The sequence below is a fragment of the Sapajus apella genome, unplaced genomic scaffold (assembly GCF_009761245.1).
Source record: "Sapajus apella isolate SASKATOON/1434 unplaced genomic scaffold, GSC_monkey_1.0 scaffold26, whole genome shotgun sequence".
NCBI classification, from domain to species: domain Eukaryota; kingdom Metazoa; phylum Chordata; class Mammalia; order Primates; family Cebidae; genus Sapajus; species Sapajus apella.
This window is the reverse complement of record NW_022436966.1, coordinates 24,743,872-24,888,050: the sequence shown is the minus strand read 5'-3', so window position 1 is coordinate 24,888,050 and position 144,179 is coordinate 24,743,872. Positions and strand designations below refer to the sequence as shown.

General features: G+C 37.6%; 1 protein-coding gene and 1 non-coding gene across 4 annotated transcripts; one reads left to right on the top strand and one right to left on the bottom strand.

The window, feature by feature from the left end:
- Positions 1–61,962: 61,962 nt before the first annotated feature.
- On the top strand, positions 61,963–131,049 carry FOXN2 (forkhead box N2). Of its 3 annotated transcripts, none has more exons than XM_032292177.1 (7): positions 61,975–62,104; positions 86,911–87,093; positions 98,088–98,638; positions 111,404–111,504; positions 114,194–114,258; positions 125,103–125,171; positions 126,721–131,049. In XM_032292177.1, exons 3-7 carry the CDS (start codon positions 98,102–98,104, stop codon positions 127,242–127,244), a joined length of 1,296 nt encoding a protein of 431 aa, XP_032148068.1. In that variant the 5' UTR covers positions 61,975–62,104; positions 86,911–87,093; positions 98,088–98,101; the 3' UTR covers positions 127,245–131,049. The 3 variants fall into 3 exon arrangements, with proteins under 3 accessions (XP_032148067.1, XP_032148068.1, XP_032148069.1); XM_032292178.1 differs by lacking the exon at positions 61,975–62,104 and adding an exon at positions 85,356–85,942; XM_032292176.1 differs by lacking the exon at positions 86,911–87,093 and having other exon boundaries at positions 61,963–62,104.
- LOC116560705 lies at positions 92,636–92,775 on the bottom strand. Its single transcript, XR_004273093.1, has one exon. It is a non-coding gene; the product is annotated as a U4 spliceosomal RNA (small nuclear RNA).
- Positions 131,050–144,179: the final 13,130 nt, after the last annotated feature.

Sequence of the window (144,179 nt, the reverse complement as noted above, 5' to 3'; positions counted from 1 at the left end):
AGCTATGGACTTTTAGGAAGGAGTTGGACCCGAAAGTATGGAGAGGCAACCCCACATACTAACAGAAAGCAAGCACCAGGGCTGCTGGTGGAGAGAGGAGAGTCAAGGTCACAGTATATATTTAATGCTGCTGAGCAGCTGGGCATCAGGGATTGTGACCCCAAAAGCTGCTCAACAGTGGTCTATGGGGCTCTGCTAGAAACCAGCAGAGAAAAGGGAGTGCAGTCGGTCAACAAATCCCAGAAGCTGGCTAACTTTCAGGCTAATGACCTACAGCAGGGGTTTGCATCTATTTGCAGATGCACTTAGATTTTAAAGGAAGTCTGTACCACCTGACACCCATTAGGATGGCCACTATTTTTTTTTTTTAAAAAAGAAAAAACAAAATAATTATTAGTGAGGATGTGGAGAAACTGTAACTGTGCACTATTGTGGGAATGTAAGATAGTGTAGCCACTATAGAAAACAGTATGGCAGTTCCTCAAAAATTTAAAAATAGAACTACCATATAATCAAGCTATTCAGCTTTTTTTTTTTTTTTTTTTTTGAGATGGAGTTTCACTCTTGTTGCTCAGGCTGGAGGGCAATGGCACAATCTTGGCTCACTGCAACCTCCATCTCCTGGGTTCAAGCAATTCTCCTGCCTCAGCCTCCCGAGTAGCTGGGGTTACAGACATGCCCAGCTAATTTTGTATTTTTAGACATAGAGATGGGGTTTCTCCATGTTGGTCAGGCTGGTCTTGACCTCTAAACCTCAGGTGATCCACCTGCCTCGGCCTCCCAAAGTGTTAGAATTACAGGTGTGAGCCACAGTGCCCAGCCACTATTCTGCTTCTTGATACAAACCTAAAATTGAAAAGCAAGGTCCTCAGCCTGGGCAACATGGCAAAACCCTGTCTCTACAGAAAATACAAAAATTAGCCAGGTGTGGTGGCATGCACCTGTAGTCCCAGCTACTCAGGAGGCTGAGGTGGGAGAATTGCTTGAGCCCAGGAGGTCAAGGCTGCAGCGAGCTGAGATCGTGCCACTGCACTTTGGCCTAGGTGATAGAGTGAGACATTGTCAAAAAAAAAAAAAAAAAAAAAAAGGGCAGGGACTTGAACAGATATTTGCACACTCAAGTTGATAGCCAATATTATTTACAATAGCCAAAAAGTGAAAACAACTTACATGTACTGACAGATAAATGGATAAGGAAAATAAGGTATGTACATACAATGAAGTATTATTCAGCCTTAAAAAGCAATGAAATTCTGATACATGCTACCACGTGGATGAGCCTTGAAGACGTTATGCCTGTCACAAAAAGACACATATTGTATTATTCCACTAATATAAGGTACTTATAGTCAAAATCATAGAAACAAAAAGTTGAATAATAGTTTCCAGGGGCAGGGGAAAGGGGGAAACAAAGAGTTATCGTTTAACAGGTACAGAGTTTCAGTTTTGCAAGATGAAAAGAGCTCTGGTGGTGGATGGTTGAACAACAATGTAAATGTACTTAATGCCACTGAGCTATACAGTTAAAAATGATTAAAACTGTAAAATTTTTATGTGCTTTTTAACACAATTTTTTTTAAGAAAAAAGGAAGTCTGAAGTATTCCTAAAATGAGTGTTAATTGAATTTGCAAAATACTTGCTTTTTTTTTTTTTTTATGGAAAGGAAAGCCATAGCCTATCTTTCATCATTCTTCCCTTAGTTCCTTCCTTTTTCCTTTCCTCTTTCATCCTTCCCTTCTTCCTGCCTTCAAACATCTATTTGATGTTTGCCAAACATTGTGTAAGACCTTGGGGAGGTTCTGATAAAACATACCATGGCCGAGTGCTATGGTTTACACCTGTAATCCCAGCACTTTGGGAGGCCAAGGCAGGAGGATTGCTTGAAGCCAGGGGTTCAAGACAAGCCTGGGCAACAAAGTAAGAGCCCATCTCTACAAAACTAACAATTAAAACTTTTGCCAGGCAGAGTGGCATGTGCCTGTAGTCCCAACTACTTATGTGGCTGAGGCAGGAGGATTGCTTGAGCCCAGGAGTTTGAGGCTGCAGTGAGCTATGACCACATTACCACTGTACTCCACTCCAGCCCAGGCAACAGAGAAAGACCCTAGCTCTCTTTAAAAAATAAAATACAATAAATAAAAAGATACTACGCCCTGCTGGTAATCCAGTAGGGAATCTCCCCAGGTAAACAGACATTGTCATCTGACCAAGTTCTGCTCTGTGATAGAGATGTGCTCAGTTTCTCACAGGAACTTAGAAAGGAGACACTAATGCAGCCCTGATGACAAAGGAAAGCTTGTAGGATTTTGGGATTCCTAACCAAAGTCTTGAAGGATGAAGAGAAGTTAGCTATCTAAAGAAGAAAAATTCTGAACTAACATAACAACATCAGTAATAACATTTTATAATAATAAAGCTACGATTCATATGTTATTTATACAAATAATGTTTGTTAAATACTAGGTGCCAGGCACAGTTCTAGGTGCTGAAAATATGAAGGTGGGCAAGATAAAATTTCTCCCTCATGAAGCTTAGGAGCAGACAGTCATTAAATACATAGATAATATATGGAATTATCAAACTGTGGCAAGTGCTATGGAGAATAACAGAGCACGGGAAAAGGAAAGGGAGGTTTGAGCTGAGGGAAGGAGAGGACATTACTAATTTTTATAGGGTAGCTGGGGAAGGCCTCATGAATACAGTGGCATTTGAGCAGAGGACCAAAGGTGGGGAGGGAAGGACCCTGGGGAAAGAAGTAGAGATCAGAAGAATAGCATAGGAAAGGTTCTTGAGGTGGGAGCATGCCAGGTGTGTTTGGAGGACAGTGTGACTAGAGTAGGAGGAGGGAGGGGAAGAGTATTTGGAGAGGAAGTGGGTAAGAGGAGGGCAGTGTTCCCATCATGTAGGGCATCTGGGGCCACAGGAGGACATGGGCATGTGCTGCCTATGAGATGGAAGACACTAGAGGGTTCTGAGCAGAGGAATGGCTAAAAACCTGGGGTTTAAAGGGATAATTTTGTTTATTCTATTAAGAAGATTGGAAGAGGCAAGTCTGGATATAGCATCACTAATTAGGAGACTATTGCAATAATCCAGAGAAATTGATAGTGGCTTGAACCAGGATGGCAACAGTGGATGTCATATTCCAGATACATGTCAAAGGTAGAATTAACAAGATTTGCTGATAGACTGGATATCAAGTGTGAACAAAAGCAAAATAATCATGAATGACTCCCAAGTTGTTGGCCTAAACAACTAGAAGCACAGACCTGCCACTTACTAAGATGAAAATCCTATAGGATGAGCAGATCTGGGGAGGGAGTAGGCAAGGAATCATTTTGGACATATCAAGTTTGAGATGTCTATCAGATATTCATGTGGAGATATCAACTATTGTTATATGTAGAATGTTCCAGAGTTTATAGGAGAGGTGTAGTTAAAGACATAAATTAGAATCTCCCTGCTTAGATTGCTTCAAAGCCATGACCCTGGGTGAGATTGCCAAGAGGGGAAGTATAGATAAAGAAGGCATCTAATGGCTGGGCCATGGGGTACATGGGACACTCCAGTAGTCAGGGAGATGAGGTGGAACCAGCAAAAAAGACAGAAAGAACAGCCACAGAGCTAAAAAGGAGAAACAAGTGAGTCTCCAAAACAAAGTGAAAAAGACACGTTTTGAAGAAAAGGGAGTGAGCAACTGTGTCAAGTGCTAAAGACAGGTGAAGTACAATGAGGGCTGAGATTGGACCGCTGGATTTGGCAGCATGGAGGTCAGTAGTAACCTCAAGAGCTACTTCAGTAGGGTGGTAGGGGCAAGTGCTTGGTTGGAGTGCATTTGAGACAAAAATAGCTTTTAACTGTTTTGAATTCTCTATACCTTGGTTTCTTTATCTATAAAGTTTGGAGTAACTCAGTACTATTCTCATAGAGGTTTTTGTTATAAAAATTAAAGGAAAAAAGCACAACTGAAGTGCTTAAGGTCTAGTATATATTAAGTCCTTAATAAATATTAGCCATTGTTATTAAAGTATTATTTTCATTTCAATCATCCAAAGGAAAAATTGACATTTACTTTTCCTTACCTTAATCAACTTTTTTATAAAGCTCAGATAAGAATTGTCACATTTATTGACCATTTTTCTCTTTTTTACATTTCTTTTCTCTAAGTACAGAAATAAAATGAGTGCATATAGACAAATATAGGAGGGGAAGAGAGGAAGTGGAAACAGATATAGATAAGACTCCTTTAAGGAGTTTTGCTGCAAAGGAGCAGAAGAATCAAGTGCTGCTGGAGGGTATTTTTGTTTTTGCTTTTTAAAATGAAAAAAATAACAATGTATGGTAGAGAAAACGATCCAGTCAAGAGGGAAAAGTTAATGAAAAAAGATGGGAATGTCTTTGAGAGGGGAAAAAGGAATGGAATCTGGTGTTCAAGTGTAGAGAGTGGCCTTAGGAATGTAGCCAGTTCATCTGTTACTGAGGGACAGGCAGCACCTGCAGGTGTAAATGCAAGTGGGTGGCTAGATGTAGCAGGAATGTGCAGAATTTCTTATCTGAGGCTTTTTCCTGCTTTCTTAATAAGACATGAAGCAAGATCCTCGGCTGAGAGTAAGGAGGGGGAGAGGTGTTGGAGGTTTGAGAAAAGATGTGGAAAGTGAAGTAGTCATCTAAGAGATGAGGAAAATGAATATATTAAGAAAGGGTAGGAGGACTATCTTGCAGCACTGAGGACCTAATTGAGATTGGTGTTGTCTTAGTCCATTTTCTGTTGCTGTAACAGAATACCTGAGACTGGGTAGTTTATAAAAAAAAGAAATTAAGTTTTACAGTTCTAGAAGCTGAAAGTCCAAGATCAAGGGGCTGCATCACATCTTGTGAGGGCCTTCTTACTGATGGGGACTGTCCACAGAGTCTTGAGGTGGAACAGGGCATCACATGGCAACGGGAAAAGAACATGCAAAGTGGCTTTTTAACAGACCCAATCTGTTAATAACCCATTAACCCATTAATCTATTAATCCATGAATCACCTCTTAAAGGCCCCTCCTCTTAGTATTATTACATTGGGAATAAAATTTCAACATGAATTTAGAGGGGAGAAAATTGAATCCTTAGCAGTGGTGATGAATTTAACATGGCACAGTCAGCATGTTTTATGTGGATGCTAGTTCAGAGGAAGTGGAAAGTTGGCATTATCAGGAGGGGTTTCATCAGGTGAGTACAGTGAAAGGAGAGCAGGGTAAGAGATTAGGTGGGTATGCAAAGGGTGATTGTAGGAATCAAACATACAAACTCAGGTGGAAAATCAAGGAAATGAAGCAATGAGGTGAGGTATAATGCAATGGCAGAATCCTGACGAGGTACTAGAGAGATGGCATGAGAAAGTTAGGAGGTGGTGTCAGAGAGTGGGTTATTTGAAACTGAGATGGAAAAGAAGTTGTAGCTATTGGTAATGACAAGGTATCACTATGCAGTTGTGGCTAAGGTAGGTTGAAAGACAAGACCATTGGAGGAGAGGAGAGGCAGAAGTCAAAGACTTGACAGACCAGTGCATGGAAAGGATCATCTGCATGTCATAGAAATTATTCAGAATTAAGTAAAACAGGATTACCTTTGGAGACAATGACAGTGAGACAGAGCTAAACTCTTCAAGGAATGAAATGGAGTGGCCCAAAATCTGCAGATGGCTGCAAAAAGAAGGGCTGGAAGTTGTTTAGTTTAATGTAAAGAAATTCAAACTTTGTGGAGAGGCGTGGTGAAAGTTTAGGAAGAGCAAGGGACAATGGTCTTATAGCAGCAATAGGAACACACAGGTTATGCATCCCACCTCCAGGCCCAGTGGAACATGGGATATGACAGAAAAGCAGCCGCCTCTTGAGAGAACTGCAAGGAAAGCAGTGCCCTAGAGGACAGCTAATTTTCAGTTAGGCCAAGAAGGAGAAGAGAATATAGGAAATTTTGCTAATGGTGAACTGTGCATTCCAGGGGGCACAGTGAAAGTTCTTATGTTATGGAGGGCAAGAAAATAGGATCAGGTAAAATATATATATACAGAGCATTATGGGCATACAGTCCTATCTTGTGGCAATATAGGGCACACATATAAAGATAAAGGGCAGGACGGGACTTGCAGCAATGGTCTCCCATCTAGACTGTGGCAATAAGGCCATAATTCTGGTGGAAGAGGAAGGAATAAGGGTTTTTCCAGGAGCACAAAGGCTCTAGATTCTGTCTTCTCTCCTGTAGGGAGGAGGTTAGGGGAGGTGTGTTGCCACAGAAGCATGGGCTATTACAGGAACCCAGGTAAGGGATGATGATGGCTTGGGTTGTAATAGTGGAGCTACTAAGGAGTAGCTGAATAAGTAATATATTTTTGAGATAGAGCTCAAAGGACCAACTAATGGATTAATTGATGGGGCAGGACTGGAAGCAGGGACTGGGAGAAAGGGAAATCAAGGATGGTTCTAGGTTTTGGTCTGAGGAATGGAAGACTGAAAAACAGGGATGGCAATGAGTGACTAAAGAAACAGTTTTTCAGATAAAGTTTGAGGTGCCCATTTGATGTTTAGATGGAGATGGTGAGTAAGCTGTTGGATTCATGTCTGAAGCTGTAGGTAGAGGAGCTTGGTGACGTTGAGCAAGTTATGTAATTTCTCTAAGCCTATTTCCAACTGGAAAATATAACTACCTATTATTATTGTCTATTATTATTATCTATGTGATGTGAGTTAAATATGGTAATACCGTAAAATGCTTAAGCTAGAGCCTGGCTCCTGTGCAGTGATGCATAAGAGACATTTAATTATCCCCATTGAGAGAAAAACGGGGGTTCACTGAACCTAAAGTGACTTTTTCAGAGCTATTGAGTAGTGAGCCCCACAGTCAAGCTTTGAATACCAGTCTATGCTCTTTCCACTATACTAGTGGCTCAATTAGAAGTAATACTTACTGACAATCCTCTGCAGCCAGGGGACAGTTCTTCCCATAGAATCAAAGAATACAAAGACATATAAACCATTCTTAAAGTACTTTCATATCATCTCATTTGTTTCTCCAAAAAGTTATGATAGGGAAGAGGAAAGTATAGACTATGAAATCCAAACTGACGTGGTTCAGATCTCAGATTATAATTGTACTCTTAGATTATTCAACATAAACCGGGCACGGTGAATCACGCCTGTAATCCCAGCACTTTGGGAGGCTGAGGTGGGCGGATCACGAGGTCAGGAATTCGAGACCAGCTTGGCCAATATGGTGAAACCCTGTCTCTACTAAAAATACAAAAATTAGCCAGGCGTGGTGGCGTGCACCTGTAGTCCCAGCTACTCGGGAGGCTGAGGCAGAAGAGCTTTAACCCGGGAAGCAGAAATTGCAGTGAGCCGAGATAGTGCCACTGCACTCCAGCCTGGCGACGAAGTGAAACTCCATCTCCAAAAAAAAAAAAAAAAGGTTATTCAAGATCACAGCAGATTTGAAGATCTTCATTTTCTAAAAAGTAAAATTATTAAATATTTACTCCTTGGCTTTCAGTAGCAACCAAATTCCACTGTATAACCTGCTTTTTAAAAATGTTCAGTGGGCGCAGCGAAATGGCTCACGCCTGTAATCCCAACACTTTGGGAGGCCAAGGCGGATGGATCACAAGGTCAATAATTGGAGACCAGCCTGGCCAACATGGTGAAACCCTGTCTCTAGTAAGAATACAAAAATTAGTCTGGCATGGTGGCATGTGCCTGTAATCCCAGCTACTCAGGAGGCTGAGGCAGGAGAATCGCTTGAACACAGGAGGTAGAGGTTGCAGTGAGCCAGATCTCACCACTGCACTCTAGCCTGGGCAACAGAGCAAGACTCTGCCTCAGGAAAAAAAATATATATATGTGTGTGTGTGTCTGTGTGTGTGTGTGTGTGTGTGTGTGTGTGTGTGTGTGTGTTCTTAAGTAACTTAAGATCTACATTTCCAGGTAAATAATTACACACACACCCCATCCACAGTAATTACCATTTTCTGAATACTAGTTATAGACTATTAGCCTTCTTATGTCAACTTTAGAAATCCTAGAATCTTGTTAATTTTCTCTATGAAAGAGGAGGAAACTGTCCTCCCAATTGAAACTACCACTGTTTCAATATCCCATTAGAGACAATCTGCCTCATTTTCCAGTGAAAATGGAGCTTAGTTCACAGATGATGATAGAGCTTACTGAGAACAGAAAATGAGCTTTTAGAGGTCCTTGGGAACATTAATTGCAATGGATTAATAATTTACCTTTAACAGTTTTCAACAAATACTTATTGAGAAAAATCTTATCAAAATACTATAAACTTTTGCTTCTGGTTAATCCTGTCTACAGCATGTTGAACAAATGGGTTCAGCTTTCATAACTTCAGAAATAAAAAGCTTATTATTGAACTTCCATCCATGGCTTTAGTACACAAAGATAAAGTGATTCTGCCCTTAAGGTACACCCTGACTATAGGGTATACAGGTAAGACAACAAAGGTATATAGTACAGAGCGTAACAGATGCTTAAGCTGTAGCAGGGCGGAGGCACAGAAATGGAACAAGGCCATGTGGGGATGAGGTTGCTGCCAGGGATCATTTCAGAAAATGGTATACCTGTGCTGCAAAGGACAGGCCTTGAAAAACCAAACCTGTCATAACTTGCATTTTCAAACTGTTTTATTTAATGGAAATGCCTTTTTATAACTTCTATTCATTTATTTAACATTTACTGGGGGCTGGAAGCAGTGGCTCATGCCTGTAATTCCAGCACTTTGGGAGGCTGAGGTGAGTGGATTACCTGAGGTCAGGAGTTTGAGACCAACCTGGCCAACATGGTGAAACCCCATCTTTACCAAAAATACAAAATTTAGCTGGGCGTGGTGGCATGTGCTGTAATCCCAGCTACTTGGGAGGCTGAGGCAGGACAACCACTTGAAGCTGGGAAGATCTCACTCTGTTGCTAACGCTAGAGTGCAGTGGCTCAATCTTGCTCACTGCAACCTCCACTTTCCCGGTTCAAGTTATTCTCCTGCCCCAGCCTCCTGAGTTGCTGGGATTACAGGCATCCACCATTATGCCCAGGTAATTTTTGTATTTTTAGTAGAGATGGGGTTTCACCATGTTGGCCAGGTTGGTCTCGAACTACTGACCTCAAGTGATCCACCCGCATCAGCCTCCCACAGTGGTGGGATTACAGGTGTGAGCCATCATGCCCAGCCACTTCTGCATCTTCACTATTCTGAAAATCAGTGATCTGTACAAATGTAGAGTTTAATCAGAATTCTCCCAGATAGCAGTTTTTACTAAGTATTCATTAAAATCTGGTCTGGCTAAGAAGGATGTGAGACTACAGGTCCTATTATTACTTAATTTCACATTGAGAAAGTTCTGTGCTCACAACCCTAACTCTAGCCAGCTAAGTTACAAATGCCCATCATTGGTCATGACAGGAAAATTATTCGCTGCATAATTTTTACAGAAGGTGGGTGAGAGGCGCTGTCACCAGATGTCAATGATGGCATATTAACAGACTCCTACTTACCAACTTCCACTTTACAAAATCAGACAGATATAACCAAAGCCCTGAGCCAGAGTAAAAGCAGGTTAATTCTGCTCACTGACAGATGGCATTAGTAGTGGCTGCAAGCCTTTCAGTACCTGCTATAACTGCACACTAAATGATTGTGAAATTCATTGAAAATAAAGTCTGCTTTCCAAATCCCAGAAACAAAGAGCATCAGGGCTGAAAGGGGTTTTAGAGGTCATCTGGTGGAGGCTTTGCCAGCAGATTTTAAAGGTTTATCTGGTAACTTTCACCACAATGAAACTTCTGCATCTTGTCAACTTCTCTGATTTATCTTGAACCTTAACCTGTGTTGAGAATCTCACCCCATATTCCTCCCTTACTCCTTCACATTCACAGAATGGCTTAAATATCATCACCCTACCCTGTGTTTGGACATTACAGTTGCAAAGAAACTAGAATATGGCAGAATAATGAGAAAATGTTCTGCAGTGATGATAATACCCTATATATTGATGAGAGTGTGGGTCATACAAGCATATGTGTTGTCAAAACCCTGGAATGGTACATTAAAGATTTGCAAATTCCAGCCGGGTGCAGTGGCTCACACCTGTAATCCCAGCACTCTGGGAAGCTGAGATGGGTGGATTGCCTGAGGTCAGGAGTTCGAGACCAGCCTGGCCAACACAGTGGAATCCTGTCTCTATACAAAAAAACAGCTGGGTGTGCTGGCGGGCACCTGTAAACTCAGCTACTAGGGAGGCTGAGGCAGGAGAATTGTTGAACCCAGGAGGCAGAGGTTGCAGTCAGCCGAGATCACACCATTGCACTCAAGCCTGGACGACAAAACTCCGTCTCAAAAAAAAAAAAAAAAAAAAAAGAGAGGTTTGCAAATTCCACTGTATGCAAATTTTACCCCCCAAAAAACTGTTAAAAATATATTGAACTCTAATAAATAATACACATGCTGAAGTATTTAGAGATTAAACATATTCATGTCTACAAATGTATCAAAAATATCAGATGGATTGATGGGTGGACAAAAGGATAGATAGATACATTACAGGACAGGGGTCCGGATTCAGACCCTAAGAGAGGGCTCTTGGATCTCGTGGAAGAAAGAATTTAGGGAGAATCTGCAGTGCAAAGTAAAAGCAAGTTTATTAAGAAAGTAAAGTGGTGAAAGGACGGCTACTCCATAGAGTAGGATGTTCCTGAAAGTAACAGGATGAACACATCTACCCTAGTGCTCTGCTACTAGGATTTGTGATAGAGGATTAATTTTCTTAATTACTATACTTTGCAAGAATCGATATTATTATCTTTAATGCAAAATTAGGAATGCCTTTATTCTTCAGATTCGGGATATCTGGATACTCCCAAGTCTGATTCTGTTTTAGAAAACATTATTAATTTGTTCCTTTAACCATAAACATCTAGAGGCTAGGAATGCCTAACTTTGTGGGAATGCAACCCAGCAAGTTTAGCCTCATTTTCCTAGCCCTCACTCAAAATGGAGTCGGCTCTGGTTTTGAACACCTCTGACAGATAGAAAGATCATTATGTGAGAAGTCAAATATGGTAAATGTTCAATGCAGAATCTAGGTGGTTACATGGATGTTTACTGTATAATTCTTTTCATATAATTTTTCTGAAAAATTATAATACATTTAAATAATTTCAAATTCAATAACATAAAATGCTAGTAAAAATAACCAATTATAAATATATTGTTTAAGTAGTAACCAATGAAACATTTAAAATTTTTTATAATAAAATGTTTGGTAGGGGAAAGTGGCAGAATGGTTCTTCCTAGACCAACTCAGTCATTTTACAGATGAGGAAACTAATGCTTAGAGAGCACATCTGATCCTATTATTCCACTGTTTAAGATCTCCAAAGGCTCCTTCATTCCCTTTACAATAAAACCCAAGCTCTTTGGCTTGGCACACAAAGTACTTCAAACCTGTCCCTGACTCTCTGATCACATCTTCCATCTTACATGCAGAAGAGCAGAGCCATAATGAGACACATGAGCAACAAAGCAGGCTAATAATTTGTCACCCTTTTAATATGATAGCTTTTTAAAAACTAATTTTTACTTATCAAAGCGATATATGTACATAGCTTAAAATGTCAAGTTGTTCAAAAGGCTTATAGCAAAAACCAGCCGTATGTTCACACAGCTGTATCCCACCCCCACCATGCTATTATCCAGAGACAATCACTCTCAGATATATTAGCTGTTTCTAGTTGCCTCCAGTTCCTGGATTTGTGATTCTCTCTCTACTCATCCAGTTAGATATTATCTATTGATTTATTTTTATTGTTGGTGAAGCGCTATTAGCGCTTCTACTCTTTCTCTGCCCCTTCTCCCATTCTCCTAAAGTAGTTGCATCACATCTTTTGGTAAAATCCATATTCAGTGTCAATTAATACATGACTGTAAATACTGTTTTCTGATTAATCAAGAAAGGTGTTGGGATTACATTTTCTTTCTTGCATATCTTTTAATTTATTTTGAAGTTGATAATTACTTATGTTTTTTATTTGCTTAGATTTCATTGAACCAATTATAAGTGTTCCCACCATAAACCAACAGCTGTGTAAAATGCTTTTCAACAAAAATGTGAAATGATCAACCTCTTAGATAATCTAGTAGTAGTTCCATTTTCTTCCTCCTGGCAGCATCCTTCCTGGAGCCCTCTGTCCCACCTAATTCACACAGATGACTTTCTGGGCTTGCCACCTGGCCTATCCACCTGGCCTAGTCTTATCTATTGGTCTTCAGGAACTTCCTTTGGCCATCATCCTGGAGATGCCCTTCACCTCACTCCTGTCATAATCCCCTGTTCCTTGGATCTTTCTTGGTTTATTTCATCATTTGGTGGAACATAACATCCAGTAGTTTCGTGAGAAAGGATATGTGAAAAGAACATCTTTTTGTGATGTTACATGCATAAAAACATGTATATACTATCCTCACCCATAATCAAAGGTTTGTTTTGGTGGATGAGTATAGAATTCTAGGTTGAAAATAATTTTTACTTAGATTTTCAATGGCATTACTCCATTAGCTTCCAGCTCTCAATGTTGTTGAGAAGTCCAATAATATTCTTTTACTCCAATACTTAGTAATATTTTTTTCTCTCTGAAACCTGTTTTCTTCTTCTGAATTATTATTATTATTCTGGTTTCCACTTACCTTATTGGCGTATTTCATCACATCTCAAGTGATTTCTGTCTATCTTTTCTATTCATTTTGTGAAACAAAAATAAATCTCGGGACCCCTCCAAAATCACTAAGTCAAAGGGAAAAGTCAAACTGGAAACTGCATCAGACAAACCTGCCTCCAATTTATTACTAAACAAGAGCTACAAAGATTTTTTTTAAGCTACATACCTCCTTCACAATTTGCTTACAAGGAAATTCCTTATGGACAAAGGATAAACAGAACTCAAAGTCATCCCTCTGTTTACCTGAGACAAAAGCATATCTTACTGCTTACTCTGCCCTATTGCTTCACTAAGGCAGACTAAGACATAAGTGTCTATTCCACTACCCTATTCTCACATTTAAATTGTGTATTCAGTGAAAGGCTAATCAGAAACTCAAAAGAATGCAAACTTTTGTCTTTTATCTATGACTTGGAAGCCCCTTCTCCCACTTTGAGTTGTTCTGTCTTTCTGGACCAAACCAATGTACATCTTACACAAATTGATTGATGTCTCATGTTTCCCTAAAATGTATAAAACCAAGCTGTTCCCCACCCACCTTGGGCACCTGTCATCGGGACCTCCTAAGGCTGTGTCAGGGGCACTTCCTTAACCTTGGCAAAATAAACTTTTGAAATTGACTGAGATTTGTCTCAGCTACTTTTGAGTTCACAAATTATATTAAAACAAGGCATTTGAAAGATGTTTGGAAGCTATTTATATGTCAGTGGCCCTGTTATCTGGCGGCCTTTACTAGAATATAAACAGATGGCCAGCAAACTTTTTCATTTGGTATCCCTACAATGTAATGTAAGTAGGTCTCTTCTCTGGTGATATTCGGTTTCTCCGGAGAAGGATCACCCTGTCTCTATGGGTGGAGGGGAAGGAAGGAGTGCTACTACACCTGGTAGAGAAGGGCATGGAGCCTCTCACTTTCCTTTTTTCAGACTCTAGCACCTCATTGCCAGCTCTCCTCTATATGGTACCTGATTTCCTAAGACTTTGTAGCTCAGCTTCTCCATGAACTCATCTTCCTATTTTGTAGAGTGGGTGGAACCTAGACATCTAGGGGCTTCTTACACATTCTTAAATAATCCCTATTTTCACTCCTTCACCTGGCCTCTGTCTTCCAGGTACCACAAATTCCTGATGCCACCAGTTCCTGAGTCTTTCTGCTGTTCAGTGAAGTGGACCATCTCCTTCAAATTAGTGTGGCCCTGGGCAGGTACGTTAGTTTGACCTTCCTCCTCTTTGGTTCAGCACTGCCTGTAAATGGACTTCTCCCTGGAGAAGACGGCTAGAAAACATAAAGTTCATTGATTATATCTATGAGCACCTACTGAATACCACTGGGTACTGGGAATAAAAAGATAAATGAGATCCAGTCCCTGACCTCAAAGAGCTCATAGTCAAATTGTCAAGAGAATTACATAAACAAATAACTGCAGTGCAGTGTCATGAGTGTAACAGTCCATATGCTTAGAAGATATAGAGAGGAAAGAGGTTATAATTTCCTCGGCAGGAGCAGTGTTTCAGAGTGGTGACACAAGCTGAGTTTTGAAAAACATAGATATGAGTTTACCAGCCAAACAGGAAGAAGGAAAATATTTCAGGAAGAGGAACAAAAACATGTTCAAAGGTTCATTTCTTAATTTGTTTAAACATATTTATTGAGAGCTTGCACTAGGTAGGCACTGGGGATACAATTCTTTTGTTGTTCTTGTTGTTGTTGAGACAGGGTCTCATTCTGTTGCCCAGGCTGGAGCGCAGTGGTACAATCACAGCTCACTGCAGCCTCTACTTCCTGGGCTTAAGAAATCCTCCCACTTCAGCTTCCTGAGTAGCTGGGACAATAGGTGCACATTACCACATCTGGCTAATTTTTTCTAATTTAAAATTTTTTTTGTAGAGACAAGGTCTCACTATGTTGCCCAGGCTGATCTTGAACTCCTGGGCTCAAGCAATCCTCCTGCCTCAAACTCCCAAAGTGTTTGTATTACAGGCATGAGCCACCGTGCCTGGCCAGGGATATGATTCTGAAGAGAACGAAGTCCCTGTTCTTGAAGCTTGCAGAATGACAAAATTGGACAATCAAATTACCAAAACAAATATCTAATTACAAACTGTGATAACTGTCACAGATGGAAGGTAATAAGAATAGTAGGGTTGGGAGGGGAGAGGGTCCTAGCACGGTGTATTCAGGGAACCATAAGCAATTCTATATGGCCAGATAGGAGTGGAAGGTCCAGCTGTTTTGGACAGGGCAACAAGTCCATTGTTCTCATTTTACCCTTGGGCTGATCCATACTTGTAAATAGTTCTTCAACCCCTGGAAAGATAATTACGAATTCTAGAGTTCCTTCCTTCTTTCAGCAAGTTTAGCTTTTCTGAGAATTTCACTTACTTTTAAAAATTAAGGAGACTCGAGTCAGACTTAATCTGTCAAACAGCTGCCTCTCTCAACATGTTTGAGTCCATCTGGAGTTTCTCGGAATATTTCTGTGCGTGCGTGCGTGCGTGCGTGCGTGTGTGTGTGTGTGTGTGTGTGTTTTAACTTCTTCAAACAATTTAGCATCATCAGCCACCTTCTCCAATTTAGAGTTCACCTTTTCTTGCCGAACGCATTAAGCACACCAACAATTGGCAACATTTGTAAAAGCTGACTTTGGATATACTCTCTCTTCTCCTATTAGAAATGACTACGCTGGCACGGTGGCTCACGTTTGTAATCCCACCACTTTGGGAGGCCAAGGCAGGTGGATTGCCTGAGGTCAGGAGTTTGATACTAGTCTGGCCAACATGGTCAAACCCATGTCTACTAAAAATACAAAAAAATTAGCCAGGCATGGTGGGGTGCACCTGTAATCCCAGCTATTCGGGAGGCTGAGGCAGGGGAATTCCTTGAACCAGGACATGAATGTTGCAATGAGCCAAGATTGCACCACTGCACTCCAGCCTGGGTGACAGAGCAAGATTCCATTAAAAAAAAAAAAAAAAAAAAAAGAAATGACTAGTATGTTTTATTCTCATTTGCAAACCAAGGCTGCCAAGATTTCTGCTTGTGTGATATTATCAAGTTGTGGTATCACTTGTCTGTCCCTCAAAGCACTGGCTTCCAGGTTATACCAGGCTGGACTGCTGATTTGCACATCTACAGTGTCCAGATCTACATTTACAGAGAATACACACCTAGAGCACCCTATTAAATGTTTCACCTAGAAATGATGTCCAGGGTACCCCACTCAGACTAACTATCAAAGGCCCTCAGCAAAATGGCCAAGTAGGTACAGTTTGTCTTTGGTACTTTCTCATAGTCCCCATCTTTGCCTCATACCCATGTTCCTTCTCCCCAGCCACAGTTTTTTGCTCTCAGCTGTACCGAAAAAAAAAAAAAAAACCAAAAGGGGGTTGCTCAAGGAAAGCATTGAAAGAGATGAAGAGAATTTGGTTTTTTTTAAGTGACTCTGACAGTAAATTATTCCTTCTGGGAGCACACAAATGTTTATGTGTCCATACCCAATCTGCTCTTACACATCTTCAAAGATGTCCTCAGGGAAGGAGAAGGGGGTCTGTGGGAACAAGATAAGGGAGGGAAAAAGTTCAGAAAGGAGAAGTTCTAACAACAGCTCTGCCCTTGAGAGCAGAAGAGAAGCTGTCTACATTTCCGGGTACCAAATAAGGATAATGTTGAACACCATGTCCGGTGTTTTGGAAATGTTGTACTTCCCCATGTTGTTATTTTTGTTATTACCTTCTGGTTTTCCATGATAATTAGTTCCAAAGCCATAAAAATGAAAAGGGCCTGTGTATTTATTTTGATGCACAGCAAGAAGCAAGTATATCCCATCCCACATTCACTCTTGAAGAAAAATGAGAACCAAGAACCTGAAAGGCTAACTGTGAAGTCTAAAAAGTCCCCAACAGTCCTTAGAGCAATGCAACCCTCCTTATCCTCAAATGCTCCATGTTTTAACATGATCTTTCCTTTCTTATCCTTAATCCAAACTTCTATGTGGGCAAAATAAGAAGAGAGAGTGCCTGGATCACCACGGCAAAATCGGGGAAGGCTTCACAGAAGAGAAAGACTTATACATGTGTCTTAATGTGGTATCACCTGTAACAAAATACTCATATAATGTATATACATCAGTCACAGTGCCTGGGTCAGCCTCCACGGTATCTCTAGGGCAAGCATCACTTTGCATTTCCCAAAAGGAATAGCTACTTTCTATTTTGTTTCTAGAAAAACAAGGTAGGGCAGAGTCAGTCCTAAGAGAAATATCCAGTGGAAACATGTTTTAGAGTCTGCTAGATTCACTTCAGAGCCCATGATTTTCTTGCATGTATTCCTGAAAGTGATTATATTAACCAGACACAAATGGGAAACATTTTACATTAATGACTACAACTGTATGCCTTTTATCTTGCCAAAGCAAGTGTCTATATAGTTTTCCTTTCATTCTGTTAATTATTCAGCATCAATGAAAAGTACCCTTGCAACAATTTTTACCAAAACCAGGTTTCCTATGTCATAATAGGAAAGGAAGACCCTGAATCAGCCCATCAGAAGCAGAAGATCCCTTTTGTCAACCTTCTCATACCATCTCTAGCCCTGAGGATTCTTGTGACCTAACCATACTGAAACTGCCTTTGCAAAATATGACTAGACAGTGAAAGAGTTCTAACTAACTGATCAGAAGCAAGATCTAACTTGCTTCAAACCTCCAAGCTGTCCTTGTTCATTCCTGGGCATAGGCTAAACTAACTTTGGGAGAAACTTAGTTCACAGTTCATAATTTAAAACAGAGATGATAACAGCCCTGTCCTAAAGCAGACCTCCTTCTTGTCTGGGAACTAGATTGCCTTTGTAGGAGTAACATTAACCACAAGATTAGAAATTATGGTTTAGGAGTCATGCAACTGGGGGCTACAAGATTCTGACCCTCCCTAAACTCCTAAGATCAGTGCTTGAAATGTTTTGCAGACCCCGCACTTGATGGATCAGCTGGCACCACCCAGATCAATAAACTGGGTCTTATGATGCCGGGTGGCCCACCCAGAACTGACTCAGTTCAATACAGCTTTGACTCCCTATGATTTTATCCCTAACCAATCAGCAGCCTGGCTTCCCCTCATCTACCAAGTGGTCCCTAAAAACTCTGCTCCCTGAATACTCGGGAAGACTGATTCGAGTAATAATAAAACTCCAGTCTCCTGCATAGCCGGCTCTGTGTGAATTACTTTTTCTATTGCAAGTCCCCTGTCTTGAGAAATTGGCTCTGCCTAGGCAGTGGGCAATGTGAACCCTTTTGGTGGTTACAAACTGTTTACCTTCCAGGCTTCTAGGATGCCCTGCCATACTCATCCTCAAGGGACTCTTGAGTAGCACCCATTTCCTTCCCTAGCTTCCCTTCTCTTTGCTTCCTGGGTTTGGCGCTGGTTGCTGGAAGAAATTAGGAGGCTATGGCCTGCTTGAAGGTAGAGTGCAATAGCGTAGTGGTTATGAGGGTGGATTCTGTAGTCTTACTGCTTGTATTACAATCCTTATTTCCTCCACTTAATAGTAGTGTTGCCTTGAGCAAATATCTAAGCTCCCAAGGCCTGTAAAATGAGGATCACAAATCTTTAATAGCCAGTCTGACAGTGGTACAAACCTGACTTCTGCTAAAATAACAATTAATACTCCCAAATTGGGTACCTCATTTACACTTGTCAGTAAAGACAACTGACAGCCCTAATCCTGAGCAGGCATTTCACCCGAGTGGGCAGACACCATTTCTAGCCAGCCCAGCACTTATATCATATCTAATCAATAAAGCCAGATATTGCCAGCCAATAAGTGACACTCTAGGACTTGGCTTTCTTAATATGAAAGAGAGCTAGTTTGTGGTTTCAGCTTTAGAAGATGTCATAGCCAACTCCAAGGGTGCCCCCCACTGATCTACACCTGCAGGTATTCATGCTCTTGCGTAGTTCTCTCCTACATTGTATCAGAGTTGGTCTATGTGATGGATAGAATATTGCAGACATGATGAAATGTCAATAACAAGGCTAAGTTACAAAAGACATTGAGGCTTCTGCCTTGCTTTCTCTTGTACTACACTTTCTGGAGGATGCCAGTAGCCATCGCTTGAGGCCTAGAGAAGAGAGACTCATGAAGCAAGGGACTGAAGTCTTCTTCAGTCTTTCTACAGCCAGCAAGGAACTCAGGTCTTTTCAATGAGTGGGGTCAGATACCACTCTTGCCAAGAACCATGAGTATCAGTCGTCTTAGAAGCCAATCCTCCATCACAATCAAGCCTTCAGATGACTGCAGCCTTGGCCAACATATTGACTGCAACTTCATGAGCACCCTAAGCCAGGAATATTCAGCTAAGCCACTCCTGGATTTCCTACCCTCAGAAACTATGAGATAATAAATGTTTGTTGTTTTAAGCTGTTAAACTTTAGGTAACTTTTGGGATACCCAGCAATATAAAACACTTTCTCAGCTTTTATTATTTATTTTTTTGAGACGGTGTCTCGCTCTGTCACCCAGGCTGGAATGCAGTGGTGCAATCTCAGCTCACTGCAACCTCCACCTCCTGGGTTCAAGTGTTTCTTCTGCCTCAGCCTCCCAAGTAGCTGGGATTACAGGCACATGCCACCAGACCCGTTTAATTTTGTATTTTTAGTAGAGATGGGGTTTCGCCATGTTGGCCAGGCTGGTCCCGAACTCCTGACCTCAAGTGAACCAGCCACCTCAGCCTCCCACAGTGCTGGGATTACAGGTGTGAGTCATCACATCCGGCCCACTTTCTCTCTTGAACCCCAGCTCCTAGAGCTAAAATTCCACTGTATTCCTGGTCAAGAGTAAAAGAAATTTCCACTCAGATCTCACACTGTGGCAATAATATCCTATCTCATCAGGTTGGGAGAATTAAACAGATAGTACATATAAAGTGATTAGTGTGAGCCCAGTACATGTTAAGCACTCAACTGATGCTATTTACCACTATTATACAGAAACATAGGCCTGTGGGTAGTTGCTCTGGCTCTTGGTGTCCAGGAGGCTTAATGCACAGCATAATTAATGAAGACTTAAAGCTAAGGGGACAGGGAAGGAAATCTGAATGGATCTTCCCCACTCCTAGTAGCTCATAGAGAGCAAGCCTCTAGCTGCTATAGCCAGGACCCTCTTCCATCGGGGCAGAAGGAACAGGTCAGGGAAAAAACATCCCCTTTTCTTGGTCCCTAAATTGGCAAAAACAGTATATAAAATGGTAGAAAAAAACGTACTAAGTGAGGAAAGGGAAAGAAACAGGAAGTTAAGGTATGAAAGTCATCTTCATCTGCTTCTTAATTTTGCCCTGGGACTACCTTGTTTATTTTCAGCTTCCCCTGGGCCAAACAGAAGCTGTGCACAATCATGCATTCTGCAGCTTAGGACACAGCACAGTCTACTGCCTAGCATTTGCTTGTGGCCCAGGCCACCTCCAGTATGCATGGCCTGTACAGAAAAGTGGTAGGTTCTGTGGGTGCAAGTCAGGAGGTTTATTACTGGGTCGTTTATTCTTAGGGGAATCACACCAGGAAGGAAAGGTAGTTGCTTAGAACACAAAAAACAAAGTGAAGACTCTGTTAATCCATGTGCCAAACTAAAGTGATTAGGCAGAAGATAAACTGAAGAACAATTGAGAGCCGAGAGTGGTCAGAGACAGATTAAAGTAAAATGGGTCACTTGGAGCAATCATGGAATTAATTTGTTGAATGTTGTTCATATGCTGAAGAATTATTGCTAAATACACCAGATGTAAGCCTCACAGTTTTCATCTTTTTGATCAGAATTATATTCCTAGGACCTAGATCAGAGCCTGGCTTATAGTAGGTGCTTGATAAATATTTGTTAAGTGAATGAATGAATGAATTAATGCAAATGTGATTCAATACAGCTCAAGAATTTGGGGTAAATTTAGAAAAACCTATTATTTAAGTATACATACAGATTTATTTTAATTTATACAGTTATGATTCACACTTTCTTTAGGGACAATCTCCCATATAACTCTGTAGTCAACGTGCATTATGCATTCTACTTGAAGACTTGGTCAGGTTTCAAGTTCTTCCTGACTAAAAACTTTGAGCTCCACTCACTAATTAGACAAATTAGAAAGAGTGTTCTAGCTTTGTGGGGTCTGGAAATAGAAGGGAGAAGCAAGCTGGCTGTTACAAATATGTCATATGAGGAAATTATAGTTTGAATTCACAGGTCAATAGCAACATATTAACATAGAATTAATTGTCCTTCAAGTGTTGTAAGCTGCCATATCTTTAAGGGGTAGAAATGTTCAACTAGCTGTCTAACATATGGGCCCCCAAATGATCTACTCTTAGAGAAACTCATTTGATAAGACCAACTGTTTCTCATCCTAAGACTCTCCAGTTTCATTGCCTTTCTGTTGTTTCATTTGTATGAATAAAGAAGAAACCTAAGAAATGTCTTTATTTTCTCTGCTCTTCCTGGTCTGGAATAGAGATGTGAACTCTACTTGTTTGACAAAAATCCTTTACTCTCTACCTTTAGGACTTTGAATCATTTCAGAAATCTCTTACTCAGTAAACAAATCTCTCTCCACAAGGAGATAATGCAGCCTAAAGTTCAGGTCTGAGTTTATGTAGGAAAGACTACAGTTACCCATCAATTGTCCACAATTGACTTGGTTTGAGCTTCCCCAGAGCTCAACTTGGGAACAGTATTGTCATCTGGAGCCATTCTGTGCCAAATAATAACCATCTGCTTTCCATGTGCCCTTTCTATTTGGACAAATAAAAATAATACCCCACATGACAATCCATTAATGCTTAGTTCATCAAAGACACTTAGCTCCACTTCTGAGCAGTCAGACCTCTGACAGTAATTCTTTGGGTATCAAGAACGGATCACCTAGAGCAAACCTGGGAAATATTGAGAATGTGCATTTCTAAAAAGAAAAATCCTCTTGATTCCTGTTTTGGAAACTTTTATCTTCCCATCTGTCTGTAATTGGATTACTCAGATGATGCACAAAGAGTGAGTGAACAATTATTTACATGAACCCTGGCTTAAGACCCTAAATTCTGACCATACTGATACTAGTTTAAAATAGTGTATGATTTGTTATAATCCTATTATTATTCCTATTTATAACATGTATCCTTATCTTCAAAGATAATCTACTACTGAAGTATTAGGGATTTGGGAGTTGTGGATAAAAGAAGTGAATTAAATTCATTTATTCAACAAGTATTATTGTATCTACTATCTTGGCCTGATACCAAGATAGTCACAATGACTGCCCTCAATAAATATAAAATCACCCCTGCAGTGGAATGCAGGGGTGATTTTATATTCATTGAGGGTAATCCTTGTGACTTTCCCACTTTCATCTTCATTCGGAATGTACCTGTAACTTTGTGCTGTCTATTAATTGATTTATAACATTATATGTAGCACTAAACCAATGGGCACTATAATTACTTTTTTAAAGCTGGAGTTTCATAATTCTTATATTGTGTGCATCATGAAATTTGGGCAGTTAGCCTGGAACAAATATATTCACTTTTTCAGTTCTCCTTTCTGTCAAAGATTATCTTGTCAAAACAAATATAACCAGGAAAACACTTATTTTGAGAATCGGTGTTACTGTTGTTACAGTGCTATAAAATTTGCCACTCAACACTACTGATGACCTAAATAACAATGGTTGAGAAGCAGCCAGATTCCCAGGCTTCCCACGTACCATTATTGCTTAGACAAAGAAAAGCAGGTGGTGAGAAAGTTCCAGCATCAAAAAAGAGAATCACAAAGGCAAAGGTTTACAGCTTTGATGCTGCCCTGCCTTTGAGAAATTCCTCCAGAGGACAAAAGGCACTGGGGTGACTACTGTTTAAAATAAAAGTCTCCCTAGAACTACTATGAACGCAGGGAGGAGAAACAGACTTTAATACACACACACAGCTGGGCCTGGTGGTACACGCCTATAGTCCCAGCTATTCAGGAGGCTGGGGTGGGAGGATTGCTTGAGTCCAGGAGTCCAAGGCTGCAGTGAGCAATGATGGTGCTACTGCACTCCAGCCTGGGCAACAGAGCAAGACCCCAACTCTAAAATAAATAAATAATAAAAATACACACTCATATGTACATCATATACATATATACATACATATATGTATACACATATATACATATATATCTATATTATATAAAGAAGTATATGTCTGAGGGAAAGTAATGGGAAGAAGTAAGCAAACCAAAGGGAAATTGTGCGTGAACACCTCTCACCTCAGGACTTTGAAAGGTAATACTTGGCTTTTTGAAGAAAGCACCTCACTGAAGGGGAGTGAACAGAATGAATTCATACCTGGTGAGCCTGTTTTGTTTTGTTAGCGTAGCACTAAGCAGCAGAATGTGCTGGAAAACTTTTCTGTACAAAGTGTACTTTAGAGTCTGCTACGGCTGTGAAGCTGGTCATTTTATGGTTCATAATTTGGAAAAGAAAATGAAAGTACCCTGGTGTTTTTACTTATTCCAATTACTAAAATGGAAGTTTCATGAGATCACAGATGTGCTCACAGCTATAACCCTACATCTATAAATTGATAGTCCTCAATAAATATTTGTCAGTTGAATAAATGGATGAATTGAAGGATCAATCAACAAGATCAATGAGTATTGAGTGTTTTCTATATGTAATAGAGAATACAGGAGTAGAAGGCCTAATTGCTGCCTACAGGAAACTTTGTAACCAGATAGAGACACAAAGTTAACCATCATGAAGTGATAGGAAAACAATGTGAAACAGTAATAATGGCAATAATGAAAGCTGGCTTATGAGCAGTTCAATTTGTAATGCTCTTAAGTATTTGGAAACAGAGATGATGCAGAAGTAGGCCTTAAGCATTGATAGGATTTAAATAACACTGCATGCTTACTAACCCCACTCTGCCAAGTGGCACCGTGGGGGTTCTAGGGCACATCCTGAGATCCTCAGGGGCTGGTTCTAATAATTTTAAATTTTAAAAATCTGTTAAATTAATCTGTCAGCTCTACCTGTAAGAGTGGCATTGCTTTCATTAGAGGAACAAGGAAAGACAAATAATGATTTTATAATATAGCTATGGTGACTGTACATTTAGAGCTTCAACTCCAGCCATACAATAGGACATTAAATTTGAAATTGAGACTCTATAGAAAAATCTGTGGTCAACAAATACTTTCAAACTGTCTGATTGATACAGATCCCATGGCCCTTGTCTCACTCATCACAGGTAATGAGTTATTGTGATATAAAGCGGACACTGTTTCTTTGCTTTAATGATACTTCAGGAAAGTTAACTTTCAGAGAGAGCTTTGCTGAAGACTTAAAGACTGATATGGGAAACAGACTGATCTCCGCGTAGCCCCTTAACATCTTAAAGTCAAAAGATCAATGGACGGAATGAATCAAAGCTGTTTTGTTTTTCTACTCTGAATAGAGTTGAGGATGTAGACCTGAACAGATAGCGAGGGATCCTCTAGCTTCTCAGAAAGATTTTGTGATACCACCATACTAACACTGCCATACCTACACATATACATTCCCAGGAGTTTCCCTTAATATTTTTTCTAAGAATATCTTGAATGCCAAGACTTTTTATTTCCTACTTTGCTGGCCTCTTGCTTGTTTTCTTCCTACACTGTCCTTAAGTCAGGCACAGATAAAATGTGTGTTTGTCTGTTAGTCCAAGAACAGTCCTTGTTGAATTTAATGGAGAAAATGGGGTCACACTAGGACTTTTGGAAGACACTGACAAGTGTCCTGAAATGAAAGAAATCCACAGCAAAAGTCTCTTTCAAAGCTCTGTGTTTGCACTATTCTTAAGGAAAATAAAACAAAAAGAAGACAAACCTTTTGATTGAGAAGCAAAAACAAAACAGGCGTAGAAAAATATACACAAAAAATGTACAGTATAGCTTTATGAGTCAATATTATGGCAAACACCTTTGTAACCACCATCCAAGCCAAGAAACAGTACTCTGTCAACCCAACCCCACCCCAGAAGCTTCTCCAAATGCTCATTCAAATTATAACCTCCTCTTTCCCCAAAAGTGACCACTATTCTGGGTACTAAAGCAATTTACTTTCTTTACAGAATTATCACCCAAATGTAAAAAATACATCCCATGTGCATCCCTATTCCTTTGTCTTGTCTGTTAACATTTTTTTCTTTTAATTCTGTTCCAAGTTATAGGTTCCTCCTCCAATTCTCTTTACACTCTTTCTGTGAAGAACTCAGACCATCTACCCCCCTACACTCTGAATGTTGCTGACTATGCACTCATGAAGCAGTTCAACCAGTTTCTCTGTCCTCTTTATTTCCTGCAGATTGGCAGCTAGATCTGGAGGTATGATCTAACTCAACTTTGGACCCTTTGGGAAGATGGTGTTTTCATAACCTGCTTGTCTCTTTTGGTAACATCAACAGCTGTTGGTGCTCACTGCCTATATCCATTAAATCATTGGGGGTTAAAAAGTGGTGACACTTTAATTCTATAATTTCTTTTAAACTTATTAGGTGGAATACTTTCATATAAAGACAGTTCCCCTCATTAACTATTTAGTAATATAATGGTACTGTTCATAAAACTCAGGACAAATGCTTGATTCTTTTCCATTACGAACTTTCAAGGCAATGAATCAGTTCTCTATCATCTTCCAAAGACCAACTTAAAACAAAGAACTATATTTATATATACATATATGTGTATAAATACATAACTTTGAACACATGTATTTAAATATAATTGATGAGTTTTAATAAATTATTGTCAACTTTGAAGCTCAAATTGTAATCGGTTATGTCTTTGGCCAGTGGAAACCTCTTTAGGCTGGCTCCTGGGTCTTTGGACATGACACTGGTAAGTCTTTGGGTTTTTGTTTTTGGGGGGGAGGGTTGAGACACAGTCTTGCTCTACTGCCCAGGCTGGAGTGCAGTGGCATGATCTTGGCTCACTGCAAACTCTGCCTCCTGGGTTCAAGCAATTCTCCCACCTCAGCCTCCCCAGTAGCTGGAATTACAGGCACCTGCCACCACACGAAGCTAATTTTTGTATGTTTAGTAGAGATGGGGTTTCACCATGTTGGCCAGGCTAGCCTCAAACTCCTGACCAAGTAATCTGCCTGTCTTGGCCTCCCAAAGCCTGATTTTCAAGGGCAGAGGATATCTGATAATTACTGTTCACTTTATCCTGTATTACACATAACACAGGCTCAGAAAAATAAACATTTACTGAGAACAGCTAAAATTGTTTTCATATATTCTTTCCTCCTTCTCTCCTCAGTTGTAATAATTGTGCTGTTTTGACATTGTCAGACAGCCATTATATACTACACTCTCCCTCTTATCACTTGTTTACTCTTAGTCCTACAAGTAATCGCTTGTTAATGCTCATGAGCAGTCCTTATGTCAATGTCTCTAATCATTTTGGTTGTCTAACATTCATTTTCTAGCAGATTCTTCAGGGAAAGAAAGGGAAAGCAATATTCCCTGAGTTTTTGCATGTTGATAACTGTGTTTTATACTTGAAGGTCGGCTTTGATGGATATAAAATCCTTGGCTCACCTTTTCTTTGAGTGTCTCAAATATGGTACCTTATTTTTATCTGGGATGAAGTATTATTTACAAATTTGCTAATCTGTGTTTGCCTCATAAAATCACATGGGTTTGAGAGTTTTTTTGTTTTTGCCTAAATGTCTACAGATATTTTTGTGTGTCTTTTAAAATCCATGAATTTTACCAAATTATATCTTGGTATTGGGTATTCTGAATGACTATTCTCAGGCTATGGTGTGCTCTTTCAACATGTAACTTAAAATTCTTTTCTTGTTATATCAGGAAAGATCTTGAATTATGGTTCTGAGTATCTGTTTAGTTCTCTCAGTTTGATTTCTCGTATGGAGTGGACTTCCTATTATCTATATGTTGGCTCTTCTTTGTCTTCAATTTTTTCACATTCTATTGAATTGTTTCCCTTTTAGCATTTTTTATTTTTAAAATCCTTATTTTTTCACTCTCTTTTCTCTTATTACGCTATCTGTAGCTTATTCTCTTGTGTTTTTTCTAGTTAAGACTTTATTTCTGAAGTGATTTTTATTTCTAATTCTCTGAGTTCTATCATCACATTTCTGAGATTTACAAATCTGATTTATAGATTTTACCATGTTTTTTATTTTCTTAATGCTTTTTAGCTTATTTTGAAATTGAAAGTTAAAATCCTAATGTGTTCTGTGGACAAATGTCTTCAGTATGCTTTTGTTGCCTGAATTTATGTCATTCTGCTTTTATTTTTGCATAGTAACTTGATTTACTGCTCATCCTTATGTGAAAAAGCTTTTTCTGAACTTTTAGGAGACATGACTGAAGGTATCTTTGCTAACTTGGGAAAACTCTTTGTTTTGTCTCATAAAGTAATATTTAAAAGTAACTGTTTGCCTCTTGAGATTTTCTAGTTGTGGGTCTTCTTTCCTTTGTCTCTATTGTTTTTATCCTGATCCATTTTGATTCCAATTTCAGAAATCTGGTTCCTGCTCCATTCTGGAAAGAAGCCCTGTCTGGTCAGTTTTATAAGTTCATTGTGGCCAAAGTGTTCTAGCTCATTCTATCCTTAATGTGGGCCTCTTGTAGTCATCTGCTTTTCCAGTGGGGGAAAAGGCCTCCCAATTTCTGTTACTATTCTCAAATTGGACTGTTGCACTTTGCACTCACTAAATATCTGTTGGCTATTTTTCCTATGCTGCCCTTGGGTTTATCGGGGTCCTACTGTTTTCCTCTGCCTTCTCCCACACAAATGGCAGATCTTGCAGATATTAATTATTTGTTCTAATTTGCTTGTATAGTAGTTCCCCCCCCGCATCCATGGAGGATATGTTCCAAAACTCCCAGTGGGTGGCTGAAGCTGCAAATAATTCCAAACTCTGTATATACTATGTTTTTCCCATACATACATACATACCTATGATAAAGTTTAATTTGTAGATTAGACACAGTAAGAGATTAACAACAATAAAATAGAACCATTATAAAAATATACTGTAATAAAAGTTATGTGAATGTGTCTCTCTCTTTCTCAAAATATCTTATCGTACTGTGCCATGAGAAATCCCAGAAAGCGAAACTGTGGGTAAGGGGGTACTACTAGTTTTGGGGTTTTCTGAGGATGCTTTATCACCTGATTTTATTGTAAACGTTTTTGGTTTTGCTATCTAGCAAATTTATTTGTTGTTATGCTAGGATTTTGAGAGACTAAAAAAACTGTTATTGCTGTTGTAGACCCAGAATTTTCTCAATCCTAATACATTTTTTAGACATATATTTAAAGCACAACAGAATTCTCCTGCACACTGCCCAAAACAACATGACCTCCTGACACAGCAGGTTGCATCATAGATCTTGGAGCTGGAAAAAGCCTCAAGAGATATCTGGTTCAGCTCCCTGGACTTAGGAAGGAAAAGCACCATCCTAAATTCAGAATAGATAACAGGAACACTCAGAAATTAAGTAGGAAATAGAACCTATTATTGTTTAATGGTTTTAAATTTTGGCGTTTTTTTATAGTGTTCATGCAATCGAAAATCTAAACGTATAAATATATTACCACAGAATGTTACTCAAATTCAAATAAACAAACAGTTCCAAAATATAAACATCAGTTTTTTGGTACATTTGGGTATCGATGAGTGTTAAAATTTCTGTATTTACTATAGCCATGAATTGGAAATATTAATTTAAAATATATACTTTTCAAAATAAATCTGAAAATCAGCTAAATGCAACATCCAATTCAACCAGTTTGTGAATAGCTTTGTGAGTGAGCTAGAATATTTTAAGGCAAATTCTTGTGAATTAACTAAGGAATCAGATCTGATGATGGTAAAATACAGAACTAAAAAATGATAGTATTTTTTTTAAAGATGGTTCTCCACAATAATGAAAATAAATAACTGTAATACAAGGTGAAAATAACCTAAAAGTAAACAGAACATGTCATTAATAGAGTCCTTCATTATCTAGCGTAGCCTGTAATGGAGGAAACAGCAAATGTAATTCTCTTATCTTACCATAGGCAGTAAGCACACACTGTAAAATCCATCTCTTCATTTTCTGGTTGAAAAGATCATTGTAGAAAAGGCCTGCCAGGGAGTCGAGGTCATGCTGATTTATGGGCAATTAAACCTGCAGGTTTTCTGCACTCCCTTCAAAACAAAGTATCTGAGCCTATTCAGTCAGGATGATTACATAGGGGGCTATCTACTAAAACCCAGGAGTCTTTCTCTTAGTGCACAACAGATACAATTGACTTGGTTGTATTTAGAAAATTACTGCTATTTTCTGTGCAGTCTCTTGTTGTATCTTCCTAAACACCTCAGCCCAAAGAATTGCCTTGTTAGTCAATTTAATAAAGCAGAATCTTACCAAGTGATATATGATTCAGCTTGGAAGCATAAGAACTTTGGTAAAAATACTAGCATGGACTCACTTGAAGCAAACGAATGTATTGCTGAATATATGTAATCTGTCTGTGGTGGCTCAGCCATAGCTTTCTGAAATGTTGGCTAGTTTGGGATGATGTTTTAGAGTTTAATACTCAAAATTAATTAGCTTTTATCCATTTCGTGTCTAGACACAAACCAAGTTACTTAAGTTAGCTGTTTAAACCATGGATACTCTTTACATATAGATATTTCCACTTGTCCTACAGATGGTGACAGGCAGGCTCAGGTGCTAGGAATGATGGAATCTCAGCAATATAGGTAAGGTAGGAAAGATGAAGAAGGTAGAAACAGGATGGGTAAGGGTAGGAACAGGATGGGTAAGGGTGGAAAAAGTGATCAAATCAGCATTTCTGCCCCTGCCCAACCCCTTCTACCAGAATAAATATGTTTATACCTGAGTTATTCTCCTTAGAAACAGGAAGATGGCTACTGTACATTACACCAAATAGGATCACCTGCCTCAGGCACTAGCCTGCCACTATTCCTAGCTTCCTCTTCCTTCCTCCCAGCCTGTGTGGCTATGGTCTCATTTATTCATCCATTCATTAACTTATTCAATTAATATTTTTTGAGATTTTAATATGTGCCAGTTACTGTTCTAGGCTCTTGAAATATACCATGCCTCTGTAATGCACCGGTTTTTTTCTTTACTTTTTTACTTATGAAATATTAAATAAAAATGACATACTTATTTTTGAAAATAAAAATGAATATAAAGAAGATTTTTTTTAAGACTTAGTCTTACACTGTCGCCTGGGCTGGAGTGCAATGGCATGATCTGAGCTCAATGCAACCTCCCCGTCCCACATTCAAGCAATTCTGCCTCCTCCCAAGTGGCTGGGATTACAGGTGCCCACCACCACGCCCAGCTAATTTTTTGTATTTTTAGTAGAGACAGGGTTTCACCATGTTGGCCAGGATGGTCTCCATCTCCTGACCTTGTGATCTGCCTGCCTCGGCCACCCAAAGTGCTGGGACCACGCCTGGCCTGAAGAAGATATTTTAATCTGTATATAATCCCAGCAAATACTGTTAAACATTTCACTGTGTATCTTTCTGATCTTCTTTTTGTCAGGCCTCCATGTGCAAGCCCAGACCAAGAAAGTCTAAAGTCCTGCCTGCCTCAGCTGATCACTCCCACCCCCACCCTACATTTGCCATTATCCCTGATCACCCAGTGGAGCTTCCCTGGGACATCAACTCACTCTGCCATCTTAACTATTATTATAACAATGTGAATACTCCTCATCCCACCCAGCCATCTTAACTGTTCTTATGATAATGTGAATACTCCTCACCCCACCCTGCCATCTTAACTGCTCTTATGCCTTACCCCACTGTCGTTGTAACTGAACTTAAGGTAATGTATATTCCTTGCCCCTACCCCTACCACTGTAACTGATCTTACTTTGTAACACTCCTGCTCACTCCCCAAAAGATTTGCCCCAACCTATAAAACCAACTCCTATCCCACCGCCCTTCACTAATGCCCTTTTCAGCCTTAGCCCACCTGCACCCAGGTGAATAAACAGCCATGTTGCTCACACAAAGCCTGTTTGGGGGTCTCTTCATTCAATGCACACGTTTTAACACTTTTTAACTTCTTCTAATGTTTTTAAATTGAAATATCCAAGCATACAAAATATTAGAGATCAATAAAACAAACACTCATGTGTCCATTACACAGTTTAAAAATGGCTCTTTGAAGTGGTTATATTAACTTACATTACTACAAGTAATGTTCACATAATGTACTCTTTATGTATAAATAAATATACACATGCCCACATTCACACATGTCATATGTATATGATGTGAATAAGGTATATGTATCAGAGCTCAGAAGACACAAGGCCAAATATTCCCACCAGCATTTCTTTTCTTCTCTGTCCTGGTCCACATTCTCTCACCTTCCTGTCCTTCAAGATCCTGCTCCAGTCCCTCAGGAGGCCTTATTTTGTCACCAGGTTCCATACATCTCTCCTTTCCCTGACTTTCCAAGGCTGTCCCTCACATGTACTCACCATCCACAAGGTATATTTAGTGTTTAAGGACCTATGCTCCAGCTCTACATCATAAAATCAGCTCCTCAAAGGCAGGAACCATCCTGAGGATCTATTGGCCTCTCCCAGAATTCAGTGCCACATTCATGATGAACCCACCATGTTCTTGATGAGGTTAGTGAATTGTTGATGGAATGAAGGCAGTTTCATTTTCCTTCCATAGAGAGATCAGGTCATATTCTTGGAGCAACTTCTTAGTAACAGCTGTCCTCTCCTATATTGGTAATACTTGGATCCACTCAAGATGTCCACCTCCATACCCTTTGTCCCAACAATTTCATTGTTGTTATATACCCTAGAGAAAATCCCTCACAGGCGTTCCTCCCTTTCTCTCACACTCTCCTCTTAGTGAATTCCCAAGGCAGCAACATGCACTTAGGCTAATCTTCTTGAAGCCACTATAAGTGGTAAGACCGTTCTTTGAAAACGACAGCCACATATAGGCCAGCAAATACAGACTCACAGTTCATCTTTGTTCAACTTAGAAGAAATCTATTACTGAGAGTCTTCGGTCTACTGAGTTACCCAAGTACATTCTATTCTTAGTTCTGGGTCCTTGAGAAATCTGGATTCTCCAGTTTCTATTTCTAGCTATCTTCTAGTATTCTTCAATATCCTGAGCAATATACCCTTTCTGGCATGTCTAATCCCAAACCTTGTTGTGTTTCCCTCAATAGAATATCAAACATTCAGATTTATTTTCTTATCAGATTTTACTTTCTTTCATTTTGACAGCAACATGGTGTAGTGAAAAGAAAGCAGACCTTAGAGTGGATAGAACTGGATTTGAATCTCTGCTCTATCACTTTATCATGTTATGTTAAACAAGTCATGGAACCTCCATCATTTGTCAGGTAGGGAAATCTGTCTTATGGTTGCTGAGAGAATTAAACGAGATAACATAGGGTAAGTGTGTTTATCATAGTGTCCTGCATATAGTAGATGCTTGACAATGATTCACATCATTCATTTCATTTTCTTCCCTCCCTCTGAATTATCAACAGGTATTTCTTCTTGAATAGAGTAGGAAGGCACCTAAGTGACTGGAAAGGACTCCATTATAGCCCACTCAAAATAATCTCTACTCCTATTTGCATCACAGAAATTCTACCAGTACCAATTACCAATTAATTATTTTGTACTCCTAATTGACAAGTATTTAAGTCCCTTCACCACCATAGGCAAGCTTATTAGGCACTTTGTCTCAGGACAGAGAAAACCAATGTGAATCTGTTGCCAAACAATTTAGTGGGGCACTAAAAGAGACTCTCATCTAACCAGTTGGGCTGAGAGACCTATTTAGTATTTGGTATCTCCAAAACACAGAAATATTTCTTTTGGATAATTATATATCTATCCTTATACTGACACACATACAGAAACCAATGGTGTCATTACACCAGAGATATCTGCCCCGTTGTGAATGTATTTTTTTATCACAGGCTTTCTAAAATATTTTAAGAACATTTCAAAATAACATATTACATAAAATATTCAATTACATTTTTATAATAAAAATCTCTATTATCAGTAAGATTTCTATCAATAAGATGCAGTATTAATTTCCTTACTCTGTACATCCACATCAAGGTAAATGCTTTGAATGGTAAAGCAGCTAGAAAAAGAGTTCATTCTGAACTACTTGTCCGAAAAGGCTATTGGAAGGCCTCAGACACACTTAATTATCAAAGTAGAGCTATCCTAGATCACCACGGGACTTGGGTAACTTGAGACTAAGAAAAAAGAAATCATTCATTAGGAAGTGTGAGAAATGTCTTAGGGTTGATTTTGTTTAAATGCCAGTGTGAATTGACTATTAGCATTTGCAAGAGCTGTGCAAATAACACCACCTACGGGGCTAAACCAATGCGGAATTGTTACAGAGCAATTAATTCACTTCCAAGCTTTTTGTATTACCAGTACCTTATTTCCCTAGTGTAGACAGACAATTTGATTAAAAAAAAAAAAAAAAAAAAAACAACAACCAAAAACTGTGATATTCTGCCAACAAGATTACGGGGGTGAAAGAACAACCCCTAGTCAAATGCAAATTGTAGTCATATTAGCATGTTAATGAGCTAAGTGATAAACTGTGGGTCAAATTTCCCCTTCTTTGGCTTAACTAGCACTCAAGAAGGGCTTATTTTTAAATGTTTGGGAAACCTAGGAACGGCAGCAATTAAGGATTATTATGTGAACATTATCTGTTCAGCAATATTAAAAATTAATAGACGGGACTTAATTAAAATGAGACATAATTCTTCCTAATGATTTACAAGTTATCTAGAAACATAGCTTAAAGGAGACATATTTAACTATTCTAAATTTAGAGTAAAGTCTTTTCATAATTTCTTATATTGTGGTTTTTAAAATTTAGATCTGTTTTATCTAGTTGAAGGAAATTTAAGGAAGAGCCAAAAAGGAAAATGGAAGACAGTGACATGTTTAGAGATATCAGTTTCTCTTTTTTAACCACTTATCAAAGAAGTCTTTCCTGATTGAACCTACTCCCATCACCTGATTTCACCCTCACAAAGCAGCTTTGTGCTTTCATAGAACTTTTCGTAATCACTAGCTTTTACATGCTCATGTTCATTTTATAAGCAGATTTCACTGTATTTTACAGCACTAACTCAGTTTCTCATCTGCTGGTCAGGCTCTGGAAAGCTGAATGAAAACAGAAAGCAGCCAGAAGATACAGTGGGGACAACTTGCCATAGTGTAGCCCCTCCTCCCTCATTCTGTGTGTCCCCTCTATCCTTGCTGCCAGTTCCAGAAGCTTTGTAACCATGGGCAAGTTACTGAATCTCCCTGGACTTCAACTTTGACATTTGTAAAATAGAGATGATAAAGTTTTAAGTCCAAGGCAGTAGCTTCAACCTTGGCTGCATGATGGAATCATCTGGAGAACTTTAAAAAATACTGATGACTGGGTATATCCCAGAGCTTCTAAATTCATCAGTATGGTTATTGCCAGGGAATGGGAAGCTTTAAAGCTCCCCAGGAGATTGTAATGTGCAACTGAGGTAGAGAACCAATATTCTAAGGAGTGTTATGAGAATTAAATAAAACAGGGGGAAAAAGAGCAGCCAATAAGTAGTAGGAGGTCAAAATTCATTTGTTTCCTTCTTTCTCCAGTTAGTTTTACTATTTGTATTGATAGCTATATTTGATCCTAGCTAGAAGCTGAGGAACAGAGAAAGAATTTGTTCAAAGATTTTTTTTAAAAACTTTCCACTCTGAAATAATTTTAAACTTATAAAAAAAATTTGCAAGAATAGTGTAAAGAATTCCCATATACCTTTCACCCAGATTTACCAATTGTTAACAATCCACCACATTTGCTGTATCACTCCTCCATTCTCTGTAGGTACATATTTTTTTTCTGAACTAGTTGAGAGATAGTTATAGAAAATCTGTCCCTTTACCCCTAAATAGCATATATTTACTAAAAACAAAGAAAAGAGACAATTATTTGGAAAATTTAATATTGACACAATGTTAATATCTAATCTACTGTGCATATGTAATTATTTCTAATTTTCCTAATGATGTTCCACAACATCCTTCCCATCACCCTTCCCCACCCCCATGCCCTTCAGGATTCAATCCAGGATCATGCATAGTAGTTGTCATGCCTCTTTAGTTTCTTTTAATCTGGAATAATTCTTCTTTCATAACACTGACTTTCTTTAAAGTACAGGCTAATTGTTTTATATCTCATGCCATCTTTTTTGGTAAGTGTACAATTAAATGATTTTTAGTAAACTTAGAGGTATGCAATCATCACTAAAATCCAATTCTTTTTTTTTTCTTTTTCAAAAAGATGGGGTTTCATCATGTTGGCCAGGCTGGTCTCAAACTCCTGACCTCAAGTGATTCTCCCACATGTCCTCCCAAAGTGCTGGGATTATAGGCATGAGCCACCATGCCTGGCTAAAATCCAATTCTTGAACATGCTTATCACCCTCAAATGTTCCCTTTTCCCCCAATCCCACCCCCAGCCCTAAGCCACCTCTGATTTGCTTTCTGTCCTGTAATTTTGCCTTTTTCAGAATGTCACATAAATGGAATCATACAATACATGGTCTTTATGTTTGGCTTCTTTTACTTAGACTAGTGTGCTTCAGGTTCACCTACTTGTAGCACATCTCTGCAGGTTGTTCCTTTTTTATTGCTGAATAATATTCTACTGTATGAATATACCACATTGGTGGACAGCTTCTAGGATAGTCCCCAATGATTCCCACTTCCTAGTATTCATGCCCTTGTGTAATTGCCTCCCAATGAGTATGGGCTGGACTTAGTGCCTTGCTCCTAATGGACAGAATGTGGCAGAAGTGATGGAACATCACTTCTGAGACCTGGTTGTACAAAGACTATGATTTCCACCTTGGGAGCTCTCATTCTCACTTTCTAAGAGCCCTTGGACTGAGTAGCCATGTTGTGAACAGCCCTATAGAGAGGTCCACATAGCAAGCAATTAATTTTTCTGGCCAACCACCAGTGAACACTGGAGGCCTGCTAGCACCATGTGAGTTAGCATGGAAACAGATACCCCTTCTCTACAGTACAGTCTTTAGATGAGACTATAGCTCTGGCCAACACCGTGACTTCAACCTCAGGAGAGACTGAGCCAGAGTTACTCAGCTAAGTAAGGCTGATTTTCTGTTGTTTCTAGCCATTACATTTTGGGGTGATTTTTTCACAGCAATAGAAAATTAATATACCACATTTTAAAAATCTATTCTCTGTTAGATGGACATTAGGATTGTTTCTGGGTTTTGACTCTCATGAATAACTTTGCTATGAACATTTACACTTGTTTCAAAGGACTTTTTTTTTTTAAATGGCACCAAGCTCATCTGGTTTGTATTACTCCTACTGTTCCCAATACAATTTTGTTCTTTTTAAACTTGTTTCCTTGTTTAAAGCACTTTCTTATTCTGTCAAATAAAATTATGTGATCTACCACCTATGCCCTTCAGTAATATCTGAAATCAGAACACATGCTGGAGAATAAATTGACTAAATTTTAAAAGCTGTTCAAGTCCAATCTATACAGAGCCCCTACTACTTCTTGATAGGGTATTAATGTTTCAGGATATTAAAATAGAATTTGGGAATAGAGGTGACAAAGCGTACATCTCTTAGGAAAATCATGTTTAATCTACTACACTTACACAGTGGTCCTGCATTCCTTTAACTCTTAACAGGATAGAGTTACCATAACATGTGTCTTAGTCTATTTTGTGCTACTATAACAGACTAATACTGACTAGGTAATTTATAAAGATCGGAAATTTAGGCCAGGCGCGGTGGCTTACACCTGTAATCCCAGCACTTTGGGAGGCTGAGGAGGGCAAATCACAAGGTCAGGAGATTGATACCATCCTGGCCAATGTGGTGAAACCCCGTCTCTACTAAAACACAAAAAATTAGCCAGGCGTGGTGACATGTGCCAGTAGTCCCAGCTACTCAGGAGGCTGAGGCAGGAAAATCACTTGAACCTGGGAGGCAGAGATTGCAGTGAGCTGAGACCGTGCTACTGCACTCCAGCCTGGCAACAGAGCAAGACTCCGTCTCAAAAAAACAAAAACAAAACAAATTTTCTCACAGCTCCCAACACTGGCATCTGGTTTGATAAGGGACTTGCTGCATCCTTCCCAACAGAAGAGCAAGCTAACTAACCATTTCATCAAGCCTCTTTTATAAGTGCCTTAATCCCACTAATGAGGGAAGAGCCCTCTTGGCCTAATTTTGTCTTAAAGACCTTATCTCTTAAGACTAGCACATTGAAAACACCTGAATTTTGGATGAGACATATTCAAATCAAAGCAATATGCATTTAGGATTTTCTTTGTATAAGCAAGACATGAACCATTGTATTAGTTCATTTTCACACTGCTAAAAAGACATACCCAAGATTTGGAAGAAAAAGTGGTTTAATTGGACTTACAGTTCCACATGACTGGGGAGGCTTTAGAATCATGGCGGAAGGTGAAAGGCACTTCTTACATGGTGGTGGGCAAGAGAAAATGAGGAGGATGCAAAAGTGGAAACCCCTGATAAAATCCTCAGATCTCATTAGACTTTTTTACTACCATGATAATAGTATGGGGGAACCACCCCCATGATTCAAATTGTCTCCCACAGGGTCACTCCCACAACGTGTGGGAATTATAGGAGCAAAATTCAAGATGAGATTTGGGTGGGGACACAGAGCAAAACCGTATCAACCTTTAGTAATAGGTAGCGCCTAATGAGTCCTTACTATGTATCAGGCACTATTCTAAACCCTTCAATGCATTATATTTTAATTAATCCTTACAACAGTCTTAATCATCACAACTCCATGAGGTAGGTCCTTGTCACAGGATGGCCTTTTGGTATAATTCCTTGAGATGCAATTCACATTGTGATCTTTGTGAATGGGATCCCTGAAACTGTGTACTGCTAGGCTGCCTATTGGCAGCCTAGTATTATCTATTGCAATCTCCCCTTTACAAATGAAGAAGCACAGAAAGGTTAAGTATCTTGCCCAGGCTTACCAAGCTTCTAAGTAGCAGAAGTAAAATTTGCATTTAGGATATCAGGTGTCTTCCAGGGTGATATGATTTGGCTGTGACCCCACCCAAATCTCATCTTGAATTGTAGTTCCCACAATCCCCATGTGTGGTGTGAGGGATCTGGTGGGAGGTAATTGAATCAAATTCATTACTCTTATGAATGTGAGTGAGTTTTCCTTAAATTTAGTGGCTTTATAAGGGGCCTTTCTCCCTTTGCTCAGCACTTCTCTCTCCTGCTACCATGTGAAGAAGGATGTGTTTGCTTCCCCTTCCACCATGATTGTAAGTTCCCTGAGGCCTCCCCAGCCACGTGGAACTGTGAGTCAATTAAATCTCTTTTCTTTATAAATTACCCAGTCTCGGGTATTTCTTCATAGCAGCATAAGAAAAAACTAATACATGGAGTAAGAGCTCTTACCCACTGCACCCTTGCATAGAATCTTACTGTTTGGCTGTGAAAGAGGTTATGTTAGATGTACTTCTCAGATGATTATTTCTAGGGCATTGTTTCTCAAGGGGTGGTCCCTGGACTGAGAGGATTATCATCCTGTGGAATCTTGACAGAAATTTGAACTATCATGACCCAGCTCCATTCCAGATGTATTAAATCAGAAATTGAGTGTAGGACCCAATAATCTGTGTTTAACAAGCCCTCTAGCTGATTCCAATGCATGCTAAAGTGTGAGAACTATTGTTTTAGGGAATAACTTAGTTTTAATAATGAAAAAATATTTTTAAAACATGTTTTTATATGTCTTAGAGCAAGTTCCCTACTCAAATAAGTTTAAATCTTGATTATATTCTTGATCTGTAATTTAAGAATTCTAAAACTCACAGAATTCAAGGAAAAGGCAAGGGTGGGAACAAGACAATCACCCTCTTGGGCTTCTCTTTGAAAATGATGTAGCTACCCACTCCCTAGGTTTCTGTGTCTCCTCTCTCAAATGTTGAAATTAGGAGAAATTAATTTGTTTAAATATGCAGTGGGGTGCATCTCCTTGGGCCATCAAATTTTTCATTCATGACTGCCTTACCTAAGTCCAGGGAAGGGAGTAGGGTCACATAGTCCAAATGGGCCAATAAGGGCTCTGTTGTGATGGAAGTAGGAGTCAAAATCTTTTGGAACAAAGGATGGATATAATCAATTCATCTCCAATAAACAATTTATGTTTTATATTATATAATATCAAATAGACAAGAATGTATTTTATTTTGTTACATTTTTCTTACTTAACATGTTGCATCTGAGTTTCTAAACTGGTTTGGAAAAGGAGGAAGATATAGGTGTGGCCAGAGAGCAGAAGTCCAATGAAATACAGCAATTGGGGAGGTATTCAATAATACATTTATCTATTAAATGGCAACACAGACACCCAAGAAAGGCCCAGTAAATAAAAGGGATGAATTATTCCATTAGCCAGATTAACTGAATTAAGATTGCTATTTTTTTCTTTTAGGGATCCAAAGATATATTTTTAAAGAATGTGAAATGCAGTATTTGCTCATAAGAAAATAAAGTCGGCCAGGTGCAGAGGTTCACGCCTGCAATCCCAGCGCTTTGGGAAGCTGCAGCGGGCAAATCACCTGAGGTCAGGAATTCGAGACCAGCTTAACCAACATGGAGAAGCCCCGTCTCTACTAAAAACACAAAATTAGCCAGGCATGGTGGCGCATGCCTGTAATCCAGCTACTTGGGAGGCTTAGGCAGGAGAACTGCTTGAACCCAGGAGGCAGAGGTTGCAGTCAGCCAAGATCGCACCATTGCACTCCAGTCTGGGAAACAAGAATGAAACTCCATCTCAAAAAAATAAAAATAAAAATAAAAAATAAAGTCAGTGGTAGTTTACACTTGCTCAAGGTGACATCATCGTTGGTGGAATTATATATTGTATCTAGCTATTTCCTGAACAGTTTATCACTTTTTAATAAATCCTGCCTGGGCCTTTTTGGTCCTGGCTGCCCTGTTTCTACTACACTACATTCTCATCAGCCACAGTTGATTGGATCAGAGGGGGATGCCCGACCAAGGAGAAACAAGCTACTTCAGCTAATCAGATTCTCTGACTCAATACTTAAATACCTGAACTGCATTAATGATGTGGCACTGGACTCCTGGTACTGACAGTCCAGAACTGTATTGATTCTTGTGCTTCCTGAGATTGTTCCATTTCCTTTTCCTTGCAGGCCATGATATGATATTTTTATAATGCGACTCCTTTTAAAGTAATTTATTGTTTAAGGACACATATAGTGATGGTAAAATCTATAACGAATTACAAGAGAGTAATTATCTCAAAGAGCAGTGTAACAGTTGCCTCTGAAGGAGGGGGAGGGAGATATTTTCAGACAGGGGCAAATAAGGGCCTTTTAAGATATAGTTGTGCTGTATTCTTTACCTACTGGTGGTTACTGTAGAGTTACTTTTAATATTCATACATTATTAATAAAGAGTAATATTTCATATACTCTTGTTCTATATGACACAATTTCTCAAAAAAATATTTTTAACTTGAGCTAATTTAGTGGGTTTCTATTCCTTTCAAGCAAACATATTTCAAGACCCATAGTTATTAATTTAATAGTAGTATTCATTCAAATAAAATGTGTGTGTGTGTGTGTGTGTGTGTGTGTGTGTGTGTGTGTGTATTTAAAGTATGCTATTCAAATCACTCTGACCTTTAGAATTAGAATAACCTTAGGAATGTTCTAGTTAGATCAAGGTCTAACAAAAGAAAAGAAAATTGAGAGCCAACTTAGAATCCTGAGTTTTTTCTACCAAGCTATATCACTTCCCTAAATACAAGTGACAGCAATCATATCAGCAAGAAATGCATATTTTAAAGATTCAATTATTTTTAATGCTTATTTTATTCTTAAAAAACTTGACTGCCTCAGTAGCGAAAATAAATTATCTTATGTAATATAACATCTATACATAAGCAACATTTTATATCATGATTGCTGGATATCAAGAATATCCAGAAAAGAAATTGCTGCAATTTAAAATGGAATTTTGCTGACAACTACTAAATTTTCTTTCCTGCTTATTAATTTTAAATCATATAATAAAATGAATTTAATGACATAGCAAGTCTTATAAATACAAGAAAAATTGCTTCCCCTTTGCTAAATCCATCACATGTAATTGAAGATTAATAATACTATGTGTTGTAAAAATTGGCTTATTTTCATTAATGGAAAGCATATCACCATTTCTGATGTTATGTCCTGCTTCCTAGAAAGGAAAAAGAAGCAGAATGCCTAAAGACAGGAACTACTACATAATTTGCAGGGCCCAGTCAAAAATGAAGATTTGGGTGCTTTGTTTAAAAAGCTGGGGGGAGGGGAAGTGCCATTAAGGGTACTAGATGTTTCTCTTTCTGTCAACTTGTCAGCGTTTTTTAGTCGCTACTTAATGTTGTGCTCCTTCGCAAGGGGAATGCTTACAGGGCAAATGGAGACACTCACAGGTGCATGGGGCCCCATTCCTGGATTTGCTGTCTGTTCACTGTCCAACAGTTGCCAGGTTCTCCTGCTTATCAGCTGCAGGACCAACATGCTGCACCCTGCAAAGAACAGGAAAACAGGAAGTCAACCTCCCCTTCACATGGCCTGCCACTCAACCCACAGGAAGGAGACAGGCACCCTCCTTCAAGACTATAACCTCCACACCACAGGATATTCAGTACCCAGATCATGGGTGGGCAACAGACTTTACCCTGCCAAGACACCCATCAAATGCACCATGGTGCTAACAGCCTAGAGCAGGGATGCTACAGTATTCCCTGCCCCAAGAGGCTACAAGGTGCATGTACCCTATTCATACCTTCCCCAAACATACCACGGTCCCTGCTGGAGGCAGAGGGTGCCAGAAGATCACAACCCCACCCCCAATAACCTGGGCAGAAGTGGTCACTTGGCAGGGGCAAAAAGAGGGAGGCTGGGCAGGGTGTTGGCTGCTGGAACATGGTAGAGCCAGCAGCTGAGAACCCCTCCTGGGAGGCAAGGAGATGGCAAGAGGGGGGACATTTGTGAGCCAAGGTTCCAAGCTCCTATCATATGCTCCATTGTCCCATCAAACTTCACTTAAAAACACAAATTCAAAGATAAAGATTATAAAGATTTTTAAGAGGAGACTGCAAACATTAAACCCCAAAAGCAGGGCCCTTCTGAGCACCAGGTCCTATGTAACTGTACTGGTTACACCTATGAAACCAGCCCTATCTATGGAAGTATAGTTACTTCCAGAGCATGACAAAAATGAGATCACAGATACCTATGTATATTTACAGGTATGTGTTTATATATGCTCTCAAATGTCTTTTTTAATGAAAATACTATTACTGGTAGGATTCAAGTTAAGGTATAGTGCAAACCAGTCAAAACGGTGAAGGTAATTCTTCCATAAACATTATACAGCTTTCATTAAAAAAATAGATGGGAAACGTTGTGCACAAAAAACTTCAAAATTTCTTAGGATTTTTTGCTATTACATGAAAGACAGAATTATATCAATTTTTGGAGTCTCTAAGTCAGTCCGTCAGTTACAAGGAATCATCAATTTCTTGTACCATTTCAAATGTCATTTCTTTTTCTCTTCCACATTCCCCTTAGTAGTAATCCTCGCCAATCCTCAATGCCCAAATTCCACCTTTACTTTAAGGCCTTCCCCAGCTATTCCAATGTTATCCTTGGTTTGTCTTTTTCTTTTTTTTAACCACTGTTAATTCTTCATTACTTTCCAATAACATTGTGTTGTGTTTCCAAACCAGATCTTCACTTTCTTTGAGGAGAAAACTCGGATCCTCTAGTATTCTCTGTGTTCTTTTTTTCTTATCTCCCTACTCAGGGTTTACAACTGTCTTGCATTGTGTATATCTAATCACATTCCTTTTTTAAATTAGGGCTCCAAATTGTCCACATTGTTAAGAACTTGCTTAAATGACAGCAAATTCTCCATTGGAAATAAGAAGCCAGCAGGAGATGAGGCTGTGAACTTAAAACCTTAGGCCAAAAATCATATTAGGCAAAAACGTGATACAATGTAAGAGAACATGGTCCAGTCTCTCACACAGAGGACCAGCACCTTCCATTCTATCCTTTCCCCATGGCCCTGAGTACATGATGTGGTGCCAATGCCTGTTTAACCCTGTTGGCAACATATTTTACCTCCAAGCACTTCTGAAACTCCACTTTCATTCTAACTATGAATGCTTTCCTTTGCCTTCTTTTCTCATGGCTTTGCTCACTGTTTATTAAAGAAACTAACCTCAATAAGTGAGTTAATGAAAGATGGAATAAACCTTACCAATTTCTCCCTTCTTAGGTGACATTATACATTTGTAAAAGATGTGATAGGGAGTCAGATCTTCACCCAAGAGGAGCACTCTCATTACGTGAATTTTTGTCACTTTTATGGTCCCTTTCCCAACACTTCCCTTGATTACTTGAACAGGTCCTTATTAATTCTGCTATTCCTACACCTAGAACTTTTCTTATGTAATCCTGCCATGGGAAGCCTCTATTTTTACTCCATGCCAATCTTAAAGTAAGAATTAGAATATGGTAAAATCCCTTCAAAAGAAAACCCACCCTTCAAATATTTATAAGCAATGGAGATTTTACTGAAGATTTTGTAAAAAAGCCAAGGGAGGGCTTTATAAACCACACCTTACAGCACACAACTTTATTAATACCCTCTTCATTTTTCTTCTCTCCCGTGTTCCACCAGTGGGGTGGGGTGGGTAGAGAGTTTTCGATGTTTTCCCATAGAGGAGCCAACTCGCAGATCTTCCCCTATGCACTGCTATTCCCCTTCTCTCATTTCTTCACTGCAATAGTCCCTACCCAGACTTTTGGCCTGAGAATGAGTGCCTCTCAGCCAGTACATCAGACTAGGCAGTCCTAAAAATAATGGATATTTGCAAATAAAGTTCTGTTCTGTGAACAGATTGGGGATTGATAAGGACTAGAAAGGAAGTGGAAATGGTATAAGTATTATCATGCAACACGAGGAAGATGAACTCTTAGGTGAGGAAATGTGCACATCAGCTTAAAGTTATATTTACGAGATATGGGAATTTTTATGTTAGTATAAAGAAGAAATTAAAAATAGAAGTAAAAGGAAAATGGAAAACCCCTAAATTCATGTAATTATTTGCTTTCTTAAATTATTGTCAATTTGGTTTAGTCTTCGTTCGAATAAGACAGCACAACAAACACACGTAAAATCAATTAATTGATTCAGCAAACATTTGCTGGTGTGTATTATATGCCAAACAGTGTTCTAAATGCTTGCAACACAACAGTGAAGCAAATAAATACTGCAGCCCCTGTGAGACTTATGTTTTAGTAGGGGAGACAGAATTAACCAAAATATAATAAATATACTACATAATGTGTTGAAAGATGATGGCTGTACAAGAAGGAAAGGAGATTGAGATTCCTGGGTTGTGGTTGCAGGTATTAATAATTTGCAGAATTAAATAAGAAGGGCAAGGCAAGCCTCAATGAGTAAGTAAAATCTGAGGAAAGACTTAAAAGAGATAAGAGGGTTAGCAAAGCAGGTATCTGGGGGAAGAACATTCCTGGCAGAGAACATGGCTCATCTGGCAGGCTTTATCTGGTATTGTCAAGAAAAAGCAGGGAGGCCAATGGTGTCGGGAGGGGTAGTCAGATCAGTAAAACTTTATAGGCTATTACAAGGACTTTGGTATTATTATTCTGAGTGAAATGGGGAGCCATTGAGGAGTTTTGACTTGAGGGGTGACATGAACTGATAGATTTTAAGAGGATCACTCTGGCTGCTGTGTTAAGAAAATATTGCTTGGGGACAAGACTAGAAGTAGGAAGTTAGGAGGCTATTCAAGAGAGAGGCTATTCAGGTGAGAGATGACTATAGCTTTGACAAGGGCGGTGGCAGTAGAGGTGGGAAGAAAGGGTCAGATTCTAGACATATGGTATTTTGAAGATATGAAAGGAGCCAAGGATGGCTCCAAGGTTTGGGGCTTATACAACCAAAAAGACAGACTGAAGCAATTGACCATCATTACTAAGAATGCCTTACTCTAAATAAAATATAACACCACTGTGGAGCAAAAAGTTGCATTTCTTATAATATAATTTGAAATCTCTTTAATACTCACTGCCTTCCCTGAACATTTAGCCAGGATTCAAACCCAATTTTGTCTACGTTGAGGGCTTTTAAAAAACTGCACATATTGTCTCTCCACTTGACTGCTAAGTAAGGAGGGACCAGGGAAGGGATATCAAATTTAACATTTTTTTAAATCTCTAAGATACATATATATATATATATACACACACACACTTTAAGTTCTGGGATACATGTGCAGAATGTGCAGGTTTGTTACATAGTTATACATGTGCCATGGTGGTTTGCTGCACCCATCAACCCATCATCTAGGTTTTAAGCCCCACATGTATTAGGCATTTATATTAATGCTTTCCCTCCCCTTGCCCCTCACCCCCCCAACAGGCCGTGGTATGTGATGTTCCACTCCCTGTCTCCATGTGTTCTTATTGTTCAACTCCCACATATGAGTGAGAAAATGTGGTATTTGGTTTTCTGTTCCTGTGTTAGTTTTCTGAGAATGATGGTTTCCGGCTTCATCCATGTCCCTGCAAAGGGCATGAACTCATTCTTCTTTACGGCTGCATGGTATTCCATGGTGTATATGTGTCACATTTTCTTCATCCAGTCTATCATTGATGGGCATTTGGGTTGGTTCCATGTCTTTGCTATTCTAAATAGTGCTGTATGTTTCTTTATAGTAGAATGATTTATAATCCTTTGGGTATACCCAGTAATGGGATTGCTGGCTCATATGGCATTTCTGGTTCTAGATCCTTGAGGAATCACCGCACTGTCTTCCATGGTGGTTGAACTAATTTACACTCCCACCAGCAGTGTAAAAGTGGTCCTATTTCTCCATATCCTCTCCAGCATCTGTTGTTTCCTGACTTTTTAATGATCACCATTCTAACTGGCGGGAGATGGTATCTCATTATGGTTTAGATTTGCATTTCTCTAATGACCAGTGGTGATGAGCTTTTTTTCATATGTTTCTTGGCCACATAAATGTCTTCTTTTAAGGAGTGTCTGTTCATATCTTTTGCTGACTTTTTGATGGGGTTGTTTTTTTCTTGTAAATTTGTTTAAGTTACTTGTAGATTCTGGATATTAGATCCTAGTCAGATGGATAGATTGCAAAAATTTTCTCCTATTCTGTTCACTTTGATGATAGTAGTTCTGCTGTGCAGAAGCTCTTTAGTTTAATTAGATTCCATTTGTCAATTTTGTCTTTTGTTGCAATTGTTTTTGGTGTTTTAGTCATGAAGTCTTTGCCCATGCCTATGTTCTGAATGGTATTGCCTAGGTTTTCTTCTAGGGTTTTTATGGTTTTAGATTTTACATTTGAGTCTTTAATCCATCTTGAGTTAATTTTTGTATAAGGTGTAAGGTATGGCTACAGTTTCCATTTTCTGCATATCACTAGCCGGTTTTCCCAGCACCATTTATTAAATAGGAAATCCTTTCCCCATTGCTTGTTTTTGTCAGGTTTGTCAAAGATCACATGGTTGTAGATGTGCTGTGTTATTTCTGAGACATCTGTTCTGTTTCATTGGTTTATATATCTGTTTTGGTACCAGTATCATGCTGTTTTGGTTACTGTAGCCTTGTAGTATAGTTGGAAGTCAGGTAGTGTGATGCCTCCAGCTTTGTTCTTTTTGCTTAGGATTGTCTTGGCTAAATAGGCTTATTTTTGGTTCCATATGAAATTTAAAGTAGTTCTTTCCAATTCTGTGAACAAGGTCAATGGTAGCTTTATGGAAATAGCACTGAATTTGTAGATTACTTTGGGCAGTATGGCCATTTTCATGATATTAATTCTTCCTCTCCATGGGCTTGAAATGTTTTTCCATTTGTTTCCTTGAGCAGTGGTTTGTAGTTCTCCTTGAAGAGGTCCTTCATGTTGCTTGTAAGTTGTATTCCTAGGCATTTTAATCTCTTTGTAGCAATTGTGAATGGAAGTTCACTCATGATTTGGCTCTCTGTCTATTATTGGTGTAAAGGGATGTTTGTGATTTTTACATGCTGCTAAAGCTGCTTATCAGGTTAAGGGGATTTCGGGGCTGAGATGATAAGGTTATCTAAATATACAATCATGTCGTCCGCAAACAGAGACAATTTCATTTCCTCTCTTCCTATTTGAATATGCTTTCTGCTCTGATCTTAGTTATTTCTTGTCTTCCACTAGCTTTTTGATTTGTTTGCTCTTGCTTCTCTAGTTCTTTTAATTGTGATGTTAGGGTGTCGATTTTAGATCTTTCCTGCCTTCTGATGTGGGCATTAAGTGCTATAAATTTCCCTCTAAACACTGCTTTAGCTGTCTCCAAGAGATTTTGATATGTTGTCTCTTGTTTCTTATTGGTCTCAAAGAACTTATTTGTTTCTGCCTTAACTTTGTTATTCACCCAATGGTCATTCAGGAGTAGGTTGTTCAGTTTCCATATAGTTGTGTGGTTTTCAGTGAGTTTGTTAATCCTGAATTCCAATTTGATTGCACTGTGGTCTGAGAAACTGTTATGATTTCGTTCTTTTGCATTTGCTGAGGAGGATTTTACTTTCAATTACGTGATTGATTTTAGAATAAGTGCTATGTGGTGCTAAGAAGAATGTATATTCTTCTTAGAATGAATGTTGATTTGGGATGGAGAGTTCTGCAGATGTCTATTAGGTCCACTTTGTCCAGAGCTAAGTTCAAGTCCTAAATATCCTTGTCAATTTACTGTCTTATTGATCTGTCTAATATTGACAGTGGGTGTTAAAGTCTCCCACTATTATTGTGTGGGAGTCTAAGTCACTTTGTAGGTCTCTAAGAACTTGCTTTATGAATCTGGGTGCTTCTGTATTGGGTGCATATATATTTGAGATAGTTAGCTCTTCTTGTTGCATTGCTCCCTTTACCATTATGTACTGCCCTTCTTTGTCTTTTTTGATATTTGTTGGTTTAAGGTCTATTTTATCAGAGACTAGGATTGCAACTCCTGCTTTTTTTTTTTTTTTTCCATTTGCATGGTAAATATTTCTCCATCCCTTTCTTTTGAACCCGTGTGTGTCTTTGCACGTCAGATGGGTCTCCTGAATACAGTACACCAATGGGTCTTGACTCTTCATCCAACTCGTATCTTTTAATTGGGGCATTTAGCCCATTTACATTTAAGGTTAGTATTGTTATGTGTGAATTTGATCCGGTCATCATGATGCTAGCTGGTTGATGCAGTTTCTTTATACTGTTGTTGGTCTTTATGTTTTGGGTTGTTTTTGCTATGGCTGGTACCACAGCAAAACCGGTTTTTCCTTTCCATGTTTGGTGCTTCCTTCAAGAACTCTTGTAACGCAGGACTGTTGGTCACAAAATCCTTCCGAATTTGCTTTTCTGTAAAGGATTTTATTTTTCCTTTGCTTATGAAGCTTAGTTTGGCTGGAAATAAAATTGTGGGTTGAAAATTCTTTTCTTTAAGACTGTTGAATATTGGCCTTTACTCTCCTCTGGGTTGTAGGTTTCTGCAGAGAGATCTGCTGTTAGTCTGATGGGCTTCCCTTTGTAGGTAACCTGATCTTTCTCTGGCTGCCCTTAACATTTTTTACTGCATTTCAACCTTGGGAGAATCTGATGATTATGAGTCTTGGGGTTGCTCTTCTTGAGGAGTATATTGGTGGTGTTTTCTGTATGTCCTGAATTTGAATGTTGGCCTGTCTTACTAGGCTAGTGAAGTTCTCTTGGATAATATCCTGAAGTGTGTTTTCCAACTTGGTTCTATTCTCTTCATCACTCTCAGGTTCACCAATCAATTGTAGGTTTGGTCTTTTCACATCGTCCCATATTATTTGGAGGCTTTGTTCACTCCTTTTCATACTTTTTTCACTAATCTTGTCTTCATGCTTTATTTCATTAAGCTGATCTTCAAATCTCTGATATCCTTTCTTCCACTTGATTGACTGGGCTATTAATAGTTGTGTATGCTTCACAAAGTTTCTGTGCTGTGTTTTTTTAGCTCCATCAGGTCATTTATGTTCTTCTCTAAACTGGTTATTCTAGTTAGCAGTTCCTGTAACCTTTGATCAAGGTTCTTAGCTTCCTTGCATTGGGTTAAAACACGCTCCTTTAGCTCAGAAGAGTTTGTTATTACCTACCTTCTGATGCCTGCTTCTATCAATTTGCCAAACTCATTCTCTGTCCAGTTTTATGCCCTTGCTGGAGAGGAGTTACAATCACTTTGAGTAGAAGAGGCAATCTGGTTTTTGGAATTTTCAGCATTTTTGTGCTTGTTTTTCCTCATCTTCGTGGATTTATCTACCTTTGATCTTTGGGCTAATGACCTTTGGATGGGGTTTTTGTGTGCGTATCCTTTTTGTTGATGTTGATGTTACTGCTTTCTGTTTGTTAGTTTTCCTTCTAGTAGGCAGGCCCCTCTTCTGCAGGTCTGCTGGAGTTTGCCAGAAGTCCGCTCCAGAACTTGCTTGCCTGGGTCTCACCAGTGGAGGCTGCAGAACAGCAAAGATTTCTGCCTGTTCCTTCCTCTGGAAGCTTCATCCAAGAGGGACACCCACCTGATGCCAGCCAGAGCTCTCCAGTATGAGGTGTCTGTCAATCTCTGCTGGAAGGTGTCTCCCAGTCAGGAGGCAGGGGGTCAGGGACCCACTTGAGAAGGCAGTATGTCCCTTAGCAGAGCTCCAGCACTGTGCTGGGAGATCTGTTGTTCTTCAGAGCCAGCAGGTAGGGATGTTTAAGTCTGCTGAAGCTGTGCCCACAGCTGCTCCTTCTCTCAGGTGCTCTGTCCCAGAGAGATGGGAGTTTTATCTACAAACTCCTAAGTGGGGCTGCTGTCTTTCTTTCTGAGATGTCCTGCCCAGTGAGGAGGAATCTAGAGACACAGTCTGACCACAGCTGTTTTGCTGTGCTGCAGTGAGTTCCACCCAGACCGAATTTCCTGGTAGCTTCCTTAACGCTGTGAGGGGAAAACCACCTACTCAAATCTCAGTAATGATGGTCCCACCAAGCTCAATTGTCCCAGGTTGACTTCAGGCTGCTGTCCTGGCAGCAAGAATTTCAAGCCAGTGATTCTTAGCTTGCTGGGCTTGGTGAGAGTGGGACCCGCTGAGTGAGACCACTTGGCTCCCTGGCTTCAGCCTCCTTTCCACGGGAAGTGAATGGTTCTCTTGCTGGGGTTCCAGGCACCACTGGGGTACAAAAAAAAATCCTGTAGCTAGCTTGGTGTCTGGCCAAAAAGTTGCCCAGTTTTGTGCTTGAAACCCAGGGCCTGGTGGCATAGGCATGTAGGGGAATCTCCTGCTCTGCTGGTAGCCAAAACCATGGGAAAAACATAGTATCTGGGCTTGATAGCACAGTCCCTCATGGCTTCCCTTGGCTAGGGGAGGGAGGACCCCAGCCCCTTGCACTTCATGGGTGAGGCGATGCCCCACCCTTCTTCTGCTCCCTTTTCATGAGCTGCACCCACAGTCTAACTAATTCCAATGAGATGAACGGGGTACCTCAGTTGGAAATGCAGAAATCACCTGCCTTCTGCATTGGTCTCACTGGGAGCTACAGACCAGAGCTGTTCCTATTTGGCCATCTTGCCAGGTCCTCATCCCTAAGATTTATTGAATAGTAGGTTTGGTGTTTTTGTTAGCAGTTAGTATAGCTTTAAATGTAGCTGTGTTTTAATGAAGTTTCATCAGTCTCCTTCCGGCCCTGGATGCTTTCTTTCTTTCCTTTCTTTCATTTTTTTCCTTTCTTTCCTTTCTTCCTTTCTTTCTTTCTTTTGAGACGAAGTCTTACTCTGTTGCCCAGGCTGTGTGCAGTGTCGCAATCCCAGTCACTGTAACCTCTGTCTTCCAGGTTCAAGCAGTTCTCCTTTCTCAACCTCTCATGTAGCTGGGATTATAGGAATGAGCCACCACACCTGGCTAATTTTTTGTATTTTTAGTAGAGATGGGGTTTCACCATGTTGGCCAGGCTGGTCTTGAACTCCTGACCTCAAGTGATCTGCCTGCCTCATGCTGGGATTACAGGAGTGAGCCACCATACCCAGCTGCTTTATTGTTAAGCTAAAAAAAGTGATCTATATCAGTGATTCCCAAGTTTTTAAAAATTTGTAATCTTTCAAAACAGGACATGTCTCATCCCTAACATGGATTCATTGTGGTAGTTCTCAGTGAGACGGTGCTAGAAGACAGCATGGGAGTTTAACAGAGCCTGGGCCTAAAGATTCTATTACTTCTGCTCATTCTGTTAGATCAGTGGTTTTCAAACTGTGTTCTTGGGGTAACACTGAATAGACATGCCTGGGCTTTTCCAGCCCTTCCCTGCCTTCCAGCATCCTCACATCTTCAATCAGAACAGGTCTACTTTGATCTATTTTATGGATTGGGCTTTATGAAAGATTTCATTCAAACCAAATGAAACAAAATAATGACTGTTCCATTTTAAATCATCTGAAAACTACTGTATTTGGTGCTTCTCTTACTTTAATGTATACAGAATTCACGAAAATTCTCTGCTCGACCAAATCTTCTCCCAACATATTTGTACACTTAATTGTAAAGTCCATTTTTAGCAAAGAACTCTGTTAAGTCAGTTTAGCAAGAACCTCCCCCACCTTTAGTATCTGACTGGATTCCTCATCCTCCACTATCCTCCAGAGGATGTCTGATTATCCTGGCCTGTCTATAGCACAAGAAACCTACTTAGGTCAGGTTAGCCAGAATCCTCCTTACTGCTTTATGTTTGCTTTTAGCAATTTTCCATCCACTGACTCTTACCTGCTCCTTGGCTATAAATTCCAACTTGTCCTTGCTGTATTCTGAGTTGAGCCCAGTCTCTAATCCCAACAGCAAAGTCTCGTTGCAGTGGTCCCTATACCTATCACGGAGGTCTTGAATAAAGTTTGCCTTATCATGCTTTAACGAGTGTCACTGAATAACTTTTTCTTTAACAGAATCATCTATGGGATTTTTTTTTTAAATGCAGGTTCTTATTCACTGGGTCTGGAATGGGTCCAGGGATTTTGCATTTCTTTTTCTTTTTCTTTTTTTTTTTGAGACAGGGTCTCCCTCTGTCACCCAGGATGGAGTGCAGTGGCATGATCTCGGCTCACTGTAATCTCTGCCTCCTGTGTTCAAGCTATTCTCTTGCCTCAGCCTCCCAAGTAGCTGGGACTACAGGCATTTACCACCATACCTGGCTAATTTTTCGTATTTTTAGTAGAGATGGGGTTTCACCATGTTGATCAGGCTGGTCTCGAACTCCTGAACAAAAGTGATCTGCCCGCCTTGGACTCACAAAGTGCTGGGATTACAGGCGTGAGCCACTGTGCCTGGCCATGAACCTTAGGGTTTTTTAAAATTAATATTTTTCTACTCACCAAGAAAACTGTTGCTTATCAAAGATTTCTCCACAATGATCTTAAATTTACCAAAATAGTAAATTCCAGATTTTGTTGTCTCCTCCCTGACCAAGTCTCAGTCTATCTGCCTTCTTTCTATTTATGTCTCATTTTCTCTCTCTCTCTCTCCCTCTCTCTCTCTTTCCCTCTCTCTCTCTCTCAGGTAAACAATAACCTTCTGGACATGCATTTAAAAATCTTTGTACATTCAGCAAATATTATGCCTCAGCCAGTTCATCTCAGCAAGAGCTACGCAGGGAGGGTCTGGGAAATTTGCCATAAGTAAGTTATTTAAAGGCAGTTATAGGTGACATGTACTCCTAAATTTAGCATCTTAATGAATTTCTCCAGAGTAAGAAGTCACTGTCTTGCACCCTTTCGCCCTGTGTAAAAAATTTAGCATACACCTGAGACTGATTATTTTCTTTCCTGTGTTAGTCTACAACCCGTTCCTTTCTCAACATACTTCCTCACCCACTGATTCTTCCCAACGTTATCCTTTTTTTGGAAAGACACATAGGGGTTATCTACTTTAAGAGCTTCCATTACCAGAGCTGACTCCCTGAAAATCTTTATACAGTTCTACACCTCCACATGACCTGTCTACTGCAGGGTCAGCAAACTTTTTCATTTCTTTTTCTTTTTGAGACAGAGTCTTGCTATGTTGCCCAGGCTGGAGTGTAGTGATGCAATCTTGGCTCACTGCCACCTCCGCCTCCCGGGTTCAAGTAATTCTCCTGCCTCAGCCTCTCAAGAAGGTGGGATTATAGGCACACAGCACCACACCCAGGTAGTTTTTGTATTTTTAGTAGAGACAAGCTTTCACCATATTAGCCAGGCTGGTCTTGAACTCCTAACCACAGGTGATCCACCCGCCTCGACCTCTCAAAGTGCTGGGATTACAGGCATGAGCCACCATGCCTGACCAGCAAATTTTTTCTGTAAAAGTCTCCATAGTAAATGTTTTCAGCCTTATGGTCCATTGGTTCTCTGTCTCAGTTGCACAACTCTGTCTTTGTAGTGCCAAAGCAGCCATCGATAGTATGTTAATGAATGTGTGTGGCTATGTTCCATAAAAACTTTATTTACAAAAGTGGAAGGCAGGGCCACAGTTTGCTGACCCCTGATCTACAATCATGTAGAAGCTGCATCAGTCTATTACAGCTCCTGGGAATTTGGATTTGGGACCCTGAGGCTGTATTAGGTAGTAACTGTAGGTTGCTAAGCAGGAAAGTTAGACAAAGCGGGTTGGTGGCAGAGCTGGAAAGCCAAGGCCCGTATCTGGGACAGCCATAATGGACTACATGTAAGCATATAAGTGAGCAGAGAGTGAAACAGACACACAAAGAAATGCCAAGACTAGATGATGAGAGAAAAGGGAGAGTTCTTGCCATTTTGGCTGTGCTTCCCACAGTTGTGTCTCACATAATCCCTGCCTATTTTTATATTCATTTCTCCTTTACTTTAGCCAGCTGGCATGAGTTTCTGTTTCTTGTAACCAGATAATCCTTAACTTGAGCAACCTTTTATATTCCAGACAGTCCAAATGACTGGCAGTTCTCTCACTTGAATTATAATGCTCTTTCTCCACTAGGCTTTGCAGATATGGTTCCACCCCTCTTCCACCATGCCCATTCCTACTTCTACTCCATATTCTTCTCTCTTCAATCTTTGTTCAGACATCTCCCAGGGCTGAGTTAGGCCTTGATTCCCATTACTACTTATGTAAAGCTTTACCACTGCACTTATATACTACAATTATATTTTCTGATTTGCTTGTCTGTAGTTTTAACTACTGTTTTCACCTCTGTTCTAAGTACAGGGCCTGGAACATAGTCGGTAGTTACTAAGTTTATTTAATGAATGAGGTAAAGGTACATAAATTATCTGTAAAATAGGGAGAGATTCTAACCAGCCTGAAGGCTCAGGATCCTCTAATATCCTTACCAGCTTCATGAGCCAAAACAGAAATAACACAAACTAGTGAATTTCTTCATATGTAAAGGACTATGGAAAAGTATTCCACATATTCTTACACTTAACCTTGCTAATAGTGATTTTTTTGTCTGCCTGTTTTATCAGTAATTGAATATGTTAACATCTCCTAAAATTCTGGAGTTTTTATTCCTCATAGTTTTGTAATATTTGCTTTACATACTTTGAGGTTATGTTCTTGGAGGAATACAAATTTAGAATATTTTTATCTTCCTGGAAAATTAAATCTTCATTATTATGAAGAGTCTCCCCTTCACTCCATCAAGTACTTTTTGTCTTAGTATCTACTTAATTTAGCTATTCCAGCTTCCTTTTGTTAATATTGCATGGCTTAGTTTTTTTCTAGTCTTTACTTTCAAACTTTCTGTATTTTTATGTTCTAGATATGTTTCTTGTAAACAGCATGTGGTTGGGTTTTTATTTTTGCCCATTCTGACAGTCTGCGGTAGTTGGTTAACTCAATTAGTAGCCCCAGGTTTATCCCACTTCCTAGTATTTAGACCCTTATGTAGTTTACTCTTCTTGACTCTAGGCCTGAAATTTCCTTTATCTGATAGACTGTAACAGAAATGATAGTGTGTTAGTTCTAAGCCTGATCTTCTTGGGAACTATGAGCTTGCTATCTTTCTGGAGAGACTACATGGATGGGCCATGTGGAAAAGAAGTCCAAGAACTACTCGTAGAAAAACCAAATAACCCAATCAATTGTGAGAACCAAGGCCCCACACATATGATATCAGACAAGATGTTCTAACCCCTGGGCATTGGATCCATCCCAGCTGAGGTGCTAGACATGTGGACAAAAAAGCTATCTAGAACATTTCAGCCCCAGTAGACATTACCCAGAGAAGAAAGTGCCTTCTCCATTATGTCCTATTGAAATTTCTGACCCATAGAATCAGGAAAAATAATAAAATGCTTTTGATTTTAAGCTACTAAATTTTTTTTTTTTTTTTTGGAAGACAGGGTGTTGCTCTGTTGCCCAGGCTGGAGCACAGTGGTGCAATCATGGCTCACTGCAACCTCTACCTCCTGGGTTCAAGAGATTATCTTGCCTCAGCCTCCCAAGTAGCTGAGATTACAGGTGCCCACCACCACTTCCACATAATTTTTGCATTTTTAGCAAAGACAAGGTTTCACCATGTTGGTCAGTCTGGTCTCAAACTCCTGACCTCAGGTGATCCACCCACTTCGGCCTCCCAAAGTGCTGGGATTATAGGCGTAAGCCACTGCACCTGGCCATTTGGTACATTTTAAGTAGAGATGGGGGTCCGCCATGTTGGCCAGGCTGGTCTTTGAACTCCTAACCTCAAGTGATCTGCCTTCCTCACCCTCCCAAAGTGCTGGATTTACAGGTGTAAGGTACTGTGCTGGGCCTAAACTACTAAATTTTGAGGTAGTTTGTTACATAACAATAGGTAACAAAAACAATCTTTGTCATTAAATTAGGATCTGTTTTCATTTAGTGTAATCAGTGATATATTTGGGTTTATGTCTACCTTCTTATAATAGCTTTCTATTTGTTTTATTCAATGTTCTTATTTGTCTTCTTTTTTTTTTTTTGAGACGGAGTTTCACTCTTGTTACCCAGGCTGGAGTGCAATGGCGCGATCTCGGCTCACCGCAACCTCCGCCTCCTGGGTTCAGGCAATTCTCCTGCCTCAGCCTCCTGAGTCGCTGGGATTACAGGCACGCGCCACCATGCCCAGCTAATTTTTTGTATTTTTAGTAGAGACGGGGTTTCACCGTGTTGACCAGGATGGTCTCGACCTCTTGACCTCGTGATCCACCCACCTCGGCCTCCCACGGTGCTGGCATTACAGGCTTGAGCCACCGCACCCGGCCCCTTATTTGTCTTCTATCTTGCGTTTAGATTATTTTTTATTACTCCATTTTCTCACACTCTCAAAGTAGACTGGAAATTGCATAGTGTGATGGTTTATTTTATGAATCAACTTGGCAGTGCTACTGGTGTCCAAATGTTTGGTCAAACACTATTCTAAATGTTTCTGTGAAAGTGTTTTTTGGATGAGATTAACATTTAAATCCATGGACTTTAATAAAGCAGATTACCTTCCATAAGGTGGGTGGATCTTATCCAATGCCTTAATAGAACAAAGACTTATCTCCCATGAGCAAGAAGGAATTCTGCTAACAGACTGCTTTTGGACTCAAACTGCAGCTCTTCCTTGGGTCTCTAGCCTGTTGTTCCACCTTACAGATTTTAGGCTACTAAGCCTTCACTTCTTCTCTGAAGAATCCTGACTAATACACATCGTTTCTTATTATTTTCTCAATAATTATTCTAGAGATTGTGTGATGCATTCTTCACTTATCAGAGTCTAATATTAATTATAACTTTTTCCATGCTCCTAGAAAATGCACTGATTTTAGAATTCTTGATTCCATTTACCTTCTCCTAACATATACTATTATTTTGTGCGTGTGTGTGTGTGTGTGTGTGTGTGTGTGTGTGTGTGTGTGTGTGTCTTAAGAGAGAGGGTCTCCGTTGCTCAGGCTAGAGTGCAGTGCAGTGGTGTAATCATTGCTTACTGGGCTCAAGCAATCTTCCCACCTCAGCTTCCCAAGAAGCTTTCCACTACAGGCATGAACCACCATGCCTGGCCAATTTTTTAATTTTATGTAGAGATTGGGTCTCACTATGTTACCCAGGCTTGTCTCTAACTCCTGGCTTCAAGTAATCCTCCTGTCTCAGCCTCCCAAATTGCCGGGATTACAGGCGTGAACCACCATGCTCAGCCTATTGTGTATTCTGAAATACAGAAGACATGCTTATTATAGTCTTATATAGTCAGTATCAATATTCATTTAGATTTACCCACATATTTATCATTTTTATTGATCTTTATTTCCTACCATATCTATGACCTTATAACTGGGATCATTTACCTCCTGCCCATAGAATGCTACTGTCAATACTCTGTTTTGTTCCTTCAGAAATTCCTTAATTTTACTTTCATTCTTAAAAAAATATTTGTTTCAGTCCTTTAAAGTTATCATTCCATCATTTTCTGGCTTCAGCTATTTCTATTAAAAAGTCAACTGCAAGTCTAATTTTCTTTCTTTTTTTTAAGTACTCTCTTTTCTCTGACTGCTCTTAAAGTTTTTTCTTTTTGTCTTCAGACTTTAGCAATATTTTCATGATGAGTCTGTATACCAGCTGTGTGAATTAAAAAAAAAAATCCAGATGGAAAGTCATTGGTTCAAACATTATTTATGCTCAATACCTTTCCCTTTCCTTTTGGAATTTCATTTACGTTAATATTAACCTTCCTTACTATATCTTCTATGGGTTCTATATTTTTCCAACCTTTTTCCTTTTTGTATTTCATTCTCAATATTTTCTTCTGACTTACCTTCTAGTTCACTAATTCTACCTTTATCTGTGCCTAATATGCTCTTATATCCATCATTGAGTCTTTATTTTCAGTTAGTAAATTTTTTTTTGTTCCAAAATATTCATCTAGCTCTTTTTTCAAGTTTCTAGTTGTCTGCCCAAATATTTAATCTTGTGTTTGATTTATCTGAACATAGTAGGCATTGTTATTTTTAAATCTGTACCTGATAATTTCACTCTCTGACTCCTTTGGGGTCCGTTTTTGTTTTCTGTTGTTTCTACTATATTTTTTCTTATTTCCTTATGTAACTGGTTTTTTAAAAAATTGTGTAGTAGGCATTGTGTTATCTAAATTATATGTGGAAATTATTTGAGGCCTAGATAATATTATTTTACTCCAGAAACGATTTTAGTTTGGTTCTGCCATGTGCTTGTGGGCATGAACTCAAAGAAATTACCCTAATCCAGTTTCAAGGTTGAGGTGATCTAAAGCTGAGCTACAGACTCTCCTTTTATGATGTAGCCTTTTGAATTCCTTGTCCAAAGCAAGGGGTCTTCAATAGAGTTCACCTCTTTCTCTCTTAGTATGCCCTGAACTCCAGTCTCTGTTCCCCATTCCTGCTTATCCTCTCAGCAGCCCTCTATGGAATGGACAAATGGACTGCCATCATTCCCCAGACCATGGTCTGGTAACTCCTCATTAACTTTTTAGCTCTCTAATGCCTTCAAGCTGATATCATTTATATTTTGTTGAGCTTTTCTAGTGTCCTCAGCAAGAGGATTGGTCCAAATTACAGTTCATACCAAGACTTAAAAAAAGGTAGATATCATTAAATACAGGTAGTTGCTTTTAAGAAATGCATTGAAAATGATCCGTCAGGAAAAAATTAGACTTTTATTCATAATTCTAACCTTTTAGCCCAAATGGCAGACCAGTATTTAGGAACATTATATACTAGTCCTGGTATCATAGAATTTGGGATTTCTTATTTTATTGACAAACATTATTGAACATCACTACTGAACCCAAAGCTATTCTAAGAAATTGTATCATAGAAAAACATGGTTCTTGACCTCAAGGGGCTTGAAGTCTAGACTCCTTATTGACAAACTGATTATTTTTAGAACCATCAATTCATGATCAAAAAGTCTTTTGTTGAACTTATGCAGCATTATACAATGATCAATACATTTAAAACATAAACACATATTTGAGCTTCTATCACTTTTTTAGCCTAAGCATGGGGGCATTTTAAACAACATACTTTCTAATGCATTTGTCTTCCAGTAAATTTTATCACTGAATATGTTCCTTTGACATAATTTGGAGATAGAAAAATACTAAGCTTCACAAGAGTTCTTAAATGCTGTGATCTTTTTCCTAGAGTTCAGTTCTGGTTTCCTAGCCTTTTCACTCTTACAAACTCCTGCGAAAAGCTATTCACTCTGAATCATCATTATCTTTAATCAGGGCTTTTCCTTGGTAGATGTTCAAAGTCCTCTAAAAATGCCTGTAGGTATACTAGTATCCTTGGATTGTAAACTAAGGGCATAACATATCTGCTGAGACCTGAGCCTTACTCACAAAGATTATTTAAATATGCCCAGACTTTCTGGGTTGAATCAGTTGGTAAGGATCAGGAGAGAGAATTTAGTGAATGAGGGTGCAGTAGATTAATTATTTGATCTTGGGCAAGTTACATAACTTTTCTGGATTAGTTGTCTCATGATGGGTTGAGTTCCTAAATGACACATCTCTGAAGTATCTTCCAGTTCTCAAATTCTGTGATTCTTCTACAGCTGAAGAGGACTGCTTAGCCACTTGATGTTAATATAGATGGATGGCTGGGCATGGTGGCTTACGCCTGTAATCCCAAAACTTTGAGAGGCGGAGGCAGGCAGATCACCTGAGGTCAGGAGTTTGAGACCAGCCTGGACAGCATGGTGAAACCCTATCTCTACTTATTTTACTGACAAACATTATTGAACATCAATATGTTCAATATGTATTTTGTAAAAATACAAAAATTAGCCGGGTGTGGTAGCGCCCTCCTGTAATCCCAGCTGAGGCATGAGAATCACTTGAATGTGGGAGGTGGAGGTTGCAGTGAGCCGAGATTGCACCACTGCACTCCAGCCTGGGTAACAGAACGAGACTCTGTCTCAAAAATAAATAAATAAATAGATGGAGTAAGAGCAATGAAGATGAAACATAATTAAAGTTCAATATATCAAGTAAGATATTAGTAAAATAATTTGTAAGAAGATTAAGATATGTTAGTGGCCACTACAACAATGGCTGGCAGAGATAAAACAAGACTGAGGTGTGAGGAGGCTGTGGCTCCATCTTCTTTCAATCTTCCCTTCCTTCTTTCCCCTGCCCCATCTCTACTATACCCCCCTTCCAGGAATTTCCTTCAACATGTCCATATGAGTGGGCAACAGTGATTGCTCTGAAGGCAGAAGTCACAGCAACTTCTGCTCCAATTGAAGCACATTGTACATTTGCCTTGTGGCATCCGAATGCAGCTGTGAGGCCCTGCAGGACAGTGCAAGGAAAGACAAATGGAACTGGTAGATGACTGAACAAATTATATGAATGCAGTGCTTCATCTGTGGAATGATGGGATCAAATGTTTACTTTTTTTTTTGAGACATAGTCTCTCACTGTTGCCTGGGCTGAAGTGCTGTGGTGCGATCTTGGCTCACTGCAACCTTGCCTCCCAGGTTCAAGCGATTCTCCTGCCTCAGCCTCCTGAGTAACTGGGATTACAGGCACCCCCCACCACACCCAGATAAGTTTTGGTATTTTTAGTAGAGACCGAGTTTCATTATGTTGGCCAGATTGGTCTTGAACGCCTAACCTCCTGATCCACCTGCCTCGGCCTCCCAAAGTGCTGGGATTACAGGCGTGAGCCACCATACCCCGCTTACATTATAAAAATGTGTTCTGATGCCCATAATTCTTCTGTAGCTGTCAGCCCCACACCTGACTTATTTTATTGTCAGCAGGTAGCTTGTTTCATGCAAAGCTCACCTTATACTCAGAGCCTGGGCACAAAGTGAACATGCTCAGTCAGTATTCGGGCTTTTCCTTTAGACTACTCAACACCGTTGTGAGATAGGTATCACTACTCTAGTTTTTGAAGAGATTGATAAACTCAAAAATTTAATTATCAGGATCATATTCGTAGCAAACTAAAGCCTTAGTGCTGCCACTTCTCATATATTTGATGGGTCATTTTTCTAAGCCTCAGCTTTCATATCTGTAAAGTTTCTACTTCTAAGCATCAGTTTCCATATCTGTAAAGTTTCCATGAGTTAGATAGGGTTGACATATTTAGTAAAACAAAACAACCAGAAAGTATATACCAAACAAGATATTCTTACATTTAAAAAACTCTCCATTTATCTGAAATTCAGGTTTAAATGGGCACTCCTGTATTTCATGTGGCATGGCTATGTTGTCATTACGGATATGACAATGCATGCTAAGTCCTTAGCTTCTGTAAATTCTATGCACATTAAATTTTGAATTTGATCCATAAGTCTTTGTTTCCCTACCGCAAACACATTGACTTATTTCCACAGAACATTTCAGTTAAGAGAGAGTAACACTACTTTAAGTTACAGCAATGCTTTACCGTTCCTAAAGCGCTTTCAAAGCCTGGCCAACGGCTGAAGCCTGTAGCGGAAACCCACATAACTCGGGGTGTCGAGAAAGGTCTCCACAGCCCGGGCACACGCAGCTAGGGCCGTCGGGCCCTGCGGCAGCCTTGCCCCGCCCCGCGCCTCCTCGGCCACTCAGCGGCCGCGCCGCGCCGCCGCTGCACTCCTATAGGTCCTTCCCCGGACAGGCGAGGCCTTTCCATTTTCCCGCTTTCCCCTGCCCTGTTCTGCCCGAAACCCGCACCGGCTCATAGCGCCTCCGCCCTGCCTTCCGTGTGAGCCCCGCCCTTCCGGACCCTGGATTTCACCCCCTCCCCAGCCGCCTTGCCTGGCAGCCTGCCGGATCCCAGGCCCGTCCCTTCGGTAGGAGGTGGGCGGGAACAGGGAGCGGCCGGCCGAGCCCCCTTCCTCTGGGTCGCCGGAGGCGGGACGGGAAGGAGGGGCGGGGCTAATCTCCTTGGCGCCGCGTTGCCATGGCAACGAGGAAGGGGAGGGAGGAGGAGGAAGCGAGCGGGAGGGGGATGTGGTGCTGCCTGGGCCGCCACTGCAGCTGCCGCTGCCTGCTCGTTGCCGCGTCTTCCCGGAGGCGACTGCTGGAAGCTACAGGGAACAGCTGCGGTGCTCTGCCATATTGTCTTCCCCGGCCGGTCCCTCGCCTCTTGGCCGGTCGGCCGAGCTGACGGTGAGTCCCGGGCAGAGCGGTGCCTTCCCGGGCCGGCGCCGCTCGCTGACCGCGCTCCACGCCCCGGCCCGCGTCGCCGCTTCGGGGAGCGGAGGCAGCGCGAGCGACCGGCGCCAGGCGTGGGGCGCGGAGGCAGATGTCCCGTGAGAAATTTGTGCCGGCGCGGGGGTGTCCCCGGCGCGCGTCTCTGGTGGTGTGTGGGTTCCTGGGGGTGTCGAACTGAGGGGAGTGTGGCTCGTGAGGAGTTAGGAGTTTTTTCTGAGAGGTAATGATCTCACGGGAGGGGCTGTCGAGCGGCGGAAACCGCCGCGAGGGTGTCTTCCTCCGGGAAGGCGTGGAGAGGTCCCCCGAGGACCCTCAGGGCTCGGCTCGGGGCTGGAATCTGCTGTTAGGGAAGTACCCCAAGCACCTTGGAGTCTTTGCAACGCCCCCTCCTCCGGCTTGAAGTGGAGCGAGACGTGCCTGGCTTGGAGTCTTCGTCCGGCCCCGGTTGGGATTGGTTGGGCCCCGCCAAGTAGTGCCCAGGGAGGCGCCGGGGGCGGCCGGACGCTGTAATGGGCAGAGGCGGGTCCCGGGTATGGGGGTGGTTGACCCCGGTGCCCTCTCGCTCTTCCACCGCCCTCTCGCCCCTCCACCGCCTCTTGGGCCTCGGAGGGAGCTAATGTTTTAGTGCTGCAATATGGACACTTCCTGTTCGCCACCTCCTTTGGGGCCGTGGTTACCTTTGCCCTCCAGTCCTGTCTTTCCTGGCAAGGTGAGAGGTCTGCGGTGGGAGAGGCCCTTCAGCCTTCCGAGTTTGCTGCACTGCAGCAGCAGCCTGTGTGGAACTCGGATGGATGGTGGTAGTTAGGGGAAAGCAGCCCATGTGCTCAGTGGTCCATCCTCCACTCTTACTTAACTCCACCCCCTTTTGCACCTTTGCAACAAGCCTCTGTTCTCACCGCAGCTCTTGAGAGTTGGGGTGTCTGCTTCGCTAGGGAGCCACACTCTCGCAGTGTCCTTGCACTGGGTTTCTGCTTTACAGTCTCTTCATTTTCTCCGTACTGGGGAAAAAAAAGAGCCTTAGCGTGCAAAGAAATGACAGAGACTTTCTTTCTCCTACCCGATCTCCGAGGTGAGGGGAGGAGGGCAGTTAAGTGTTTCCAGGTTACTTGAAGCTGTTTCTCCTATCTTTTTTCTGATTGTGACAGCCACGTGGCCGGCTGAGTGTAATAGAGTGCTCTAGTGGCACTAGGGGCTGAGGTTTCTCTGGTAGCCAGGGGCTTTGTGACTGTGCTGTCGCTTCGCATGTACATTTATCTTGGTGCTTTCTTAGATGGCGAAGAGGAGGAAGCTGAACCATTCATGCCTATACCTGTTTCATCCGAATCTTAAGACTTACCTCTGTTACCCTGCAGTTCTTCTAAGGTGTATATTGGCGTGTTGTTTTGTTTGTTTGTTTGTTTTTGCCGTTCTCTGCTGTTTTGATGATCTATCTTTAAAACCTCAGTATTATTAGATACCATCATAGAATAATAGAATAGTACATTATGTAGTTTGCCAACTCTGGAAAAAAAACATTACTTGAATTTCAAAACCATTAATCAGAGATTCTGATGTAATCAGAAATAATCGCATTATCTGGAGGATTTCTTTTTGACAGTTTTAGAAAAATCTTTTTTTCTTTTAACCTAAAAATTATGATCTAAACGTAAGTAAATAAAATTACCTGTGAAAATACTTTTTTAGGGATGAAGTAGTGATTTATGTGTTTGTGTACTTTTTAAAGCTTTTTTTGGAAAAATGTGAAGTTAATGTGAATGTTAACATGAACAGATTTTAAGAGAATGAAATATAGTTTTTAGAATATATAAAAGTAGAAGATCAAAGAGTTGAAGATACAAAATAAACCTGGAGAGTTTGCAAAATTTTAGAGAATTTAAGGACAATCCTTGGTTACTAATACATCATTTCATTTTGTGAATGCTTTGGTAGATTTAAATTATTTCTGTAACGTGTGTTTTTATTTGAATTAGTTTTACTTGAAGAATGTTAAATCACAGGAAGCATTTAAAATCTGCACAAGAACTGTATAGAGAAGTTATAGCCACACCATTTTACTGGAATTTTAATTACCCCATAACAATGGTGCTCAATCAGAGAGGTTAATAGATAAAGATATTGAAATGGCATCTAGGCCTCAGGGCAGAAAAAACAATACAATTGAGAAATGAGTATATGTGCTGAACACTGAGAGCAATTTTTAGTTGAGAAAGAAAAATAAATGAGGTCACAAAATACTTATATAAGGCTAAGGCAGAAGTATCTTCTGAGATCAGGAGTTCAAGTCCAACCTGGACAATGTGGCAAGACTTCCATCTCTTAAAATAGGGTTGCTCAGCCAGGTGTGGTGGCTGGTGCCTGTAATCCCAGCACTTTTGGGAGGCTGAGGTGGGCAGATCACCTGAGGTCAGGAGTTCAACACCAGCCTAGCAACATGGCAAAACCCTGTCTATACTAAAAATACAAAAATTAGCTGGACCTGGTGGCACAGCCTGTAGTCTCAGCTACTCGGGAGGCTGAGGCAGGAGAATCACTTGAACCTGGGAGGCAGAGGCTGCAGTGAGCTGAAATCAGGCCACTGCACTCCAGCTTGGGTGACAGAGCAAGACTCCATCTCAAAAACAAGCAAACAAACAAAAAAAAGGATTGCTTGAGCCCAGGAGTTTGAGACCAACCTGTGCAACTTGGTGAAACACCATCTCTACTTAAAAAAAAATTTTTTTTTTTTTTTTTTTGAGATGGAGTCCCACTCTGTCCCCCAGGCTGGAGTGCAGTGACATGATCTGGGCTCACTTCAACTTCCTCTTTCCAGGTTCAAGCAATTCTCCTGTCTCAGCCTCCCAAGTAGCTGGGACTACAGGTGCCTGCCACTAATTTTTTTTGTATTTTTAGTATAGACAGGGTTTCACCTCATTGGTCAGGCTGGTCTTGAACTCCTGGACTCGAGTGATCCACCTGCCTCAGCCTCCCAAAGTGCTGGGATTACAGGCATGAGCCACCATGCCGAGCATATTAAAATTTTTTTAAATAATTTTTAAAATAATATAAAACAGGAAGTACCAAAAACATAAGCTGGAAGATAACTCGCTTATACATTCTTAGTTGTGGGATCCAGCTCTCAAAAGAAAACTTTAAAAAGTACTTCACAAAAAGGACTTAATCGTATTCTTAGGGCAGCATATTTAGCTGCTCCTTGTATGTGTGTGTATTTTTTGTTGCTTGTGGATTGTTGTCATTTTGGTAATGAGTTTTACATAAATTCAAAAAGAGCCTCCAAAAATAAAGTTTTGATGGCCCAATGCTTTACTGATTTCTCAGAAAAGAAATCTCAAATCTTAGGTTGAAGAGGTTATAAGCATGCATGGAAGAAAGTTTACAATGTGAGGATACAATTAGAACTGAAAGTGTATGATGTAGACAGGTGCCATAAGAATTAAGAGAGGGAAACTGAGACTTTAGAGGGCTCGAGTAGAGAAGGGAGACTTCTAGGAGAAATTAAGACTCTTGCTTTCTAGTGTCTAACCGTCATGTTACTCCCCTTGATCTTCCTGAAAACTGTATCACTCTAATGACCAATGCCCTGTATATCAAGCATGAATACCAAATTTATTCTCAAGACTTTTCTAACTATGGTTCCAATTTTATCCCATCTTACCTTCTGCTAACCTGTAGGAACTATTCATTATTCATTATCTCAGTGTTATATAACAATTTTATTTTCTTTATAACTTTACTGATATAGCATTTTTCTGTTGGAAATATACCTGTAAACATCCTCTTAACTACTGAATATCTACACAAGCTTGTGGGCTTTTTAAAAAAAATACAGAGACAGGGTGTTGCTGTGTTGCCCAAGCTACTTTTGAACTCCTGGCTTCAAATGGTCCTCCCACCTCAGCCTTCCAAAATGTTGAGATTACAGGCATGAGCCATGATGCCCAGTCTTGAGGACTTCCTGATATCTTGATTATCCTGAGAGCCTTTACATTTATAGAATGTTAGACCCACCTTCATCTCTCCAACTGAAAATTCTTTCCCTTCTGTAATAGCATATGATTCTTTTGTGCTATAGCATTCTATACTGCTTTGTTTTCATTTAATAGTTTTTGAGCACTTACGATGTGCTCGACATTGTTTTGTTTTGTTTTTTAAGAGACAGGATCTAGCTGTATTTCCCAGGCTGGGCTCCAGCAATCCCTCCCACTCCTGCCTTCCAAAGTGCTGGCATTACAGGCATGAGCCACAGAGCCCGGCCGATCAGGTACTGTTATAGTAACTGAGGATACAGCATTGAACAAGGCAAATTCCCATGCTTGTAATAATCTTTTTAGGTTTTGTCACCCTAATTAGATTATAAGATCTTTGACCACTTAAAGGAGTCTTATTTTCTCAGACAGACATTATGTGCTTAGTGAGTATTTGACTATTTTCTGAGTAAAGGAAAGGTAGGACCTATGGTATGAAGTGGAGAATTGCATAGAAAGGTCTGTTTTCACAAGTGAAAGGTACAAAGAATGACCAATTGTGGATGGTCTTGAAAGCATCACTTCTGAATTCAAATATGGTTTAATATTTTTTTAAAACAGCATTTGAGCTAGGGAACGATATAAAATCCTTATTTGAGGAAGTATTTTTTGAGTACAATGCACAAGACTGACTGTGGGAATGCAGAAAAATTAGAAGGATAGTGATCTATTAAAGAAAAAATTGGTAACTGTTAGAGGGAGTTTGGGAGGGTGTTCATTATTAAGAAGATGGTAAGTTTAGTTAGCCAAGTGTAAGCTAAATATAATATGACCTGTAGTGACTGGAGACAGGGGTGTGGGGTACTAAAGAGATGACAGCTAGTATTAAGAATTAGTGGCCAGCCTTGGTGGCTTACACCTGTAATCCCAGCTCATTGGAAGGCTGAGGTGGGCAGATCACCTGAGGTCAGGAGTTCAAGACCAGCCTGGCCAACATGGCAAAACCCTATCTCTACTAAAAATACAAAAAGTAGCCTGGTGTGGTGGTGCACGCCTGTAGTCCCGGCTACTTGGGAGACTGAGGCAGGAGAATCGCTTGAACCTAGGAAGAGGAGGTTGCAGTGAGCTGAGATCATGCCACTACACTCCAGCCTGCGCAATGGAGTGAGACTCTCTCAAAAAAAAAGTGTTGAGAACAAAGACTGATGCTTTGGGAAACTAACATTTAAGGAGCATTTGTTTGGTCATATTTGACTTCATAATTAATACTATAAATGTGTACAATGCCTATAGTATATATATATATATATATTTTTTTTTTTTTTTTTTTTTTCATGGAGTCTGGCACTCTGTCGCCTAGGTTAGAGTACAGTAGTGTGATCTCAGCTCACTGCAACCTCCACCTCCCAGTTCAAGTGATTCTCCTGCCTCAGCCTCCCAAGTAGCTGGGATTACAGGTGCCTACCACCACGGCTGGCTGATTTTTATATTTTTAGTAGATATGGGGTTTCACCATTTTGGCCAGGCTGGTCTTGAACTTCTGACCTCACGTGGTCCGCCTACCTCAGCCTCCCAAAGTGCTGGGATTACAAGTGCAAGCCACTGCACCTGGCTTGTAGTATTGTTTTATTAGTAATTTTATTTCCTCTGTATGAGAATGCTATCCCTGTCCTGCCACTAAATATAAATATAAATAAACATCAAAAGAATGTTTATTATTATCTGCTTCCAAGGGATTTTGATCCATGTCTACTTTATTTCCCTTACCCTAACTTTTCTGTTTAAATAAATTTTTTGTTTTAGAATAGCTTTATGGTTACAGAAAAGCTGCAAGATAGTACACTGAATGTACCTTACCCAGTTTCTCCTATTCAACTTTATACATTACTGTAGTATATTTGTCACAATTAAGGAAACAAAATTGTTACAGTATTATTAACTAAACTACATACTTTATTCTGATTTCCCTAATTTTTCCCTAATGTCTTTTTTCTGTTCCAGAATTTCACTTTCTACGACTTTTTTTTTTGTTTTGATGACTATGACAATTTTAAGAAGTACTTGTCAGAAATTTTATAGACTATCCCTCAGTTGAGATTTATGTGGTATTTTTCTGATGATTAGACTGGGATTATGATTTAGGGAGGAAGGTAACAGATGAAGTGCCAATCTCATCACATCGTATCAAGGATACAAACTAACAACATGATAAAACTGATGATGCTTACTTTGATCACATGGTTGAGGTCTTTGTCGAATTTTGCCCACTTTTCTACCTCTTTCCAGTCTCTCCTTGGGAAGCAACTCGCTAAGTGCATCAAAAGCCTTAACCTAATGTTGATTCATGTATTTTTAATTTCCCTCAACCTAGTTTTTCTTTCTGTAAACGAATACTTAAACTTGGACAGATATTCATTGAGTATCTATTGTGTATAGGTGCTAAGAATACAGTGGTGAGCAAGAGAGACATTTCTCTTTTTCTGGAGTCCGCCTGATTTAAACATCACATAGGTTGTGTCTTCTCACCTTAGGTCCTGATTTCGTTGACAGTTATAAACATAACATTACTGAAGCCCTAAAGGGCTGCATAATAAATAACACTCTTGAGGTAAACATTTAGAATATATGCTGTTAGCATAAAGGTTAAATACATATACCATAAAAATAGCCACCTTTTTGCTCCCAACACAGATAATGGAAAATTACTTTGATTCTTCCCATGTAGATATATTACTATTAAATCACGGGGATAGTTTTATTACTGTTAACTACCTTCCTGTCTTAAAAATGTTTACAGGTGTTAGAAGAAAATTTTTGCCTTCTTGCTAGTATTTTTACAGATATTAGTGCTTGTGTCACTCAAGCCCTTTTGTTTCTGAGAAGTGGTTTGAAAGGTATATTGGAGAAAACATGGGGAAAACAACAGGGACCCTGGTCTCTTCTATGAGGAGCCATGCTTATTTATTTGTGAAAAAGAAAATGAGGCTGAAGAAATAAAAAACATAATCAAAGTTTTTAAAGTGATAGTAAATGTTTTTGGAGGGCATTTACTATGTATTTAATAGAAGAGTAGAATAGTGCTGCCATTCCTAGCATTAGTAATGTTATTGGGAATGTCTTTAACCAAATAATACCAATTTTATTGGAGAATAAAATTTGATTAAAAAATTATTGAGTAAAGATTCCAGTTAATATTTTTCTTGTAAATTGGGTTAACTACAAAAACACTCTTATTTTGAACTCTTAATTGAAATTCTTTCTAAAATATGTCATTAATATATTTTAAATTGTATAGCCCACTGAACAGAATATTTATATACATAAGTTTTTTTTTGTCTTTTTTTGTGTTTTTTTTTTTTTGAGACAGAGTCACACTCCTCATCCTGGCTGGAGTGCAAGGTACATTCACAGTGCACTGCAACCTCCACCTCTTAAGGCTCAAGTGATCCTCCTGCTTCAACCTACTGAGTAGCTGGGACCACAGAGGTGCTCCCCGGGTAATTTTTTAATTTTTTGTTTTTGTAGAGGCAAGGTCTGACTGTGTTGCCCAGGCTGGTCTCAAATATCAGGCTCTAAGGATCCTCCTACCTCAGCTTCCCAAAGTGCTGGAATTATAGGTATAAGCCACGTCACCTGGCCAATATTTAAATTCAAATTTTGCATTGATACAGGGTTATTGGTTATTCTGAGTTTTATATATAATCTTGGAGATAGAAAATTGAGGAAATTGACACATTTATATCCCTGTAGTTTGTTTCCTTTTCTTAAAAGAGGAAATACAGAGAAAAAGGGAAGAGGTTTCTTGTAAATTAAGATTTTACTGGTCCTTTTGACTGCACGGTGCCTGTGTCCAACCCTTCCATCCTTAAAAATTCAGTTTAAATACTACCTCTTTCTATGCTGATTGAACAACAGTTATTAATAATCATAGCAACAACTGCAGTCTTTATTGTGTCTGCTATATACTGGCATGGTTATATTATACTAGACCCATAAGTATATAATTCTTTTTTTTTTTTTTTTTTTTTTTGAGTTGGAGTTGTGCTCTGTTGTCCATGTTGAAGTTCAATGGCTCAATCTTAGCTTACTGCAACCTCCGCCTCCTGGGTTGAAGCAATTCACCAGCCTCACACGCCTGGCTAATTTTTGTATTTTTAGTAGAGACGAGGTTTTACCATGTTGGCTATGCTGGTCTTGAATGCCTGACCTCAAGTGATCCTCCTGCCTCGGCCTCCCAAAGTGCTGGGATTACAGGTGTGAGCCACTGCGCCTGGCTATAATTTAATTTTCAATAATGCTGTAAGGAATATCATATTCTCATAAACAATGAGAAATTGTGTAAATGTAATACTGGGTATTTACTTAAATCTCTCATACTTGAGAAAATCATTAATCTTTGTACTACAATCTGAAGTCTTTAAAAAATGAGTATTTGTTAGGATGAGATGCTTGTATCTTGATCTGTCCCTAAGAAGTAAGGAAAAATACAAGCTAGGGAGAGAAACTAATATTTATAGAATGCTTACTCTGTGGCAGGAATGTTGCTACTTTATTGTTATAGAAGTTAAGTAAGTGGTATTATTCCCTGGGACTCAAGGAGGTTCATTTGTCAGAGATTGCATAAGCAAGTTGGTGGCTGGTGGGTCAGCTTGAAAGTAAGACTTGAAAGCCTTACTCTTTCACTTTTCTCTCTCCTCTTTTTTTTTTTTTTAACTTGCCCCAAAGTGATGAAGATACTCTTTCACTTTTCTAGTACAGCATTTGCTATATTTATTCATTCATTTAAACATTTAAATGCTCACTAAATGTTATGGTCTGTGCTAGAGCATAAAAATGAATGTAATGAGTTCTGCCAACAAGGATTTATATTCTAGTGTAGTATTTCTTAAATGGGTGACTGAATTGGGGTGGGAAATTGTGACCAGCTTTTCTTAAAAAACAATTTAAAACAAATTTAGTACATTTTATATGGTAAGGGTAAAAGTATTATTTCATGAAATTGTGACCAGCTTTTCTTAAAAAACAATCTAAAAAAATTTTAGTGCATTATATGTGGTAAGGGTAAAGGTATTATTTTATGAAATTTTTGTTTTAGTTATATATGTATATGTATTGTGGGTCTCTGAAAAAAACACATTTCTTATGGTGGGATGACACTGAAAGTTTAAGAACTACAGGTCTAGTGGCTGAGATAGAATGGTAAGCAAATAATTATACATGATTATAATAGCAAGTAAATTTCTTTTTTATTTTGAGATGGAGTCTTGCTCTGTCACGTAGGCTGGAGTGCAGTTGTGCGATCTTGGCTGGCTGCAACCTCCACCTCCCAGGTTGAAGCGATTCTCCTGCCTCAGCCTCATGAATAGCTGGGATTAGAGGTACGCACTACTGCAACTGGCTAAGTTTTGTATTTTTAGTAGGGATGGAGTTTTGCCATATTGGCCAGGCTGTTCTTGAACTCCTGACCTCAGTGATCTGTCTGCCTTCACCTCCCAAAGTGCTGGGATTACAGGCATGACCAACCATGCCCAGCTGCAAGTAAGTTCTATAATAAGGTTCTCTATAGGATGCCAAGGAAGCATGATGGAAAAAGCAAATAATTCACCACTAATGCAAGGGGGGCTCACAGAGAGATAGATGACTTTGAGCAGTTTTAAAGCATGGGGTGAAGGGCCTTAAATACATCTAAAAAGCGTGATGGAGTGAAAGAGCTTAGTATATTCAAGACACTTGGGATAGTGTGAAATAAACACAAGTCTGTATTCCTGTATCTGTATTTTGGGGAACTTGTAGGCCATCATAGCAAAAATTTTAGATTTTATTAGGTCCCTAGTTTCTTTGGGTTCTCATGGTGTTCTTCTGCATTCTCATGGTGTTCTTCTACTAAAAAGCAAATACATATATATATATATATATTTGATTCTGTCATACAATCTAGGAGCAATTTTAAGGATAGGACAGTTTGACCATATAACATATATGCAGTACAAAATGGTGAGTGTAACCACACTGTTTATAAAAACAGTCACTACCAAAAATAGTTAAGCTGTTTTGTGGTGACTATCAAATGTTTCTTTTCTACTTTTTCTTATGTTCTGTCATCTGTTAATGAATTAATGATTCTAGGTTCTAAAGTTTCAATAACACTCTATAAGAGAAAAAAAGTTGTTCACTTTTCCTTTTAATTGGGAAGACTACCATTATTCAATTCTGAGGACATCTAGGGACCCAACCATTGGAACATAGGTATCAGACCCCATACATGCTACAAGCCACTTTGCAGACTTTACCTACAGCTGTGTTCTGTTTGACTTGTGACTTTTGTTTTGAATTTTGCATATTTTGGTCAACATTTAAATATTGGTACATTTTGCTCAAAAATCTAGAGTTCTGTTTCTTGAAAAACTGGATATAGTGGCAACATTGGTTTCATGGAGTAATTAACTAAAGCTTATAAGTAGCTGCCCTTTTTTTAGGTAAGGCAATCCCCGCCATTCTCTTTTGTCCCACACCAACCCCTCTTCACTCATTTGTTGCCTACCTCACCTTTGTAGCATTTGAATTGTTTGCTTTTTGCTATACTTCATGAGGCGTTTCAAAGGGGGCTTTTGGGCTTTGAAAGATGGTCTTCCAGTATTGGGGAGAATGGATTGGGAGATATGAGAAGAGCCTAGTTGGAATGTATAATATTGCTGGATAAATGCTTGTTGAATTTAATTATATTTGTTTTTGAGACTATATATGATTGTTACAAAAATTAGTTTTCTGGCAGTTTTTGAGTATTTCTTAACTAAAAAAAATCTTTTGCACATTTTATTAGTTTTAATTTATTCTAAGAATGAATAAATGTTTAGTACTTTTAAAGCGTATATTACATGTGAGAAACAGAGCAGGTTGGTGCTATGTAATAAGATAATAGACTTTTCATTCATCCTCCTGTTTACCAAGCGTGAGGAAGAAACATTGGGAAAATGGTCTCATGGTTCGCTGTATAATTTTACTAAATTTGTTTTAAAGATCATTCCAAACGATTTTTGTAACTTTGTTTTTCATCTGATTCCTAGAAGCAGGTTGTTTTGTTTTGTTTTGTTTGAGCTGGAGTCTTGCTTTATTGCCTAGCCTGGGAGTGTAGTGGTGAGATCTCAGCACCCACTACACTCTCCGCCTCCAGGGTTCAAGCAATTCTCCTGCCTCAGCCTCCGGAGTAGCTGGGACTACAGGAATGCACCACCATGCCCGGCTAATTTTTTTGTATTTTTAGTGGAGATGGGATTTCACCATGTTGCCCAGGCTGGTCTCGAACTCCTGACCTCAGGTGATCCACCTGCCTTGGTCTCCCAAAGTGTTGGGATTACGGGCATGAGCCACTGCACCTGGGTTGGAAGTAGTTTTAAATTAACATCAGCAGCAATTTATTTTCCTAAATTCTTTTTTTATCTTTTTTATTATAAAGTGAAATAAATGCAGAAAACCACACAAAACAGATGTGTAGCTTAGTGAATTATAAGGCTAGCACCTGTGTAACCCTGTCCTTTAAAAGTAACCACTGTCCTGGGTTTTCTGAAAATGAATTAAGCTTTTGGTTTTATTATCCAAGTATGTATCCCTAGGTGCTATCGTTAAGCCTGCTTTCTTGCTCATGCTCATACAGGTTCTTGCACTCCCCTCTCCTTTTTTTCCTTTTCATTAAGTTTTCTTTCTTTATACCTTCTGTTTCTCTGATTTTATCCAATACTTTTTTTTCTGATAGTCCTTTAAGTCTTCATTTCTGAAATGATTTTTTCCCTTTTATTTTCACTCTTTCTTGAGCTCCATTCACCTCATTTCTGAGCTTTTCTAATTCTGATATATCTGAGATATATGTGTGTGTGTGTGTGTGTGTGTGTGTGTGTGTGTGTGTGTGTGTATCAATTATCCAAGAAATATATATATTATACAAGAAATACATATACCAGATACATATGTTGTAATGTATAATGTATATCTGATATATGTATTTCTGATATATATATGATATATCTGATTTATATATCTCTCTGATCTATATAGCTAATATATATTGTATGTATTGTGTGTTATATATTACAATGTATATATATCTGATATATGTATTTCTTGTATAACTTTTTTTTTAAGTTTACTTTGAAATAGGAGTTCATTTTTATCACTTCTATGAGCATCTCTTTAAGGCTTGCTTTTATTGTTTATAGGGATGTTATTTTATTCTGTTTCTTTTTTTTAGTAACTTTGTGTGGGATTCAATCTCTTGGGAGTATGAATGCTTTCATTTATACTGTGCTAGGAATAAGATGCGTACGAGTAAATAATTGCATTATGGGACATATGCTAAACAATCAAAGGTATTATGAGAATATACAGAGTAGGAACTTACTTTCCCCAAAGTGTAGGGATTGGATGAGGTGGGCTTACAATCATAATGGAGGTTTATTATTGGTGTATCAATATGTTTAATCCATTTTTTCTTTTTTATAATATTTTTTCTTTTTTATAATTGATATGTTTTGGGGGACGCATGTGATATTTTGGTATGTGTTTACAATGTATAATGATCAAATTAGAGTAGTTGAGATACCTGTCACCTGAAACATCATATAGTAGTTCTGATTTTAGTTTTTGAGGACTCTCTATATGGTTTTCCACAATGGCTGTATTGCTTTACATTCCCACCAACAGTGTATGAGCATTCCCCCTTTCTCCACATCCTTGCCAGCATTGTTATTTTTTGCCTTTTTGATAATAGGCTTTCTGACTGATATAAGATGGTATCTCACTGGAGTTTTAATTTGCATTTCTTTGATGATTAGTGATGTTGAGTATTTTTTTCATGTTTATTGGCTGCTTTATGTCTTCTTTTAAAAAGTAGCTGTTCATGCCCTTTGCCTGCTTTTTGATAGAGTTGTGTTTTTCTTGTTGTTTGCATGTCTTGTAGGTTCTGTATATTAGTCCTTTGTCACATGTATAGTTTGCAAATATTTTTTTCCCATTCTGTGAGTTGTCTCTTTCCTCTGTTGATTATTTATTTTGCTGTTCAGAAGCTTTTTAGCTGATTAAGCCTCACTTGTCTGTTTTTGGTTTTGTTGCAATTGCTTTTGAGTTCTTAGTCATAAATTCTTTGTTCAGGCCAATGTTCAGAAGAGTTTTTCCTAAATTTTCTTTATTTTTATAGTGTAGTTTCAGGTCTTATATTTAAGTCTTTAGTCCATCTATAATTAATTTTTGTATATGGTGAGACATGGACCCAGTTTCATTCTTCTGCATATGGCTATCCAATTTAGTAGTGCTTTTATACAAATAAATTTACTGTTGATTTCTTTCAATTACTACTTTAAAATGAAATACTGTTCAGATGAAATTAAAATATTTTATTTTTTATTTTTTTATTTTTATTTTTATTTATTTATTTTTTTGAGATGGAATCTCACTCTGTTGCCAACCTGGAGTGCAGTGCAGTGATCTTGGCTCACTACAACCTCCAACTCCCTGATTCAAGCGATTCTCCTCCCTTAGCCTCCCGAGTAGCTGGGATTACAGGTGTGTGCCACCACGCCCAGCTAATTGGAATTAAAATAATATTTTAAAAGTTTACTTTTGCTATAATATTGTCAAATATCATCAAGTGTCTCTTAAGTAGAGACCTGAAATTTGGAAAGTGAAAATATCACAAAGCAGAATGGAAAACATAGTACCATGCATAGTATTCTGTACTTGAATGATAACTTGCTCAGTAATTTTTTTCTTTTTCTTTTTTTTTGAGACAGAATCTTGCTCTGTCATCCAGGCTGGAGTGCAGTGGTATGATCTCGTTCACTGCAACCTTTGCTTCCTGGGTTCAAGCAAGTCTCATGCCTCAGCCTCCTAAGTAGCTGAGATTACAGGCACCCGCTACCATGCCCAGCTAATTTTTGTATTTTTAGTAGAGACAGGCTTTGCCATTTTGGCCAGGCTGGTCTTGAACTTCTGACCTCAAGTGATTTTCCTGCCTTGGCCTCCCAGAGTGCTGGGATCAGTAAATATTTTAATGAATATCATATTTCATCCTTCAGTTTTTTTTGTTTCATATGGTTTGATTAAAATGTCTCCTTTGTTTCATTAAAACAAAACTTAGTGATGTGGTATGGTTTGGGTATAATTTTCCTTTTGTACTTCTATTCAAACTGACAGCAAGTTAGAGCCAGGTTGTGCTTGCTTGAAGTACTCTGCTTAGGGATATTGAGTCCATTGTTTTCTATTTTCTTTCTTTGATTAACAATACTTTTGACTTGGTCTGTATTAGCACCTCATAAAATATAGAACTTTAGTGTTTACAAAGTGATCTCATGTCTATTGTTTCTTTTGCACTCTTAACACACATAACTACAGTAAAAAGAGGAAATGTAAATGCTTGGAACACAGTGGGAGAGATTTAAAGTCTCTAACAGAAAAAAGCTGGGGTGGGAATTATGTGGAGGAGTTGTTGTTAAATTAAGCCTTAAATATTAGAGTTTGACTGAATGGTGGTAGGGAAGGTAGACAGTCCAGTTGTTAGAATATCAAAAGCAAGCATATAGAGAAATGTGCAGGAAGTATTTGAACAGGATTAGTGTAGTTTGAACTGACTTCTAATAGAGAAGCATTAGCTTGGGCATATAGATATTAAATCAGATATATTGATTTTTTTTTTTTTTTTGTCTTTTTTACTTATGAAGCAATCTAGGCAGGATGTCTGACTAGTGTAGTAGTGAAGTGTGAACTCTGGAGCCATACTTCCAGTTTGAAGCACACTGTTTAATCCTTCTCTGTATGTGTTTCTGCATATAAAATAGACACTAACAATGGCAACTACTTGATAGGGTTGTTAGGAGTAAGATTAAAAGAGCTAATAACAGTAAAGTATTTATAATAATGTCTGTTATCAGTAGGCATTCATGAGTTTTTTAATTTATGAAAGTACTGGCTTTTTCATTCTGTGTGTGTGCATTTGTAATGTACACATAACATGTGTGAGTATATATGGAATATAATATGCGAGTGTGTGTGGAATAGATTCAGAGAAGAAATGTAGATCTCACATGTAAGTATCTATAGGAAAGCTAGTAATGTTTGAATTTCAGTTTTGATTAGAATTTAGATTATTATATAATAAAGTCCTTTATTTCATTTTACAGATGGCAAAGTTATATACTAGCAGAGCTAGAACCAAATTTTGCTAGATCACGAATATTTGAGCAGTAAGCAAAACAGATAACTAGCTCTGTCCTTATGAGGCTTTCAGTTAGTCAGGAAAGATATATATTAAACCATCTCAGGTGTGACAAATGTTATCAAAAGGTTAGAGTACTATGGGAGATTAGAACTGGGACCCCTCCGTAACCTGGAATTTTAGAGAATTCTTCCCCCAAGATTTCTTTTTTTTCTTTTTAGACAGTCTTCCTCTGTCGCCCAAGCTGGAGTGCAATGGCACAATCTTGGCTCACTGCAGCCTCTGTCTCCCAGGTTCAAATGGTTCTCATGCCTCAGCCTCCAAGTAGCAGGGATTAAAGGCACACACCACCATGACCAGCTAATATTTGTATTTTTAGTAAAGATGGGGTTTTGCTATATTGGCCAGGCCAGTCTCGAACTCCTGGTCTCAAGTGATCTGCCAGCCTTAGCCTACCAAATTGCTGGGATGACAGATATGAGCCACTGTGCCTGGCCGCCTTCTCCCAAGATTTCCAGGCTGAGATGTGAATAATAAATAGCAGTGAGCCAGGGTTAGGTAGAATAAAGAGTGTTCCAGCCAGAAGGAGTAGGAGTTGTATAGGCTCTGAAAGAGGAGAAACCGTGGTCTATTCAGATATCTGAAATGGAGAGAACAAGGGGAAGGGTAGCAAAAAATGTGACCTGAAAGGTTAGAGCATGGCTAAAATACACAGGGTCTTGTATACAAGGTTAAGGATTTTTACCTAAGAGTCCCCTTGATGGATTAAGCAGGAAAGGGACATTGCTAGATTGACATCGTGCAATATTACATTAGCTATATTACAGAGGACAAATTAAGACAGTCTGGCATAAATTTAAGAAGATAATGTGGGAGCTATTGTGTGTGATTTGCAGAACACACCATAGGGGTTTCCATTCATGTATACAGGTTGTGCATCCCTAATACAAAAATCCAAAACCTGAACTGCTCCAAAATCTGAAGCTTTTGAGTGCCAACATGATACCATAAGTGGAAGATTCCACATCTGACCAAATGTGATGGTTTGTAATCAAAATGCAGGTGCACAACACATGGTTTATTCAATGTCTCCAAGGGAAAAATAAAATTACCTTCAGGCTATTTATATAAGATATATATGAAAAATAAATGAATATTATGTTTAGACTTGGGTCCCAACCCTAAGGTATCTCATTATGTATGTACAAATAAATATTACAAAGTCCAAAAAAATACCAAATCCACAGCATTCTGGTCTCAAGATTTTCGGATAAGGAGTGAATATTCAACTTATATTACATTTGCAGTGGTCTGGATGAAAGATGATGTTGGCTTGGACTGTAGTTGTGACAGTGCAAATGGAGAAAAGTGGACAGATTTCAGAGCTATTTTAGATTTAATGACTCCAAAATTTATCTCCAGACCAGACATCGTTCCTGAACTTTGGAGCATGTATATCTCGAATGCCTGTCCTTGGATATCTCACAAATATCTCAAACTGAACAGGCTTTTAAAAAAATAGAACACTGCAAACATTAATCTGTCTCCAAAAAGAAAAAAAAAAAGTAATTTTCTCTTCCAATATTCCTTACAGTACCAAATAGAACTAACATCCACTCACTTGCTAACCATGTCTACTAGTAGTGACCACTAGACTACTTAGCTATATGTAGCTGCAGTTGATATGGCTTTTTATAATTTAGATTATATTCCATGTAAGTTTATTTAGAAACATTTATTATAGAAAGTGTTAATAAAATCCCGGGTTGAGGATTCTCCTGCCTCAGCCTCCCAAGTAGGTGGGATTATGTGCATGTGCTACTACACCCAGCTAATTTTGTATTTTTAGTAGAGACGGGATTTCTCCATGTTGATCAGGCTGGTCTTGAACTCCCAACCTCAGGTGATCCACCCCCCTCAGCCTCCCAAATTGCTGGGATTATAGGCATGAGCAACTATAAAAGACTAGCCAGAGATAGTCTTTAATAACATGAATATCTTTAATAATTTTTTAGTGTAAATATATTATGTCAGGGTACATATGAGGTTAATTTAGTCCCACTTAAAATCAGTTCTGTGTTTGATTATATTTTTGTTTTGTTTTTAGAATTACATATACAGTCAACGTATTAAACCAATCAGAATAGAATCCTTTTAATCCTACTTTCCAAATTTGACATCGGGACTATTAGTAAGATTGTCTGCATTTATTAGATTTATTTCTGATCATGAAATATACTTTTACCTCTTTTCAGTGGAGCAGTTTAATTGGCTGTAGGAGATTTACTGCATGATTATGACTTATAATCAAGGCATTGAAATATTGTTATACATAAACTGTGATGACAAAGACGACGACTTGTTTATATTCAAATGCCAATCAAATTTGTCCTTTGGGACATTAGATCTGTTGACTTGTTAGGTTTTTATAACTTTGTTCCTTTCAGTGTTACTTTTTAAGTGCAGTATGGTCATCCCTTGGTGTATCATGGGAGATTGAGATTGGTTCTGGGACCTCCTGAAGATACCAAAATCCACAGATGCTTAAGTTTCTTGTTTTACATGGTGTAGTATTTGTATATAACCTACTCACATCCTTCCATATACTGGACTTTAAATCTCTAGATTACTTATAATACCTGATACAATGTATATACTATATAAATAGTTGTTATACTATATTGTGTAGGGAATAATGATAAGAAAAAAAGTCTGTATCTGTTCATTACAGACACAACCAATCTTTTTTTCCCCCAAATATTTCTGATGTTCAGTTGGTTGAATCCATGGATACAGAACCCACAGATGCAGAGGGCTGACTGTACAAGTCTGTCAGAAAACTAAAGTGCTGGTAGGCTAATAATTGATCACTGTATGACTTATAATACAGGTGATACTACTTCTGATTCTAGAGAGTAAGTATACTTTTCTCCTTTAATGGTTTTGTTTTTTTATTTCTGTGCTGTCAGTTTTTTTCGGCTTTTAACCTATTTTTGTTTAGATGTGGTATTGATAGCAATCCTAAAGTTTAAGTAGATGGATTTTGTAAGTTAGAGTTACTCTTCTTTTCTATCATATTTAGTAACATGTAGGGTATATAACTGCTGTGTTTGAGATAATAGAAGTTTACACATTGTTTAGTCACCAACTTTTAACATTTATTAAAAATAACCATTTTTCTTACAGTTTTCTAAACAGTTTCCACTCAGTTTAGATCTTTTGTGGTACTGCTTTTTGAAATCTGTGTTTGTGTGAAAGGCAGGAGGATTATGTGCCAGGGATACATCATAATATATTTGTTCTTTATGCAGAAAATCAGGTTTGTAAGTTATTGCTTCATTTTTACTTCCCCAAGAAAGGGATAAATGACTACACTTTTCTTTTTGAGACAAATACTGCAACAATGTGTAGAGGAACCCTATATACTGCTTACAATTGGCAGAAAATTATTAATATTTAGATAGAAGTGGCATCTAAACACATGGTTTACAAATTGAATCTGGGCAAGTTAGTGTAGGAAGAAAGTGAATTCAGTGGAAGGTTGCCACACAGATTTTTTTTTTTTTTTTTTTTTTAGTTTTAATGGTATCTGCTTTTAGTATGAATTGGAGAAAGGTTTTTTCCTACTCAATTTTATTTCATTTTTTACTCTCATTTGAGAAGCAATTTCTCCATGAGACAAATCTTTGACCCTTTTGTATTCTGCACTCCCATCCCCCTTGACTAGAAAATGCAGCTGCACACATTTTTTGTTTAGAGACAATGGATCACATGCTGTGTCACCTAAATCTATGACCAAGAGGCAGTTTTATCCTTAAGAGGCCATAATGCTTCAGTTCTCCTGGATATATGACATCATGTAGCATTATAATCAAATATACATCTTTTTGCAGTACATTTGGGATTTGAATTTACCTTCTAATCTCAGTATTGGATTTTATGGCAATAGACATTATTTATAATGGAGAATCTTAATGAAAACAAAGAATGTATTGTTAAATCAATAGGAAAGGTTGTGAGTTCCTTTTATATGTCTTTTTTTTCTTCCATGAGGGTTACCAATGTTTTTAGATATTCTGAGATTATAGAATATCTTTAAAGCTATAGTGACTGTTAGGTTTGTTACACAGTGCCTTGCAAATAATGTGTGTTCAGTAAATGCTAGCCTTTATTTTTGCTACTGACTCAACAAATTAACAGGAAGAATATTGTTTTTTTGAGTCAGACGCAACCTTAATTACAAAGAAAAATAAATAAAAAATTGTTTTCCTTTTTAAAAATGAGAAAGCCTTCAGATTTAGAAAATATTAGTATCTATAAACTGCTAAAATATTTTATGTCAAGTTTATTATAATAAGCTGATTATAGAATAAATCTAGGAAATACAATGCTGTGGCTTCCAGTCTTGAGAAATGGTGGTACCTTATTATAATTAATAAATATGGTTCATTCCTAAGAAGACTGGAGGTGAGGAAAGGAGAGGAAAATTGAATAGACATTTCTTTTATTATGTATTAACTCTTAGTGGCAAAGCAAGTTTAAATAAATTACAGTGAAGTAATTGCGAGGCAGTTTCCATAAAATTCGCAAACATTTGGATTTCTGGGCTTTGCCATAGCTCTGTAGTAGAATTATTTTTCTTCTCTGAAACATTGTTTAGTGATTTGAATTAAGTGAATGACTTCCTATTTCCCTTTACTAGGGTTATCTTAGCCTAAGTGAATTTTTTTTTTAAATATTGGTTACTTTAGAGTGGTTGGATAAGAAAGCCACAAATCTGAGATTATGCCTACTTTCTGGTTGCTCTTTTGACATTTGTGAAATTGCTTGATTTGCTGATGACATGTAGTTCTTGGTGGGTGGTAAGGGTAGCAAGTTAATAAAATAAAGTTTCCAAATATCTTAAGACCACCTAAAAAGAATTAGAGATTGTAATCTTTTGAATGAGATGTAACCAAAAAATCCTATTCTTAAATGCTTCGGCATTGACCTATTTAAGTATTTAATGAGACGGATTTTAAGTAGGGAGCTGAAGTATAGGGTCAAAATGGTGAGAAACAATTTTGTCTATAGACTAGATGCTGCTATGTAGTTTGAGGTTAATTATTCCTTGCGTAAAGCGTGAGACTGGCTGCAGTCTTTATCAGGGCCTCTTGGTGCAGTTATTCAAGTGTTGGTTTCAACTTCTTTCCAGTTCTAGTAGATATAACAGTTGGCATGGTTCTTTTTCACTCCAGTGTAGTAAAGCTTATTAGAAACAGCACAATTGATGTTCTTCATTACTGAAAAAGGTAATAAGGAAAGATATTCAGTGACTGGCTCAAGGGTACAAGGAATAAATTAATTTGCCTGAGTTTGCTTTGGGCTCTCAAGAATTGATTATTGTATTTTGTTTTGATCTGAGTTTTTTCTCAGTGCAACTTTTTTTTTTTTTTTTTGAGATAGAATTTTTCTGTTGCTGCCCAGCTGGAGTGCAATGGCACAATTTTGGTTCACTGCAGCGTCCACCTCCAGGGTGCAAGCGATTCTCCTGCCTCAGTCTCCGGAGTAGCTGGGATTACAGGCACGTACCACCATGCCTGGCTAATATTTTATATTTTTAGTGGAGATAGGTTTCAACATGTTAGTCAGGCTGGTTTCATACTCCTGGAATTGCAGGTGAGAGCCACCATGCCCAACAGAAATGTAATTTTTTTTTTTTAGACAAATTCTTGCTCTGTTGCTTAGGTTGGAGTACAATGGCACGATTTCGGCTCGCTGAAACCTCCACCTCTTGGGTTCAAGTGATTCTCCTGCCTCAGCCTCCTGAGTAGTTGGGATTACAGGTGCCCACCACCACGCCTGGCTAATTTTTGTATTTTTATAGAGATGGGGTTTTGCCATGTTGGCTAGGCTGGTCTCAAACTCCTGACCTCAGGTGATCCGCCCACCTCGGCCTCCCAGAGTGCAAAGATTACAGCCATGAGCCACTATGTCCAGCTATAAACTTTCAAAAATTAAACAATTATTTAGAAACAACATAGATTTAGGACTCTAAGAATTATGGTATCGGTAAGATAGAAACTTAATTAAACTTGAAAATGGAGCATGAGATTCAGTAATAAAACTTTAAAAACACTTTGTAAAGGTGTTGAACACATAATTAATTGAACCAAATTAATTGCAGCTATTCCTTATTTGCTGTGGACCTATATATGTTACTGATGTATACACTAAAAAACATTTATGTTGGCCAGACGCAGTGGTTCATGCCTGTAATCCTTACAATTTGGGAGGCTGAGGCAGGAGGATCACTTGAGCCCAGGAGTTTGAGACCAACCTAAGCAACATAGGAAGACCCTGCCTCTCTACAGACATAAGAAAATTAGCTGAGTGTGGTGAAACACACCTGTTGTTCCAGCTACTCGGGGAGCTGAGGTGGGAGGATTGCTTGAACCCAAGAGCTCAAGGTTGCAATGAGCTATGATCATGCCATTGCAGTCCGGCCTGGGCAACAGAATGAGGAAAAAAAAAAGAAAAGAAAAAAAAAAACAAAAAACCTTTATGTTCATGAGAATTTCTGGACTGAGCTGGATTTTTTTTTTTTTTTTGGAGTCATTAAATAAATTTTATATTCATATACCTATATTTCAATGTACTATAGATGCTAAGCTGAAATTAACAAAGTGGTATAAATATTTTTTCTTAAATCTACATCATTTGTCAAAAGTAATAACTGAAAAATGGATAGAAAATTATTATTTTGAATATTTTAACTTAAGAATTCTGAAACAGTACATTCTAAATTAGTTGGCTGCAAATGAATGTAGCTAGGAGATATTTATATTCCAGTCCTGTTTTGATAATGCCATTATATTTGTTGCTGTGTCTTTTCTTTTTGTTACTGAGAATGGCATTAATAGTGAAAACTCATGATTATTTCAAAAGTAGTATAGTTATTTAGTGTGTGTGTGAGAATGTTGGCATCAGACAAAGCTGTTAATAAAGTAATTTAGACCTTTTTTGGTCATTAATGACAAAATATTAAAAGTTTGTATGTTTTAAGTTCTTTTGGATTTTTAAACTACAAGGATATGAAGAAGGGTTCTATCATGTTGCATGATTGGCAAAATGTCTGCAAACCAAGTGCATGGAAAGAAATGTAATAAGGAAGTGAAAGCCAAATCATAATGAAAATGATGAAACACATATTGCGGCACTCTTCCAAGAAGTCCTAATCTCATTTGGCTGCCTCGTCAGTGGGTATCATTGGTCATGAGGGAGATCTATCCTTAATACTAGACAAATATGTTTTTAATTTCAAAACTTCAAAATATAAAGCATTGTTACTGAGTTTGTACTCTAATTTTTATATTTGAAGGTTATAATATTTACACATTTACTACTTTAGGAAGAAAACTAATAATAATTTTTAAAATGTATAATAGTAATAACCATCATTACCATCTCTGCAGCTAGTATTTGTTGTACACTTACTCTGTACCTCTGTTCTAAGTGCTTTGTTTTTGTTGTTTAATTTGTACTAAGAATCTTATGAAAGTAGGTAGTATTATAATTCTAAATTGATAGGTCTTATAGTTAATGAAATAGAGAGCTGGGATTTGAACCCAAGCAATATTTCTTTACAGCTCATGCTGATAACCCTTTGCTTCACTCTGTCCAGATGTGATTAATGTCAAGATAAACGATTTAGATTTTATTTTTACTTTGTGTAAAATCTAAAATTTAGGTTTTATTTTATTTATTTTTTTATTTTTTTGAGACGGAGTTTCACTCGTTACCCAGGCTGGAGTGCAATGGCGCAATCTCGTCTCACCACAACCTCCGCCTCCTGGGTTCAGGCAATTCTCCTGCCTCAGCCTCCTGAGTAGCTGGGATTACAGGCATGCGCCACCATGCCCAGCTGATTTTTTTTGTATTTTTAATAGAGACGGGGTTTCACCATGTTGACCAGGATGGTCTCGATCTCTTGACCTCGTGATCCACCCGCCTCGGCCTCCCAAAGTATTGGGATTACAGGCGTGAGCCACCGCGCCCAGCCCGGTTTTATTTTTTAATTAATGAAGTTCTTTATCCTTCACAATTTCAATTTCAAATATATTGCCTCCTCAGGTTTCTGCTCAATATCTCCTAGTGTTATCTATGTTAATTCCTTTCTCAAGAAGGCTTTCATTTTATAATTGTATTATAATATTTGCCATAGAATCTAACAACTGTGACAACAGAACCATGCATGTGGTAGAAACAAGAAGTTTCTGATTTGGAGCCTCTTAGGGAAAAAACAGGAGAGGTTCCTCTGAATAGTATATCTCTTACACATCTCTTCCTCTACCTTTTATCTACATTACTAGATGTAGAGATACTATAATCATAGTCCAATATAGCTAATACTTTAGCTTTAGCATTTAAAATTCCTATATTCATTTTATATAGATTTAAATTTTTATATTTAAAATGTCTGCATACATTTAGGTACTTCTGACATTATAGTAATTCATAATACATTTCCTTATCAGGAGGTTACTTATTCTGTATCTTCAATTATTAAACCACAGATAGACAAAAAAGGGACTTACAAGTATTTGGAGGGAAAAACCACAAAGTTTATGCATGAAATTCATGTGCCTTAAGGTGAGCTCTTTACCCGTATTAAGATTTTACTCAGATCTGTGATGTTATATGAAATTCTAATGAAATTTATCTGGATTTCTATGCTGTAACAGATAATAAATCTATAATTCCATTTCCATGATTTAGAAATCCAAAATGCTCTGGAAGCCAAAAGTTTTCTTAACCCTTATAGTGGCAAAACATGATCTGAACTGATAAGGATATTGGTGGTCTTTATTTACCCCTTCTTAGTGTGAATATACATTTTGCTACAGAAATATTACCATTTATTTGGGGTGTTGCCTCAGACTCCACTAGGATGTGATACGTATATATGTTGTATTACCTTTCTGAAATCCAAAATATTCTGAATTTTGAAATATATTTGGCCCTAAGGTTTTTAGATAAGGAATTGCAGACCTGTATAATCAGGCACATTGACTACATATAGTACTATTGAGGACTAAGATACGGAGCTAAGGTTTATCTGGTAACTTAAAAATATTTTTAAATACAGCAATGTGAGACCTTTCATTATGGAGCACTGCTTCTCTCAAATAATATGGATCTCTTTTAAGGAAAAAAAAAAATCTCATTTTGAGAATTGCCGATTTTAGTTCTAAAGCAGTTTTCTTTTAAAATGTCTCTCACTTTTCTGTTTGAAAATGGTAAAATACATTTTTTATTATCATTGAAGTGAAAGTACGTTTTTATTATCATTGAAGTGAAAGTATGAAATGAAAATTTGTAACACTCGTGACCTGTAAAATGTATCCATTAACCTTTTACCTCCAGGGATATGTCCTCTACCTACTTCCAGTTGAGATTCGTTGTCATAATAAGCAACTCTGACTGGTTAGAAGTTTATCAGACCTCTCAATTGTGCTGAGGTAGAAAGAAAAACATAAGAAATGATGTGCTAAAATAAAAGATAATGTACTCTAGTGATGTTGTCATGAGAAACTAATGTAAACATCTGTTTCCAGCAGCATGGTGAACCAAGTACCTGCATCAAGGTACCAAGTACCTTCAACTTTCTGCTGAAAACAACCTAAAATGCTGGATAAAATAAAATCTTAAATGCATCAGTGCTCTGGGCACAAAGTGGAGGGTACTTAGACAAGGCTGAGCTCTGAATCCGGCTATTGCCTTGAGGATATTTGCCAAATCAGGTGAGCTTCTCTGTTTATAGCTTTGTGGGGCTAAGGGATCAGGAAGCAAAGCCAGTCAAGGTGGAGCATTTAGTAGGAAATAGTCTTTGTCACTAATTTGCAGCCCCATTGTACTGTACCTTGTAAGTAATAAGGATGATACAGAAATTCTTTTCCTTTATGTCCCAGAGTTTCTACAGATGAATTTTTTTCTAGGATATTGCTGCAAATCAAAAAAAAGTCACTGAAAATGTGCTGCTACAAATCAGCCCTTACACTAGTTTGCAGCATGAATTCACACTAAACCGTAAGCTAGGAATTTAAAATGATCCTGGGCTGTTACTACTCCCAAGGGCCTGATAAAACCTAACATAATCATCATTATCAAAGAATTCCCATTGGTAAAGTTCTAATGAAAATAAGTGGTTTATAATAAAAATTACAGACCATCCAAGGAAAAAGGCACAATATACGAGAATCAGTTGAATCAGATCTGCAAATAGTTCACATTTTGGAATTATTAGATATAAAATAGAAAATAAATACATTTAATACGTCCAGTAAGAGGCTTAAAAATAAAGCAAATACTCTGAAAAAGAACCAGCAGTTCTAGAAATAAAAATAGTAATTGAAATTAAAATTCAATGGTTAGGTATAAAAGCAAATAGACTGTTGAAAAAATAGCATAATGAAAGGTAAATCTGAAGAAATTTAGAACACAAGATAGACAAGAAAATGGAAAACATAAAAGAGATTAATAAAGGGAACATTTTTAAGAGAAAAGACAGATTACCTCCAAAGGAATATCAGGTTTCAGTAAGAGTAATGGAAATAGAAGACTATAAGATGATATGGAAAACAAAATAACAATGTAGAATTCTGTAGCTCTTTCAAGATCATGGGCAAAATAAAGACGTGTCCATACAAATAAAATCTAAAAGTTCACTGACTATTTTTTAAGCAGAAGTAAATGGTCATAAGTAGAAAATCTGTGATTCAAAGAGTGACAATTACATGGGTAAATAAAAACAGACTTCTTAAACAATATTAACATCTTAGGAAGTTAAGAAAAAGCTATATTATAAACCAGGAGGTGGTGATTGGAGCTATCATTTAAAGATCTTTTTATTGTTACCGGTTATGGTGGCTCACACCTGTAATCCCAGCATTTTGGGAGGCCGAGGTGGGCAGATCACTTGAGGTCAGGCATTCGATACCAACCTGGTCAACATGGTGAAATCCCATGTCTACCAAAAATATTAAAAAATAAAAATAGCTGGATGTGGTGACCCACACCTGCAGTCCCAACTACTTCAGAGGCTGAGGCAGTAGAATCGCTTGTACCTGGAAGGTGGTGGTTGCAGTGAGCTGAGATTGTGCCACTGCACTTCAGCCTGCGTGACAGAGCAAGACTGCATCTCAAATACATTGTTTAGGAGCAGACTAAAGATACCTGAGTTTTTAGAAGTATATATCAAAATGTTTAGCATTTCGGTGGTAGAAATATTTATATAACCTTCACACTAGAAGATGATCTTTAAAAATGGAATGAGAAAAAAAGAATCGTAATCCGAAAGAAGGCAAGAAAAGAAAGAGCAAAATTAACATGGAAGGAGTGGGATACCAAAAAGGATGGTAGAAGTAAATCCTAATACATGCATGCCTTTAAAAACAATATTCATTTATATGGGGTTTAGGAGAGGGATTACAAGGAAACAGGAAAATGTTGAAAGTAAAATAATGGAAAAACACACACCTGGCAACCTTTTTTTTTATTTTTTAAATTTTTTGTGTGTACATAGTAGGTATATATATTTATGGGGTACATGAGATGTTTTGATACAGCTATGCAGTGTGAAATAAGCACATCATGGAAGATGGGATGTCCATCCTTCAAGCATTTATCCTTTGAATTACAGATAATCTAATTACATTCTTTAAGTTATTTAAAAATATGAAATTAAGTTATTATTGACTATAGTCACCTTATTGTGCTATCAAATAGTAAGTCTTACTCATTCTTTTTTTTTTTTCTTTTTAATACTCATTAGCCACCCTCACCTCCCTCCAACTAATCCCCCACTACCTTTCCCAGCCTCTGGTAACTATCCTTCTACTCTTTATGTTCATGAGTTCAATTCATTTGAATTTTAGATCCTACAAATAAGTGAGAACATGCAATGTTTGTCTTTCTGTGCCTGGCTTATTTAACTTAACATAATGATCTTCAGTTCCATCCATGTTGTTGTAAATGACTGGATCTCTTTTTTTTTTTTTTTCTGAGATGGAGTCATCTCCCTCTATTGCCTAGGCTGGAGTGCAGTGGTATGATCTCAGTTCACTGTAACCTCCACTTCCCAGTTCAAGCGATTCTCCTGCGTCAGCCTCCCAAGTAGCTGGGACCACAGGTGTGAGCCACCATGCCCTACTAATTTATGTATTTTTAGTACAGATGGGGTTTCACCATGTTGGTCAAGCTAGTCTTGAACTCCTGATCTCAAGTGATCTGCCTGCCTCAGCCTCCTAAAGTGGTGGGATTACAGGTGTGAACCTCGTTCTTTTTTATGGCTGAATGGTACTCCATTGTGAATATGTGCCACATTTTCTTTATCCATTCATTTCGTTGATGGACACTTAGGTTGCTGCCTGGCAAATATTAATGGAAAGAAAGCTAGTATATTATTTCAAATAGACTTAAAGACAAAAAGAATTGATACATAATGGTAAATGGCCATTTGGCAGGAATATATATATGTTTTAAAGTTACATGCAATTAATAACCGTAGCCACAAAATAAAGCAAAAAACTAACAGATGTACAAGGAAAAAATTGAAAAATTTTACCAGTATATCAGGAGATTATATCTGCCTTAGTATTTGATATAGAAAGCAGACCCCCAAAAAAGATTAGTATATCAAAAATTTTAACGGTGCAATTAATAAGCTTGATCTAGTGAACATATATTTCATCCACACGCCATAGAAACATTAAATGAATCATTATGAAAATTAATCATGTACTGGGCCACGAAATGAGTTTCAGCAAATTTTAGAGAATTGATATCCTATACTCTATTATAGCACCAACTCAGTTAAATTAGAAATAGATATAAAAAAAAAAAACAAAACCTTTTTTAATCACATGGAAATTAAAAATATTTTTCTCAGTATCTCATGGATGAGAGAAGAAATATTGGAAGTTAGCCTGTTCTTTAATAGATGTTAAATCATACCTCAGGTTTGCTTGCAGCAAACAAAAATCTGAGAAATGGCCCAGATAAAAAGCTTTAGATTCTTGACAGGTGAGAGTGTGCAGGGACGCTAAGGACTGATGGTGGATTGGTTCTCCCAACAGGAAGGATGAAATTTTTAATAAATGGTAGTGGAACAATTTTATGTTCATATGTGAAAGATTAAATTGGATAAAAAATACATGTATACATTTTTGGTAAGTTGAAGATTTAAATGTAAAAGGCAAAAACTATAAAACTGTAGACCATAAAGAAAACGGTTAATAAATTCCACCATATGATAGTTAAGAACTTTCTTATTAAAAGGCAACTAACAGACTGAAAAGACACATCATTTACTGGAGAAAGATATTTGCATCACATATAAGTATTAGCATCCAAACATTACAAATCATTAAGAAAACCCATAGAAAAATGGGCACAGGGCTTCAATAGATATATGGAAGAAATCCAAATGGTATGTATATAGATATATATTCATATTCTATATTGGTATACAGATATGTTTGAATGAATGAAAAGGAAAGGAGTTCCAGCCTGTTACTAATCTGGGAAATGCAGATTGAAACAACAAGGAGATACAGTTTCATAGTTGATATGGTCTTGCTCTGAACCTTCACCCAAATCTCATCTTTAACTGTAATCCAAATTGTAATCCCCATGTGTTGGGGAGGGACCTTGTGGGAGGTGATCAGATCACAGGAGTGGTCTCTTCAAGCTGTTCTTGTGAGAGTGAGTTCTCACGAAGATCTGGTGGTTTTATAGGGGGCTTTTCCCCACTTTGTTCGGCACTTCTTTCTCCTGCTTCCATGTGAAGAACATTTGCTTCCCCCTCCGCCATGATTGTAAGTTTCCTGAGGCCTCCCCAGCCATGCAGAACTGTGAGCCAATTAAACCTGTCTCGGATATGTCCCTGTAATAGCATGAGAACAGATAATACAGTAGTCATCAGGTTGACAAAAAACAATTTTGGCAAATACGTGGAACATTTGGTTTATACATTCCTGGTTAGTGATAACTGATTTAGCATTTTTTGGTAAGCAGTTTGTCATCACTGAAAGTTGCAGAGAAGAATATTCTGTGACCAAATAATTCTACTTATTGACATATGTTCAAATTTTAGATGTATACCCAAGAGAAATTCTTGGCACTTGTATTCCAGGTGATATGAACAAAGGCCTCTATAACAGTACTGCTTGTAGTAGCCCCAAACATAAGCAATTAAATGTTCCTTAAGAGTTTCAGAAATTATTGAATATTCACAAAATGAAATACTAGTCTCTATGAAAATGAATTAGTGCTACAATAATGTTAATGAATTTGATGGGGAGGGGGGAAACAAGTCCCAGAATGTCCTCTATATAATTTAATTTTAAATGATGATTAAATATGGAAGGCTAAATAATGTTTAAGGATTCTGGGAAAAGTATAAAGAAAAACCTTTTGTTAATTCAGTCTTTAATCAGTTAAAAGTATAGAAAAATAAGTCAAAATTCTGTTTGGTAAAACATTTTGTGTTTAGTATGTTTCTTAGTTATTTTTGACAAAAAAAAAAGGCTATTACTGTGACACATCTAATTCTCTGTAATGCAGCATGTTATGTTAGGTAATGCTGAAAATTCTGTGGCTTTCCCTTTTCTTAGTCTCTGTAAAGCATTTCTTTCTTACTAATGTTAATACCAACCTAAGCAAAAATGCTCTCCTTTGACCTTTTGGGAAATGATCAAAGAATTCCAGTATGTAATTTTATTTTTCTTATCCTGGAGTAGAATATCACTATGACATTAAACATAATATGCAGATGTGCAGATCTCTGTTAGACACCTTAGGAGATGTATGAGCTGTATGTACAACTGTGAAAAAAAGAATGGTACATTTAAATCCCAAGCCACCTTCTCAAGATGCCGCCATGGCAGGCATACAGTAATGCTCTTCATGGGTTCCAGAGTGATTGTACTGGGTTTATTGAACTCTCCACTTCTATTTTTATTTATTTTATTTATGTATATCTCTATAGAGACAGTCAAAAATTGCCAGTGCTGGGCTGGGAGTGGTGGCTCACGCCTCTAACCCCAGCACTTTGGGGAGCTGAGGCAGGTGGATCACCTGGGGCCGGGAGTTCAAGACCAGCCTGACCAACATGGGAAAACCCCATCTTTACTAAAAATACAAAATTAGGCTTGGTGGTACATGCCTGTAATCCCAGCTACTCAGAAGTCTGAGGCAGGAGAATTGCTTGAACCTGGGAGGTGGAGGTTGCGGTGAGCTGAGATTGCACCATTGCACTCCAGCCTAGGCAACAAGAGTGAAACTCTGTCTCAAAAAAAAAAAAAAATTGCCACTGCTGACTATATTGCAAATCATCACAGTGGGGTATTGGGAAAAGTTTCCAATTAGCAGGAATTCCGCTCAGATAAACCTCATTGGCTATGATATTGCCACTGTGCAAATCTTGAACTCTCCGCTTTTAAAATTCTCCTTGTGAAGAATTTTTTTTCTTTTTTTAGAATATAGAAGATTGGGAGCCTTAATATAAATGTGTACTTTGCTAAGGTGAATAGTACATTTATCTACTTTTTTGAATAGCAATGTCTTGGCTTTAGAAATTCCTTTATTAGTGGTTGTATTAATTACTTGGATTAAGCTAGTTACATGCCTAAAAATTAGAGTATATTTCTTAAATCCCACATCATATTCTTTTGGCTTTTTTTTGAGTGGTATTTGTTATATATCACAATTTTATGTGGCTTGTTGAAATATTGTTCTCAAAGGATTAACAAAGGGAAATATTATGTCACAAGCCCAAGTTTCCTTTTATTTGTTAATACATTTTGCTTTATGAAGCAAACTGACCATGCATATTATTAATGCTCCGCTAGTGAATAGTTATTAATACTCTGCTAGTGAATGGTTTCAGTTCATTTTAAGATACAATTTCTCATTCGACTAGAATTTTTAAAATAAATAAAATTGAAAGTTTTCTTGATTTTGTTGTGAAATATACAGATCTTTTTGTAGTAATATTGCATATTTATATATTCCTGAAAACACTAAAATTGTGCACAGCTGATGGGCCAACTCACTCAAAATGTGCAGCTTTGTAACCAGAATGCTAACAAAAATAAATCTTAATGAGAATACTAGAATATGTTAAAACATATATTAAATTTGTCACAAATAAATTATATGGTCAGTTTAGGATTTTTACAAAAAAGATAAACAGTGTGCAAGGAAGGGTTGAAGCCACAGGATTATGGAGGCCAGGGTAAAATGTGTAAAGATTTGGAAAGAAGAGCTCATTAAGTACTTCCAAGAAAGAGCATGTGGCCAAGCTGTGCCAAGAGGAGGAACATGGGCTGAATGAGAATTGTGTACCATACTGTCTTTTCAGCAGCTTGCTGCTTTCCACTGTGTTAGCCTATTTTAGGTTCAGCTGTTGTTATTTGGTAGTACAAAAAGAAAGGCTGAGAAAAATCAGTATAAACCAATATGACTTAACGTTATACTAAAATTATTCCTTTACTTACCAATGGGCTAATTCATGTTATGGAAAAGGTTTGTAATAGAACAGGGTGTACTAAGAATACAGAGGTGGCTTCTGTTTTTGACTTAAGCTCTCTGATAAGTCCATGACCTTTTTAGGATTTGATTTTTGTGTGTGAAGTGGAAATACTACAACTAAAAATAATGTAGCACAGCCTTTTCTCCCTTGAGCTTATTGTTTTAATTTTAAACTATAAATATAATAAGCACATTAAAGAAAAACTGGAAAGTAGAACAAAAAAACAAAAATTACCGTTAGTAATGTAAACCACCATTTTCTTTTCTGTATATATTTTTTACTTTTTTTAAATTTTTTACATTCTTCAAGTTAGTCATTTTTAACAGCTACTAAATATTAAATTGAATAGATGTACTTTAGTTTACCATTTCTCTGTTATAGGAAATGTAAGTTTTTTATAGTTTTCCATTGTCTTTAATAATTCTTGAACGAATATCTGTGTGTCCCTCCATACATTGTGGGCTGGGAAGGGAATATGTTTTTGCCTTCATAAGATTATTTCACAAAAATGACACGTTTGGAATTGTTGGGTCAAAGAATGTGAAATTTTGAACAGTTCTTGATACACATTTCCAGTTAGCTTTCCAAAATGGCCCTAAGTCCTTACCCAAAATTGTTTAGTTTATATTTTTTAAATAAGCTTTTATATAATTTTTTAGCATGTATTTGTTTGCTATTTATATTTACTTAATGTGTGAGAAAAGATCATTTGCCTATTTATCCAGTGTGGTGGACTTAGTGTTCTAAGTGGATGGTACTCTGCAGACAGCATTACTACCCTGAACGTTGATCTTATCTAAGTGGATAGTGCTCTAAGGTGTTCTACAAGGATAGTTTAGAAACAGCTTTTTTTCCCGCTTGAAAATACAATGACAGTTCAGACCTTACTAGTCTTTCAATGTCAATACTTGGTTTTTAAACTCTTTGGCATATTTGCTGCCATACTATTTATTTACGTCTTAATGAAATTTTATTGTAAACTCATAATTCAAAGGAATAACATACTTGCAACCATTCAAATTAGTTACTTGTGAGAATATTTAGACAATAGTTATCAAGAGACTGATTTTCGAGTATGTTGCATTAATGTAACTCACTATTTCTGTTTTAAGTAGTATTGCTGAAAATGTAAGTTCCTTAAGTGATTGAAGGTAACTCTAATGGCCAGAAATTTGGATATTGAACTTAGCCTGGTTTATAATTTTGGCTTTGCTTTTTATTAGCTTTAGAACCTTAGGGAAATGGCTTACTTCATTTCCATTTCCTTATTCTTAACAATGAATTTCAGTTTTTTTATTGTTACCATTTAGGATGTTTCCTACCATTAAGGATTCATTTCCGAAATAAATTAACTCTTAAAGGCCGTTGGTACAGCATTTTACAGAATAGACATATAATTTGTATTATGAGTTCATTTCTATCTGAAATAATTATGATTTGAATGTCTACTCATACTGAACAGTTTAGTAAGATTAATTAGGAAAACGAAAGTAAAAGACCCAGCTGGGCCCGGCCGCTCATGCCTGTGATCCCAACACTTTGGGAAGCTGAGGCAGGAGGATTGCTTGAGGCCAATTGTTTGAGACTAGCCTGGGCAACATAGCAAGACTCTGTCTCTATAAAAAATTTGAAAATTAGCTGGGCATGGTAGTGTGCCCCTGTGGTCCCAGCTACTGGGGCAAGAGGATCACTGGAACCCAGGAGGTGGAGGTTATAATGAGCCATGATATCGCCACTGTACTCCAGTCTGTGTGACACAGTGAGACCCTATCTCTTAAAAAAAAAAAAAAAAGAAAAAAGAAAAAAAAGACTCTTACTCCTCATGGAATTCATAGTCGAAAAGAAAGGACATACGTTGAACTAATAGTAGTTCAGAGTAGAGATAGTGCATTTTAAAGCCTGTAACAGAATCTGTAATGTAGTAAAATCTCAGCAAATGTTAGCCACTGCTATTTAGTACTTTTTAATTTCTAGGTGTAATGGAAGATAAATGGAGATTTAAGCGACAAAGCAAAAGTGAAACATTGGAAATTAATCACTCCGTTCTTTAATTGGACACTGGATACACTAAAGAGCATTTGTTTAGGAAGCAAGACTTCATTCAACCAATTCTGATTCATTATGTTTTTAAAGTCTCTATGAATACAGATACTTTGGTGATAAAATGAATAATTTGGTCACTTACATAGTACAGGATATTAATTCTTTTATATATTGTGTGTTCATATATGTGAATGTTTATGTATGTGTGGTTTTCATAAGAGATTGAAATAGAAACCAAATCTGTTATCATTTATCTTTTCCTTTTTACAGTGTCTTGATGTTTCTAGTTATGGGTACACAGGGACATAAGAACTGGATATGGAAAGAATGCTGTTAAGATTTAAAATGCATAGGATTTGAGTCATTGGTACTCATAGGTGTTGTGTACATACTGTTGCCAGCACATACTGTGGTTGGAGTTTTGTTTCTGGAGTTAGTCTACCTGGATTTAAATTCTAGCAGTTCCACTTATGCCTAACCTCTGATTCATTTTCCTCATCACTAAAGTTGAGTTAATAATAGTGCCTACTTTATAGGGTTTAATTGACATTTAATTGAGATAGTATATGTAAATTGTGTAGCACAGTACCTGAGCCCCAAAGTATTATCTAATGCTATTGCTAATGGAGTGCTCTGAGGGTAACTACTTCTGGTGGTAGCTTCCAGAACCCAGATAAACTGTTCTATATCTAAACTTAATCAGTTTTCGCTTTTACATACTGACATAAAAAAATAAAAATTAATTTACCGGTTTTCAGAATTCTTGAAGTAACCTGCCAACTATGTTCTAAGCAAAATAAAACTCTGGAGGTACCACCCAATTATTTCAGTTACACAAGCATAAATGGATTGAATAGGATAATAGCTGGTTTTTCACTGAATTTAGAAATGAGTTATTTTTATGAGCCATGGAAAATTTATTAAATAGCACATTAGCCTATTGCTTTCCTCTGTGGCCTGTTATTCTCTCGTGATAGTTTTTGAATGGAAGGGTGTTTAAAATGCAAAACAAAAATCATTCAAGAAAATAGAAATGAAAAAAGAATAGTAACAGCTATTTTCCACTCTACTTGAAAGTACAGGGACGGTTCAGACCTTACTAAGAGAATGTCTGCCTTGAAATGTCAGTACTTGAGATGATAGACGATGCAGAATTTGAAAGTACTGGAATTTTAAAAAGAAATAATAAACTTATAGTGAATTTAATTTAGCTAATAATAAATTTAGTGAATAAGAAATGTTATCTTGTTAGACTCATAGAAGGAGAGAGTAGAATGGTTGGTAACCAGATGCTTGTGGTGAGGATAAGAGGAGGGTGTAGGGAAGTGGGAGATGTTAGTCAAAGGTACAAAGCTTTGGTTACACAAGAGGAATAAGTTATAGTGATCTATTGCATAGCATGGTGACTATAGTTAATAATAATGTATATTTCAAAATTCCTAAAAGTACATTTTAAAAGTTCTCATCACAAACAGAAATAGATATGTGAGGTGATGGATATATTAATTAGCCTGATCTAATTGTTTCACAGTATATACATGTATCATAATAATGCATTGTACCCCATAAATATATATAATCATGATTTGTCAATTAAAAATAAATAATGAAATAAAAATGTTATCTTTTTGGTATGATATGCTGTAAAAATAGTATAGTTTCTTTTTATAGTAAACATTTGAGATTTGAGTTTATTTTAAAATATTGCTTAAATATTTCAAATTTATTATTTTCAGGATTGAACTGTTTGTATGACTATTATAGTAAAATCATAGATCCTTAACATGCATGTATTAAAAGGTCTTATAATTCAAAGAAATAGTCCATTCATTTTAAATAATAATAGCCACTACCTTTTAGGTGGTTAGTATGGGCTAGGTACTTTACTAAGTATTTAAAATACATTATTTAATTGTGTTAATACCACCCATACACCTGGTCCTATAAAGCTGCATTTTATTTACAGCCATTTCAACTAATATATTTTCCTTGTATTATAACCATTATTATCTTTATTATACAAATGTTATGCTTAAATATTACGTGAGCTAATTGATTGTAAAATATCTCTGGTTTGGGGGATATTTAAAGGTGTATTATCTTTTTCCCAGAGTTTAAGACTCTTAAATATTATAGTGATAATTGTTTCCTTTGTTACAGAACTATAAGAGTAAATGGGTCCAGTAATTGGAATGACTCCAGATAAGAGAGCTGAAACTCCAGGAGCTGAAAAGATTGCAGGATTAAGCCAGATTTACAAAATGGGAAGCTTGCCTGAAGCTGTTGATGCTGCCAGGCCAAAGGCCACTCTAGTGGACAGTGAGTCAGCAGATGATGAACTCACAAACTTGAACTGGCTTCATGAAAATACTAATCTTCTAACAAACTTCAGCCTTGGAACTGAGGGTCTTCCAATTGTTAGTCCATTGTATGACATAGAGGGAGATGATGTGCCATCCTTTGGACCACCTTGCTACCAGAACCAAGAAAAAAAATCAGCAACTTCAAAACCCCCATACTCCTTTAGTCTTCTCATTTATATGGCTATTGAGCACTCTCCAAATAAATGTTTGCCTGTCAAAGAAATTTATAGCTGGATTCTGGACCATTTTCCATATTTTGCTACTGCACCAACAGGCTGGAAGAATTCTGTGCGACATAATCTGTCCCTGAATAAATGTTTTCAGAAAGTGGAAAGAAGCCATGGCAAGGTCAGTGTTTATGAACATTACTATATTTGGTGAGGTGGGGGAATTAGTTAACATGAAGCCCTTAAAATATCTGGAAATTGGGGAGACAAAAAGTAGTCAAGTCAGATTACTTCAGCTGAACTTAATTATATTCACTTGTTTTCATTTGAGATGTTTTAAAATTTCTTAAATATTGATATAAATTTAGCAGAATTATGTTTCATCTAATATAGGTACCTAGATTAGTCTTTTAATTATTTCAATTCTTTGTTTCTAGTTTCTATAATGTTCCTATAACTATCAGTATTTGATTCTTTATTCAATATGATAATCTCTGCCTTAAAATCAAAGTATTGACCATTTAAATTAATGAAATTGATATGGTTGGACTTAAATCTATCATCTTGCTATTTATTTTTCTTTCGTACTTTTCCTGCCTTTTTTGGGTTGAGGTGTTTTTTGGTTTTGTTTTTGTTTTTTTGGTGGGTTTTGTTTGTTTGTTTGTTTTTGACAGTCTTGCTGTGTTGCCCAGTCTGGAGTGCAGTGGTGCAATCTCAGCTTACCGCAACCTCCATCTCCTGAGTTTCAATGAGTGTCGTGCCTGAGTACCCACAATAGCTGGGACTACAGGTGCATGCCACCACGCCCAGCTAATTTTTGTATTTTTAGTAGAGATGGGGTTTTGCCATGTTGCCCAGGCTGGTCTTGGAACTCCTGACCTCAAGTAATCCATCCACCTCGACCTCCCAAAGTGTTGGGATTAAAAGTGTGAACCACTGTGCCTGGCCAAGGTATTTTTCTTGTTGTTTGCTTTTTTTTTTTTTTTTTTTTAAATGTTTCAATTTTATCTCTACCATTGGCTTATTATTTATTTACTTTAGTGGTTGCTATACGGTTTTCATTATACATCTTTTACATTGGTCCACCTTTGAATAATATTACACCATTTCACTTAACTGACTCTTTACAGAAAAAGTTGCCTGACACCTGATGCCCTGTTGGATCAATTTCTTTTGCCTGGAGACAAAAGATTTAAAATTTCTCATTATTCAGTTTGGCTGACAATAATTGTTTTTAACTTTTTTGTGGGGTGTGAGTTTAGAACTCTAGGCTGACATTTGTTTTCTTCTATATATTTTAAAGATGATTTATTTGTTTTCTGGCTCCCATGGTTTCTGGTGAGGAGTCTGCTGTCATTCTTGTCTTTGTTCCTCTGTATGTAATGTTTATTTTTTTACTCACTATCTTCAGTATTTTTTCTTTATCTTTTTATCACTGCTTTTCAGCAGATTGACTATAATGGGCCTAGTTGTGTTTTTCTTTATTTTTATCTTACTTTGGTTTCTCAGTGGTTCTTAAATTTGTGGTTGATTGTCCTTCATTGAATTTAGGAAATTTTTATTCATTATCTCTTCAGGTATTTCTTCTGCCTCACTCCTACTTCTAGGACTCCAAGTAAAAATATATTAGACCATTTGCTATTCTCCCACTCTCTTTGAGTTTGGATAATTTTTATTGATCTTTCTATAGGTTCACCCTTTTTCTTTATTGTGTTCATTCTGCTGATAAGCCCCAGTGAAGGACTCCTTCATATTTTTCATTTCTATTGTTTTTATTTTCCTTTTAAAATTTTTTGTCTCTGCTAAAATTCCCCACTAGATCCATAAACATATTAATTATAGTTATTAATTACAGTTATTGAAACTCAATATCTGGTCCATCTCCAGGTCTGGTTTTGTTGACTGTTTTAATCTCTTGTTTTTGTATGTCTTTTATAATGTTGGATTGAATATCAGGTATTGTAAAAGAATAGCAGGGAGTGAGATAAGTAGTATTTCTACCCAGAAATAGGCATGCTGCTACTTCTGTCAAGCTGTTAGTGTGAACAGGTATTGGTCAGTCTAGTTAGTAATTGAGAAGGGTTTTGGGTGTTTGTGGTTGCAGTAGTTACTTTCAGTACACCACAGTCAGCAGACTCCTACGAAGATGGACTGCCAATACTTTGTGTTTCAAGTGAGGCCTGGAGTAACAGATGATTTTTTGTCTCAGCATTACTGCTACAACTTCATCTTCCTGCTTGTGCCACATTTGAGGGTGGGAGAAAGTAAGGTGGCTCTCTCTGTTGCCTGCAGTCTTTCTCTGGAGCACAAGGTGGAGGCCAGTAGAAAAAGACCTAGCTAGTGGATGCAGACTCTTCTTCTTGGAAGGGTAGGGATTCTAAGCTGTCATGCTAACTCACATTCGGTCTTTAAGAATTTATTTTAAAATTCGGGGGTTTTTTTCTCTTACATTCTTTTACGACTGCCATTTCTGTGCTCTGCCAAAGGTAAGAGTTCATATGTTACATCTCACCTCACAGGATGGACCCTGTCACGCTTTATTTTATTTTTTTATTTTGAAACAGGGTCTCACTTTGTCACCCAGATTGTTCCTGGCATGAAGGAGTTTAAGTTTTAATAAGTAAGGAGGCAAACAGTTAATTATAATACAAAATAGAAAGAAATGTAAAAATGGCAACATGCACAGTCAGAGAGAAGATGATTAATTATTACCTAGTAATAACCCTAACTTTTTGGCACTAGGGACTGGTTTTATGGAAGACAGTTTTTCTGCAGCCTTGGGTCGGGGCATGGGAGATGGTTTTGGGATGAAACTGTTCCACCTCAGATCATTGGGCATTAGATTCTCATAAGGAGCATACAACCTAGATCCCCTCATTTGCACAGTTCACAATAGGGGTTCAAGCTCCCATGAGAATCTAATGCCTGGGTTGATCTGATAGGAGACGAAGTTCAGGCAGTAATACTTCTCAGCCTCCACTCTCCTCCTGCTTGAGGCCATGGACCTGTACTGGTCTGTGGCCTGGGGTTTGGGGACCACCCCCAACCTAATAGATGTGGGAAAGTTTTATGGTAATGTTTGCCTTCGAAGTGTGCTTTGAAAAAAAAAAAAAAAACAGGTTTTAGAAGGGTAACATACGTCAAAGGACAATGTATATTCTGCAGGGAGTTTGGAGCAGTAGGCATATTCTCTATGGGTAAGGAATGTGTGAGAGCAGGGTGGAAAAGCAGAGTGATCCAGAATAGAAGTGTGAATATCATGCTAAGTTGTTTGGACTTCAGTTCTGAGAGCAAAGCAGTCAGATTTTAAGCCAGGAACATGATGGTGATTCCCTGTATTTGACTTATGACCGTGTGAATGATAGAGCAATATATTATTTTAAACAGTATCTGAATTCATTTGCCAAAGGAATGTTACCGTTACTGGTACCATGCAAATGGAGATAGTTTTGGTGAAGATGTGGGATTTGAGCACTTGATAATCACTGTCCCCCTTATGTCTAAATCCACTGGCTAATTTTCTGTATTATTCACCCTAAAACTTCATTATATGATATGATTAGCTCTGGGAATTCGTCTTTTCCTTGATTTTTGTAACACTATGCTTAACTATTTGTTTACCTGCGTGGACTCTTCATCTTTTTCTTTTGCCCCTCGCCAATTAAACTTTAGTGTTCACTATTTTGTCTTTTTTGTTGATGTAGTGTTTTCTTGAATAATCTCGTTCATTCCCATGGCTTCATATGTCATCTATAATCTGATGACTTCTAGATCTTTCTCCTAAAGTCCAGACCTACATTTGCAACTAAATTAGATCTGGAGGTATCTCAAATTCAGTGTGTCCAAAATCGGACTTTATTCCTCTCTCTTCTCCAAGGATCTATCTAGGATTCTCAGCTAGAAATCTGGGTCATCTTGAGTACCTGCCCTTTGCAATGCCTAAGTTATTTGAATGTCAAATTTGAAAGGAATTTAGATATTATCATGATGAACTTCCTTATTTTTTAACCAGAAAAATGAGATAGGTGGTATTACTTGATCTTGGTCTACAAAGCCTGTCAAAGTCACAGGTTAGACTCTAGAAAAAACAGTATCTACTAGCACCTACAAATACCTACAAGTCGCTTTTTGATTCTGGCCATTTCTTGTAGTTTCTACCATAACATTGGCTTTAGTTCAGGTGTTCCCTGATTTCTTATCAAACTGAACTATTATATAAATTGAGAAGTCAGCATGAAGGATTGGATTCAGGTATATTCCTAGACCCAGATAGATGTGTAACTTGTTAAAGGTAGACTCTCTGAGCCTCATTTTTACTTCAGTTTTTGTAACTAGTAACCTTTGGTAATATGACATACTGAATAAAAGCCTGACTTGTTAGTACGTTTTTCAAGACCCTCCCCAGTTTGGCCTCTGCCTGTCTTTGCAGCTTTTTTTCTTCACTACTTCATGATCTATCCCCATGAGACTACTTGCTATTCCAGTATACTATAAATAGTCCTTGCTTATTTAGTTCCTCTGTCTACACTGCATCTTCGTAATTCGCTATCAGTTGAGGTAACATTTCCTCAAAGCCCAGCTCAGAAGTCACCTCTTAAGCGTTTCCTGCTTTTGTGTACTCATCTTGTGTTTCTATAGCATTCTGTTTGTTACCTTTAAAACATACGTATCTCAGTTGTGTAAAGATTTGCTTCTCCCACTAAGGAGGATATAAGAGTTCTCTGAGGTCAAGGCCCTAGTGAGAGAGAGGGAGAGGGAGAGGGAGAGGGAGAGGGAGAGGGACAGGGGCAGGGACAGGGAGAGGGAGAGGGAGAGGGAGAGGGAGAGGGAAGAGGGGAGAGGGGGGAGGAGGGAGTGGGGAGAGGTATGTGTCAGAAAGAGAGAAGGCGGGGAGTGATTAAAAGCTCAGTGTCTTTGTTGTTCTTAATGCATAATTCTCTTTAATTGTGATGTGGAGGAACATTTAGGTTTCTAATTTTTTGTTATAAATATTGCTACAGTGAAAATCATCTCCCTAGCCTTCCTTTCTTTTTGCCATCTTTGAAGTTGATCCCCGCTTTATTCTATTATTTTTCCTCTTATTTTGGTAATGTTATTTTCTGTCTTTTTAACATTATACATTACGTATTTCATTAGTCTTCATTTAAATTTACTCTCATAGTTACCAGTATTGTTTGCTATTTCTTATGCATTGAGAATTTCCTTAGTAAGGGTCTTTTGATAGTAAACGCTCTTCATTTTTGTTCAAAAATTACTTCTATTGCACTGTTGCTCTTGAAGAATAGTTTGCGTGTTTACATTCCTAGACTCATTGTTTTTGAATAATCAGCTGTCAGTATAATTGGCTTACCCTTAGTAGTAATGTCTTGTCTTTTTTTTTCAAAAATTTCTGAAAATTTTTAGCTATTGTTTTTCTAATTCTTTGTATTATCAGGAACCATGTTAGATTATAGTAAACCTTTTCACTGTATGTTTTGTATGTTCCATTTTCTGGCTCCTTCATCTTCAATTATGTCTAACATACTTTTATCCTTACCTATTGAATTTCTAAGTTCAATTATATATTTTTATTTCTAGTAGCTCTCTTTGGTTCTTTTTCAAATCACCTTGCTTTTAGTATCGTGCTTCTTGATTAATTTAAACTTACCTTTTAACTTTAAGAAATATTTCATATTGCCTTATCACAGTTACAATATCTGAATCTTTTAGGTGTACATTTGTTGTCTTTGCTGGCTCTCGAGTTATCTCTTGTCCTTCCAGTCCTACAAGATGTCAAAATGGAGGGTCAAGTTCATCATATTTTGGCAGATACCTGTAAGGTTACAGCCAGCTTCAGATATCTTAAAATTCGTGCTTTCACTTTATTTTTGGATCTTCTAGATTACTCAGTTTCCTGCAAGTCCAGTGATGCCATTAAAAATATTTTTTGGGCCAGGCGTGGTGGCTCAAGCCTGTAATCCCAGCACTTTGGGAGGCCGAGGTGGGTGGATCACGAGGTCAAGAGATCGAGACCATCCTGGTCAATACGGTGAAACCCCGTCTCTACTAAAAACACAAAAAAATTAGCTGGGCATGGTGGCACGTGCCTGTAATCCCAGCTACTCAGGAGGCTGAGGCAGGAGAATTGCCTGAACCCAGGAGGCGGAGGTTGCGGTGAGCCGAGGTCGCGCCATTGCACTCCAGCCTGGGTAACAAGAGCGAAACTCCGTCCCCAAAAAAAAAAAAAAAAAAAAAAAAAAAATATTTTTTGAATGTTTATTCATTAACTTTAGTTGTTTTCAGCAGGGAGGTCCATTATGTCATCTATTATATAGCCATAAACAAAAACACAATTTAGTTTGCAGACTGTATACTATTATCAGTAATCATCAGACCCAGGGAAACAAGCTGATCAGAAGCTGTACCAATAGATCAAAAATAAAAGAAAAGGAAGAAATCATATTATGACTAACAAATCAGAGGTTCAGAAACAGCCAGAGCATTCACTGTGTAGGAATTTGCCCTCTTGCTAGAACATTTTTCTTGAGGATAGGAGCTATTTCTTCATTTTTGTGTCTCTAGCATGTACTCTCAAGCCTAATACACAGTGAGACTCAATTAACATGTATAAAATTTAGTAATATGTATATATACTTTTGGGAGTATTTGTTTGTTTTTTTGTTTGTTTGTTTAAGATGGAGTCTCACTCTGTCACCCAGGCTAGAGTACAGTGGCACGATCTCAGCTCACAACAACCTCCATCTCCCAGGTTCTAGCGATTCTCCTGCCTCAGCCTCCCAAGTAGTTGGATTACAGGCACCTGCTACACTATGCCTGGCTAATGTTTTGTATTTTTAGTAGAGACAAATCTCAAGTTTGAGGTCAGCAGTTTTGAGACCAGCCTAGCCAACATGGTGAAACCACCCACCTTGACCTCCCAAAATGCTTGGATTACAGGTGTGAGCCATCATGCCTAGCCATAGCAGTATGACTAAATAGGTTCACTGTGTAAAATTCCTAGATGGGTTCATGGGAGAAGTCTGGTGTTTCACAATATTAAACGTAACTCTCTGCCTTTAATGACCTACATTTTAAGGATGATTATAATCTGTTTTCTCCTGAAATACTAGCTTTATGTTTCTAGCCAAATTCTAATGATAGTATATGGTCTACCTATCCAATTTCCCACTAGATTAAAATTCTTATTCTTTCTTTTTACAAAGACTATTTTAGAATATGCTACTGGATAAAAATGATTTCTGTACATAAAATATCTGAGGAAAAAATACATTTACAGTAAAATATTATTATTTTTTTTGAGATGGAGTTTCACACTGTTGCCCAGGCTGGGTCTCGGCTCACTGCAACCTCCACATCCCAGTTTCAACCGATTCTCCTTCCTCAGCCTCCTGAGTAGCTGGGATTACAGATGCCTGCCACCACACCTGGCTAATTTTTTCTATTTTTAGTAGAGACAGGGATTTACTATGTTGGCCAGGCTGGTCTCAAACTACTGACCTCACTACTGAACTAGTCAGATCCACCTGCCTCAGCCTTCCAAAGTGCTGGGATTACAAGTGTGAGCCACCACGCCTGGCCAGTAAAATACTTTTTAAAAATTACCTTGATAATCTTCCAATGAAAGGATGTTTTTTTGGCAGTGCTCCAGAATGGGAGGGAGACAGAGTCTTGCTCTGTTGCCCAGGCTGGAGAGCAGTGGCGTGATTGTGGCTCACTGTAGCTTTGACCTCCCGGGTTTAAGCAGTCCTCCCACCTCATCCCCTTAAGTAGCCAGGACTACAGGTGCACGCCATCATGACCAGCTTTTATTTTAATTTTTTTGTAGAGATGCAGGATCTCACTATCTTCCCCAGGCTGATCTTGAACTCTTGGGCTCAAGCAATCCTCCCACCTCAGCCAGAATTATAGACATGAACCACTGCACCCAGATCAGATTTTTTTTGTAATGAGGGAATTGGAAATAGGGAGGAGGTTGGAAGTTCATGTGAATTTTTTTTTAGTGTTGGGAATTTTGAATATGTAATTTCCAAGGTTCATCATTTGATTTTATTCTTGAATTGTGTCACTTAATTCTTTTATACTTTTAGAACTATTGTGTTTATACTTACGATGGTACATAAAAATCTAGTAGGTATTTAGAAATATAGACAGGAATAGAGGTGATGCAGTGAGATTAAAGCTCTAAGTTTGGAATTGATCAGCATCACTTCTGAGTGGATGAATCTAGGAAAAGTGTGGTGTAATGAAGCCAAGGAAGCTAAGTTTAAATGTGACTGGCCAACAGTGTCAAATGTTGTGGAACTCTTGAAAATGACTGGCTAAGAAGTCGATGAGAAAGTAGCAGCCAAAAGATTAGCATTCAGAATATATAATAAGTGCTGTGCTGATAAATGTTTAACAACTGGCTAGGGATGGGCTGTTTAGCTTTTGCAGATTTCCATGCTATAAATATTTCCATCATGGCCAATTTCAAGCTACCGACATCATGTCATTAAATGTGGAGTTGAGAAGAGATGTTTACAATCAACGGTATACTGCTATGTAGAAGAAATTCATAATTCAATAAGAAAATGAGAATCTAATAGAAAAATGGGCAAGTATATGAATAGGCAGTCCACAAAAGAGGAAATACAAATGGGCAATAAACATAAAGATATTCATCTTACTAGTACTGTGTATATGGAACATACAAATTAAAAGAACAAAAAAAAACATTTTTATCTATTAGAATTCAAAAATTTTAAATATTTGATAATAAATCAGATGAGAACATGATTAAATATTGATAGTTTCACATCATTTGACAGGAGTATATTAGTATGACCATTCTTTAGGGTACCCTGGCAGTAGTTATTAGAATTAGAAATGTGCATGTCCTTTGACCTAGCAGATCATATACTGATATCTCCCGTAGAGTAGCATCCATACTTGCACACAAGAAGATGTGTATAAAAATATTCACGTTGGTTTTATTTTTAGTAAAAGATACAAAATTACATGTTCAGTGGTATGATTTGTGGTAGTGCTCAAAAGGGAATTGGTCATGTCCATAATTTTTAAATATATACATTTTTAATGTAATTAACCTGAGTGTTTTATATGTTCAGGGAAAGGAAGGAATTAAGGAAGTAAGAGCTAGAGAATGGGCAAGGATGCAGTCCAGAGTACAGGTAGAATTTGATGAAGAAAAAGAGGGAAATCATCTTATAATAAATAAGAATAAATATAGAAATTCTATTATATTGGCATAAAAATTAGCAAGCTATCACCACAAGTCAGGGTGGGAGAGAAGGAACTTGTAAATCATCTTCATAAAAATCAGTAGACTATTTTGCCTAAATGAAATTTAGACAGAAAGAGATACGTTCAATAGATTTGGGAATGCATGTGAATTTTTTTTTTTTTTTAATTTATGAAACCTTTCTTGGGTCAATGACAGAATGACAGTATATTCCTTCCAATCTGTGGAAGTTAAAGAAATTATACTTAGTTGCATTAAATGTTAGAATTGGATATGGCAACCTTGAAACACTTTTCTGATGAATGGCTGTTATCTAGAGACAATAATCCCAATAGAAGGCAGAATGGCAAGGTCTAGATCAAACTATGAAATGGTAATGATACTCAGCCAGCTGATATAGCTGCTGATTAGATTTTTTTCTCCCTATCATCTGTACCATTTTTACTACTCTGAAAAGACAGCTCTAACAACCCTGGTTTGGTATTTATTTGTCTCTGGATTTTAAATCTATTAAAGTTACATATGGTTGTCTTTTGTTTTGGTTCAGATTGCTTTGGTTTGGGTTTTATGGTTTTTTTTTTTTTGAGACGGAGTTTCGCTGTTGTTGCCCAGACTGGAGTGCAATGGCACGATCTCGGCTCACCGCAACCTCCGCCTCCTGGGTTCAAGCAATTCTCCTGCCTCAGCCTCCCAAGTAGCTGGGACTACAGGCACGCACCATCGTGCCCAGCTAATTTTTGTATTTTTAGTAGAGACGAGGTTTCACCTTGTTGACCAGTATGGTCTCGATCTCTTGACCTCGTGATCCACCCGCCTCGGCCTCCCAAAGTGCTGGAATTACAGGCTTGAGCCACCGCGCCCGGCCAGGTTTTATGTTTTAAATGTCAACATCTGTCTGGGCACAATGGTACACACCTATAATTCTAGCATTCTTGGAGGCTGAGACATGAGAATTGCTTGAACCCAGGGGTAGAGGTTGCAGTGAGCCAAGATCGTGCCACTGCATTCCAGCCTGGGTGACAGAGCAAGACTCTGTCTCAGATTTAAAAAACAAAAATAAAAATAAAAAATATTGGCCTGGTGTGGTGGCTCACTCCTGTAATCCCAGCACTTTGGGAGGCTGAGGTGGGTAGATTACTTGGAGTCAGGAGTTCGAGATCAGCTTGACCAACATGGTGAAACCCCGTCTCTACTAAAAATACAAAAATTAACCTGGCATGGTGGTGCGCACCTGTAATCCCAGCTGCCTTTGAGGCTGAAGCAAGAGAATTGCTTGAACCTGGGAGGTGGAGGTTGCAGCGAGCTGAGATTGCGCCACTGCACTCCAGCCTAGGTGACAGAGCAAGACTCTGTCTCAAAAAAAAAAAAAAAAAGTTAACATCCAAGTCTTGTATGTACTTTTCTAATTTTTTATAAAGCCCAACTTAAACATTATTACTGTGAGATTTTAGCTGGGAAACATGGAATTAAATTTTTTTTTAGTGTGGTAAAATTTTAATCAGTTAAATTATTTTTAACTCAGAGGTTCTAAAAGCCACTGAAAATCATTACCACTTTATAGTGTTATCTAGGCTTTGCCATTTTGCCTTCTTTTTTGGGATTAGACAACATGAGCAACTGTATTAAAATATACGGCACAAGTACATAAAAACATCTTAGGAATAATGAACTTTGCCTTTTCTCCCAATCTAGTCTTTACAACTTCTGTTAAGATAAGTCTTTTTAAAGTTCACCTTTTAGTATATTCATAATTTCTTCAAAACCTTTAGCAGTTCTCTACCAAGTAAGTTCAGGAGCCTTAGAATTCTAAAAATGCAAAATAGTAAAATGAGAGAATGCTTATTTCCTGTTTCCATTGCACAGAAGACTATTTTGTTTCAAGCAAATTTAGTTTTGAACAGTACTTCTAAAACTTTTTATTATTTGTATTCTGTCCTCTAAGCCCAATAATATAGGAGCAAAGGTTTTAAGTGGAAAATTAGTTTAAAATAAATTTCTTTTTGCTGTAGACTCTAAAATGTAGATTAGCAAGTACAGAGGTTTTATCTCTTGTTCTTGATAGTTCATGAACAGACACAGTGAAAGGAAGTGCTGCCATGGTAACATAAACCAGACTGTTATTTGAGACCATACTCAAGATGCTTAACTGCCCTGAAACTGCAAGTTTTCAATACCAATTCTTCCAATTTGCTATTTCAAAGAAATAGCAACTCTACTGTGATCAAAACAATTTTCAGTCCCCTCACAACAGAATTTGAAAAGTAGACTTAAACTAAACAATTTCTCGGAGTGTAATCTCCAAGAAGTTGTTGGAGATTCTCAAGTGTAATTCTACCAAGGTAGAATATGGCTAGCATTATTAAAATAATTGTCTTGGTCTGTGTCTGAAAAGTAATGCATGCATATCTTTTCTATATGAGATTGAATTGGCTTTGGGGCAAAAGATGTTGTGGGCGCTAACATTTTAATTCTTTTTTTTTTTCTTGAGACAAGGTTTCACTGTCACCTAGGCTGGCCTCAGCCCCCTGAGTAGCTGAGACTACAGGCGTGCACCACCACACCTGGTATTTTTTGTATTTTTGTAGAGACAGAGTTTTGCTATGTTGCTCATGCTGGTCTTGAACTCCTGAGCACAAGCAATCGCCTGCCTCAGCTTCCCAAAGTGCTAGGATTACAGACTTGAGCCACCACACCTGGCCTGGTGCTAACATTTTTTTTCCCTGACATCAAAACACATGTATCATTTGGAGCAGGTGACTGAACATATAGCTAAGTTAAGAAGTTTTATCATTTAATCCAAAAATACATTTGTAAAACTTGTCTTTCTTGGAAAAAAAAAAAAAAAAGAAAATGTCAAATACTTGTTTAGTATGGTTAATGTGATATCTTGCTGCTGAATACCAGAAAAAATGTTTCTCCTGATAATCCGGTGCATTTCTTTCTTTATGACAGTGTGATATGACACCTGTGGTTTTTCTATTTATACATTACTAGCATAGTGAAAAACTGCCTTACAGTCAATTGCTATACCTTTTCACAGCAAAAAGGTTTTATTCTGTCCTAAATTTATTGTATCCCTTGTTTTTTACCACCTAACTTTTGCCTTTTATTCAGAATTAATTTATTTTTGTTCTTGTTGATTTTTTTTTCAAAATTCTCTTCTCTGCAGAAAGTAAAAAAAGAGTAGGAATATACTATTATTTAACCCTTATGTATGCCAGTTTCAGAATGGCCCCTTAATAGTCACCTATTTTGCAGCTATCTGTCACTTGCATATAAATCAACTTATTTGAATCTCATTACAATTCAGTGAAGTGACCTGCATTGTTTTACTTTAAGGGTAAAATGTAAATGAGAAGTCTTTCATTTTGCCATTCTGCTATAATTTTGTTTTTATCTAAATAATTGTTAATGTAGTTGTAAAGGTAATTGAAATTTTATGAAAGAGTTTTTGAAATAGAAAAGGCATAATAGAAAACCAGAAACTAATAACATTTGAACCTCACTAATCTTGTAAGTTAGAGGAAGTTTTGTACATCATAGGGTGACTTTTAGTGACTACAATGCACACTTCAACCTTAGTTTCATACTCAAAAGGTACCAGAGATTATTTCCCTCCCTCTACCCGTACGTTTATTAAAACCATTTAGACACTGTCTATGTATAAAAGTTCCTAGTTAGTAATTCTTGTGCATTTTATTCTAGGTTAATGGAAAAGGTTCCTTATGGTGTGTTGATCCGGAATATAAACCCAATCTTATACAGGCACTGAAGAAGCAGCCTTTTTCTTCAGCATCTCCACAGAAGTAAGGATCTTCCATATAACTGTTGGTGGTGATTTATAGGATTTCATTGTGTGAGATGAATAAATTTAAACATCCAGGGTATTTTGGTTTTGTTTTTTATTATATGAAGAAGTATTTATGTTTTATGTAGTTTTTTGGGTTTGTTTGTTTTTGAGACAGAGTTTTACTCTGTCACACAGGCTGGAGTGCAGTAGCGAGATCTCAGCTCACTGCAACCTCCGTCTTCCAGGTTCAGGTGATCCTTCTGCCTCAGCCTCCCTAGTAGCTGGGACTACAGGCACGCACCACCACTCTCAGCTAATTTTTGTCTTTTTAGTAGAGACAGGGTTTCACCATGTTGGCCTGGCTGGTCTGTAATTCTTGACCTCAAGTGATCCTCCCACCTTTGCTTCCCAAAGTGCTGGGATTACAGGCGTGAGCCACTGTGTTCACATTTTTTTCTTTCTTAAGAAGTATTTATGGATAAGACATTAACCTAAGGAAGTTTTCCTTAAGGTCTACTTTGTGTTTCTAGAAAACAGGAAATTGGTTGGTTGAGAACGTACATTCTGGGAAATATAGTCAGTACTGAATATGTATAAGTAATCCCTAAAGAAAGTTGTAATATGATTTCAGTTACAAACAGGTTAGATTTTTTTAATTGTCTGCAATATTAATTTTTTTTAGTACTTATAATATTTGTAAAGTATGTTCAAATCTAAAATTTTTAAATGTTTGGCAAGTAAAATAATGCTTTGAAGTTTGTTTTTATTTTTTTCTGGTAAATATAATTGTACTGTATTTGCTTATAATTTTCTTTGGCTTTGTTTTCAAACCCAGTAACCAACCCCTATTGGTCTTCTAGCTTCCTCATTTTAAGTTAAATCTGAAAATAATGACCTTCTTAAATCTGGTTTTTGTTTCCTTTTTCTAAAGAAGACTTTAGAGTCTTCTTCAATTTATTATATACCTTCATTTGAATTGAAAATCCCAGATTTGGTTAAAATACTTTTAAGGGTAGTTTATAATTGCTAACTAATGTTTTGAAAAATTTTAAAAGATTTTTAATAAAGTAATTAATGGAAATATTTAAACCTATGCAAAAAAGTGGAGAGAAAGTTATAATGAACTCCCAGCTGCAACAGTCGTCAATGTTTCATATAGTGGCCAATTTGAATTCTTAAAGTATTATTAGATAACTTGTAGAGGGAGTGGTTGTAGCTGGAATACAGTAAACAGCTGGGAAGACTAAAGTTGAAATATTGGTAATCTGTTCAGTCACTATGATTTTAAGCATCTTTACCATGTTTGTAGATTAGATGGATCATTATAAAAACAATAACTGTGTGGTTTATCTTTATGAATTGAAACCTAGAAAAGAAGTTACCAGATTTTATATCCTTATTTGGGAGTTGATATGTTTAATAACTAATGTTGAAGTTAATTAACAAATAGATTTTTTTATACTATCATAAATTCCAAAGAGTAGTTTTTCCCAAAAATGTTTTAATTTCTGGATTAAAAGAACTGTTGATGTGTTTCCATGAATATAGAAAGTTTAATTTGATATTTATTTATAAAATCAGGAAGATATCTGTTTGCTGTCATTACCAAGTGTTCCTTAACCATGTGTTCTGGTAAATGCTTTTATTTCTGTGGTAATACCTATATTAGTATTATATCAAACTTAAGCATCCAATACAAAACAAATAGTAACTATCATATATTATCTATTGTTCCAGGCGTTTTTAATGCAGTATTATTTTTTTTCTTTTTTTTTTTAAGACAGGAGTCTCACTCTGTTACCCAGGGTGGAGTGCAGTGGCTTGATCTCAGCTCACTGCAACCTCTGCCTCCTGGGCTCAAGCGATTCTCCTGCCTCAGCTTCCTGAGTAGCTGGGATTACAGGCATGTGCCACTACGCCCGGCTAATTTTTGTATTTTTGGTAGAGATGGTGTTTCACCATGTTGGTCAGTCTGGTCTCGAACTCCTGACCTCGTGATCTGCCCACCTCTGCCTCCCAAAGTGCTGGAATTACAGCCATGAGCCACTGTGCCCAGCCCTTTAATGCATTATTGTTATGTAATTATCACAATAGCCTATGTGGGAGATTTAATTATTTCTATTTTACAGATGAAAAAACTAAGAGATTAATTATTTTGCCTAAGAACATCCAAATAGTTGTGATTTAATTTTGGCTCCTATACTCTTTCTGCTTTGGCAGACTTTCTAAACTCAGTAGTATTAGCAAAGAAAACAAGGTAAAAATAGTTTGTTTTTTATGGTACAAATTAGCTGTATTTGTGACTAAGTTCTATAAAAAGTGAAATAGCTGAGCACAAATGGCTCATCCCTGTAATCCCAGCACTTTAGGAAGCCAAGGTGGGCAGACCAGTTGAGCCCAGGAGTTTGAGACCAGCTTGGGCAAACCACCCGCCCTTTTTTTTTTTTTTTTTTTTAACATAGTAAAACCCCTTCTCTACCAAAAAAATACAAGAATTAGCCAGACATGGTGGCATATGCTTGTGGTACCAGCTATTAAGGAGGCTAAGGTGGGAGGATCACCTGAGCTCAGTAAGTCAAGGCTGCAGTGGGCTGAAATCATGCCACTGCACTCCAGCCTGGGTGACAGAGTGAGAACCTGTCAAAAATTAGGGGAAGAAAGTAAAATAAAAATTTTTTAAGCATGTTTACTTTTTTGTTTTTCAGTGGTTCTTTATCACCTCACTATTTAAGCTCTGTACTCAAGCAGAACCAGGTGCGAACCCTCAAAGGTATGTGTGCATTTAGTACAGTCATGTGCCATACAACAATGTTTTGGTGAACAACGGACTGCATACAATGGTGGTCCCCTATGATGATAATGGAGCTGAACAATTTCTATGCTTGGTGACTTGGTAGCTTGTAACCAAGCATTTACTCAGGTTTTTGGTGATGCTGGTGCAAGCAGACTCTCTGCACTGCAAGTCATGTAAAAGTATAGCATGTAGTTATATAAATATATTAATACTTGATAAATGGTGATAACTATGTCACTGGTTTATGTAATTACTATACTTTTTACTGTTATTTTCAAGTATGCCCCTTACACTAATTTTAAAAAGTTAACTGTAAAAGAGGTTCACACAGGTCCTTTAGGAGGCATTCCAGAAGAAAGCATTGTTACCATAAGAAGATGACAGCCCCATGTGTATTATTGTCTCTAAAGATCTTCCAGTAACACAAAATGTAGAGGCAGAAGACAGTGATGTTGATGATCTTGATCCTATGTATGCTCAGGTTAATGTGTGTATTTGTGTCTTTGTTTTTAGCTAAAAAGTTTAAAAAAATTTTTTTTAATTTAAAAATAGAAAAAAGCTTACAGATTATAAAGAAAATATTTTTATACAGCTGTATAATGTATTTTATGCTGTTACTACAAAAGTTAAAGTTTATGAAGTAAAAATTTACAGTAAACTAAGGTTAATTTATTATTGAAGAAAGAAAAATTTTTACATAGAGTACAACCTAAGTGTACAGTGTTTATGAAGTCTACGGTAGTGTATAGTAATGTCCTAGGCCTCTACATTCACTCACCACTCACAGTCACTGACTCACCCAGTGCAATTTCCAATCTTCCAAGCAATTTCCAATCTTTCATGGTAAGTACCCTACATAGGTGTACCATTTTAAATATGTATATAGTGTTTTTACTGTAACCTTTTTTTTTTTCCTGGCAGAAACTAACAGAACATTTACTGTACCTTTTCTATGTTTATATATGCAAATGCCATTTGTGTTACAGTTGCCTATAATATTTGGAACAGTAACATGCTGTACAGATTTGTAGCTCAGGAGCAATCCTAGGTGTGTAGTAGGCTATACCGTTTAGGTTTGTGTTAAGTACACTCTGTGATGTTCACACAATGACATTTCTCAGAACATACCCCATCATTAAACAAAGCATGACTTTATTTTTATTTTATTTATTTGTTTTATTTTTAAGAGATGGTGTCTTGCCATGTTGCCCACTCTGGTCTTGAATGCTTGGGCTCAAGTGATCTTCCTGCCTCAGCCTCTCAAGTAGGTGGGAATATAGGCACACATGACTGTATTTTAAATCATAAATTCAGATAAAAATTCAGGATATTTTGTTGTTGCTGTTTTAACATTTTTCTATTTTTAAAAGTATTATATACTTATTATAGGAGATTTGAGCAATAAAACCATTTATAAAAAGAGAAAGTAGGCCGGGCACAGTGGCTCGTGCCTGTAATCCCAACACTTTAGGAGGCTGAGGTGGGCAGATCACCTGAGGTTGGGAGTTCGAGACCAGCCTGACCAACATGAAGAAACCCCATCTCTACTAAAAGTACAAAATTAGCCAGGCATGGTGGCACATGCCTGTAATCCCAGCTACTTGGGAGGCTGAGGCAGGAGAATCACTTGAACCTGGGAGGTGGAGGTTGCGATGAGCTGAGATCACACCATTGCACTCCAACCTGGGCAGCAAGAGTGAAAAACTTCATCTTAAAAGAAAAAAAGTAAAGTCATTTATTTTATTGTTAATATTTTTGTCTTATTCTGTTTAGTTTTCTTTTTCTTTTTCTTTTTTTTTTTGAGACAGGTTCTCAGTCTGTCACCCAGGCTAGAGGCAGTGGCACAGTTATGGCTCACCGCAGCCTCAAAATCCTGGGCTCAGGTGATCCTCCCACCTCAACCTCCCAAGTAGCTAGGACTACAGGTGCCATCACACCTGACTAATTTTATTAACATTTTTTTTTATCATTCCTTTGGGGTTTTTTATGCCATGTATGTGAATAGATACATTTGCATGCACATATGTACATGCACACATACATAAACACATACTTCCACCCAAATACTAGATTCACACTGTGCATACAGTTTTAGTCCTCCTTTCCATTTATTTTTGTGTATTCTTCATTGAAAATAGGATTGAATTTTTTAATAATACCATCAGTAGAGTTGTTAACTTTTAATGTCTATCTTAGACTAGAATAGGGGTTGGCAAACTATGGCCCATGGCCGTATCTGGCCTGCCATCTATTTTTGGGTATCCCATAAGCCAAGGATGGTTTTACATTTTTAAAATGGTTGGAGAAAACGAAATCAAATAACAGTAACATTTGAAGACGATGAAAATCTGTTGCAATAGCAGAATTAAGTAGTTCCAACAGAGACCTACATATTTTATTCTGGGTTTTGCCTCTTAGCATGCAAAACCTAAATATTTACCTTCTGACCCTTTACTGAAGAAGTTTGTCATCCCTTAAATTAGAATATATTTCAAAATATTTCTCCTGTAGGCTATTTAATCTGAAGAACTTTAATTTTAAAAGGTAGTAAGTTGACTTTTTAAAAGCATATCAAAATTCTGAATTAATGGGCTTTTTCTTCTCCTAGATTAGTAGTATATTAAAATCAGTTTTTCTAGTGTTGTTGCTTTGGAGCCTAGAGACATTTTCATAACCTTTAAAAACAGAAAATTTCAGATGAAAACCTTTCTGTGTATCAGAAAGATTTTAGCTCTTTGGAACTGTACCAAACTGAGCCTCAGAAGCAGTGTGCTGATATCTTTAAAAATGAAGGAGAGAAAGTATATGAAAAAGTTCTAGAGAACCCTGCAAAGAAGTTAAATGGATAGAAGATCTGTTTCAGATCATATTCTCTCTTAACATAAGACAAATATCCATGTTCCTGTTACCTACTTCAGCAAATGTGGTTTCTCTTTACGTTTAGATATTGGTGAAACTCCTTTATCTTTGTATTGCCTCAATAAAGTCTGACACATTTATTCTCTAAAGCTCAGTTCGTATACATATTTTGAGAACATTTTCTTTGTGAATTCTAGAGTTTACCTAAAATATCTTTTCATGCTCTTGTTCTATTCATTCCAATTTCTGTTTCTTTCTTTGGGGAACAGATATTTCCACAAGTTTCTCCTGCTAGTTTAAGCTGCACATTTTTCGTTAGTAGGGTGCAGGTACTTCTCCTTCATCTGATGATTTACACATGATTTACATCTCTCTAGTGCTGCCAGCACCTTACTTCTATTCCTATGTTCCTATATTCTTAGGCATGTTCCTCTAGTAATAATTAACTTAGTTGGGAGGGTGTTGGTATTCTATGTTAAAATGAATGCAGACCTGTCCTGGAATATAATGGAAATTTCTCCATGAGTCTTAAGGGAAAAAAACATAAAACCTGACAAAAATTTAAGAAATTTTATTTTTGAACTTGGTTGTTTTGGGGCCTATTCTGAGGAAATTTTCTCTTCCCTCTTTATATTATTTCTAGTGAGAAGTTTAAAAAACACCAAGTGGATTAAACATTCATTACAAGTAATACTATTGAGCTTCCTGCATTGTGCCAGACATTGTAGGTTCCTTGGGATATTCATAGATGAGAGACCCAGGCCCTGTTCTTAGAAAATATATACTTTGGCTGGGCATGGTGGATCACATGAGGTCAAGAGTTCAAGACCAGCCTGGCCAACATGGTGAAGCCCAGGAGGTTGCAATGAGCCGAGATGTGTCATTTCACTCCAGCCTAGACAACAGAATGAGACTCCATCTCAAAAAAAAAAGAAAAGAGAGAGAGAGAGAGGAAAAAAAAGATATACTTTAATTGAAGAAGATTTTCTAGAATTAACCAGAGTACACTGTGGGAAAAGGTAGTGAATGGCAAATTAAGCTTGGAGGTTGAGCGGAATGGTCTCTCAGAGAAGAAAGTGTGAAGAAGAAAGTGTGATGCTTGAGCTAGACCCCAAAAGTTAGGGGAGGGGATACTTCTTCAAGAGTGCAGGTTTGGTGGAGAACACCTGATTATCAATGATTTGTCAAAGGTACAACCTCAAACTTTGTAGAACAAAAGTTCTTGGCAGAGAGAATCATAACAATAGAGAAAGTTGTCTGGCAGTTGCTAGGAATCTGTCTGGCAAGTTGATATAGACCAGGAAGATGTCGTCATTTGTGTGGGCAAGGCAAATGTCGCAGAAGTTTAAGAAGAGCTTATTTAGCATAGTAAGGACTTTGAACTTCCTCCTCTACCTAGAACAGTTATAAAGCTTAAAGTTGCTTACTTGATGTTTTGCATGTATTATCTAATTTAATCCTTAAAACAACCTTCTGAGGTATTAAAACAACCCTCTGAGGTATTGGTAGTGCTCTTTTACAAAAATCAAACTGAAGTTTGGGAAGATGAAGTAACCTTCTCAAGGTCACACAACTAGTAAGCAGCAGAGAAGGATTCAGATTCAGGAATTCTGACTCCTACTAGATAAGTGGCACTGGGAGAGCTGCTGAATAACTTTAAATAGTGAGGTGACATTATCAGTTTTATGTTTTATAAAGATCACTTAGGTATTATCATTGGGCTCCAATATTAAAACTTATATATTCATCTAACACTTCATAGAATCATCTTTACTTATCATTATATTAGAGCTATAATATAATCTCTCCCCTTAGACACATAAGACTAAGGGGAGAGATTAGGTTTAGATCTCCAGAAACTGCTATCAGCCAAAGTAGGTGCAGCAGTATGTTTGTTATCTCTTGATCAGCATACAATGACTAATTTTATGTGATAATATCTGTGTGACAGCATATAATAGATAGAAGGAGACACAGGATTCTCATACTGAGATAGCAAGAGAAAAATTTTTTGGTCAGTAGTTTGGTTTGATGTGTATTTAGAATAAATTCACCTGTTTAAGTATTATTGAGGTGTTCTAGACACCAAGGTACATCAGTGAACAAAGCAGACAAAAATGGAACTCACATTCCAGTTAGTAAATTTTAGTAGTTATACTAAAACACTTGGTATACTACAAACAGATATAAAACTAAGGTAGCTGATTGTGATGATAGGAAAATATAAATCTGAGATTTGTGTCTTATTGAAATGAAACTAAACCAGTGGTCCAGACAGCTTAAAGTGTTGGTAGTTTATTGAAATTCTTCTTCTGCTTCAAAGAGTTACAAGAGACAGCTTCTCCATCTGGATACTCTGCAAATGTGTATATTAGTTTTGATAGAGACAACAAATCCTTTTGTAGTTACTATAGAGCTTATACCGTTTAAATTATTTCTATAGTTCTCATGGCATTCCTTACACAAATAGAATCAAACAACAGAAATGTACTCGTCTTAGAACCTTACTCTCACATGGCTAAAACTGGTGTCTTTTAATTGTTTTCTCAATTATTTTTAATAATTTCCTAACATCAAGATTAAGGAACTATGAACCAGGAAGTACAAATTAACAGGTTTTGTTATTGTTGTTGTTGATTTTTTGTTTTTTGAAACAGAGTGTCACTGTCGCCCAGGCTGGAATACAGTGGCACAATCTCAGCTCACTGCAACCTCCACCTCCTGTGTTCAAACGATTCTTCTGCCTCACCCTCCTGGTAGCTGGGATTACAGGTGTGCATGACCTCATCCAGCTAGTTTTTGTATTTTTAGTAGAGATGGGGGTTCACTATATTGACCAGGCTGGTCTCAAACTCCTGACCTCACGTGATCCACCCACCTTGGCCTCCCAAAGTGCTGGGATTACAGGCATGAGCCACATTCAGCCAAATTTACAGTTTTGACATGGTTTTGTTTGAACCAGATAGGAAATCAGTAGCATGTTTGAAACTACCAAATTTTGGTTCTTTGTGAACCGGGTATGTTAGATAAAATAGCTAATAGTGTTACTGTTTTTAAAAACAGAGCCACCTTTAAAATAGCATAAGGCACTTTATCAACGAAAAAATACCGTTATGAAGTGTTTTCAAATGTGACAATAAACAAATGAGTCTTCAGTTTAAATTTAATAGCAAAATTGGCTGAGCACAGTGGTTCATGCCTGTAATCCCAGCACTTTGGGAGGCCAGGATGGATCCCTCGGGAGTTCAAGACCAGCCTGGGCAACATGGTGAAACCCCGTCTCTACAAAAAATATGAAAATTAGCCTGGCGCGGTGGTGCGCACCTGTGGTTCCAGCTACAGGAGAGACTGAGGTGGGCAGATCACTTGAATCTGGGAGGTGGAGGTTGCAGTGAGTCATGATTGCACCACCGCACTCCAGCCTGGATAACAGAGTGAGACACTGTCAATAAACAAATAGCCAATCAACAAAAATAGATTTGGCACTATAATTAAAAACTGTTTGTAAGTTATACCCAAATAATTTTTATTGCTTTTGTTCCATGAAGTTCAAGATTGTACCTTGGACAAATCATTGATAATTGGGTGTTCTTGATTATGATGGTGCTTTGGGTCATTTCTCTATCGCTTATTTTTAATGTTGAAGTTAAACTTTTTTTCAGAGTTAATTGACAAGGCATTGCAGAAATCATGCTTATAAATTTTAAACAAATAAGATATAGTCAAAATCCTTTTGCAAAGAAATGTTTGGTTTCACAAAGTTAATTTCATGTTGGAGAATTCAAATCAATTTGGCTATAGTAAGTTATCTACGGTAAATAAATCTATTTAAAGAGTATTTTTCCTACCATTTTACTGTTATCGAAACAGTACTTAATTTTCTTTTCACTTTAAAATATTCAGAAATGGTGTTCATGTAGCTTTCTTATCAGTTTTAGGTGTTGTGTTTCAAAAATATGTTCTTATAACATATTTGTTATAAGAAGTCAAGTTAGGCTAGGCATGGTGTCTCACACCTGTAATCCTAGGTCAGGAGTTCAAGACCAGCCTGATCAACATGTTGAAACCCCATCTCTACTAAAAATACAAAACATTAGCTGGGCGTGGTGGTGGGTGCCTGTAATCCCAGCTACTCGGGAGGCTGAGGCAGGAGAATAACTTGAACCCAGGAGGCAGAGGTTGCAGTGAGCTGAGATCATGCCATTGCACTCCAGCTTATATGACAAGAGCAAAACTCCATCTCAAAAAAGAAATCAAGTTAGAGATAAACTAATTATTTTAGTAAGAAGATTTTATAGGTGCTTCATTTATAAGACAAATTTCCTGTAATTGGTTCCTCATAATGTATTTCCTTGCTAGATTCTCTCTTTCCTCTTTTATAAAATTGGAAAGAAAATAAATCCTTTTTTAGTAAAAGAAAAACTAGGCTGGGCACAGTGGCTCACATCTGTAACCCCAGCACTTTGGGAGCATGGGGCAGGAGGATCACTTGAACTCAGGCAACATAGTAAAACCCTTTCTTTACAAAAAATAAAAATAAAAATTAGCCAGGTGCGGTGGTACATGCCTGTGGTCCCAGATACTTGGGAAGCTAAGGTGGGAGGATCCTTTGAGCTTGAGAGTTTGAGGCTACAATGAGCCATGATTGTGCCACTACACTCCAGCCTGGGTGACAGAGTGAGACCTTATCTCAAAAAGAAAAAAAAAGAAAGAAAGAAAAATTCATTTGGAAATAATCTGTCTGTTGGAGCTTTTGCATAATGCCAAGCAAGTTGTTCCCTCTGCAAGTACACCTGGCTTAAGGCAGTGAGTGGGGCCTGAAATTCAGCCCACATTCCATTCTTCTAGCTGTGTGCCTTTAGCAGGGAAGCATTCACCTGGAGGAAGATTTGCCTTTTTTCCAGTTCACACAGAGATACAATATGGGCTACTGGCTGCATCTTTTCTTCTTCAGACATGTTAGAATACTGAACTCAAACAAATTGTCTCAGGCTTTATCCAAAAAGACAGGAATTGGAGAGGTCATTATTTTTGCTAGCCTCTTGGCTGTGGCATGTGGACATCATTGATTCAAATCCTTTCCCTCGAATATCATTCTTTCCCTCCCTGAGGTCTTTGCCCAACTGTAGCCTGCCCTCCTGAGGGTTTCCCTGACCTCTACATTTAAAATTGTAACCACTTTCCCCAATACTTTCTATTTTTCTTTCCTCTTAACTTTTTTTAAATTTGTTGGCCATTTGTATCTCTTCTTTGGAGAAATGTCTGTTCTGATCATTTGTCCATTTTTAAATTAGAGGGTTTTGGTTTGTTTGTTTTTTCCCTGTTGAGATGCTTTAGTTCCGTGTATATTGTAGATATTAATCCCCTGTCAGATAAGTAGTTTGCATATATTTTCTCCCATTCTGTAGTTTGTCATTTCACTGTTGATTGTTTCCTTTGCTATGCAGAAGCTTTTTAGTTTGATATAATTCTGTTTTTTTGCTTTTGTTACATATGCTATTGAGGTCTCATTCATAAAATCTTTTCCCAGACCAATGTCCTGAAGTGTTTCATCTTTGTTTTCTCCTGGTAGTTTTGTTTCAGGTCTTACATTTAGGTCTTTGATCTATTTTGAGCTGATTTTTGTATAGGGTGAGAGGTGGGAGTCCAGTTTCATTCTTCTACATATAGATATATCTAATTTCCTTTGTACCATTTATTGAAGAAAGTGTCTTTCCCCCAATTAGTGTTCTTCACACCTTTGTCAAAAATCAGTTGGCTGGGGCAGGTGCAGTGGCTCATGTAATCCCAGCACTTTGGGAGGCTGAGGTGGACAGATCACATGAAGCCAGGAGTTTGAGACCAGCCTGACCAGCATGGTGAAATTCCATCTCTACTAAAAATATAAAAATTAGCTGGGTGTGGTGGCACACCCCTGTAATCCTAGCTATTCGGGAGGCTGAGCACAAGAATTGCTTGAACCCAGGAGATGGAGGTTGCAGTGAGCCAAGAAAACTCCACTGAATTCCAGCATTGGCTATAGAACAAGACTCTGCCTCCAAAAATATATATATTTTTTTAAAAAATCAGTTGGCTATAAATACGTGAATTAATGTCTAGGTTCTCTGTTCTGTTCCATTGGTCTATATGTCTTATTTTTATGCCAGTACCATGCTTTTTTGGCTACTACATCTTTGTAGTATATTTTGAGGTCTGTTAGTATTTTGCCTCCAGTTTTGTTCTTTTTGCTCAAGATTATTTTGCCTATTTGGGGTCTTTTATAGTTCCATACAACTTTTAGAATTATTTTTATATTTCTGTGAAGAATATCATTGGTATTTTGATAGGAGTTGCATTGAATTTATAAATTGCTTTGGGGGTAGTGTTGTCATTTTAACAATATTAATTATTTCTATCCATGAGTATAGAATGTCTATTTGTATTCAATTTTTTCTAGGTATTTCAATTTTATTTTTTGTAGCTATTGTGAATGAGATTGCCATCTTGATTTTTTTCAGCTAGTTTGCTGTTTTGTGTATAGAGAATATTACTGATTGTTGTGTATTTATTTTGTGTCTTGCAACTTTACTGAAGTTATCAGTTCTAAGGGTTTTTTGGTAGAGTCTTTAGTTTTTTCTATATATAATATACCATTGTCTACAAACAGGGACATTTGACTTCCTCTCTTCCAACATGAATGCCTTTTATTTCTTTGTCTTACCTAATTGCTCCATCTAGGGCTTCCAGTACTATGTTGACAAAGAGTGGTGAGAGTGAGCATCCTTTTCTTGTTTCAGTTCTTAGAGGAAACGCTTTCAGCTTTTCCCCATTCACTAAGACGTTAGCTATGGATCATAAAGTCACATTTTACTTGGGGAAAAAGAGGTATAGTATTATGCGCTGTTTCATAGCAGCCAACATCTGATTTACTTAAGCCTGTTAATGTTATCGATAACAGTAGCATTTCCTACCTTAAGAGTGTTTATGGTCTAGTTGGAGAGAAAACAAGTCAGTATCTTCTTGGCTTTATTATCTGTAATCACTTATAAATTAGACATTGAAAGTAAATAGGATATCTTTATGGTAATAAAAATTTCCAGCTTTGAGATACGGATTAGAAATTTTGTATCTGAGTCTTACTTTATATTTGTTTTTGTAAGCTAAAATTTATAAACATTTTCTAACTTTTCTAATTATTAATGGTTAATTGAGATTATACCATTTTACTTTTCTTTAGTTATTCAGACTAATATATCACCAAGATGAAGAACTTATAGCAGTATATATAAGTAGATATGAGAATATAATAACTTTACCTGTAGTAGAACCTGCTGATTTTACCAATCTTTTAAAGCCCATTTTTAATGGAGTGTCTATTTGATTTCATGAATATTCTGTAAATCTGTAAGTTCTTATAGGCTTGTGTATGATCATGACTAAAAACATTACTAATTATTTTTGTTTCTGCATAATTATTCACTTAGCATTTATAGATTTACATGACCTAGATTGACCAATTACATATTTTTGTCTCCTGAAACTGGCATGTAATTAACATAGTACTTCATAACTGCGGATATGCATAGGTAATAGTAGTATTCAAGGTAAATGCAAAAAAAAATAAAGGAGTAATGCTGTACATTCTTAGCTAATTTAGTCTGTTTAAGGGAAACCTTACTGAAATACAGTTCAAGTTTTCATTTTCATTGTGAATAAAGAAGAGAACTTTTATTATTTATGGTACCTCTCTATCTCTTTTATACAATACTGTTCACGGAACTGTTTCATGATTGTAAGTGAACAAAATCAGACTTCAGAATAATATATAATATCTCATTTTTGTTTAATATATGTTTATGCTTTCTTCTTAGTAGAATATACACCAGAATTTTGATACTGGTTATCTTTGGGTGCATGCAAGTACTTATAATAGCCTCTCTTTTATAAAGAACATTAATATATGTTATTTTTTCCCTTTTTAGAATCTGATATCGATGCTGCTGCTGCAATGATGCTTTTAAATACTTCTATAGAACAAGGAATTTTAGAATGTAAGCAATCATTTTTTGAAAAAAATTTTTAGTGCCTTTTCAAATTTAACTTAAATTGTAAAATAACTTACAGGCAAAATTACTTCTTTCCAACCAAATTGTATCTTAATCTGAGTAATTCTGTTTCTGTTTTATTATACTTTCATTAATTTATGTGAGCAATTGAGAGATGGAAGTTAATGCCATGATTTTTTTTACATTGACCAAGAAATGAAGAAAAATATAACATATTTAGAAAATAAGCTTGAAGAGCTAAATGTAAAAATGAAAACTATAAACAAGAAAATATAGTAAGTAAAGTATATTTGTGAACTTGGACTAGGAAAAGCTTTAATATACAAAATGCAAAATCCGTAAAGAAAAAAATGGGTAAATTTAATAAAACATCAAAATTGTAGCCTTCTGGTCAGACATGGTGGCTCATACCTGTAATCCTAGCACTTTGGGAAAGAGGCTGAGGCAGGTGGATCACTTGAGACCAGGAGTTCCAGACCAGCCTGGGCAACATGGCAAAACTCCATCTCTACAAAAAATATAAAACTTAGCCATATGTGGTGGTGCATGCCTGTAGTCCCAGCTGCTCGGGCCACTGAGGTGGGAGAATTGCTTGAACCTGGGAGTCAGAGGTTGCAGTGAGCCATAAGCATGCCACTGCACTCCAACTTGGGTGACAGAGTGAGACTCTGTCTCAAAAAAAAAAAAAAAAAAAAAAAAAATTAGCATTCTGACAACAAAGTATATCTAAGAAAAGCTTACATAAAATGCTAGAGACATGTTTTCTCCATCTATAACAAAGGATTTCTATCAAGTATATACATAAAAGAATTCTACAAGTAAGAAATAAGAAAACAGTTCAACCAAAAAGTCAGCAAAATATATGATGAGGTGGGTCTTAGAAGAGGAAATGTATGTGGGCAATGCACATGTGAAAAGAGGTGCAACTTCTCTAGAAATTGGGGAAACACAAAATGAGACAATATCGAGATAACATTTTTGTCCATAAAATTATAAAAAATTTAAGTGATTGATAATAGTGTTAAGTAGGGAATAAGTTTTGTTATACACTGTTGAGAGTAAATTGGTACAGCCATTTTGGAGGGCATTTTGAGAATACCAATTATAATTTAAAATGTATGTATCCCTTAGCAATTTTTTCATATCTCTTTTTAAAAATTACTTGCATATATTCAAGAAAAGGCATCCGGAAGGATTTGTATTGCAGCATAATTTATACTAATGAAAAATTGGAAACAGCCTAAATATTAACACGGAATTGATTAGCTAAACAGTGGTACATTCATATTGAGGCATTCTTTGTTAGCAATTCAAAATAGATGTTCAATGGAAAAGTCAAGACATTGTTAAATGGTTTTTAAGTGTTTCAAATTAATACTTGCAGAATGATACGTTCTGGGTAAAAAAGTAAAAAATCTACAAAGCATCATTAATCTAAAATAGTTACTCCTCAAGAGTAGTAGAGTAGTTTAAAATGGTCTGTTTTTGCAACCAAATACATTTGACCTATTGATGGAAGTTTTATTTTCCACAGGTGAGAAGCCTCTTCCTATTAAAACAGCATTGCAAAAAAAAAGGAGTTATGGCAATGCGTTTCATCATCCCAGTGCTGTACGATTACAAGAGAGTGATTCTTTAGCCACCAGCATTGATCCAAAAGAAGATCACAATTACAGTGCAAGTAGCATGGCAGCACAGCGTTGCGCATCCAGGTCTAGCGTGTCTTCCCTGTCTTCTGTGGATGAGGTGTATGAATTTATCCCAAAGAATAGCCATGTGGGAAGTGATGGCAGTGAAGGATTTCACAGTGAAGAAGATACAGACGTTGATTATGAAGATGATCCTCTTGGAGACAGTGGCTATGCATCACAGCCTTGTGCAAAAATCTCTGAAAAAGGGCAGTCAGGCAAAAAGATGCGAAAACAGACATGTCAAGAAATTGATGAGGAGCTCAAAGAGGCAGCTGGATCTCTGCTCCACCTTGCTGGAATTCGTACCTGTTTAAGTTCCCTAATAAGTACTGCAAAGACACAAAATCAAAAACAACGGAAAAAATAGAAATACTTAAAGTGTGGCAATACTCTTTCACTTAATTCTTTACAAGGGATATCAAAGCCATAATGGACTTCGTTAGTTTTAGGGTAGGGAAGGGATACTAATTACTTACTTCTTTCAAAACATTTTTGGTTTTTAAAATTTTTATTAAACAATTGCTGTCAGGATCATGCCTGATCGGAAATATATGATGTGAAGCCCTAAAAGCATAATTTTTGTGATAAGTGTCTCCAAGATTTGGAAATTTTTATATAAGGATATCCCCAGCCTCTGTCTTAAACTTGTAGGACAAAAATCCTTCCCTCTGTTAATATGTTGGAATGTAAGATTTGGTGACTCTCAATTTTTTTCATTTTCTTTTCCAATCTGTAACTATAGTTACTGATCCAGCTAAAAATTTTGCTGATGTCTTTTTCATATACTTCTCTCCTGACACATAGTCTGGTAGGATAAGATTGATTTTTTTTTAACTTTGTCTTATTTTGTTTTTAATTATTTTTTTGTTTGGTGTGAGCAAAGTCAAACATAAATTTAAAAACATCCTGATGTTTAGAAAGTTTCTTTTGGTTACATAGGTAGAGAATACAAAAAGGGTTCTAAGATTTAGAAAGGGGAATTTTGTGGTATCATTTCATCTAAGAACACTCCCAATTCCTATTACGATGGTAGATTTGAAGTGTTTTTACTTCACAGATACTGCATAGCATTTATTGGGGCCTTTATTTCTCTCCCAAGGTGCTTTGCAAACATTAAGTTTTAGCCACTAGCTGCCTTTGTTGAGTGTAAGTTATCCAGTGAGAGGAGATAGCCAATAAAATATGTTATGGAGTACACCCATTTTGACACACTTGTAATAAGAGAATCTTTCATTTGCCTGCCGCATGTACTGCATTCTGAGAATCTTGTAACAGGAATGGAGTGTAATGAAACATTTTGAGTACTGATTACATATGTCATCATAAGTAGGTCATTTAGGAAAAAACTTCTGTCCAAGCTTTGTATGATTAAATTCATAAGTATACCAAATTAAATGTTAACAGATTTAGTGCAATTTTACAGGCAAAATACTTTGATGAATTTCAAAATTCATCTAAAATTGATCTTATACAATACACCCTTTTGAGGACACAGTGTAATAACCTTTAGTGCCATTGATCCATGATGAAAAGATTTTCTGGTACTATTTCAAAAATGCTTTGACTAAATATCTTAACTATTTGAACAGTCTGCTTATATGAGACAGTTTTTCATAGTATCATTTATATAGTTTGATTAGATTATTTGGAAACAGGATGCTAAACTAAACTTATTCATTGTATTTTTTTTTTTTTTACAATGGTGGAAGCACCTTTTCAAAAGTTCAGTCTTATGCTGCATCCTAAGTCATAGACAATGATCTTGTTTTCATTATTCTGATAGATTATGTACATATGTACACATACATACACAACATGCACAGTCAAGGTAACAATGTTGACTTGATGCTTTTAGCTGTGTCTATGATTATAAAGCATTATTTTAAGAGACAAATATTTTAACTTTTATTTCAGCAAAACTGTCATGATTTTAAAAACTTTTTTTTCAATTGACAAGACTTGAAGTCAGGCTAACAGTATTAATGTTCTCTGTTCTGTTTCCATGTTAAATTTAATTTAACCTGGATAGCCACATTAATGAATTGGTGCTGTCAAAATACAGTAATTTTTAAACTTGTTAATGAAAAATAGCATACAGGCTAAGGTATTTGGGTTTTTTCTTTTTATAGGTCACATCTACAGAAAATGACTAAACCGAGTTAACTTTTATTATAGACAGTGAATAAAACACCAAAAAACCAAAAATGCTTTAACCACAGTATAAATTATAAAAAGATTACACATATCATTTTAATAACTATTTTTAAGTTATTTACCATAGTCTTCTGCATAGACTTTAGGAACAGTGTTTCAGTGATCTGGTACCAGTTTATTTTGTTCTGAAATTCTATATCACAAATGTGCCACTTGGTTTCTATCTATTAGATAATTACTCTTTAGAAGAAAAGGAAAGTGATCTAAGAGAAGCAGAGTTAGTTCAGGCTCTAGTAGGGATCTTCAAAGTTATTTTGTCTTGATGTATGTAACAGTAATTCTTTACATCTTTTGAATTTTCTCTTCCTTTTTATGCACTCTTCCCACAAATTTAAATGTTTAAGTTATATTCATCACTAGCAAGGATGATAAACATTTGTGCACTGAAAGCTAACAGGGAGAAGTTACACAATATTTTACAGTTTCATAAACATAATTTAGTGCATCACCTTCCACTTGCTAATTTAGCAAGTCAGTTGTTTTCAAAGGGGCGAGCCTTTTAAATTATGGTCCTCCAATTACTCCTTCCATTGGGATTATGCTTATTCCTCAGGTGTTTTGAGAAACATGGCTAATAACCACACAATTAAGTAGAGTCATTCCAAGTTCTATGGACTGGAAATTGTATTCCCAATAATATGCAAATTTTCCTGTAATAAAAACAGCTTGGAAACTCCAAGGAAGTTCACATGTTTTCCAACATATCCTAAAACGGTGATTTAAGCTAACATATAATTTGCCCTTCATCAAAACAATACAAGTTTTGTTGCAACTGATTCCAGTAGATCCCTAGTAAAAAGCTTTGATTCAGCACAATTGTTCATCTTTCACATCCCAAATAGAATCAGTGTTTCTTGAATATATATTTTTGAAGTTTTTTGTGCAATATATTACTAAATCAGTTATTATTTTACTTTTCAAATTCAGAGAAAGAAAAACAGATTACCTGAATTCATGGAAAAGGTGGATCACCTCCCTTTTTCCATCTTCAAGCCTTTCCTGTCCTCATAGCCAGCATGACTTCTTTTAACTTGAATTCCTTTGTATATAGTATAGTTAGGTATATATATTTTTTCTTTTGCTACTTTCTGAGGCATTATGTAAAGAGTTCATACTAGATGTTCACTTCAATATACTTTAGCACAAAGTCAAACTAGAGAATGTGTTAAAGAGGGAATGTATGTGTCTTGGTAGACTAGGAGGCCTTTCCCAGCAATTTAAGCAAAAGATGTGAATACTTCACAAAGCTGTAAAGACCATTGTCTTAAATACTACAACACCTTAACACCCTTTTGTGAACGCCATAGCATTTATTTAAGAAACTTTGAGGCTTTCTGGTTTACATATATGTTATAGGTTTTTTTTAAGTTTGAAATGTGTAAGCTTTGATTTAAACCAAGTTTACTTCAATATGTTAATGATGTAGTAAAAATATTTATTGAAAGGCAAATTGGAGTATTTTAATATTATACCTGCCATTTTTTTTTCTTAAAGCATATTCTTTGCATCTAACTGCCAGTGCCATTGTCAAAACTTATTTTTTAAATTGTTGTACATTTCTTATTAAACTAAGTGCTTAATTTTAAAGTATTATGTTGCCATCATATAGTGTATAAAAACGTATAATTGCCAATTCATTGTAACTATTATTTATTTTTAAATGAAAGTGTAAGAATGCTTTCTGATTCAACAAATTTGTTATCAAACTGTTTTCTTATTCTTTTTTCTGATGTCGCGTAAAAATTGTCCCAGTTTGAGTTATAACTGCCAATAGATGACCAGTCACAAGTGAGCCACTTCTCCGTTGCCAGTCTTTGCTCATATTAAAAACAACTTACAAACGCTTAGTTTTTGTATCTAATCTCTGGTTATTAAAATGTTTATAAAGTTTATTTTTACCAAAGAGAAGCAATCCATTATGACAAAGTATTGCATAATAAACTTTGTTTTATAACATTTTTGTGCTTTATCTGATCTTTTGTAGGATAGAGTGGGGACAGGGGCAGGGTAGTAGGGCAGATGTGGTGGCTCATACTTCTACACGCATTTTCCATACAAAGTTGGAGTCAGGGAAATGAAAAAATAGTTTCATTTCAAAAATTTTTTAAAGTACCATTTTTTGTGATTTTTAGATGTTATCTTAATTATTGAAAGCTAAAACAACATTAAGTTATTATCTTCCTAAAGTTGAACTTCTTTTCCTGTTGATTTACATATATCTGAAATATTTTTAAATATAACTGGGAAAAATGGAGTAGAATGTGAAACCAGCCTGGCCAACATGATGAAACACTGTCTCTACTAAAAACACAAAAATTGGCTGAGCACGGTGTCTCATGCCTGTAATCCCAGCACTTTGGGAGGCCAAGGTGGGCGGATCACCTAAGGTTGGGAGATCAAGACCAACCTTACCAATATGGAGAAACCCCATCTCTACCAAAAATATACAAAAAATTAGCTGGGCATGGTGGCACATGCCTGTAATCCCAGCTACTTGGGAGGCTGGGGCAAGAGAATCACTTGAACCCGGGAGGCTGGGGCAAGAGAATCACTTGAACCCAGGAGGCAGAGGTTGAGGTGAGCCGAGATTATGCCATTGTACTCCAGCCTGGGCAACAAGAGTGAAAGTCCGTCTCAAAAAAAAAAACAAAATACAAAAATTAGCCAGCTATAGTGGTGAACACCTGTAATCCCAGCACTTTGGGAGGCCGAGGCAGGCAGATCACAAGGTCAGGAGTTCAAGACCAGCCTGGCCAACACAGTGAAACCCTGCCTCCACTAAAAATGCAGAAATTAGCTGGATGTGGTTGTGGGTGTTTGTAATCAGCTACTTGGGAGGCTGAGGCAGGAGAATCACTTGAACCTGGGAGGTGGAGATTTCAGTGAGCCGAGATCATGCCACTGCACTCTAGCCTGGGTGACAGAGCTAGACTTCATCTCAAAAAAAAAAAATAAATAAAATAAAAAAAAAAAAAAGGTTCTCAAAGAGATATTTGTTTACCCATGCTTAGCCAAAAGGCAGAAGCAACACAAATGTTCATTGATAGATTAATGAATAAAATATGGTACCTACATACAATGGATTTTTTTTTTTTTTTTTTTTTATGAGACGGAGTCTTAGTCTTGTTGCCCAGGCCGGAGTACAATGATGTGATCTTGGCTCACCACAACCTCGGCCTCTTGGGTTCAAGCGATTCTCCTGCCTCAACTTCCCAAGTAGTTGGGATTACAGGCATATGCCACCACACCTGGCCAATTTTTGTATTTTTAGTAGAGATGGGGTTTCTCCATGTTGGTCAGGTTGGTTTTGAACTCTTGATCTCAGGTGATATGCCTGCCTCGGCCTCCCAAAGTGCTGGGATTACAGGCGTGAGCCACTGCGCCCAGCCTATAGAATAGATTATTATTTCACCTCAAAAGAGAAGGGACTTTTGACACAAGCTACAACATGGATGAAACTTGAGGATATTATTGTAAGTGAAATAAGCCTGTCAGAAAAAGAAGAGTACTGTATGGTACCTACAGTAGTCAAACTGATAGAGACAGAAAATAGAAAGATGTTTGCCAGGGACTGGAGGAAGAGGGGAATGGGGAGCTGTTTAATGGGCCTGGAATTTGAGTTTTACAAAATGAAAGCGTTCTAGAAATTGCACAACAGTGTGAATGTGCTTAACACTACTGAAGTGTACACACAAAAATAGATTACTAAATGTTATGTACAATTTTACCACAATTTAAAAAAACAAAAAAATGAGATATCAAGCTATGATGGAAATTTAAACACATATTACTAAGTGAAAGAAGCCAATCTTTGACTTAGTTAAAAGGTTCACTTACTGAGCCTTAGAAGGCTCACTTCTATGATTCCAACTACAATCTTATGTCGCTTAGCAACAGGAATACCTTCTGAGAAAAGTACCAGGCAATTTTCTTACTGTGGGAACATCATAGGGTATACTTACAGAAACTTAGATGGTATGACCTACTACATAACTAGATTGTATGATGTATAGCCTAGAGCTCATAGGCCACAAACCTATGCAACATGTTACTGTCCCAAATACTGTAGACAATGGTGACACAATGGTAATTATGTATCTAAACACAGAAAAGGTGCAGTAAAAACAGTATAAAAGAACCCGGGAGGCAGAGGTTGCAGTGAGCTGATCATGCCACAGCACTTCAGCCTGGGCGATAGAGAGACTCCATCTACACACATACACACACGCAAGCACACAAAATATATATGTATAAATAGTTTATTTAATCCTCACATTGACACTATGAAGTTAATGAGGTAAATGTTACCATTTATTGATGAAGAAATACAGACTTGAGGAGTTTAAATTGCCCATGGTTACACTAGTTAGTAAATGATTTTAAAAAACAGGTCTGATTCTAGATTTTGTGCCTTAATTACCAGGCTTTACTGCCTCTGGGTTATAGGACTATACAAGCACAAGAACATATTTGACCGTTGATTCATTTGCTAAACAAATCAGCATGAAGCACTTTTTTATTTTTGGATGGGATCGCCCTCTGTCACCCAGGCTGGAGCACAATGATGCCATGTTGGCTCACTGCAGCCTCCACCTCCCACATTCAAGCAATTCTCCTGCTTCAGTCTCCCAAGTAGCTGAGATTACAGGCACAAAACCACCACCCAGGCTAATTTTTTTTTTTTTTTTTTTTTGTATAAACAGGGTTTCTCCATGTTGGCTAGGCTGATCTCAAACTCCTGGCTTCAAGTGATCCACCTGCCTTGGCCTCCCAAAGCACTGGGATTATAGGTGTGAGCCACTGCACCCGGCCATAACATGAAGCATTTATTAAATCCCCACCACTCTACTGGGCCTTGGCCGTTGGTAGTAAACAAAAGTCTCTGCCCTCATGGAGATTGTATTCTTGTGGGAGGAGAATAGACAAAATAAGAAATTGAAATAAAATAACAGAAGTGATAAATGCTATGAAGAAAAACAAGATGCCGAAGAGGAAGTAAAACCAGGGTGACAGTTGCTATTTTAGATAAGTTGGGCATCTGAGCAGAGCAGGGATGGAGTGATGTGCAGGAGCCCATCTGCAGGTATCTTGAGGAGGAGCCTCTAGGCAGGAACCAGGGAAGGTCAAGGAAGGGCAGCCCTTTGATGCGTTTACAGGAACTGCAAGAATAATAGCTACTGTACCCAGAGGAAGCTGTGCAAAGACTGGTAGGAGATGATGACATTCAGGTTCCAGGGACCATGGTAAGAACTTAGAATCCAAGATCAGGGGAGTGAGGGAACCAAATGTGCATTTCAAAGAGCCACTATTGTGTCCTGACACTTGAAGATTGCTCCTAGCAAATCTTAAATACAAATTCTTAGTCAAACATCTTCTAAGAAAACAGTATATCCTATGCAGTATAAACTGTTATAGTTACTCTTCAAGCTAAAATAACTTCTAAACCACAAAATATATAATCCAGCAAGTTAAGAAAGAGTTGTTTCTCTAAACTGGTATCCATATTACTGTACCTTATTTAATTATTTACTTTTTTTTTTTTTTTTAAGAGACAGAGTCTTGCTTTGTTGCCCAGGCTGGAGCTGAAGGGCAAGATCATAGCTCACTATAACCTCAAACTCATAAGCTCATGTGATTCTCCCACCTCTGTCTCCTGAGGAGTTAGGCCTACAGGCATGCATCACCATGTCCTGCTAATTTCTTTTTTATTTTATGTTTTATTTTGTAGAGATGGTATCTCACTTTGTTGCCCAGGCTGCTCGTGAACTCCTAGCCTAAGCACTCCTCCCTCCCTGGCCTCCCAACCTTATTAACAAATGGTTTTATATGATAAAATCTTACCTATTCTCATTTGCATAAAGGTCAGCCTACATTATTGAAAAGTATATTGAAATAGATACTACTTTTAAATATAATTGGAACAAAAACATCTAAGTTTTTTAGGACATTAAGGGAATAGAGAGGAGTAACTTTATAATTAGCCTATCCAATAGATTTCATTAAGTAATTCAAGCATTTTCTTAAGGTCTTGCTTACAGTATTGAATCTCTTAAGTAGAGTAAAAGTAAGTAAGAAGCTGAATCTTAATCAATTAAAGTACTAGCAATTCTACAAAATCATTTGACTCAAACACTTACTAATCCTTCAAGTAACTGCCAGCCAGCACATACTTTAAGAACTCAGATGTTTTGGTATCTTTCTAGTCAAATGAACACAAGCATGTCAGTAGGAAAACTTCCCCTCACATCATATTGATCTAATTTAAAGGACTCCCACCCGCTTTCTGCCTTCACTTGCACACGAATCTGAATTCTTAAAGGAAATTATACATAAATTGTTTTTTCTTGAATGAAAGTATTTGAGTATAATTCTGTGTTTTCTTGCAATTTGATTCTGTGTAAATACTATCTTTCCCTCTTTTAAATGAATTTTCCCCAGGAAATATATGGTCAGCTTTAATTCACTTTAAGAACAATCGTTGAAGGCCGGGCGCGGTGGCTCAAGCCTGTAATCCCAGCACTTTGGGAGGCCGAGGCGGGTGGATCACAAGGTCAAGAGATCGAGGCCATCCTGGTCAACATGGTGAAACCCCGTCTCTACTAAAAATACAAAAAACATTAGCTGGGCATGGTGGCGCGTGCCTGTAATCCCAGCTACTCAGGAGGTTGAGGCAGGAGAATTGCCTGAACCCAGGAGGCGGAGGTTGCGGTGAGCCGAGATCACGCCATTGCACTCCAGCCTGGGTAACAAGGGCGAAACTCCGTCTCAAAAAAAAAAAAAAAAAAAAGAACAATCGTTGATTATTCAAATGAGAAATTACAATGTTTAAATACTTTCAGCCAGCTGTTGGAAGAGGCAATGGTGTACTTATATATTTCAATTGACATACTATTACTTACACATTACAACTGACAACTGCATACTACAGGCTCTTTATCAGTGGAGCATGGCCATATATAATTCATTAGTACTCTCTCTCTCTCTCATTGCTTTCTAGTAGAATTGCAGAAAGGAATTCTCACTCTCTTCTGTTTCCCTTGGGGGTTTGCTTTTGTTACGACTCAACTATAAGCTTTACATGGAGTTGCAGCTTTTGAAATAGAGCATTAATTGGAAGCAATTATTCAATTATAGCAGTTGTGACTATACTGTATACTGAATATTTCCCAAGAAAAGAAAGCATTTAACAGATGATTTAATATAGCAGCTTGGCAATAATGAACCTGCAACCAACACTACAACAGATATACAACTGTATATCTGCATAGCTCATATCTTCGATGGCTGACATATGCAAGAGTACATAATATAAATTTAAAAATGAAATAAAGACGCTCAGGCTTGATTTTCAAAGCACTGCAAAATGTGTGAAGTCGATTCAAAAGTAATCAAAGAACTTATGTTTGTTTATTATCTAAAAATGTGTGAGATTTCTCCAACTGCTTGATTTTAAAAGTAGGTATGTTTTCAACTTTAATCGATTTTAATTTTTTACTCTTTCAATGCCTCATGTATGTACCCTGAAGTCTTATTATAAGGCTGTCTTTGAAATTGATGCTTTGGAACCACTTTAGGTACTTCTGAGATAAGCACCAAGAAGAACCTGCCTTGTGTGAAATTCCAGTCTGTAACCAATGGTGTGATAATGAGCTGTCAGCTAGTCATTTTCTGCCTGTAATCTATTCAGCTTCTCGAGTGCTGACCAAGTGCTTGGCAGGGAATGGCTTTGGCTGGACTAGGATTGATTAAATGGATGTGAAGACAATCCATATGCTGTCAAAAACATTTTTATGGGCAAAAATCCACTACTAATACCTGCAATATTGGTTCTGCAAGAAATGGAGAAAATGTTTCATCAAATTTATTAACTCTATGTTAAAGAAACGAAACAAAGGAACTGAAACACTTTGCTACCAACTCTTGAATTGTCTTATTGGTGCTGTCTTGACAAAGAGATGCCATTCTTTTATTTGCTATGATGTCACCTTTGTCCAATCATAACCTTCCTTCTGAGAGTAGGATAACTCCAGAGACAAGGTGAGTGACAGCAGCAAGCAACGAAGCAGTCACTAGGCAACAAGATCCAGCCTTCAGTGGAAGAGGATTTTAAAACATTTAACCCTCACACTGACTGGGTGTCTTGTTGCTGAAATGGCAGTAATCTCTGGACAAAGGCCTAATGTGAATAGGCAGCTTCTTTCTAAAACCATGTTTTTTCAGGCACTGTGAGGAAACTTCCTTCTTAGACTAAGAACATTGCTCAGTTTGAAAAGACTGGTAGAGTTAGAAATCTTTAAAACTGCTTTTTCACAGGGTCACAGTTTAAGCCACATGAGTGTCTCCTCAGTGTGTTTAGAACTGTTACTCAATTGTTCCCCTGTAAGCCAGGCTGCTGCACAGGTCTGTAGCCTGTGCTCTGCACAAATCCAGACGACATAATGGGGTGAGTGGGGCTGAAATCAGCCTGTGCCCCCTTGACAAGACATACCCTTGTTAGGGCAGTCTGGTTTCTTTATCTAATTGGTTGCCCTGATGGGCACCATTTTGTAAGTTGTCTGCCTGGAGGACGCTCTTTTTTCTAATTTGCACAGAATTGCTCGGTGAGCTCTTAGGTGGGGGGCACTGGAGGTATCTCTTGTTTCCCCTGCTAGCCAAAAGTTCTGCAAGATTATCTCCTCTCTTTCATTTGACTCTTGCTGTAGAATTTAGCACAGGCTGGACAGACCCAGGTGTGGACTGGTGGTGGTGTTTCCAAACTGGATTTCCAGAATCACTTCATTCAGATTGTTTTGGTTTATTTCCAGAAAAAAATGTCATTTCAAATTTTTCTCATGAAGCAAATATTTTGTCAGTTTGCGACAGCTAATTGTTTAATATTATTTTCTGCCACCAAACAGTTACACAGTATAATGATTTTCTTAAAATAAACCCTATTGTTTTTTAGTCGGGCCAAAAAGTGATTAACAGGCATTTATTAAGTAGGCTCCTTGAGAACAGTGGGTACCATGTTTCTCTAACAGTGTCTGGCACAGAGTAAGTGAACATATCTCTTTGCATAAATGAATTAATCAATTGGTTAATTAATTAACAGTATGCACTTAGGGGAATCCAATAAGAGAGTGGAATTGTCAGAAAACCTACAGTTTTTTGTTTCTGTTTTTGAGAAAGGGTCTCATTCTGTTGCCCAGGCTGGAGTGGAGCAGCATGATCATAGCTCACTGCAGCCTTAAATCCCTGGGCTCAAGCAATCCTTGCTCTTAGCCTCCAGAGAATCTAGGCTACAGGCATGTGCCATCATGCCCAGCGAATTTTTATAGAGATGGGTCTTGCTATGTTGCCCAGGCTAGTCTCAAACTCCTCAACTCAAGCCATCCTCTTGCCTCAACCTTCCAAAATGTCGGGATTACAGACGTGAGCCACTGTACCTGGCCAAGAAACCTCACAGGTTATCCGGCACAACAGTTGTTTTGCAGTTGAGGAAACTGAGACCCAAATAACTAACCAATTCATACATCTAGTTAAAAATAGCCAAATGGTCCTATAATTAGCCCAATGTGGAAACTAATTTAGATTCTAACCATGTAGAGAGCAAAGGTCATTTCCATTGACCTTGCTATATACCTTACCTAGTATCATTAAACCTGTATTCAATGTTGGTGCCAATATAGTTTATGACTGTAATGAGTCTGCAAAAATAAAACTTGGATTCTCTTCAGAAATAACCAGGCTGTGCTTGGCTCACTATGGCCACTTTTCTTCTGGAACATATCTCATATTACAGTGATTATTGCTTTGCAACATGTATTTTGTTCTGTCATTGAAGGTTTTTACAATCTAATTAAGGAAACAGGACTAACACAAGATAAGTTAGAGAAAATACAGCCAAAGATTTACTAAGCCAGGCATTTTACATCTTATCTAATCCTCACAAAGGGCAGAGCCAGGATATCAAACCAGTTTTCTTACTCTGAAAATGTTTTTATCCTGAAACCAGTATTTCCCAAACTTGTCCTTCATATTTTCCATACTGTCACCTGTGCTATTTCTTTATTGACCCACATTTTATCTTAGTGTTATTCTAAGTCATAATACTCCTTAATGTGTATGACAAAACATATTTTCCCTAATGTACATGAAAATAAATATATAATTCTTAATATATTTTTAAACGTTAATGTAGCAGTATATTTAAAAATGTTTATTTGTGTGCCTTCAGCAGTACAGGGTCACTCCTTGGGAAATAGCAGACTATATTGCGCTTTTAAATGTGGAATGACATTAAACATTATTGAGTGCCGAGCAATGCCATAAATTGTCCAAAAAGGAGAAAAGCCAGTACTGACTTATAATTGATTTAATTTGACCCTAACAAGATCTTCATGAAATTATGTCAGATATCACAGTCTTATGTTCAAATTTAGCTGCTAGTTCAAGCTTTGCCATTAAATGGCATGATCTGACATCCTTCTGTTTCCTCATAAGTCAAAGAGAAGATTGGAGTAGACAAATTCTGAAGGCCAACATTCTAGGAGCTCAAATCATCTGCATTTGTTACTTGTCTCTCCAGTCAGACAAAGGATCCCTGCATGCTGGGAGATTCCCACACAGGAACTTAAAATGTGATGGAAACACAGTGGCCATGGTAAACGTCAATACGATAAAGTTCCCATTAGTGACTTTCAAATGATTTCTCTAAAGAACAAGACTAGGTGTGTTGTTAACAAGACATATTTAAACAAAAATAAAAACACTAAAAATAATGGACTAGACAAATATAGCAAACAAGCCTCTCCTGCAAAAAACAAAGGTGGTAAAATTAATATCAGACAAGACAGCATCTAAGGCAAAAAGCTAGAATAAGAAGGGATATTTCTTTTTTTTCTTTTCTTTTTTTTTTTTTGAGACTGTGTCTTACTCTGTCTCCAAGGCTGGAGTGCAGTGGCATAATCTCAGCTCACTGCAACCTCTGCCTCCTAGGTTCAAGCGATTCTGGTGCCTCAGCCTTCCGAGTAGCTGGGACTGCAGACGTTCGCCACTACACCTGGCTAATTTTTGGATTTTTAGTAGAGGTGGGGTTTTGCCATGCTGGTCAGGCTAGTCTTGAACTCCTGACCCCAGATGATCCCACCCACCTCAGCCTCCCAAAGTGCTGGGATTACAGGCATGAGCCACAGTACCTGGCCAAAAAGGATATTTCATGTTGACAAAAGTATAGCCCGTGAAGATGTTATAAAATTTGTGAATATTTATGGCCAAAACAATTAAAGTAAAAATTGTTAGAAATACATAGAAAATTTGACAAAATCATAATTGGAATGGAAATTTTCATAAATCCTCCTCTGGATTTTATAGAATACATAGAGCAAAATAACTAAGATAAAGAAAGTCTGAATTACATATATGCCTAGTAAGCTTGAAAATATATATCCTTGTCAAACAGATATTTGAAAAGGTAAAAATTATACCTTTTTTACTGTCACATTTTCTGACTATAGTGAAATGGAACAGGAAATCAATAATAAAAGGGAATTTCCTTCCCACTAAATTACATTACTTGAAATTAGTCATACAAATTTAAGTCAAAGAGGAAATCAAAACTGAAATTATAGATAATTTAGATATTAACAAATGAAAATATACAGTAAAAGATATCAGTATATTCAGGGGAAATCCATAAAGTTAAATGCATTTATTAATAAACATGAAATGTTGAAATATTTGAAAGAAGGTAGAACAAACAATAAAATAATATGAAGGAGAAAGAAAAAATTAATGAAAGGATAAAAGCAGAATCTAATTTATTAGGAAAACAAAAATAGGCTTCATATGTAAAATCAGGAGTTGTTAGTTTGAAGCACAATGAAATTGAGAAACTTTTTATGTCTGATTACGAGAAACCACAAATACACAATGATAGAAGTGGAAAGGGAGTGTGATGATAGGCACAACAGAATTTTTGTTGTAGGAATGTATATAGTTTTATGCTGATAAATCTGAACATTTAGATAAAATGAACAATTTAATAGAAAAATTGAAAATCCAAACAAACCAATTACAATAGACAAATGAAAAATTTGTCAAACACTTATTACTTCCATTCCCAGCAAAACACCAGTCCAGGGGTTTCCCAGTGAATACTACCAGTCTTTTCTAGGAGTTTCTCTCTTGTTTCAACTGTTCTGAAGAATAGGGAAGGAAGGAGAAAGTCTTAGTTTATTTTAGAAAGCTGTAAACACCTGGTACCAAAGCCAACAAAACATTACAAAAATGCTACAGATCAATCTCCAAAATTGTCCTTTTTTACCTATAAAACTGGCATGGCTGATGTAACTTAACATTGGCTCCATGTTGGTAGGTGTGCACATTGGTACAACCTTTGTATCAATGAAATTTTGAGTGTTCACATTTAACCTAGAAATTCAATTTAAAGGAATTTATTCCAAGAAAGTAATAAAGCAAGTGTGCAAAAACATATAAATATTTTAAAAGTGCATTGCAACATCCATGATCTGTTAAGTGCAAAAAGAAATTATAAACAGAATGTGTAGTACTTACCTATTTGTTTAGCAAAAATCTAACGAATTTGCTTATATGTGTGTTTATACATTAAGAAGTCTAAAAGATTGCTAACAAATTGTTAAGAGAGGTTATCTCTGGATGTTAAGAGAGGACATCTCTGGTGTAACTGACAGGAAGATACTTTATATAATTCTGTATTCTTTGAATTTTTACACTGAATAGAAGAAATAAACATAAGATTACCACTTTTGTAACTATATAAGTAGTAGCTAAGTAAATACATAAACAAATAAATAAATGAAATAATATAAACAAATAAATAAAGCTATTAGATGGTTTTCTCCTCTCTCATGTTCTTACCCCCCAAGATCAAATATAATTTTTGACTCTACTAATTTCCATTATCATCATCATAACAATTTTGTTGGCTCTATCTCTTCCTTTACTTGATTCCTGCTTCTTTTGATGGTCTACCTCTGAGCCATAGTCCTTAAAGTTTGTCCCAAAATTTTTGTTTCTTCAATTTAGTTTTGTTTTGTTTTGTTTTGTTTGTTTTGAGATGGGGTCTTGCTGTGTCACCTGGGATGGAGTGCAGTGGCATCATCATTGCTCACTGCAGCCTCAACCTCCTGGGTTCAAGCAGTCATCCAACCTCAGCCTCTTAAGTAACTGGGACTACAGAAGCATGGCACCATGCCTGGATAGTGCTTTATTTTTTGTAGAGATGGAGTCTCAGAATCCTGTGCAGGTTGGTCTTGAACTCCTGGACTCAAGCAATCCTCATACCTCGACCACCCAAAGCGCTGGGATTACAGGTGTGAGCCACCTCATCTAGCCTGCTCCTTCAGTTTTTCCAATAATATTTAGGTCATTTAATACCCTGTAATAATTTTTTAAGCTAGTTAGAATGATTATATTTCTTATAGCAAAACCCTGATCAAAACCATAACAAAAATATTAGTTCACAAATTTGGCTTATTTTGCAGATATTTTTAAGGCTGAATTATCTTGATCAATAACTGAAAAGCAAAATTGAATTATTTTATGCTACATAAAATTTGCTACACCAAAAATTACATTCAACATTTTGAGAGGCCAAGGTGGGTGGATCTCCTGAGCTCAGGTGTTCGAGACCACCCTGGGCAACATGATGAAACCTTGTCTCTACTAAAATACAAAAAATTAGCCAGGTGTGGTGGTGAGCACCTGTAGTCTCAGCTACTTGGGAGACTGAGGCAGGAGAACCTCTTGAATCCAGAAGGTGGAGGTTGCAGTGAGCCAAGATTGTGCCGCCGCACTCCAGCCTGGGCAACAGGGGGAGACCCTGTCTCCAAAAAAAAAACAAAACGAAATAAAAAAGAGTTGGATGGAAATCAGTGATCATTGGGATTATGAGTAATGAAATATCTAGAATATGTATATGCATGGAAATTATGAAAACGATGATTAAAAATAATATCAACAATCTTTCTTTATTGAGGAAATTCTTTGCTCACTTTTTGTATAGAGACAATGAGAGAGCCTGAATGGTAATGCAGAGACTCTGAGTGTGTCATGAAACATATATGTGTTAGGCAAAATAATCACCCCACAAACATATGCCATGTTCTAATTCCTGGAGCCTATGAATATATTACCATCATATGGCAAAGAGGAATGAAGGTAGCAGATGAAATTGTTTGCTAATCAACCAAATTTAAGAAAGTGATCCTGGATTTTCTGGGTGAGCCAGATGTAATCACAAGGTCCTTAAATGTGGAAGAGGGAGGCAGGAGAGGGACCATGAGAGTGGTGTTATATGAGAAAGACTCACCCTGGCATTGCTGGCTTGAAGATGGAAGGGTCCCATGAGCCAACCCAGCCTCTAGAAGCTGAAAAGGGAAAGGAAACACACTCCCCTTTAGAGCCTCAAGAAGGAACACAGCAGCCTCACCAACACCTCAGTTTCAATCCAGTGAGACCCCTTTCAGACTTCCCACTTTCCAATAATAAATTTATGTTGTTTTTAAGTCATTAAGTTTGTGGTAATTTGTTATAGCAGCAATAGGAAATTAATACGATAAATGTCTTGATCTTTTAGTAAGGAAACACATTTTCTAAGATTTCCGGCAGGGCGCATTGGCTCATGCCTGTAATCCCAGCACTTTGAAAGCCTAAGGCGGGTGGATCACGAGGTCAGGAGATGGAGACCATCCTGGCTAACACGGTGAAGCCCTGTCTCTACTAAAAATACAAAAAATTAGCCAGGCGTAATGGCACGTGCCTATAATCCCAGCTACTTGAGAGGCTGAGGGAGGAGAATTGCTTGAACCTGGGAGGCAGAGGTTGCAGTGAGCCAAGGTCACGCCATTGCACTCCAATCTGAGCAACAAGAGTGAAACTCTGTCTCAAAAAAAAAAAAAAAAAAAAAGGATTTCCTCCAAGAGTATCCTGAAAGTGCGGGACAGGATCACTTCTTTAGAGGTATTCTAATCATTTTTCCAGTAGAGTTAATAATGCAAAATATAAACACATATTATCTGTAATCATCTCTTTCAGGGGTCTTAAAATGATATGATAGCATCAGAAG

What these genes read in the sequence shown, in the direction of transcription:
- FOXN2 (XM_032292176.1), top strand. Translation starts at nt 98,102, where the DNA reads ATGGGTCCAGTAATTGGAATGACTCCAGATAAGAGAGCTGAAACTCCA. An exon ending in TCTTCAGCATCTCCACAGAA is followed by an intron (nt 111,505 to 114,193) that starts GTAAGGATCTTC and finishes TTTGTTTTTCAG; the next exon opens with TGGTTCTTTATCACCTCACT. An exon ending in CCAGGTGCGAACCCTCAAAG is followed by an intron (nt 114,259 to 125,102) that starts GTATGTGTGCAT and finishes TTCCCTTTTTAG; the next exon opens with AATCTGATATCGATGCTGCT.